Source organism: Miscanthus floridulus, chromosome 14, assembly GCF_019320115.1.
Source record: "Miscanthus floridulus cultivar M001 chromosome 14, ASM1932011v1, whole genome shotgun sequence".
Taxonomy (NCBI): Eukaryota; Viridiplantae; Streptophyta; class Magnoliopsida; order Poales; family Poaceae; genus Miscanthus; species Miscanthus floridulus.
Window position 1 is genome coordinate 97,962,860 of NC_089593.1, and position 144,179 is coordinate 98,107,038.

Sequence of the window (144,179 nt, forward strand, 5' to 3'; positions counted from 1 at the left end):
CTTGTTGTTGTCTGTCGATGAGCGGATGCGGGCTCTGTGTCGGTGAGGTTCGAATGCGTCTAGGGTTTGTTCTGTTAGTCCTTGTTAGGGTTTCTTTAGATTTGCTGATCTATTGTGTTTAGATTTTGAATTTTTACAGCTGTGGTTCATCTTCAGTTTTTGAATTTTTTTTCTGAATGGTGGTTTAGATTTTTGGTGAACTTTTTTTTTGGTGAACTTGTTAATTAGGGTTTGGTTTGATGGATTGTTCTTTTGTGTTGTTGGGTTTTGTTTGATGTTTATGAGTTATTGAACTCATGATTCAATCAGATTCAGTTCTTTTGTGTTGTTTTCTCTGTTGCATACAAGGTTCAGTACACTCTGTTGTAGTTTCAGTATGTCTATTTAGTGCTTTTAGTAGAATGTATTAGTCTCAGTGTGTGGCATCATCACTGTCTGTTCATTTGTTGTTCTTGCTCTTTTAGGTAGTGAAGATTTGGTTGAATCCATGATGTGTGTTTTTATCTCAATCAGTTCCTCCATGCTAATGTGTCCTTTATTTTCAGGTTTTGTGTGCACCACAGATAGAAGCATTGCCAGCTTTTAGGCTGTTCTTCCCTGGTTTGTATACATCATGTGTCATCCTTTTTTGTGACCTTTTATATCTGTGATTGGTTTCATTGTTGTACATCAAGCTTGTTGATGGCTAGTTGACATCCTAATTTTTTGTTGATGGCTAGTAACCCTAGCTTGCAGAGATCCAAGGCTTGGATTAGGGTACCCACTGAAGGCTGTCAGCAAGGTAATAATATTGTAGCGAGTCCTATCATTTCTATGTCTTGTATGTTTGTATGTTTTCAGTTGTCCCTTTTCAATTTCTATCAATTTCACAAGAGACTTGAATTAAGGTGATTCAGGACTGCATGCTTATTACGGCCAAACTGATGATTTGTCCCAATGTTAAAATGATGATTTGTCTTGTTAGATCTGCGTGAGGATAAATTGCATTGCACTGTACCTAGGCCAAACAGGTAGCCTTGTTATGGCTTACAGGAATTTTTGTAGTGCCTCTGATCATGGATGAAATTAGCTGTTTGTGTGTTAAAACTGCAGAATTGTTGTCCTTTTCTTGATGCAATGATATCCAAATGGGCCAGTGCGTGCACTTCATGAAAGCTTTTTGCATGTCTGTTATAGTCATATTGACATGATTTTTTATCAAGTAATTATGATATTGACATGATTTTTGAACTTCTGTCTTTGGTCCAAGAATTGAAGTAGGATAGGCTGTTAATTCAGCAACTGTGAATGTAATTCATGATATCAAAGTCATGAATGAATTCAGCAACTTTACATTTCTGATTCGGTAGGATGCTTATCATCCAGTATCTTTTTTTTGTCATTTCTTTTAAAGTGCCTGTTTGATTATATACTTCTTTTTACTGACATTCCATATGGTCCCTTGGTAAGATTGTATAGATCAATTTTCAGTTGCCTCTATTCTTGTCAACATTGGTTGTCCCTAAAGCAAACTGCATTAGAATTCTACTGAACTGTGATTTTATTCTATTACTTTATTTAGAAGCACTATTTTCTTGATTGCACATTTATTAGTAGTAAATTGCACACTTTAACTACTGCAATTATGGTGTATAACATGTGCAATATCTATTCTTAGAGCATGCAATTTTAATTAACTTGGAGCATGCAATTGTTCTTGCTTTAGGGCATCGATATTCTTCTGGATGAGCTATTTGGGACTGGACAGTACATTTTTAAGGAGTGCATCTCATTTCTATTTTAATACAAGTCTTCTCTTTAAGGAATAGATCTAATTTGGCTTGATACAACAATTGTTTCCTTAACTGTAGTGAAAATACTGGTTTTGCTTGCTTTACCGTGAAAATGCTGGTTTTGCTTGTTTAACTGTAGTGATACACCATTTTCCTTAATTGTTTCCTTAACTGTGAAAATGTTGAATTCTGTTATGCTTACTGAAACTCTACGCAGTTTCAAAGAACTTTGCTAAAGCAATATTGTTAGTACCAAATCTGAAATATTTTGCTTGTTAGTATTAGCTGCTACTTATGGCTTTAGCAATCTATTCATTTCAGTCTTGTTCTTCTTTATTTAGTTTTTTTAGAATTTCTATGTGTATGGATAAGTATCCTTGATACATTTATTGAAGAGTCTCTATTTTTTCAGCGCTTGTTATTTCAGTACTTCATAATTGTATGATATGTCATTTTCAAGCAATGGTGATGTATTGTTAATGTTCAGTTTCAGTTCTTGTGATTTGCTATTTTATTTTGAGCAAATTGTACAACATTGCGGTCTGACAGAGATGATGCAATATTTGTAGTTCCCAGTGAAATACATTGATTTAATATTTTTATCTTTGATCGTTTGAGTTTAGATGGATAGGCGCATGCGGAGCTCTTCATGTCCCCGTATTATTCAATCGTCAGCTCCTCGCGTTGAAAGGGAACCTATTTTAGTGCCTTTGAAAGACGACGATGTCTGTGCTATCTGCTTGGGTGTCTTAGATATCAGAAAAGAGGACGATGACGAAGCTGCTTTAGAGGCTGCCATGGAGACACTGAGGGTGCTGCCTTGTATGCATGTCTTCCACAAGATATGCATTTTTGAGTGGCTTGGTAGCGATAAGTCGTGCCCTCTGTGCCGGTATAGGTATCCTAGTGTAAACGATGGTGATGATGTTGAGTTGTAGTTTGGTTAGTTGATATTATAAGTATTATTTTTTTTATGAATACCAACTATTGCTGGCTTGTAATTATTATATTGAACTATGATATATAATATATTTGGCTCTAGTTATTCCAATGATCTTAGTTCATTTTTGTCCTAAAATTCATGTCATTGAGTTGTTTGGAGTTTCAGGTTATTTTTTCAGGAAGGCTATCAGTTATTTTTTTATTTGTTCTGTAAGCGTCCAATTACTTTTTGAGCTAGTTGTTTTGCTTCTTTTTTTATTGGCTGTAGCTAGCAATGAGGTCATTAACCAATTTTTTTTGTTATGTTATGTAGCCATGGATGATGATAAGTTTCTTTCTGATGCTAATTCTGGAAATGCTGAGAGTGAGGATGACTTTGCTATAAACTGTGAAGAAGAAAACAACTCTGATTCTATGAATGTTGGCGAGGTACTAAGTTCACTTGATTTTGTTTTGTTTGTGCACTTGTGTATTATAATATGATACTTGTTTAGGACTTAAAGGCTTTGTTGTTGTTGTTGTTGTTGTCTTTTTAGGATGTAAATTCCTTGGATGATGATATTGATCCTACTGTAGCAGTCCAGGCTTTGAAGCATCTGAAAGGAGCATTTTTTTGGAGTATGTTCTAAATATTTTATGACTAAACTGTGCATATTTCTGTATCTCTTTGTACTATTACCTTCACTATGTCATAGTTATAGGAGTAGGACATCAGTCTGTCTCTCATTTGCACATATCAACCTTTTCTGTTCTTATCCTCCAGCAGTTAAGTTACTATTATGAGTCCATGCCACTATGTTTTTTATGAACTAACTATTGATGTTATTTTTTTAGTTTGTTAAGTCTATTAAGAAGAAAGGGAAATCACGACGTTCTGAAGTCCAGAAGTGTGCTAGAAAGGTAAATTCAGTAGCATGTGCTTTTTTTGACACCATGTTTAGTGAACTGATGATTAGTTTCATAACTGGAAACTTAGTTTTTCATCGGTTTTTCAGAATCTTAGAGATGTTAAAGGCACCGGTAAAGGAAAATCAACTGCCGGTGAGAGCTCATCTGCTAAAGCAGGAAGTAGGTGCAATAACAAGTATTTTGGAGAGAAAATAAGAGAATTAGATGAGTGTAAGAAAAAGATCATCATGGATCATGGATTTGGGATCTTGCTTGAGTATGATGGATGTTCAGTGCCTAGAAACTTTGTCCAATGGATTGCGGGTCAAGTCGATGTCAACTGTTGTGATATACTTGTTGGAGGCAAAGTAGTCCCTTTTTCTGCAAAATCAGTTCACCTTTTCTTAGGGATTCCAATTGGTGGTGAAGACATCAGGCAACAGAAAGATGAGTCTACAAAGGCCAATTTTCTTAAAGAAATCAATGAGACTTCTTTGCCCCTCATCAAGACCTTTGGCAACAAGTTGGTAGGCAACACTTTGTCTAATGATGACATCTTCCGATACTTTATGGTTGTTGCATTGTCAACTTTCCTGTGCCCAAACTCAAGTACTCTTCCCAGCCCCAAGTATCTAGGTGCTTTGATTGATGTTTCGACTGTGAAAGATTGGGACTGGTCCAAGTTTGTATTTGAATGGTTGTTTGCTTCGATATCATTATACAGAAAAAAGCAAAGAAGGACAATCGGTGGCTGCATATACTTCTTTGCGGTATGTCTTTTTTTCCATTGCTTGTTTTTAGCCGTGGGATGTGAAAATGTATCTGACACTATAGATCCTTCAGACTTTGTTTCTAAGCTTGTTGTTCACGTGTTGCCCTGAAGCGAAGTTGTGAGTCATTTCTTTGAATTTTTCTTTTTTAGCTGATAGTCAGTGCCTTTGTTGTAGAAATTGTTAGTTTGCGAGTTTTTTACTAGAAATTTGACCACGAATAAATTTAAGCACTACAAATGACAGTTAATAAATTTGTCTAACCAATTTCACCTATCTAGCTAGTTTACCCCTGTTGCTCGATGAACTTTTGGTTTTTCTTTAATAAAGGCCTGTAGTGGCTTCAAGCCTCTCCAGTTTCTTAAAAAAAATCACCCTGTCTAGCTAGTTTGTAGAGAGACATACATCTACTACTACTAGTAGGTGAGTTGGCTGTAAACACTTTTGCACAATGAACCTGTGGGTACTTGTACTGCGAACCTGTGGGTCTCATGATTAGCTCTTATTGTTGTATTTTTGGATGTGAGTAATTTTTAGTACTTGTTAGGATGTCACTTTGGAAGGTCCGTCAGTCTGTGAACCTGTGGGTCATCTATATGTAATGTATTTACTTACCACTTTGTAATTTCTTGTAGGCTTACTATCTAGACTTCCTAAACTTCGGATCTCGTCACCAGCTTCCCCCAAATCTGCCAAGAATTCTATGTTGGAAAGGTTCTATGATCAAAAAATATGCTTCATATGATTGTGTCTCTACTGATAAGTTTGGAAAGCGTCCGGTAAGTCTTGGTTTGAGGTTTTATAAGTGTTGTCATGTTTGTTTTGTTCTTGTTTAGATTACTGACTGACTAACTGTAATTTTTTGTGTAGGTCAAATCTATTAAGGAAACTTGTTATGCTGAATCTTTGTTACCGGTTGATGCTTGTGCTTCTTTTAGGGATTCTCTGTATACTGATTGTAGATTATTTGATGAACAAGTAGGTGCCTTGTTCAGTATGTTCATGAGTATTTTATTTAGTTTAATATTTGTGTGGTTTAGTTCATTGCTATTTTAATATGCAGAATCCACAATTTTTGCCATTTTAAATTACTATTAATTTGACATGACAGGACAATGAAGCTTTGTGTGGCATTTTCCAAGAACATCACACAGCACATGGTTTCAGGAGCCCTGATAAACTTGTCATCTCAATGTTCCAGTACATGAAAAACCATCATGGTCATGTAGTTGATGATGATCCACTGCCTGAGAATTCTGCTGTCGGAATCCCTTCTCCAGCCAATGTTAGTCACAAAGATGATGATGCAATGGCTCATGAATTTGAAGCCCCAATGCCTGCTGCTTCAACTCATACCATTGTGGAAGATGTTTTGGATACCACATTGCCTGCTGCTGGTGTATTTAATGTGGAAGTTGTTGATCCCACAATGGCTGCTGCTACTAAAAATAATGATGAAGAAGTTTATGTGACTGAAAAAGTTGATTCAGATAGTGCATACAATGTTTTTGGTAGTGACAATTGTGGTGTTTCTCAGGCAACTGTAATTATTTCTTCCAATAACTCATCAGCTCAAGGTACATAAAGTATTTTTTGTAGCATTTTTTCAGCATTGAGTTAACTTTGTATCTCTTGTTCATACTCTTATGAATATTTTTGAGGTGCAGATTCAGGTAGAAGGAAGAGGAAGAGGAAAAACTATGCATCACAAACTTCCACTCCTGATAGTGTAGCTTCTAGGACTCGATATGGACTATCTCAAGGTCTTGGAAAATCCCCTCTCAGTTGTAGAAAAGATGATTATGTTGAGGTCAATGTTCCTACATCTTATTCATTTTCCTTTTGTTTTGTATTTTCTAAATTGATGGATCATGTGCATTCAAAATTTTCCTTTTGTTTTGACATGCTTTTTACTGTAAATGGACATTTGACAACACCAGTGCCCCATTGGATTATATGTATTTATTTGGTTTAGAAAATAGAACAAGTGCTAATCCAATGTACTACTTACAGCCATAACTAAACAAGTAGCTTAGAGTTATACTTCTCAACATTTCACTACTGCTGTGCATGAAACTATCTGAATCCTGTTGCATTGCTGTAGTATTTCTGTTGTCAGAAACTCTCTGAATATAGTTATACAGCTGCTATGTCCGAAACTCTCAATTTTTCAATCCTTTACAAGTTTGCTATTTGCTGTTGTTGCATTGCTGTAGTATTTCGTGTGTTTAATACCATGAAGGGTTCTTGTTACTGCATACTGTAGCAAAGTTGTAGCTGCACCAGTCTGTTTGATTGTATTTGTAGATCAGCAATCTGGTTTCTTGCTTGATTTCTTCCAGCGGTACACATGCAAGGTGCCTTTTTGGCTGATTTTTTTGCTTCAGCAAGTCATTGTTGCTTCTCATGTAAAGAGTTCAATTTTCACTTATATTCAAGCGATTGGCTAGAAGGAATTTCTGCAGATTGAAAAACATATTATTATTAGCAGTAAATAATATGTATTTGTGAATTTTAGGCAAGTGTACTGGATCATGCTGGAATTGGAGGTACAAAGGATAATGATGTACTTGTTGAAGAAGCCCAAATATTAGCTTCTAAAGCTAGAACCAAACATCAGAAGCTTGAACTAAAAGTGAGTTTCTGTGTTTCGTTGTTTTTTTTCTGTGTGTGCACCTCACAAATTTTTATTTTCAGCTCTATTTTCGAACACCATAAGGCTGTGTTTTGTCTTTTGTGTTCTACTGTGGATTAGTTGTTTCTGTTAGTAAGTTACTAGCTTGGAGTGGATTATCTAGCTTTGCTTCACAGTTCTCATTGCTAACTAGGAAGCATGCAACAGCTTTGTATTGGCTACATCTATGGTGAATTTGTATGAAGCATGATGACATTGCCAATTTTTTATTTGTCCAATCAGTCGTTGTCCCTGAGTATTTACTTATTATGAACATGTAATGAACATGTTTGGGCCCAAAGGACTGTGCTTCTAGGCTGGATTACAGTAGATGTAGAGTCACAGCTGCAGTAGGGCATCAACGAACTGAACAGAGACATGTAATGAACATGTCTGAGTATTTACTGTTCAGTTCAATGAACTAAACAGTAGCAGATTCTTATCTTAGTTTGTGTGTATTTGTATCGCCTCTATCCAGCAGTGTTCGGTTTTATTTCAGTTTAGTATGTAAAGCACTAGGTTTAGTTTAGATCACATTGGTTTACTGGATTATTGCTTGGATCTTTTTTGTGTGTATTTGCGTCTGGTTTGTTCAGATCACATTCAGTTTATTTCAGTTCAATTTTTTTTTAGTTCAAGTATTTTTTGTTTTTTGTTAGAGCTGACTAAATTGTCATTGTTCAGGTAGGTGAAAGAACTAGTGGAGCTGCTAGACCCTCGACCGATACGATTGAGAACACTCCAGGTTTGTCCTGCTCATGAAAAAATGTTTAACAAAATCTATGATACAAACAAGACACATGTTTGAGCATGGTCTCTGTGCAGGAGATGCGTCTAGTAGAAGGAATCCTATTGGTTCTCTGAATCAGAGTGATCAAGGTCTTTGTGCAGTGAAGAATGTCCAAAATGCTTCTAGTCCTAATTTGCATGTTTCAGACCCAAAAACAATTCCTTGCCATTCAAAAGAAACTCAACTAGCTGAAAATACAACTCCTGCTTTGGATCGTACTGGTTAGTACCTATTTCTAGATTGCACATTTATTAGCAGTAAATCGAAGATTTGAAATACTGCAATTATGGTATTTAACATGTGCAATATCTATTCTTTGTCACCTGTAAGTTTGAACCTTCTTTACCAATTTAGTATTTGATAAAGCAGGGAAAGCACCTATTCAGAAACCTTGTATGAAGAATAATGCTCCCTACTTTAATAGTCCTAGCATGCCATCTTTTAGAATGTTTGATGATGAGGATGATTTAGGAAATTATGTTGAAGATCCTAAACTGAGGCGTCATGTCGGTCCAATATCTGGTACAGCTTGTATTTCAGATGATAATCTTCAAAGAGAAGCCCGAGTGCTACCTTCTAAAGCTGCAACTACACATCAAAATGTCCAACTAAATGTGAGTTTTGTATTTTCTGGGTTTTTTTTGTTTGAAGTCATAGAACAAAAAAAAGAGTTTCTTGTAACTTGTCTTAATGTACTAACACTTGAGTTACTTTCACTCTTTGATAGGTTCAATCCGGGAGCAGCTTCTACTTCCAATTTTGCCCTGCATCAGATGGTTGGACGTTTGTTGACCGGATGAGGTCTAATCCATTTGGTGGAGGCGGTAATGTGAGCAATCAGGAAACTGTTCAGACCGAAAGAAATGACAATGTTGAAACTGTAAGCTTGTTTATTAGATTGGATCAATTTTGTATTGTGACATATCTTGTTACCTCTTTTCTATAACTAATATCGTAGTATTTCTTGATTAGGACTTTGTGCGAATGGAGTCTTTACCTTTTACTGAGACTCCTGAAGAATCTATTGCTCGTGTTCCTCTAGCTGCAATCAGCCCTTCTGGAGTACACATTGACATTGTAAAATGGGATTTGTAGTTTTATCAATTTGGAACAATTTGTTAGTAGTTGGGGCTGCTCTCAGTCATGTAATAGCTAGTACAATTGCTCTCAGTCATGTAGTATCGATACTCTAGTGTACCTTAGCGGTACTAGTGGTGTATATATTGACAATGAAGGCAATAGAAGCATTTCTATTGTCCCATTCTTTATACCTCTATTATATCAATTTTAAATCAGACATAATAGAGGTACCTATTATGTCAATTTTTAGTTTATGATTTTCGAACAACTTTATGTTTTTTCTTGATTTTGCAGGCACCTACACCTCTTCCATCCCATCGAAGTGGGACTTCTGTTTCTGCAAAAAGTATGGGAAGCAATGGTTTATCAGACGACTACGAGTCATTTTCAAACCAAGGTCCTTGGTACTCTTCTAGTGCAAAGTTGGCTATTCATCGTCCTAGGAGGACAGTGATCCCAAGCAAATACAAGTTGAGCCCTTATATGATGCCTCATTCGAAGATAACAGTCTCCAGACTTGAAACTGACATATATGAGGTTGTTTTGAAGATGGCAGAAACTGAACATTCCAAGTAAGTTTTCAATGTTTACAACGTCCTTACCGTTTTCACCACTCTTGAGTACACTTGAATCAAGTAATTATGAATTGTTTTCATTTGTCTCAGTCTTGCAGTAATCGATTATGGGTAAGTGGTTGTGAAATTAAGTGCACTTGCAAGTTCTCTTAAGCCTCAAGGAAAGGTCCATTACTTTGTAGTGAATGCTTTGTGCAGATTGTTATTCCATAGGAAACACCCTAAGAATTCTTACAAGCATTATTTCTTCTCTAAAGTTGGTGTAAGTGTCATTTGTTTCTCTTTTTTCTCAATTACATGTGGTAACTATATCAAATAAAATAATATTGACCAATCTATTATTGTAGGACTATTTTATTGGAAATCACGGTCCTAATGATAGCAAGGAGAAGGAGCTATATGATAATGCAGTGAAATGCTTTAAGGGTGCTGGTCGTGCAAGGTCATTAGCAAACAGCCAATATGTGAGTAACACATTCTTTTAATTTTTTTTAAGCTTTAGCACATATGTTGTGTGCATTGCAGTTGTGCTAATAATCCCTTCTTTTTCATTTTGTGTTATTTTGTCAGCTTTATTTTCCAATTCTCTTCCATGATCGGTGGTATGTGGTTATTGTGTATATCACTCGAAGATTGATTGTAATCTTGGATTCCTATACTCTACATTTTGGAGCAGACTCACATTTCCATAAAGCTGTCCGTGATGAATTTGTAAGTGGCAGCAACACATGGATTCACATCATTTTGTTTGAATGCAATGTGAAATTTTGTTCAAATAAGAAAAAATATATATCTACACTCTAATTATTTCCTCTACCTGCTTTTAGATACCAAACTTGACCACAGTCTAGAGTGAAGTTGTTCAAATTGACTTTGGGTTCCATGGATATGAAGTTATCTATGTAGATGTACCTCAGCAGACTGAGAAGTAGGTAGTGTACAGTCTTTTTTATTTTTTTTAGATCATATCAATTTGTGTGGTGCTTATAATATTCTGTCTTGTCTTTCTTATATCTTGTTTCAGCTTTAGCAATGATAGTGGTATCTTTGCGATGAAGAATCTAGAGCTTTGGGAGCTAAATGTCTATTTGATGGACAAGTTTTGTGAAGCTGATATTGGGCATCTTCGTATCAAGTACATCAATGACATGATTTTTAATGAATACAATAGTTCTGAAGATGGTCGATCTAAAGTGATGAAATATGATGCTGAGGTAGTACTAGTTGCAATGTCACTTTGTGTATTGTTCCATCATGTACTCAAATGATTTTTGTTTCTAATATTTTTTTCTTAGGTCTACGAACAGTACTATAAGAGAGCATGACCTGCGTGTTGTGTTTAGATCTTGTGTTTAGGTTCCTGTCATGTAGTATGTAGGTTCATGCTATGAGTGCATGGTACTTTGTAAAGAAGCAGCTACGTTGATGAGAATAGTTGGTGCTGAAATGGTTGTAAATATTAATCTATAGTCAAGAGGCTAAACTAAAGTGGATGATAATATTTGGTTGGATGGTTTGTTTGGATGCTTGATGTTAACTGTTTTTTGAACCATTATTCTAAGTTTATGTTCTTCTTTGTTTGTTTGTTATTTTTGTCCACTATGTGTCAGTGTAGTAACCTTTGATAGCGAAGACAAGGACAAGCTTGAGATTTGTGGAGGTCCCTCTTGTTCTTCTAAAGATGATGTCTGATCCGGTTAGTGTGTGCTTTCTCTGTTATTGTGTGCTCCAAATTGTCTCTTGTGACTTGTTTGTGCTAACACATCTTGAAATTTGTTAATTGTGATTTGTGTCAACACACACCGCCATGCTCGGCGCTGTCCCAGAGCGCTACTCATGGACTGGAGGAGAGATTGGGTTTGACACCTACTTCTCCATGGTCAGGGGCAATGCCACTGTCCCTGCTATAGAGACGACCAAGTGGTTCGACACCAACTAGTAAGTCCTTTGCCTGCTACTAATGGTAATTTCAGTTTCAGATTTTGTATTGAATATTTTTCTAACAAACTTTGTTCTACTTTTACATCCATTTTATTGTCCCTGAATTGGGCCCTAACACCAAGTTCTCCTACACTTCTCACAAGGCTATTAACGAATACAAGGTGGCTAAGGCGGTACGATACACTCATTGTATTTCTATTATCTCAGTTTAATGTGCTAACCTATTCTCCTAATGTTAATTTCCTACTTGTGTACTTGATTGTCTGATGGTTGCTAATACATTTGTATTTCTTTTGACATCATAATTGCCCGATAAAGTCATTTGATAGTTTAGCATGCTAGCTTCAGCTAATTGAACCTCAAACTAGTAGCTGATGGTTTTGGATAGCTAGGCTGTCTTGTGGATGTTGTAGTAGAATATCATGAACTCACATCTTTTAACTCTATTATACTATACAAGAAACCTGTGTTTAGTATCCATTTATTGATTGCACATTTATAAGTAGTAAATTGCAATAAGCTATAATGGAAATTGCAAGTATCGGGCACCGCAATTGTAATTCTGAGCGTATGCAATATGCTGGCGTTGAACTATTTGCCTCCTTGTCCTTTGTTTATTGTGATTTATGCTAGCACACACCGCATTTTTGTCTTTGTCCTTCCATAGAAAAAAATTGTTTTTGTGATTTGTGTAACACATTTCAAATATTTGTCTTTGTTTTTCTGTAGTAAAAATTGTATTCTGTTTATTGTGATTGTGCCAGCACACACCTAGGACCTTCCTTGTTCTAAAATGTAGCTAATAATAGCATAAATGATCCTGTGATTTCAAATAGATGTTCCCCATCTCTTTGTTTTGCAGACTAACTCTTAAATATTAAGTCTTAAGTCACCATAGTCACCATTTGTCTTTATACACAAAACCAACTCTTAAGTCTTACCTTCTATTTTTGCAGACTATGTGAGGGTGCTGAACTATTGGACCTTATTTTTGCAGACTATGTAGGTAGCACTTTATGATTATATCTGCAGATCTGTTGTACTGGTTGCTTTTGTTTGTTGCCTTTTTATTTTTCAAGGACCAAGAGAGTATGGAGTTTGTTTTTTTTTGTGGGCCTTTTTTTGGGTGGTCCTACTTCTATATTTGGAGTGTCATCATTTTCTATCTTTGCCCAAGTGCTTTTGAGAAAATGGTGCCTCTGACAATTGAATGTCATTTGCTCTCAATGTGTAAAGATTAGATTTCTTTGAATTTTGGTATATCTAAGCTTGTTTGTAGGTATGACCATTTCAGGTATACTCATGTGAGTGGAATGGTGGGGTCTCATGTGTTGGTTAGGCCCACTTGCTAACTTTTTTTGGAGCTATTTTTTGTGATGTCTGTAGATCTCGTTTTGCATGCAGTGCTTGTTCATCTGTCAGTGATTTTGTCATTTTTGTGCTAGTTGATCTATATATTCTGCAAGTATGTCTGAATAAGTGAAGGCTAAGTAAATCTGGAAAGTTTTCATCAAATTCTCATTTAAAATTTGTGTAATCTCTTGTGGTGAGACTAATTCACTAGTTACTCTATTGGTTGCATGCAGGAGAATGTACTTGCTCCCATCTGAAAAAGAACCCAGCTGAAGAGATAGAGGTGACAGGCACTTTGGTTGTCGAACACAAGCTCACAACCATCAGCTAGTGCCGCTGCAAAATTACTTGAAGCCATCCAAATATTGATCTTGGTCAGTCCCTATGCTTCTTTCGTTTACCTATATTTGTTACACCATTTGTAGGTGCTTACTACATGCAATCTATATATTTGTCCCTCAAATTTTGTGTGTGTGGTTAATGGAGGAGAATGGATAATACTTTATCTATATTCATGACAAGCAGCCAACTCCCAACAGTGTATGATGTCATCAAGTTCAATTATTTGGCTTGGTTGTTACTATTCTTCTTGTTGGTTTCTAAATAAATATGAGAATTCTGTCAACTATCGACTGTGTTCGATATTCTGTATTTTCTAAGATAACATTCATAAGTGTTTTCTAATGAAGACTCTAATTGGGTGCGAACAGCATAGGGATTTTTCTTGTCTGTTCTGCTTGAAGCTAAAACAACAACATTTTGGTGTGTTCGGTATATTAGTCTTTGTCTGTCCATCCATTTCTTATGTTTGCCCATAATTTTTTTTCATTTTTTAAGATAAAGGAATCAAACTGGCTTCATCTCTTGTGTTTGCTTGTTCAGACCATGACAATGATAGGATACAAATCATCTTTAGTTGTTTTGTTGTGCTACAGCTGAAGGAAATTTGAAAATTTATGAATTGTCAATTATTGGCAACCCTCAAGGGTCAGTGTTTGTTTAATACTATAATTATTTTTGGGGCTTATTGCAGCCTGCTCTACTATGCCTTGTTCCTGGTGTTGTCGGTTTCGTCGTTATTCCCTGTCTGTGGTATGGAGAGGTGAAACAGGTCAGATTCTGAATACTTACTCAGGCACCTTATGGCCCTTTCATCTGTACATTTGGGTAACTGTACTTATCACTCTATCTGTACTACTTGGAGTTTCACAATTGCAATCACCAATAATATAAATTACAGATTTTGGGCACTGCAATTGTAGTTCTTAGCATATGTAATTTTAGATCTAGGCATAATTTAATTTAAGGTTTGTAACATCCTGCTAATTACATAAATTACATAAATATGTTGGCTACTTAAATTTTGCTTCTATCTGCTGATCATCGTGAATTGCTGCATGTCTTTGATCACCGTGTCCTTAGTGTGGTGTGGCTTTGGGATCAGTGCTACCATTTGATGTTTCATTCCTCTTCTTTCTTTTTAGCTTCACCGGGGAGCCTACAAAACATTATTAGTTCACATAAATAAGAATTTTTGTATTTGGATTCAAATTCTATTTGTATGTCCTTAAATTTTATACCTGCACTGTCTGTGTCATTTGTTTTCTTCTTTTTCTTCTTTTCTGCTACCACCAGTTTCTTCTTTATTTCTTCTATATGTGTCTTCATTCTGATAGGTTTAGGTGGCCTTCCCATTTTCTGAATTCTTTCTGGATCATCTATTTCAGTCTGTGGATCTCCAGCTTGTGCTGCTATAGTTTGTCCTTCTTCATTTCCTTGCTGGTCATTTTGTGCTTCACCTGTTTGCTGAGCACATAGCATTCTATCTAAATTGATTTCCATCTTGTCGAATTCTGCCATAAGGTATTCCATGGCTTTTTCATTTTTTGATCCTTTTGAATTCAGTATTGTTGATCTCCTGGATAATATGTTGAATCTCAACAATGAGCTTGTTTCAACTGTTTCTTCTTCTTGTCTTTCAACATATACCTTCATATCCTTTTTTCTCCACCTGTCTAAGAAGTATTTGTCTGGAATTATGCTGATTTCCCTTTTAATGACTATTTTCAGGATATGAGAGCAGAATATGCCATCTTTGTTGAATTTTGCACATATGCAGGTAAATTCTTCTTCTCCTTGTGTTAGTTCAGTGTTTACTGTATATCTCCGGAACCTATGAACCTCCTAAATCTGGTTACTTTTTTGCCACACCTCAAATGTTTTTCCATCTTCAGTTTCTCTATAGTTCAGCCTTGATGTTGCCTTCAGTTGTAGCTAAAACTTTTTGAATATATTTCTGTTGTATAGCTGTTGTGCCTGCTGCTCTATTCTATAGCCAAATATAATTTCCTTTGGCCTTTTCTGCTTGCTATAGGTGTCCTCTAGCCTTTCTGCTCGATTTATGGTATCAACAATCCGATTGTACTCTTTCAGAAAGCTGATGATACTATAGGTTGGCCCTACATTGTCTTTGAACCTCGCATTTGTTGCCTCGCTCCTGGATGTGGTCTGTACGAAAGGGAAAAAGTCATTTTTGTAGTAGACCGGGATAAACCTTTTCCTCATTTCCCACATCTTGGAAAAGTAGTTATTCCCTTGAAGGTTTCTTTCCTCAATCATTCTCTTCCAAAGTCGCTCAAATTCTTCCACCGTTAGACTATTGTTCACTATATCTTCGAAGTCTTCATATAGTCCATCGTTTGCTGCAAAGACCTTGACATTCTTATTGTAGCATTTGGTCTTTATGTGGAACAAGCAATTTCTGTGCTTTGTGTTTATGAAGACTTGCTCTATTGCTGATTTCATCGCCATGTCTTGGACTGTGATGATTGTTTGAGGGTGTTTTCCTCCCATTGCTTCAAGGAAAGTTTGAAATACCCACTTAAAAGTGTCCACTGTCTCATCATGCAGGAAAGCACATCCGAAAAGGCAACTTTGCCCATGTTCGGTGATTCCAACAAATGGTGCAAAAGGTAAGTTGTATCGGTTGGTCATATATGTCGTGTCAAAACTTACACATTCTCCATAATCTGCATAATATTTCATAGAAGAACAGTCTGTCCAGAACAAGTTTCTCACTCTCTTGTCCTCATCTAAATCAAACTTGTAAAAGAAAGATGGATCCTCAGTTTGTTTCTTTCTTAAATAATCCAGTACTTGTGTCATATCTGATCCTTTAACTTCTCTGTTCAGCCTTGTCCTGTAGTTGCTGATATCTTTCTTTTTCATCGGTATAGCTGTAAGCCCCCCTCTAAGATACGATAGAATAGAAACCATCTTCCTAGTCAGGATATTGTTATCGTTCAAAGTCTTGATAAGTCCTTTTTCCATTTCTGTCATATACTTGTGACCAAAAAATAGCTGATCCCTGTCTCCAGGGCATAGCTCATGATTATGCTCCAAATCAAGAGTTTTAACCTTCCATACAGCTCCTTCTTCTTTCACCATCATAACACAAGGACAATCTGACTTCTGCTGAACATTTGTTTTCCTTCTTCTTACCGGTTTCTTTCCAACATCCTTGTCTACTTCAGCTTCTTCTTGCTCTAAACACTTTGGTTCCTTTTCTTTTCCTTGACGAGTGCATCTCATTGTCACTTTGACTACCTCATTATTTCTCTTCTTACTTTGAGTTCTTGTTGTATGTGTTATGGCAACTTGAAATCCAACTAGGAATGCAAAGAAGTTGAAGAAATGGTGAGCATCATCCCTACTTTTAAATTCCATCGATAGCTGTGGGGTGTACTTGCTGTTGATTGGTGCATTGTTGCCTTCAGATGCTGCAACCTGCTCATTTTTTATGAATTCTTCAATCTCTTCCTCCGTCAGTTCCTGGCTGCCATTTACATGTTCATTATCATCTGTTACTGTTGATGTAATATCTAAACTTGTTGGTTCTACTGCTATGATCCTTAAGTCATTTTCTCCCATTGTTGGTTGGTCATCTTGATTTTCATGCTGCACCAATAAATATATTAGCAGCAGTCTCAGTTTCTGAGTAATGCGATTTATAATACAAATATTTTTTTTCAGTGTAGACTGAAATAGTTGAAGAAATCATTTTTTATGTACCTCATCAATGTCTATGTTATTGAATACATCAGTTTGCCAATGGTATTGTTGAATTTGAGATCTATCATCATCAGCTATGCTTGTTGTTGCTCCATCATCATCAGCGACGATTGCCATTTCTCCATCCTGTTTTTGTAAAGATAAGTTTTACTTTGATGCCAGTACATATTTGTATTGCTTATAAATGTAATCAAATTGGCTCAGCTGTCTGTATATACCTTATATGACAGCCTTGACTCTGATATTGACCAGTCAGTTTGTGGTCCAAAGATTCTATCTAGATCTTCATGTCTCATATTCTGTTTTATTTGTTTGATAATGAGAATGGTTACCATTTATAATATAACACAACTAGTCTGACAAGCATATATAATATAGTTTTACCTCATTCCTGTCATTTTCAAAAGTGCTTGTTTAATCAGTATAATTACATTAGCAGCAAATACTAGTTGCAGTATTTGAAATATGCAATTTGTTTTTAGGTATTCTGTATTTTTGTTTCCTAAGTTCCTTAATTTGCGAATCTGTATTTCTGATTCCTGAATTTAGTTGCAGCAAATACTAGCAATCTTAGATTACGTCTTTACGAGGAAGTCAGTGTGCTTACCTTGGCTGTTGAGGTTAGTGGTTCCTCTTGAATGTGTTGCTTGGTTGGCCCTTTCCTCTGGTCTGCTTGCCCCCACGCAGAGAAGATCCTCATCTTTGATCTGCCGGTTGTTTTCTCCTTTCCTCTGCTCTGATCTGATCTCATCTCCACGCAGAGCAGTGCTTTGCTTGCCCCCACAAAGAGATTTGATCTCCACGGAGGGCAGAGGCTTCCCCCTGTTTGCCCCCACGAAGAGATCTGATCTCCATGAAGAGGCTTCCCCACGAAGAGATCTGATCTCATCTCTGTCTTCTTAGTTATTGGGCTCTGGGCTGAACTAGGCCTCTTTGTCTTCTTAGTTAGTGGGCCTCTCTGGCATGTCTTTATTGGGCTGAATAACAGTTGTGGGTCTTGTTTGCCCGATGAAATTTGTGTGTTGCATTCTCTTAAAACACATGTTTTTTTCCAGTGTTTCAATTCGTGTGTTTCTTAGGCCTCTAATAACCATGTGCTAACTAGTCCAAAAACACATGGTTTTTTCTATGTTGAAATCTGTGTGTTTTACATACAGCCAACAACCATGTGTTGGCTTATGTTAAAACACACGTGTGTACAGTAGACAGACTCTTTGTAAAAAGCTGGAACCTGAAAGCCGAAAGCAGGATCCAATGTGCTGTAAAAATTCAAGTTCTATCCATTTGGTTGATTTTATGCTTTTTGGCAGTAGAATCACTTTCAAGATTTCGCAGAAATTTGGCTTATGCTGCTGCTTATGCTGAAATGCTGTGAGAGGAAAATACTGTTCGTTCACTGCATGCTGAAATAGTGCTGCAGAACAGGACGATAGTTTTTTTTCTATACGTCTAGTTATATATGCCAGCCTTAGATATATTATATTTGTATATATTTGACATGGCAACTTTAGAAGCGTGATATGACCTAATGTATCTAGAGTAGCCTAATACTCCCTCCTATATCTCAGACTTTGCATAAGAAATGAGGTAAGAATTAGATATGGGTGCCAAGTATATCATTGATTAGTGTTAAACACGATTATGAACTATAATAAGTGGAATATTTGGATTCCTGTATATATTATATTATGGTAGATTATTCTTAGTTTAAGTGAAAATTACTCCTAATTACAAAAAAAACAGGTCTGAGGTGGATTATAGGATTATTGTAGTTTGATGTTTTGATTATAATAAATTAATAATCCACCTTATAATCTAGTCTGTTTGAATTACAATTAGAGACTTGTTTGGATACCCTATTATAATAATCAAATAATGATCTAAACAAGAATGATTATACTATGGATTATAATAATAAAACCCCATGATTACCATAATCCAATAATCCAAAAAACGCCTGATTTTAGGGGATTATGGTTATTGAAAGTCCAAATTGCCCCCTCCCCCATTTTCTCTTCTCTTGCCCTGTCATCTTCTCTAAAGAGTAAGATAAGAATTTCTCACTTTAACCAACTCCAATAATTCAGAGATCCAAACATTCCGGTTATTATAATCTATAATCCTGATTATTATAATCTATAATCCTTATTATAAATAACGAGGAAATTATTTCCTTGGCCCTAAAAAAAGTGCTGCTTAGTTTGATTTCAAATCAAAAGGTTATCAACTGCAAAGTTGAATATTGTGTCGAGACTCGAGAACTACAATATTCACGTAGATCAGGTTAACACTTGAGGTTGTTTTAAAAAATCAAAAGTTTTAATTTAATAAATATGAGAACTTAAAAAACTAATATTTATGTTTCTAAACCATCTCAAATCAAAAGGTTATCAACTACATAGTTGTATATCTTGTAGAGGTATATAATTTTTACAAAAAAATTGTCTCCATCTAACTTCTTATGAAAAAGTTATGAGTTTACTTGTACAACAGTTATAAGAGCATCTCCAAGAGTACCGCATATCTCTTTGCTATCCATGTTTTTTGCGAAAAAAAAGAAAAACTTATCTCCAGAGTATCCTATATCCTTCCCCATCTTTTAACAATTGACAAATAGGTCGACATCCTGCATAAAAATACGCACAGGCTTTCACGCACGCATCGCTATTCCCTGCGCCGTCTTTTCTTTCCCGCGCGGCACTGCGACCCGCCGTCTTTTCCATCTCTTGGTGCCTGTTTAGTTTCCAAAATTTTGCAAAATTTTTCAAGATTCTCTGTCATATCGAATCTTTGGACGCATGCATGAAGCATTAAATATAAATAAAAAACAAAACTAATTACACAGTTTAGACGAAATTCACGAGACGAATCTTTTAAGCCTAATTAGACTATGATTGGACACTAATTGCTAAATAACAATGAAAGTGCTATAGTACCATTTCCAAAAATATTCGTCAACTAAACAAGGCCTTGGTGGCCGGCAGCAGGCTCTGCTGCTGTTGCCGGCAGCCTGCTGCCGCTGCCGTTTCCTGCTGCTGCTTTGTGATGCTAGGCTTCCTGATGGTGACTGCACGAGGCTGGTTGGGCCAGTGCCTAGTAGGCGGCTGGGAGATCCTGCGGCGGGCTGGAAGCAGGTTGGAGCCAGCAGGAGGCCACCGTGGTTGGCTGCCGCCGGCTGGGGCACGCTGCAGATCGGAACAAGTGTGCAGGAACCGGCGGCGACGTAGATTGAACTTGTGGTTCCGATCTCCGGCGGAAAAAAAAATACCGCGACCTAAAATTGTGCGTGGGCCCAGAAATTTGATATTTTAGAGGTCAAATATGGGGTACTCTTGGAGATGACTTTTTTTTCCTCCCCATACTTAGCTGGTAGTTGGCAAATACCATATTTTGAAGAATAAAATATGGAGTACTCTTGGAGATGCTCTAAGCTATTGTATAGGTGGTTTTTTTAAACTAGCCTCATTTTCAGAGGCAGTTTCTTTAGAGGTCCACGATAGTTATTATTTTTAGAGGTGGTTGCTGCATCCTGGAAATGAAAGGTGGTGTTGAAGCAAGTTTCATCCTACAATTGACTTATGGCGGCTAGACGCTTATGTATAGTTCTCCTTATCTTCTTTGTAACCTTTTTTTGTTTCGTGATTTTGTTTTTTAGACTCTTGTATTTAATCTTTTTGTAATAAAGCACAGTAGGGGCTCACACCCCTCCTGTTTTAATAAGTAACAAAAAGGTGGTGTCTCTGAAGTCCGAAAATTATTTTTGTGTATATAATATCCCATGGGAGTGTAGTAAGGACTAAAAATTAACAACTAAAATCAGTACTAGTGGATTCAAACAGACCGGCTAATTATTAGCTGGAGAGCTGCTAACTATTAGTTCCATTAGTAAGTTTGGAGTTGCTAATAGGTGCTAATAATTTATATACAACTTCAACTCACTATCCAACCACCTATTAATTAACAAGGGGATCCAAACAACCCCTGCTAAAAAATAGTTAGCTAAACATTAGCAGCTATTGGCTATTAGCTAGCTAATTTTTAGTACTAATGGATCCAAATAGGCCCAAGAGCATCTCCTAGAGAGAAGCTATATGCGCTATGTAGTCTATATTTGGGTATTTTCGGAGAAAATAGTCCTCCAACCGCTTTTCTATCCGGTGTTCTAAAATAACAAGTATGCTATTCCGGGATCCTCGCTCGCTGAATGTAGCATGCCATCGCGGCTCCTCGCTCGTTGAATATAGCATGCCATCACGGCTCGCCATCCGCTTCCCCTGGAGCCTTTTCCCGCCGTGCCTCGCATGGCGGCACCGCCGCAGAGCCCCTGGCAGCTAAATATAGCATGGAGTTATCTATTTTAGAAAGTCTCTTGGAGTTATCTATTTTTGGAAGAAGTTTTCTATTTTAGAGAATAGCTAAACCATTGATTTAGCCATCCAATTTTACAAACTCTCTTGGAGTTGCACTGAGATAAGATTAAAAGACATTGTTCGCTTGTCTGAATTCTGGAGGAATCTGGATGGTTTTGAGGAATGCTGGATGAATTTGTGAGAGAAAAACACCGTTCTTGCTGCAGGTAGCTGTAGCTCTGGTCATAAATGGAAGGGCATCAAACTGATTATGGTGGTAACCGGCTTGTCCGTCACCGGCACAGTGAGTTTCTTGGCCTGCCTCGCTCTATGCCGTCAGTACCACTTGCAACGGCGCAAAGGCAGAACGGCGGCCAAGAAGAAATCGGCCGGAGCACTGACTTATTTCCGAGGTGAAGCTGTGGAAGTCATCGAGCTGGAGCAAGGGACGACTGGACCAAGGAGATTCTCCTACGAAGAGCTCGCCGCCGCCACTAACAACTTCGCCGACGAGAGGAAACTAGGAGAAGGTGGCTTCGGATCGGTGTACCGTGGGTTCTTAGAGGACCTGAACCTGGACGTGGCCATCAAGAGGGTCTCCAAGACTTCTCCGCAGGGCTGGAACGAGTTCAAGTCGGAGGTCAGGATCATCAGCCGTCTCCGGCACCGGAATCTCGTGCTGCTCGTCGGCTGGTGCTACGGCGACGGCGATGGCGACGACCTCTTGCTCGTCTACGAGCTGGTGCGCAACGGCAGCGTGGACGGACACCTCTACAACCCAAACAAGAAGCTGACGTGGAGGGTGAGGTATCAGATCGTGCTCGGGCTCGGCTCGACGCTCCTGTACCTGCACCAGGATACGGAGCTGCGCATCGTGCACCGCGACGTCAAGCCAAGCAACGTGATGCTGGACGCGTCGTTCACCGCCAAGCTCGGCGACTTTGGGCTGGCGAGGGTGATCGAGGACGGCCGGAGGTCACGGACGACGGCAGCGGCGGGCACGACGGGGTATGTGGACCCGGAGTGCCTGAACACCGGCAGGACGAGCGTCGAGTCCGACGTGTACAGCTTCGGCGTCGTGCTCCTCGAGATCGCCTGCGGCCGGTGCCCCGTGGTGACGCTGCCGAACGGGAGCACGGTCCACTTGGTGCAGAGGGTCTGGGAACTCCACGAAGCCGGGAGGGTTTTGGAGGCCGCGGACCCACGGTTGGACGGGGAGTACAGTGTCCAGGAGGTGGAGCGCGTGCTCGCCGTCGGGCTCTGGTGCGCGCACCCGTACCGGAGCCAGAGGCCGGACATCAGGCACGCCCTCAATGTGCTGCGGTTCGACGCGCCGCTGCCGATCCTTCCGTCCAAGTTTCCGGCCGTCGCAGCACACGTTCAGCCTGTAGCCAATGCGTTGTTTGATTCTGCAACCAGCAGCTGCGGCGCACCTGTAATCAGTGCGGGCATTGAGCTGGTTTGACGGAACTGAACTCACCTTAGGAGCTGTCGATTGACCAGAAAACGCAAGGACGTGTGGCATCCGAATATGGCTGGATTGTTTCAGCGTTTTGGGAAGGAGGGGATAAGCAAAGGGGGGTTTTACAACAGTTGTGATTGTCGCGGAAATAGGGTAGGGGACTGGTAGCAACAAAAATCACCAAATATTGGACGAATTTTTTATCGGTAATGCTCCTGTCAGGCTGTCTCTCTCTCCGGATGGGACGGACCCGCCTCACGTGCACCCCAGCGCTTCCCGCCTCGCGCCTTGCACCCCTGCACCTCACGACTCGCATTTTCCAAAAAAAAAATCACGCCTCGCACGGTCGCACGGACCCACCATGCGCCACGTGTGTCCCGCGCCTCATGCCCATGCACCTCCCCGCCTCGGGTCATGCGCCCCTACACCTCGCGCCTTGAATGGTCGCACCAAACCCGCCTCGCGCCGCTTGCGCTCCGTGCCTCGCGCCTGCCGCGCACCCCATCCGTACCTCGTGCCTCACGCCCCCGCTCGTGCCTCACACTGCTCTCCCCCGCGCCGCGTCAACCGGCCTCCATTGGACAGCAGCACGTAGATAAGTACATGTTGCAACCGTATGTTTTATGCATTTGCATATGTTTCATCTAGATGTTGTAAGAGTAGATCTGGTATTGCATATGTTGCAATGGCTATACACGTATGTTGCAAGTATATGTTTCAGCTGTTTCAAACGTATGTTGCAAGTGTTTTATCTGGATATTATATATGTTGCGGTGGCTATACATGTATGTTGCAAGTATTTGTTCCAAATGTTTCACCTGTTTCAGATATATGTTGCAATTATTTTATCTGAATGTTACAGTGTTGCAAATGTTTCAGACATATGTTGCAAGCGTGAATCGCCTGTTCAGAAACATGTTGAGCTCCAAACAAGGGAGCGAGATTATAGTACTTCATCAAGCAAAGCAAATAGCAAGTTTAGCTAAAAACTCTTGGATTACACATAATTAATATTAGTATATAGACTATAGTAATCCATAAATATAAGCTGCACGCATGGAGTAAATTAATAATAACACTAGCTAATTAAAAACTGAAACCATTGAAGGCGCGGTCGAGTCCCATAAACCACTTGTTGCGACGCTTACTGTCCTTCTCCACCACGGAGACGTCGCACAGCACGTTGAGGCTGTCGTTCCGGAGCAGGAACCGCGCCGACCTCCGCAGCTCCTCCGCCGCCACCAGCTTGTCGACGCTCGTTTTCTTCATGGCCATCTGATCAATTCTATGTCTTTCTTTTCATTAGTTTGCTAATGCGTAATAGACTATAAGACCTGGAAGTTTGTATACCTAGGCTTGACCCTTCCTTCTCTTGACTGTGGCACCTTGTGCCCTACCTAGGGCCGGCACTGGACGGTGGTGCTCCATCGACGATGGGAGGGAGGATGGCTGGCGTGTGAATTCCTTGGGATCGGAATTCGGAATTGTGTCTTTTTTTTTTTAGGGAACTCGATCTGTCTTTGGTGCACGGAACGATTATATATATGTGTACATATATGACCGTGCTGCGTGCATACTTTATGGCTTGGTGTACAACTTGGTATTCGTATATAGCGCCGAGTCCGTGTGTGCACGGTGCACACGTACGTACCAAGGAAACGTTGCCAGTTGTGAAGGTGGTCTAGCTTGCTTTCGTCTCAGGTTCGGTGCAGTGTCCATACGTCCATCGGATTATATACATACTTGTTTTTTTCTAGATACAATTTTTTTTAACTATGTATGTATATCTACTAGGCATAGAGTCTTTTTAGAACTGTTTATCTCCATGTTTTTTTAGTTTCGTTCCATATTTTTTAGTGGAACACACTACGCTAGATTCTCACACTAAGAACGGGGGCATTTTTACTGTAGGGGCGGCTGGGGTTGGGGGCGCCCCTACAGTGGGCGTCCTCGGGCCCCAGCAGCCCAGCCGTCCCTACAGATGGCACTGTAAGGACGGCTGGTAACCTGAGCCGCCCCTACAGTTGGGGCTGATCTGTAGGGGCGGCTCAATCACCAGCCGCCCCTGCAGTGCCCATTTGTAGGCTGTTGTTCGACTGTAGGGGCGGCTGAATCACCAGCCGCCCCTACTGATGGCGCACGAATAAATAGCAGCCACCCCCTTCTTCCATCTCGGGACACACTCTTCTACAAAAAAAGGTTGGGAGGCCTTAGGCTCCTCCTAAAAATTGCTCTAGGGGAGGTTTTGATCTCAAATTCTTTGGTGGAGAGGCTCTAAAAGGTAAGGAAATGCTTCTCCAACTCTTTATTTGAAGTTTAATTCGTTGGTTAGTGAGTAATTTGATTTTTGGTTTTCTCTCTCTTCCATGGAGCTTGAGCTAGTTATGAGTGAAATTGGACCCTAATTTTCACTATACTAGGGTAAATTAGGTAGGGAAGTAAGATTGCACCCTTTGTTAGTACATCTTTGTTGATTTTAGTGTAGTATTAGTGAAGTTTGGTACATGTGTCATGAAACCCTATATCTAGATCTAGATCTAGGATTTTTTTTCTTTTTCAATTTTTTCTTTATGTGACTAGGGTTTGCATGTAGGTGAATGCGTAAGATTTTAATTGTTGCTAATGTGTAAAATATCCTCTACCATGGCTACTAATTATCATTTAATATTTATTTTGATTCCTTTTTATAATGTGTGCTTTTAATTAGTTATGGATAAATAGGCCATTAATTAATTATCCGCACTGATGATATGGTGGGATGATGAGCGCAAGGTGGATGATGATACGATCGCACACCCGGCCGATTGTAGCCAGTGGCAAGCGTTCGATGCCAAGTACAAAGCAGAATTCAATGATGACCTACGGAATGTATGGTTTGGACTTGGAGGTCCCCCATGCCATTGATGCGATGCACGTGCAGAAGAATGTCTTTGAGAGTCTCATGACTACCCTGATGGACACGGGCAAGTCAAAGGATGGTCTCAGATCATGGAAAGATATGGTGCAGCTGAACGTGATGCGGGAGCTTTGGCCGGTACAGTAGGATAATGGCAAGTACAGTCTTCCCGTGGCTAGCTTCTTGTATGAAATGTGGTCCTACGAGCGGTTCATGTCGGTTCTAAACCGATACGTGCATAACCGAACACACCCAGAGGGCTCCATGATAAAGGGTACAATTCCGAAGAAGTCGTCGAGTGCTGCCAAGAGTGGCTAAAAGTACAGAGAGGGATTGGTAATCCCGATTCTCGTCACAGACTTTTGTAAGAAGATCGAGGCTGTGGAAAAGAACATGTCCAAAGGTGTATTGCCATGGGAACGAAAAGGTGTCAAGGGGAAAGTTGTCACGGTGGGCTAGCTAGTTTATGTAAGTGTGTCAGTGTTCGTAAGACTACATTCATGTATGTGTGTGTATGACTACATTCATGTATGTGTATGTGAGACTACATTCATGTATGTGTGTGTGAGACTACATTTATGTATGTGTGTTTGAAACTATATTTATGTGTGTGTTTGAGACTACATTCACATATGTTTGTGTGAACAATGTGTACTAAGAATTTATCAAATTATGAAATTACCAAAATAAAATTTGTAGATCTCCATGAGTTATTCAACTTTGGTATTCATTACTTTTTCAGTTGAAATGATTTGGGGGGTCCAAATTATGGTTTCAACTTGTCTTTTTTTAAATTTCAAATTTTAAAAGGTTCAAATTTAGTCAAATGACAAGATAACCAAAATAAAAGTTGTAGATCTTGATGAGTTGAACAACTTTTGTATTCATCACTTTTACATCTGAAATCATTTAGGGTTTTAAAATTTGGTTTGAACTTGTCAAATTTCAAATTTTAAAATGTGTAAAACATTGTCACATCCAAGTTTGATCAAACTTAAATGCTGAAGCGTGATTTTAGAAATTTTTAGGAAAAAAAAACCATCACATTTGGAGTTAGTATGAGGGAGAACAACTAGTTACAAAGTTTACCCACAGATTAAAAAGAGAAATCACACTGTTCTAGATGATCCTTACGTGATCATAGTGAACAGTGTGATTTCTTTTTTTAATCTGTGGGTCAACTTTGTAACTAGTTTTTCTTCCTCATACTAACTCCAAATCTGATGATTTTTTCCTAAAATTTTCTAAAATCATTCTCTATCAATTTATTTTGTTGGTTTTGTCAATATATACATATGAAAAGTTTGAGCAATTTAAATTTTGAATTTCAAAAAAATGCAACTTCAGACAAGATTTTGATACCCCAAATGATTTCAGCTGAAAAAGTGATAAATACCAAAGTTGAATAACTCATCAAGATCTACAACTTTTGTATTGATCAGAGGCTTACACCTTTATACAATTACATCACGGGTCAGATAATTAACGAAGCTAGCTACATTCAAGGAGAGCCTTAGGACGTGTGAACGTGCACTGAACATGCACGGAAACTTCTCGCTCACACTGTCGCTAACAAATTACGAGGCTCAAAAAAGGTGTTATCGTGTGGATTACAGTGCGTGTTATCGTGTGGTACCTTTTGTTCTGGTGCAGCAGGAATCCTGTCTAGTGCATTAGGCAACATGGCGACCTGCATCATCTGTTTCTAAACACAGCGTAGTCTTCATAGGCATCTCGAGGGCGCGCTGCATCTTAAGGAGGGGGATTGTCACAAATAGGCTATATGCTGTGCTTTTAATATTGGACTACACTAATTTATTGGGCCTGTAAGCAGGCATGCATGCCGCAAGGGTGTGTTGCTGGGCTTTAGACCGTTTCATTGGTTGTTTTGCACTATTAAACTTAGCTGTGTGGGTGGTTGGGTTGATAGCTAAGCAGAACTAAAACTAAGTTTCCTTCCTCCTCTCGTGCTCTCTTGCTACCGAGGCGGTGCCGCCGTGCTCCATCGCCACGTGTGTTTGCCGGCAGCCACTCCTATCTTATCGGCAGGCAGGGTGGCTTGCAGGGGCAGCCCGCCGGGTTCAACGCCGGCATGGCCGTCGTGCCCTATGGTGGCTATGGGATGCTGCCATGGCGTACAACCGTACCGCCCTATTCGCTTGAACTTATCAATTTGGCTTATCAGTCATGGTACAATATTTTTCTCTCATAATAAATAAGCATCAACTGCCTTATCAGCCGTAGAAATTATTAGCTGAACAGATGGCTGTTGTCTGGTTGCTGCCTGACAGCTCTACACCCAACCAGGCAAAGATCTAATAATCTCCAGACAAATAAAATTCAATGTCTGAAAATCCTTTTTTCAGTCCTCCAAGCAAATAGCTATAGTGGACCTCTTATCAATTCTGAATGTATTTGTAGTCTACGCAATATTTATAATAGCACGTTAATTTGGTGATTTTTTTGAGGAAAATTTTAATATGCTGAGATAAAAATCTCCGTTGGAGGTCCATCTCATTTTTTTTTGCGATTGAGGTCCATCTCGTTTGTGTTGGATTTGTAGCTGTGGAGAAGGAATCATCATATGGAATCTTTAGTCTCTCCCGTCAGCTACTGTTCCACCTACAGTGAGCACGGTCCATGCACCCAAGCCCAGGCCCAGACCCAGCCACCCCCACCAGATCCTTCGCGTTCTTTCTCAAGGAAAAAACCGAAAACCCCAAAAAAAACGAAACCTCCTCCCAGTCCAGCCGCTGCTCCCCTCGTGCCCTCCGCTCGCGTCCGTCCACGCCTCCGCCCGATTCCTGCCTTCGCCGCCGGTGCCCGCGATCCCGCTCCTCGATTCATGGGTTTTCTCCGTCGCCGTCGCCTGCGACCTAGCTCGCCGATTCGACGCTCCATGTCCTTCTCCTCCACGACTCACCTCTGGGCCCCAGCCCAATGCCGCCGCCGCCGCCCCTAATCGGAGATCCTCGTGGATGGCGCCGGTGTCCACGTGGCCGCCGGCGACGCCGCTGCCAAGGTCCCTCCCACCTCCCGCTGCCCGCTGCCGCTTCTTCGTTGCCCAAACCCTAGGCGCGGTACTAACCCCTCGCGTGCGCAGCTGCTAGAGGTCGACGACATGAAGCGCCCGCTCAAGGAAGGTCGCCAAGGAGATGCAAGGTTGGGGCACGACCGGCCCCGGGTGAAAGCGCTTCCCTCATCTTCATCTCTGCCCAAGCCTGGTCCTCACCAGGGTCGAGGTTTGTGTCTCCTTCTTCTCAGTCTGACAGTACATAGGCATAGGCACAAAGAGGCAGTGGCATGTGTCAGCAAATGGAATTTATGTTCATATGCTACATTTTGTTCAAGCAATTTGCGATGCACACTCTACATTCTGATGTGTCTCTTCATCTTCTTTCCAGGCGCAGCTAGTGATTGGAATTTCGAGTGTAACTGAACCAATAACTTCTCTTTTTGTTACCTTTAATTTAGTAATTCCGAGTTTCCAACCATTCTTCACAATGCTGACCGGTTTTATTTCTATTAAATAGTACTTTTATTACCTTTCTCAGGTACGAAAATTATTTTTTACAATTCACAAAGCAATCGTTCCATAATCATTGTAGCATATTATTTTATTACTTTCTTGGTGTTGGCACCATTTGATCAATTTTTTGTGTTCCTGAATGCTCTAATGCAGGATAGGCCGAGAAATCACTTGGACTTGCACAACCGCTTAGATTCTAAAGGTCAGAGGGAGGGGGGATGTCTTTTAAAATAGAATGAGCGAATACATATTTATTGGACAAATATTTATAGGAATAATCCATGATTTAACATTCCACTTGCAGACTATTCGATCTTCAGTTCTTCGCAAGCATCGTTTGTCCTCACATACTTATAGAAATCATGGGCATATCTCATTGCTTACTTTTGTAGTGTTGTGTACTTGGTTCTATATACATGGTGCAGGGTCAGTGAGCTTCGGGTTGTACAGCTTCTGGATGGCCTATGTGATAAGATGCAAGATTGTACCTTAAAAAGGTAATTGTTTTAGAACTGATATACTAGTGATGCTGCATCCCTTTTCTATGTTCCAAGCATTATAAACATGCCATAAAAATAAACCGGTTTTCACTTTTTAGAGTACTTTGAATATGCTCGGCATTTCGCCACCTAAATTTTTTTTTTGTATGCAGTTGGAATAAAAAAGGATGGGCTAAAGTAACGGACTGGAATAGCTTTCCAACTGGTAATTTTTACCAACTTTATTGCTCCTGTTTATTCTTCTGATGGTCTGTTACTGTATTGAAACTGAGAGGCCGAAGTGCAATGTCAATCCATAGTTTCTTAACTATGCTAATCCAATCTGTCTACTTAATCTTCTCTTACATGCATTGTACAAGAAAAATGCAGCCACCAGGTTTAGAACTCTGTCCTACATGCATCATACAAGAAAAATGCAGCCACCAGGTTTAGAACTCTGTCTTATGGTAAATCACAATATTGAATGCTTTCCAAGCAAAGAACAAGCACTGCCTTTGGGTTTGCTTTGCTCCACTGTAATAAAACATTTATCTCTGTATAAGGACCGTTTCTAAATATGTAACGTTTAAAAAATTGACTGATAGAATAAGGCAGCATATATTATTTCAAAGTTGATATGCCTTTGTACATGTGTAATTCTTAAGGGACATGCATTCCCTAATACAATGTAGCTGCAAGTAATACATCTGAAAGAAAACCATTGCCTTCATTTCCTTCACATAATGTCCCTATTGTTTTATAACATATACATGCTATCCTTTTCTTCTGGTGCCAGGACCTATTTTGCTAAACATTATTTCCACAATAGCCGATGATGTGTGCTATTTTAAAATGATAAATGCCTTTTTTGGTTATGAGGCTGATGGATAGCCCTCGCTTACGTTATTCTGAACATTGCAATTGACTCTGATTCATCTATTGCCTTCATTAACAGGTATGGAGGTCTTTGGTCTACCTTTCAAAGGGAATGAAATTGTTTAGTTCTGCATTTCAGATGTTTGAGCATGTGAATTCACTGCAAAAACTGGTTGCCATAAGCTTGGGTGTTCTGATGCAACACTCACTGTGCCTTGGCAGAAGTGAGATGATAGAGAACTCAAGGTTAGTGCCTTGCTCATGCATTGGTCAGCCTAAGAGCGCACTATCAATTTAAATTCATCACTGTTAATTGCAAATCCAAATTTAATGAACCTTGATGCCTTTTGTGCAACAAAAATTGTGAATTACGGCTAGCCTAAAATTATGTGCTTTTAAGTTAACTCTACTTTTAATTACATAGCTAGGATGTCTGTGCTTTTAGATTGCCCTTGAATATTTGATACAATAGGTATTATTCCTATCCTAGGATAGTTATTTGCTTTCCGGCTTTATTGAAAAAGACTTGACTTAGTACATGTCGGTCATAATATAACTACTACTAAATGGACTATGCCGTTGATGACAATGTGGATTTGTGGTATGGTTTGGATCAGACTTTGAAACGGTTTGGACTTTGTTTTGCATGTGGACTTGTGGATTTCTTAATGGACTATGTTATAATGATGGACTTCATAATGGACTATGTTATAATGATGGACTTTTGTGAATTATGACTTGTGATGATGTTCTAAATAATGGTCTTGTGTTTGTGGATATATATATGTATATTTGTGGCGGTCATATTCGAATTTGAATTATATATATATGTGGTCAAATTTGAATTTGAATTTTTTTTGCTGAAAAATCCACTGTAGGGGCGATTCTTGATTGAACCGCCCTTACAAATACACACAGCAGGGACGGCTGATGATACAGTCGCCCTTACAGAAGTCCACTACAGGGGCGGCTGATATTACCAGCCACCCCTACATAGAGCACTGTAGGTGCGGCTGAAAACACCAGCCGCCCCTACAGAGGGCACTGCAGGGGCGGTCAGAAAACCATCCTTATAGAGGCACCCTCTGTAGGAACACCCTGGGAAAGGCAGCTGGCGCAGCCGCCCCTACAGAGGCTCTAGAACCGCCCCTATAGTTAACTTCTGTAGTAGTGACAAAACATATAGCTTGCATTATCTATTCCAACATGTTTTGGAATCGAACTTTACAACTAGATGACACGCGCTATTCTAACTCCTATAAGTACGGTTCATGAGTTCAGATCACAGACAGACAATAAATTAATTGTGACTCTTATCTCTAATTTATCATGAAAACGAATATGGGTCTGATTGGTTTATGACCAAATTTTGCCCTGCCAAAGATTTAGCAAGCTAAAATTTTAGCTAGTGTTTGATTTGCTACCAAAATTTACCAACATCTCACATTTGGCTTGCCAAATCTATGGCAATTTTTTTGCCCACTTTTTGGCTACCAAATCTTTGGCGTGGCAAAATTTGGTCATAAACCAATTAGGCTCATGATCTTTTATGACGAAGGGACATACGGACTTTGAAGAGAGCGGAGAGTGAAAAATTGGAGAGAAATTTTCGCATGACACGACCTGATCCCTCTTGTGCTTCGTGCTCGTTCCAGGTCGGGACCTTGTCGGGGCGATATAGCATGGCATGTCTTTACTTCGTGCACCTTCTGTCATGTCGTACAAAGGACGACCTTTGAAATATCTTTGTTTATTTTCTTTATCTATACTCCTCGTGAAAAAAATATTTTTGTATATAGTACTTTTTTTAAAAAATTGATAATTCTCTTATAATCATTTAATAATAATTAGATTTTTTGAGAGAAAATAATAATTAGATTTTTTGAGAAAAAAATAATAATTAGATGAGAGTATAGTACAGACAGCTTCATTGGCGTGGACTCAATCTGAACGATTAGCGGCAGCTACGGCCCATAGGACGAGGCGATGATTGGAGCGACAACGGCAACAACAGAGCTAGTGGGCCGAAGCCGGCATGACGTACGTCACGCGGACCCAGCAATCTACAGGCCCGGTCTTAATATTTTTTTAGGAAGTCTGCTCCTAATATAGGCCCGTTCTTTGATATATGGGCTGGCCCATCTTTTCCTGCCTTGCTGGAGTCGAAATCGTCCCACCGACCTATAGTACTGTAGGATATCTCCCCGGTCATCGATCTTCTTTCTTCTCAAGAAAAAGAAAAACAAATCGTTTGTTTGCCCTTCCGACTACGTCTCCCCTGACGGCGTCGACGGCGGGGCGAGCGGCGGCGCCCTCTTCATCGTGACCTTCGCCGCGACGAGTCTCCTCCTGGTACACACCCCTCCCTCCCCTACCGCTCCCTTTCTTCCCTGCCCGCTGTGTGAAATCGAGCATCCCGAAACCCTAGTCTGAGATCTGACCCAATTTACATGTATGTGCTAAACCCAATAGATTCGATCTTCTTTGCCAAAAACGAAAGAGCTACGCATGTCCTATACTGGATCCGCCCCTTGTAGGCGTTTGCTCGTGTTGTTACAAACAATATGGCTTGCTTGCAGTTTCAGTGTCATGGTGACCTGCAATGTTTTAACAGGTAACCAAGTAGTGCGCCTTGCGCCTGTGGGGAAAGGCAAAGATTTGATATGCCAGAATCGATTACCCGGTGTCCCTTATGGGTGGCCCCTGTGGTGAAAGGCAAGGGATTTGATATGTCTGTATTCCAGTAGCTAATTCTCCCAAAACATGTTCCTTCGCTTGTTACCTGTCGGTTTCTTTCTTGATGACTGGCAATAACAATGAAAACCAAGATGCTGTGATTCGTGGTTACTTGATATGTGAAAGTTTTACCTGTTTGCTTTGGTGTGGGTAGAATTTTCATCATTCTATTTCTACCTCCAATCTCAAGAGCATGATGATTTGGACAAATCAAATATAAGGAAAGAAACAAGTGATGTAGTATGTATGAAACGACTTCTTCTTTTCGACAGCAGAGAGTACATACATATGGATTCTTTCTTTATGACTTGGCAATAACAATAAAAACCAAGATGCTGTGGTTCGTGGTTACTTGATCTGTTGAAAGTTTTACCTATTTTTTCGACACCAGATAGTACATACATATGGATTCCATAATATCAGCACTTGTACAAATTTTGTCATTCTACCTCCCGTCTCTAGAGCATGATTATTTGGACAAATCAAATATATGGGGCAAAAAAACAAGTGATATAGTATGTCTGAAACGATTTATTTCTTCCGACAGCTGGTAGTACGTACATATGGATTCCATAATTATCAGCACTTTGTATTGTATTATGTAATAATTTTCTACTACTCATATTGACCGGGCTCTGTTCACCATTTCTAATATATTATTGTGTTCATCTCTCTTGCAGTGGGAAGTCACGATGTCTTCATCGATGCAATCTTCATACCTCCCTGCTACCACTGAGTCCATAGCAAAGGCTCAGGAGGCCAAGGACGCTTCGGAGTCCATCTCAATCCTTTACCGTGTGCTTGAGGATCCCTCTTCATCTGCGGATGCACTGAGAGTAAAAGAGCTTGCCATTACGAATCTCACAAACTACCTCACAAAAGAGAACAGAGCTGAGGATCTCAGGAACCTTTTGACCCAGCTCAGGCCCTTTTTTGCATTGATCCCCAAGGCAAAGACTGCGAAGATTGTGCGTGGCATCATTGATGCCGTTGCCAAGATACCTGAGACATCTGAGCTTCAGATCTCACTGTGCAAGGAGATGGTTGAATGGACCCGTGCGGAGAAGCGAACCTTCCTCAGGCAGCGTGTGGAAGCAAGGCTGGCAGCCCTCCTGTTAGAGAATCAGGAGTATACTGAGGCCCTCACACTCCTTTCTGGACTCATCAAGGAAGTCAGGAGGCTGGATGACAAGTTGCTTCTTGTGGACATTGACCTCCTGGAGAGCAAGCTCCATTTCTCTCTGAGAAACCTTCCAAAAGCCAAAGCTTCTCTGACCGCTGCAAGAACTGCAGCCAATGCCATTTATGTGCCACCATCTCAGCAGGGCACTATTGATCTGCAGAGCGGAATCCTTCATGCTGAAGAGAAGGATTACAAGACTGCTTACAGCTACTTCTTCGAAGCATTTGAAGCTTTTAGTTCACTGGAAGATCCCAAGGCCATCTTCAGCTTGAAGTACATGCTTCTGTGCAAGATAATGGTAAACCAAGCTGATGATGTTGCAGGAATCATCTCATCAAAGGCTGGCCTGAAGTATCTGGGTCCTGATGTTGATGCTATGAAATCTGTGGCCGATGCCTACTCCAAAAGGTCTCTGAAGTACTTCGAAACTGCTCTCCGTGATTACAAAGCTCAGCTGGAAGAAGATCCTATTGTCCACAGGCACCTTTCTTCACTGTATGATACTCTCTTGGAGCAGAACCTCTGCAGGTTGATTGAGCCCTACTCAAGGGTGGAGATTGCCCACATTGCAGAGATGATTGAGCTGCCAATCAACCATGTTGAGAAGAAGCTGTCCCATATGATCCTTGACAAGAAATTCGCAGGGACACTAGATCAAGGTGCTGGCTGCCTCATCATCTTCGAGGACAGTAAGACTGAGGAGATCTTCCCTGCCACGCTTGAAACGATCACGAATGTCGGGAAGGTTGTGGACAGCCTGTACATGAGATCGGCCAAGATCATGGCCTGAAAGATGCAGCGGAAGGCCTAGGTGTTGTCAATTTCTTTTCACGGTCTACTGTCAGTTCAGTTGACCATACTTTAGCTCTCCAAGTGTCATCTTATTCTGGAAATGTTTTTTTCTTTTTCTTTTTCGGGTGGCGGACTGTTTGGGTTACAGTTAGCCATGTTGCTCATGGATACTCTTGTTTCGGGATGATGGAAGTATACTGTTTAACGCTATTTTATTTTTCCTACTTTATGTTATTTCCAGTGGCGTGAAAATCCAGGTTAGCTACGTCTGCACCTGTTGTGAACAGGTGACACGTTAGACATTTGTTAGATGTCGTATAATCACTGTTTGTCTAAATGGTTGTTTAGCTTGTTTATACACCGTTTAAATGCTACATGATAGTACACCATTTCTGTTTAACTGGCCATATGAATTTTTGTATCGCTCTTTCTTGCATATATGTCAGCGACGAAACGAATGCCTCTTTCTTGCATAGTTGCATTTGTCAATGGGGCGAAACGTATGCGGAAGAAAGCAGTTGATGTAACAATTCATGCAAGGATATGGGGTAGTATTTGGCATCAAATTGCATACTTTCTGTAAAAATGAACTTTTGATTGGTAAATCAAATGTCCTCGTTGTGTGCTGACAAAAGAGGAGTAATAAGATCTTTTTTTCAGGAGATTCAGGTTTTTCAAACAAAAGTTACATATGATTTAACACAGCTCGCAGGGATGTAGCAGTAACATAAGTAATAAGATCTTTATTTCAGGAGATGCAGGTTTACCAAACAGAACTTACATATGATTGACAGTTCTCAGGGAAGTAGCAGTAACATAAGCACTTATTAAATATAACAACCCTGTTCGTTGATGCTTAAATTTGACTTATGCTGATGCTTATGCTGAAATGTTGTGAAGAAAACACTGTTCTATGGCTGAAAAGTAGTTCTGAATAAGCTCAAGTGAACAGGGCGAACATCTCCGGAGCAACTGCCATACAAGCTCTTTTAACTCTAAATAATGGTAGTTACTAAGCTTCATTAACTCAACCGCAAGTAGTTTTCCTCACTCAGTAGTAGAACTCTATCATTGTTGCTGCTTCCTCACCCTTCACCGGTTGTACCTTCAAGTTGGATAGCTTAGAACCCAGAAATACATGGTTATTTACAAACATAGGTGCAGAACATCTCATTTGCAAGAGAACATGCAACATTATACTGGTTCGCTGGTTAAGGAATCTCAGGGATATAGCTCAAGGTACTGCTAGGAGGAGCTCATCAGGAGTAGAGCACAGCTCTATGCTACAGGTAAGTGCTGCTGGTTGAAGCCTTGGTTTAGAGTTCTTTGTATGGCCCTGATAGTGTTTGGAGTTGTCCTGCAGCAGCCCCCGATAAGCACAGCCCCATCTTTGCACCATTCATTTACATAAGAAACAAAATCACCATCTGATACACCAGTGGATTCCTGCACAGAATATGAAGCTTCCAGAGCTTAGACCATCTCAAGCTTATCATCACATACTATATTTAATTTCGAAATTCTAAAGGACGGCTTGTATTTAACAAGGACAAGGGCTGAAGAGGATAATATAAAAATGCACATTGTTGGCTATGCATATGTATTCATTCAGAGGAAAAACAAAATAAGAGAACACATCTCCCCTTTATCATGCTTCCACACATGCAAGACTGAATAGCCATGTTGTTCGTGGAAAAAGGAAGAGACCACAATAAGCTCTAGCTGTACAATTCCTAGCACCTAGGGAAGTACATTGCATGAATTTATGTTTTTACATTTGGTGGTTTCAGAACCCCAAATCACATGCACAATATGAAAGAGATAAAACTAAATATTACCTTGTTTTTTCATGTTCTGAAGAAGACAGCTGCTATATATGATTATATGAATAAGCTTAAGTTTGCTCAATGAACTTACCACCCACTCCTTTTTTTCACCATCATATCTTTCACCACTGTTGGGATATATCAGAATAGGCTTGTCCGTGACCTGTGGTAACGCAACAAAGTTAGTCAGATAAAACAGAGCTGCAGCCTCCACAACACAGTGATTTGTGCCAAGGGAAAACAAGAATGAAAATCATGATATATGCACTACGCAGGGATAAGAGGAACATCCATTTGTAAATGAGGGGCAAAAAATGTGGTGAGTACTGTGCAAAATGTGGTGGATACTGGGGATACCTTTCTAATGGAGAGTATCAGTCCATGAATAAATCTTGGAGGTGTGCAATTTATCCCGACCGCACCCACCTTTGCACACTTGTCAGCAATAGTAGCGCATTCAATTAACGAGTCACCACTCACAATATGCACTCCATCTTTTGAGTTGAAGGAAAGCCATGCAGGGATATTGACGTTACATTCCTCAAGGAGTTCAACATATGCCTAGAAGACAAAGTAGCCAACGATCAAAGACTATTTCATAAAGAATGGGTAGAAATGCAAGGCAAAAGATTCCGATCATGAAGTAGTTGACCTGAGCTTCCAGTTTGTTGGGGATCGTTTCAAAAGCAATCAAATCAGGGCCTGCTTCAGCAAGAACCTGAAGCCTCCGCCGATGAAAATCTTTCAGGAACTCTTTTGTACCAGCTTCACCATAATCCCCACTATTTACAGCGAAACAAAAGTGAGTGTCTGGCATAAGTATGTGAAAACATAATCTGTGTCATTAAGTAGTTATAAATACCTGTACTCAGAGCCATCAGCAAGATAAGCCCCATAACTCCCTATAGATGCTGCAACCAGAATAGGATGCTGTATAGGAATGGATTTCTCCAAATGTTCCTTCAAGAACATCTCACGAGCTTCCAGTGCAATCTCAACACTCTTTGTTAATAAGTTTTCACTTTGCTCTTGTGAAAAGCCCTTTGATTCAAACCCTTGAATAGTGGCCTGCAGTACCCAAGATGACTGTCAGTATCATTGACAAATGGACATCACATGAAGCTGAAAAGTTGAGTGTTTAAAGCATGGAACCTGATACGATGCCGTGATTAGAATGTTTGCACCGGCTTCAAGATAGTCCATATGGACCTGGTTCACCAAATACATAAAGGGTTATTAATGTGCCATGGCAACCTGAAAACGCTTGTTTTCCAATGAAACAAGAATTATTTATTTAAATCAAAATCAAAATACAAAAAAAATATATAAGTTTGCTTAGGTAACTGCAGGCAGAACAAAGACGGGATTTGAGCAGACGATCACGAGTTCACGACAGAAAATTGCTATTCAGTTCAGTTCACTGTTAACGTAGAAGTTTACACATATTAGCCCAGAACTGTCTTTGGAAATAAATCACATAAACACCTTTCCCCGGATGTCCATGTCCAGCCTCCATAATGAGTTGGGTCAGAAATGAGCTCTGATGCTGAATTCCATAGTGAAGGACTCAGTTGAGGTCCTGACTATGGCATAAGATTCTTGAGGATAAGTCTGGGTGACTGGGTCTGGATAAGACCAATGAGGACACACGCACAGTATGCGCTGTAGACTGCTCTGGTCCAGGGCAAGGTCAAAATCATCAACTAGCATAAAGTTGTTCATGAACGATCACCAAATTCAGTCACTAGCATAGACGTGTAAGCCAATTCGGCAGCAAGCATGGGCTTTTATTCCAATCTCCACAACATACCCATATGCTACTGTCCTGTTCACGATTGGTCCTACCAACTAGCTGTGGGGACGGACGTTCCCAAATATGCTTTTGTTGCAACGATATTTCCTTCCAATACCTTGGACCATGAAAACAGAAAGAAAGCATCCCCACTCCTACCTTGCAACAAACTACTCCAGTATTAACGAGCAGTGACGCGTCGATCCCAACCCACGTCAAAATCTCGGCTCGTCACTTGTTAATTGTTCCGAATATAGAAGAAACAAGAAAAAAAAAAGGGTTAAATTTTTGCAGCACGGCCGCATCACCGCGTGGCGCGGGTTTGGGTTCAACAAAGGGTGGAGATCCAACAGATCGCCGGAAAGCACCCAACTTCCAACTTTCTAGGGAAGCACGGAACGGCGGCCGAATGCGCCTCACACCAAGAGTGGGGTTTTTGGGGGGTGGGAGGGTGGCTTGCCTTGCGGATGAGGTGCGAGGAGGAGAGGAGGCACTTGGCGCTCCAGAGCGGGTCGTTGAGGTCGGCGCCGTTGGCCTCGAGCTCCGTGGCCAGCCCGCCGTCCAGGACTAGGCGCCCGCCGGCGGCTTCCACCCACCGCCGCACCGCCCCCTCCGCGGCGCCGGCCGCCGTCCCCACCATCTCGTCTCGCCCCTACCCCTACCCCTGCTCCTGCTGCCACAGGGCACTGGCGGCGGGTTAGGCTTGGCTAGGCTTCGATTTGGAGGAGTGGAGGGGCTTCTGGATTCTGGATTTTGTTAGCGAAGAGCGGAGTAGGCGGCGTTGGGGGTCCCCGGGACGAGTTATAAGCGGCGCCAGCCGCCAGGAGAGGAGACCAGGGTGGCTGGGGAGCCTACTCTCCCTTTTTTCTTTTTTTTAACCTAACTCTTTTTTTTTTCTTTGGACCCGTTTGTTCGGAGGAATCTGGATGAATTTGTGAGAGAAAAATAATGTTTCGAATAAAAAAAAACAGATCAAGCCAGGTTTAAAGACATGCGAACAAGACCTTTGTTATAAGAATCGTTTTATTATATCTTTATAGTATTTTTTGTTAATATCTCTCGTGTCATCTGAACCCTTACTTTAAATAAACAAAGGCCCTCAGGAATGAGTTGTTAGCTCTCATTAAAAATCATGCAACTAAAACTTTGATCAACTGAAAATTACTCTCTCTCTCCTCTGTTTGAAATTATAAGTATACACTATTCACTATGTTTAGATATATTCTCCCTTTATCCCTTTTTTTTATCTATGTCTATGGTATTCATGATGGTCAACTTTTTGAAGTTTCATTAAGTTTATGAAAAACATCGCAATATTTGTATCTCCAAATAAGTTTATTATGAAAATAGATTCAACGATCTATCTAATGATACTAATTATGTACCATAAGTATTAACATTTTCTTGCATATAATTGGTCAAAGTTAAGTATGTTTGACTTTTTGGAAAAAAAGAACGACATGTAAAAAGTGACAGAGGGACTAGGTATTGTTGTTGTATCTACGAAAACCAACACGAGTTTAGAACGGAGTAAGTAATCATTGACCCTTGTTATTGACCATTTACCCCATCTCTTGCCCTAACAAGGACTAGGAGGATTATACGAGGGAAAGAGAAATTAGTTAGACAAGTTGGCTGCTGCCGAGAAGATTATTGGGCAGAATCACACGTACGTTAGAATATTATCGCTGATAAAGTGGTAGAAGTAGAAAGCGAGATGGATCGAGTGATGCAAATATTTGTATTTTCAATGAACATTGTGTAGATATATGTATATAGACAGGCCCTATGGAAGCAGTTATTACATGTCAGAGAGAGTGTGGAAAAGACACCCATATAGGATTAATCCCTAATTAATCACTAATATATAATAATTCTTAACACCGAGCGTCGTCCTAGCACAAATGATAACTATATTGATTGCTAAATATTAGAAATATACGTATGTACGTACGCAAATTGTAAGATTCTTCTAGTATGTATGAGTCTGTCAAAAGTGACGTGTTTTACTGGTATATATACGGGCATGCACGCCTTGGTCCACCTACGGAAATGACACCACATTTTTCATGCCACCATAGTCATATGCAAGGATCGATCAATTCCCCTCAATATCAATATTATTATGGCTAAAGAAATTCCAACCCCTTGTGTAATACTCGGTCATATATTATTTTTTTTCAAAGTTTTTGTGATACTCTCGGTCCACATGTTATAGATACAATCAGACGCTGCATTTGTAGCGCACGCACGCATGATGTCATGAGTCATGACACACAGATATCGAACACTTGTTCCCGGTAGCATCGGGGAATTTATTTTACCCCAAATTGGGTACAAGGCAGCTTACACGAATTTGGGGGAAACAGATCGACGGCAGCGTCATGGTGACAAGAAACCTCGGTTTATTTACCTGAAAAAAGAAAAAAAAATGAAAGAAACTTGAGTTTTCTGAGTGAGTGACAGGGATGCTCACGTTATAAGAAATAAGAGGGTGGTTGGATTCAGTGACTAAAATTTAGGAGATGTCATATGAGGGTGTCGCATGGGGTGTTCGGATACTAATAAAAAAATAAATTACAGAATCCGTCATTACTCCTTGAGACGAATTTATTAAGCATAATTAATCCATCATTAGCACATATTTACTATAGCACCACATTGTTAAATTATAGACTAATTAGGCTTAAAAGATTCGTCTCGCAAATTAGTCGCAAACTGTACAATTAGTTTCATAATTAATCTATATTTAATACTTTATGTATATATCAAACATACGATGGAACAACTACTAGAGTTTAAAGGACGAACCATACACAATTAAAGATGTCACCCTCTGTCAGCCTGCACCAGCACCACCTTGTGGCTTTTTTTTTTTTTTTGAGCATCCTGTGGCAATGTGGCTTGTGCAGTAACGCTACTGCGTACAAGGACCGCGATCATCCTCGTCAGCAGCTAACAAACGGTAGCGAAGACGCGAGAGCGCATGATACGTGCGCGGCGATGCAGGTTCAGTGCACCTGCCCACAAAACTGGCAGCGGTCACGCACCTACCCACAAACGTAGCTCTCACTCTGTTCCGGCCGGCCGGTTTTCACTTTCACCTCATCATGCTCCACTCCAAAGTCCCAATCATGAACACGATGGTAGTAAAAGTGAAGAAACTGAGTGAGACATCGAGAGCGACCCATGGTTGGGTGAAGCCCGCTGTAAAAGCGCAGTTTTTTTTTTTGAAAAGTTTTTTTTTTCAGTTGCCTTTCGATTTATTAAGCCGCTGCTATTCACGGCCAAACTAATAAATAACCTATAGTGGGTTGCTAGCGGATAGGTGTCAAGATAGCGGACTGTGGATAGCGGGCGATAAGTTCTAATAGCAGCACCTGATAATCCCACATAGTTATAAGTACATATATCATGAATAATGAGTATAAATAGACATTTAATTACATCAAAGAATGCATGAACCTAGACTTAGAGGCTAGAGCCGATGCGTGAGTGTTTGAGTTGGAGGTGTGAGTCGTAGTGAGCTGAGCTAATTAGGGTTATTTGCTTCCATGCTATTACAGCCTGTTACGTGCAATTGCGGCCGCAATATCGTTCTATTATTCAAAATTGCGGCTGCAAAGTTTCAAGCTGCAAAGTTCAAAATGCTACCTCGTTGTGGTACCGGCAATGGACCGCTACCGTTATTGTGGCAGGCCGCAATTGCGGCCGCAACTGCCGCTATTTATTTATTACATTGCTCATGGCTCACCCCGCCAAATAAAGATGGCAACGGGTAATATCCGCGCGGATAGTGGCTTCGCACGCCCGCGCCCGTGAGAAAAATTTCATGGCCGCACACATGGCCGCCACCCACCGCGGGCAGCAACCTGTGCCCATGCCTGCTATCCGCGGGCAAGGCTCGCCCGCGGGCATGCCCACATACTCGCCAAAACTTGTGGCGTGGAAGACGATGGCAGCCTACGAGTCGGAGACGGTGGCCCTGCGCGGTGGGGAAGACGATGGCAGCCTGTGGGGCAGAGACGGCGGCCTGCGCGGAAGGGTCGGAGCAGGGAGGTGGCCGGCGTCGTGGAATGGATGAGCAGGCGGCATCGGTCCGTCGAAGGAGCAGAGAGTGGAGGAGGAGGCGTCGGGCAGGGGACTGCGCGGGAGTGGGGAGGCTGGAGCCCGGAGGCACGACGCGCGCGAGCTCGATGCGGGGTCGATGGGGAGGCGCCAATGCAGGGTCGCAGTCTTGCGGATGCGGACTCACGAGTCGCGTGTGGGCGACAGCAGCACTGGTAGGGAACTGAGTGGGGACTAGGAAATTGAGATGGAAACCCTAAAACTGAAGTATATATATCGCTTCTGCTATGGCCCACATGCCAGTGCAGATTTGGCGGTTTTGCAGGTGCGGGCATGGTATTTTCTTGCCCGTGTAGGTTTGCCCGTTGGGCACAACTCTCTACCCGTGCCCGTGCCCGCAGGCACAGATTCACGCCCGTATCCGCGCCCGCAGGTATGCGGGTTTTTTTCTGCCCGTTGCCATCTTTACTGCCAAAGCCCTTTTTTCCTTGAAATAAAAAAGTTTGGAAATATTTATGGCCAGTTGAACACACAAGTGTTCCCCTTTTTTTCCTGGATAAGGAACAAGTACCAGTAGAACTGTACGGGGTGCAAGTTAGTGCACCGGTGGTGGGAGGAAGCCCCTTTTTTCTGTGAATGCTACGCTTAGGGCGTCACCCATCCCGTACGAATAAAAAAAATCCCGCACCATATTTATCTGCACGCCCCTTCCTTCCTATAGATACAACACAGTCTTATCCTCTCCCCTGCTCTCGTTTCACAGACACAACATTATCCTCTCTCCTTCTGCTTCTCCCATCGATGCCAGCGCCTGAGCCGACGATATTGGCAGCGAACGTTGCTTGCATCGCGGAGGCGAAGGGATTCTCCTCGCGACTCACGCACGTGCTCAAGATGCACAACAGTCGGAGAGCGCGGCAAAGGATCCGATAGACGATAGATGGTTCTATGACGGAGGGGCCTATACAACATCTCGTTTTGTCCTAGTCTGGCCTAAATCTGGGCAACAGCTCGTCGGTGGCCGCACAGTCGCTCGCTCGCTGGCATCCCCTCTGCCGCGGCACTCCACGGCATCGTGTTCCACGTTGACGAGACTCCGTTCGCCCAAGCAACAAGTAGATCATCTATCCTGAAAGTGTATGTTGTAAGCCTATGTTTCAAGTATTTTAGATATTCTATAGGTATGTTGCAAGCGTTTTATATAGATGTTGCAAAAATAGATCGGAATGTTACGTATGTTTGAATGGTTGTACACGAATGTTGCAAGCTTCTGTTCCCAATGTTTTATCTGTTTTCCAGACATATGTTGCAAATGTGTTTATTTGGATGTTGCATATGTTTCACACATATGTTGCATATGTCTCACACATATGTTGCATATATTTTATCTGAATGTTGCGTATATTTTTGCAATGGTTTCAACTGTTTTTCATGTGTTTTTTAAAGTGTTTCAGATACATGTTTCAAGTGTTTCATCTGCCTTCGGTCGTATGTTGCAAGTGTTGCATCTGAATATTTCAAAAGAATATCGGGTGTTGCATCTTCCTTCTCGCCTTCTGCTACTCGCCTCGGTGTCTCCTCCTCTTCCTCCCGGAGCCAGCTGAGCATCCGCCGCCCCCTCCTCCTCTTCTCGATGTTGGTGACATTCAGGGCGGCATGGGCCCCGTGTGAACGCATGAAATGATGCTATGTAGACATGAGCATCTGAACACCCTGTTCATCCAGACGTCCGGACGCTAGCAAGCACGTTTGTGGATTAACATCAGGTTGGCAACTTGGCGTGCATGCCCTCTACACGCATACACAGTTACACACATGTTTATTATAGGCTAGGTTGTCCCAGACTCAACAACCTTTCTCTCTTACGGAACCTAATCATCGTGATTATCACATCTGATGACGAGGACTGGCGAGGCGGCGAGAGATATTAACCCAGACAAGCCGCGCCTGCTCCTCGACCGGAAGCCGCGTCCACGTCGCCGTAAATCTTTCTGATGGTTCGATTGCCAGAGCAAGGGTCTTGATTGTTTCTGTTACTGTCGCGCTTTTACTCCGAATCTGCTCCTTGTCATAGTTTCGCGTTGTGCTTTACCTGCTTCTCCACTTCGTTCTTTGCTCTGGTCTTGTTTTGTCCTGTTGTCGACCTCTGCTTCTCCCCGATCTGGGTCGTCCTCATCTTCTTCCCTTCGTCTGTGCCGCTGCTCTCTCCGCCTTTTCTCCCTGCTGTGGTTGTCGCAGTGCGCCTCCCCGTCTCTAGCCTCGCTCTGTGCTTCTCCGTCCACTCCTGCCTGCTCGTCTTCCCTCTCGTGCATTTTTCCTGGCGGATTTGGTGCTCGACAAAGGGGGAAGGGCGGGGGGGAGGCACCACGGCGGGGCCGAGGACTCTGCTGCTGTTGGATTTGGCGGTGGAGGCAGGGGGGAGGCCGCACGGGAGGCGGCGCGGCGAGGCCGAGGCCTCTGCTGCTGTTGAGCCAGAGGATTTGGCGGCAGGGGGATCTTGCAGTTCTCTTGGGTGACCTGCTGCGGGACACGCCCGCACTTCGTCGGTGCTGCATCTCAGGTGCCTTTCTTCTCCTTGGGCCTTGCATCATCATGTGGTTCTTAGGGTTTCCTGGTAATTGTTGTTCTAATGGTAGGCCGTGCTGTTATCGTTGTTTCTTCAGAAGGTTCGCTGCGGCTGTAGCTGCTCGGTTTCTTGCTCGCTGTATAGTCCACCTCCTGCTACATTTCGCTGTTGGTCCCAGCTTTTGTCCCGACGATGTATGTTCTCATTCTTTGCTTCGTTTCTGTACCTACATGCCTTTCCGTTGCTTCCCTGTTCTTTCCTACCTCTACGATGGCACTATCTGTTCTGAAATTTGTGTTTGCCTCTATAGTTACATGTTCTTACCTCGGTTTCATCGATGCTATGGTGCTTGTGCGGGATTTTGCTGAGCGACTGATATTACATGTTTACTTTGTTTCCCAGAAACATGCCAACAGGAATCTTCGTCATCCGCTTCAGTTCGTGTCCATGGCTCCTCCCCCAGATCCTCTCTCCCTCGCGTTTTTTAGCAGCAGATCCTCACAATAATTTCTGTGGCATAATTTCTATGGCAGTTAAGAAGTGCAGATTCTAAAGCTTTTGCTGCTTTTATTGCCTTCAATATTTATTTTTCTATAACCTCAATTAAAGTCTGTTGGTTTGTTCAAACCAATACCTCTAGGTTACCAACAATGGTTACATGTACAATCTTGATTTATTGCTGTGCATTGAGTTGTCATCTCCTTGGAATGGATTGTGTCCATTCATTGAAAGAGCAGCAAGGTCGGTGCCTTTTATATGCCATTTTTTTCCTTGTGTGATTTACGACAGTGATTGGTTAGTGCATATGTCCATGTGCTCCTTCCAGTACATTCCTGTTTAGCTGAAACCAATGAGTTTCCACAAAGAATGATGCTCTATTTGAGATGTCATGTCGGTTTTATCTCTATCTACACTGATGGACTCCATTCGATTTTTGGGGATTCGAGCTGAATCGTCTTGCGAGGACAGCAGCAGTCAGTGCGGCCATCAGCACTATGATGACCTTTGCGAGGAACAGAGCGCTCGGCAACGGGCAGCATCCCGGCATCCCCAGCAGGCAAATAGGTACAGTCTCAAACTCAAAGAGTCCGAACTGTCTTTAGGAATAAAGAAGAATCGAACTAGCGAGATGTTGTTATTTAATTATTTTAAAGATCCAAATGAGGCTGCAATCAGAGATTAGCCCGTTGCATGCTGCTACCCTTCTTAGTTGGAATAAAGCACTGGCTTGCCTCCGTTTAAAAATCCAATACACCACCCAGGGTGGTTAGAAGAAAAACAGAGACCAAGTAAATGCTTAGTCAGTTCGGTGATTTTTTACTCCATATGTGTTTAGCTAATATTACCTTTTTTTTTTGCTTTTGTTTTGATTTTGCAAGTTGGGGGCTAATAACAAGAGGGATTTCCTTCCTCTTTATTGAACTGGACCGGTTCAAGCTCAGATAAACCTTTTGTTTATGCGTGCCTTGCAGTGCTCAAATTGAAACTATACCTGCGGTGATGGAGGAATGACCGGAGGAAGGGACCAAACTATGCTCAACAGAACATCGGCCAAGACTACTGCTGTGTGAGTTTTCTCATTCTCATTACCTTCTACCTTCAATTAATTTGTAATTTCTAAAAGGATTTCGATCCATGTACTGGGGCGTATTGGCTTCATTTCTCAATTTCTAATTTGTTCGAGATCCTGCGCTAAATGTCGGACCACAGGGTAGCGTGAAGAGAACAAGGGACCTAAAAGCTCTGATGCTGCTCGACTTATCTGAAATCAGCAACCTCAATCTGTCTCTGACCTGAAAGGTAGCCTGTGGTACATTTTCAAATGTTCTTTCGATATGTGTTTCGGCATGTTCAAATCAAATGGCTGCAGGTGTAGAGGTTTTAGATAGGTTTCATCACAACCCGCCAACTGGACTTTTAAAAACCTCACATGTATTTTTGTCAGTTCAGAGATTGAACTTTTTAGCTCGTCGAAACGACTACATAAGGCTACCTCCTGCCACAGTGCGATGTATTCAAGTTCTTTCCTTTCTTTGAACATTTTAATGCAGCTCAATTGATCAGTGTGGATATTAAATTCTAGGGCTGTTGTTGTTTCCTATTGATGATGATTGATTTTTTTATGCCTGTGTTCTTCTTCACTGAGATCTGTGGCTTTTCAGTACCAGAGAAAAAACTTGATTATGGATGTGACCATTAATGTCGATACACTCTATTCTCATTTTTATTGGGTATACATCTTATTAATCTATATATGACAACTAAGCATTGATGCTGTTCAGTGGTCTGCCCTTGTGTTACTTATTTGGTAATGGTGGGAAGTGTAGCCCATTGCTTAATGTCATACTTGGATTATAAAATATAATCTATGCTGCATTTTTTAGATGGTTACTTCATCTGATAAATTAGTATAGTTTGTCCAAATATTATGATCACTATATGAAACTTCTCTTAAACAGTTAATCCTGCAAGATTATTTTCTAAGAATTTTCACATCTGATTGACTCTTTTTTTCCCTATGAGAATTAAATCAGCTGTCATTTAAATTTAGCTACATATTATTTGCTTTAAATTGTAATACATTGCCAGATGAATTATGCATCTAGGAAAAAAACTGGTACTAACAATGTGATGATTTTGTATGGATAAGTATATGACTGTGTTCTTATGCTGAAATGTTGGAAAAAAACTGGTACTACCAATGTTTCAGCATAAGCGCTATTTCTTACCTTGCCTCTACTCATGCATCTTGTTCCCTTGCATAGGGTGATAAAAAGGTTACATTTCGCCTTGCTATCCCTCTCTATTTGAACACTTCTTAAAGTTGTAGTTAGGTAAATAGTTTGAAAACTACAGTTACAGTTCGGTAGTCCAATTGCTGGTCGTCATATTTTAAGGCACATACATTTTTCATGGTTAAATCAAATTTGCCTAAACATTTGATCTCATTGTATTTTTTTAACCGTGCAATAGTTTCAGTTTGGAATGCAGGTACGCTCTAAACTCCATAAGATAAACTGGGAGTTAGTGGAGTCACGAGAAATCAACGTTCATCTGCTAGGTTGGCTTAAACTTCACTGAAAAGGTTGGCTTCCTGCTCCTAGGGCACTGATATGTTTACTGTTATTTTTGCTACTTTTCCATTTGTGCATTTGGACTGCACATAGAGATCCGCTTTTCCTGCCACCAGCTTCTGTTGTTCAGCAGAGATTAATAGTCTGGGTGGCTGCAATGGCCGCCTATGTTTGAGCTTCCTATGGATCCAACTTCTATCTTTGTTTTCTCCTTATGTATGCGTTTTGGTTCCGTCCTCCTGGTCCATCTGCTTCGGTGGGTGAATTTCTTTGCCAACAATATGAATTTTGATGTAATGCAACCCGCATATTTCCTAATTGACTACTTCAAATAGGTGACGAACAATCAGTCATTCTCTAAATGATCTTCTGTTAGGATTGTCTTCTCATCTCTGGCAACAAACATAACAAGAAAAATCATTGCCTCAGGATTTACATTTCATATATTTCCTGATTAACAATTTCAAATATTGCCATATGGATCTAAAATCACATATATGTTTGGTTCTAGCGAATCTGAAACTGAAATTGACATTGCTGTATTTCCCTCAAACTACCCCATTATTGCCTATAAAAAACAAACCAGATAAAACTCAACTCAGCGGAGGAAACGCCTACTGTTGGTTCCTCAATCCAAACATCAAAGAAGCACAGCCTTTTTGTGATAGGTACTGCATACAGCTGTTTGCAAACATACATACTAACGCGCGCACGCGTGTCTGAATGGAAATTAGACCATGCTACTTATGAAAACCTACAGCTGTTTATTACAGTCTATATACTCCATATTCTAGATCTTCTCTACGCCTGCCTACGCGCGCAATGGCGCGCGCCTTCCACTAGTAAGTTACTATATAGCAAGAGCAACTCCAGCGGCTAAAATTATTAGCTAAATTCTATAGTTAAGTGATTTTTAAAAATAGAAAAAACCTAAAAAAAAAAGAGGTCTACAACAGCCATGATATTTCTCATTTTTAGATAGCTAGCACCCGTGGTTGACAGTATATGGCCACCGCAAATCAAGGGATAATAACCAGTTTCCTACGTATTTTACAAAATCAGATAACATATCTGTTAGAGCCTATTTTTTTGCTATACAAATTTTAAAATAGCCTCCAAAACAAAGAATAACAGAGCTGTTGGAGTTGATCTAAGAAAGAGATGTGCACAGCGAGTCAACGAGAAAACTGAAATGAGTATATTTTTTTGAAAAAAATGTACTAAATTCATGGAAAAGAGCATCTATATTTTTTGCCTCCAAATAAATTTATCATAAGAATATATTCCATAATTAAATTAATAGTACGTGTTTGGTATATTATATTTGATTAAACTTTATAGTTTTTTGGGTGGAGAGGGTAGGAAATGTACTTCTGGAGGAAATAAATTAAACAGGACCAGTCTTTGTTAATCTACATGCTTTAGTAGAAAATTAGAGCATAATTAAAAGCGAGCATATGTCGTTATTGGCGGTCCAATCGATCCCGATCTACTTTTGTCTAGGAAATCAAAACAAATCACAAGGTGCAGCGCATCTAGCGCTGCTTGCACAATCATAAAAAAAAACATAATCGTCGCCTCGTCATTATTACTGGCGGTCCAAACGATGATCCCGATCTTCTTTCTCCGGCCCTAGCGACTGAGGCGTGTTGCAACATACTCCGTATTTGTCACGTTAATTAATATATAGAAAACTGGTATTATGTCAAAGTGACAAGCATCATCTATGGATGAATTATTAAGTTACAATACATTGAAGCACTGTCTTGAATGAGTGGCAGCGCAGAGTACCAAAATACAAAATACAAAATACACTAGGCACCAATATTCATCAGAAAGAAAAAACAACAATGCGTCAGACCTCACGAGCACTCATCACTCACGGACAAGGTGTGGGAGGGTGGAAACAATCTTTTTTAAAAGGAAAAAAATCACCAAATCCATATTATTATTATTATTAAAGATTAGATGCTAGAACTTATTCGCTTGCTGTGCCTTGCCGGCGTCAAATACTAAAGCTGCTCTTAGTACAAAATGCTTTAGTGTGTACTTCCTCTGTCTCAAATTATAAAACGTTTATACATTTCGAGGTTTATAGCTTTTATTATGTATCTGGACATAATATATATCTAGGTACGTGGTAAAAACTTTGAATCTAAAAAAGGCCAAAACGTCTTATAATTTGGAACGGATTGAGTAGCAATTTAAAGGGCATGTTTGGATGAGCTAGTTACTAGTTGGACTAAAAATTAGTTTAGGCTAGCTAGCTGGCTGGCTAACAACTACTAGTTCCAGACTTGGCTAAAAATTAGTCCACATATTCGTCTTACCGTTTCGATTTTTAGAGCTAATTTTAGCTATTTTTTTGCCTAGCTAGTAATTAGCTCTTATATTCAAGGGTTAAGTCCAATTTACACCCTCCAACTTGCAGCAAAGTTCGGATTTCAACCTCGAACTTTAAAACCGGACAACTTTGGCCCTCCAACTCAACCTTGTGGGGTTTTACGTGTGAACAGTAACTTTTGATATTTTCGAGAGCGTCGAAATTTTATATTATTTTTTCGAGCATCTTAACGTCCTCAAATGAAAAAATTCAAAACTACAAAGTTGTAGATCTCATCGAGGTATACAATTTACATATAAAAATTATCTTCATCCGACATCGTATTGAAGGGTTTTCTATTTTTTGAAATTTGAGTCTCATCACGCGATAAAATATGGTGCTGAAATTTTATATTATTTTTTCGAGCATCTTACTGTCCTCAAATGAAAAAACTCAAAACTACAAAGTTGTAGATCTTATCGAGGTCTACAATTTACATATAAAAATTATCTTCATCCGACATCGTATTGAAGGGTTTTCTATATTTTAAAATTTGAGTCTCATCACGCGACAAAATTGTTTCACGCGTGATGAGACTCAAATTTTAAAAAATAGAAAACCCTTCAATACGATGTCGGATGAAGATAATTTTTATATGTAAATTGTAGACCTCGATGAGATCTACAACTTTGTAGTTTTAAGTTTTTTCATTTGATGACAGTAAGATGCTCGAAAAAATAATATAAAATTTCAGCACCATATTTTATCGCGTGATGAGACTCAAATTTCAAAAAATAGAAAACCCTTCAATATGATGTCGGATGAAGATAATTTTTATATGTAAATTATATACCTCGATGAGATCTACAACTTTGTAGTTTTGAGTTTTTTTTCATTTGAGGACGTTAAGATGCTCAAAAAAATAATATAAAATTTCGGCGCTCCCGAAAATATCAAAAGTTACTGTTCATCCGCAAAACCGCTGAACTTTTTCGAGAGTTGGAGGGCCAAAGTTGTCCGGTTTTGAAGTTCGAGGTAGAAATCCGAACTTTGCTGCAAGTTGGAGGGTGTAAATTGGACTTAACCCTATATTCAAACATGCCCAAAGTAGGACTCACCGCTTACTTAAAAGAAAGTAAAGAAAGGAAATTACATCACCCTTCTCATACGCATCTTCTATTTACTAATAATGCTTCCTATTTATGATTAGGATGCGTTCAGGGCATGTTTGTTTCGCTAGCTTAGAAGCCCGACCAGGCCAGCGGGCTGCAACTTCCCCTGTTTGTTTGGCTGGATGACTTGTTGGGCCTAGCAAGTACGGTGCTTGAAGCACCCGCGCCCTGGCTCCAAGAAACCAAATGGGGGTTTGTTTCTTTTGGGCCTGGGTGAGAAGAGGAGCGACGTTGCCGTCACCTCCTTCATCCTCACACCCAAGTCCCTGACACCGAGAGTGGCCGCTGCCTAGAGGACCCCGTACGACCGCTCCTCGACCAGCTGTACCACCCGCTTCCGCTCCCCTTCCCGTCGAGGGAGAGGCGGAGGGAAGCGTGGGAGCCGTGGCTACGGCCAAGAAGAAGCCCAAGCCGATGGTGAAGGACGCAGTCGGGGCGTTGTTCATGCTGTCGTCGACGCTAGGGGCCGCCGCCCGTGAGCTTGGCATCCCTCGCGGTAAAGGGCTGCCCAAGGGCCACTCGTCACGGCGGGTCATGGAGCTCATCTTTGCGTCTGGGTGGGAGGCAGGGGCAGAGCCGTCGGTGGAGGCGTTGTTCCACGTCCAGAAGCACGTCGCGCTCGGTGGCGCGGTTCGAGGAGGCGAGGGCGTGGGAGCCCGCGCACACGGCGCCACGACGGTGTGTTCTTTGTTGGCGTTGCCACCTGCCCCTTCGGCGCGTTGGTCTCCGCCGTGCGCACGTTCGCCTACAACTAACGGAGCCGCGCACGCCCGCGCCACCACCGGACGAAGGGCGATGCTGGTGTGTCGCGTCATCATCGACCCAATCTGCCCTGCTAACTACCCGTCCCCGCGCCACGACCACGCCCATAGCTCCATTGCGACGGCCTATGACTCTATATATATGGACATGCGCGACGACAAGTTGGTGGTCCTTGTTTTCCGACACCAATGAAGTGCTCGATGGAATGGTAGTAAAGGAAAGATGTTCGGTAACATCACCACATTCTAGATGCAAGGTAACCATATCTGTTTGTACAGGCTATCAATCACTATCTCAACACAGAGCCTGGCTCTGCTAGAACATGGAACGAAACATGTGCAGTTGCACCATCTCAGCCATGCCAAGTTATGCCTGTCTCTACAAGACGGTAGGAGCCACTCTGGTCTAGGAACACAAACAACCCACCTTAGCTTCTAGCGTAGCTTTGGCTAGCCTCGCCTCGCTTTAGGGGCATGAACAACGAAAAACCTGCCCAAGTACATGAGCTATTTTGGCTCTCTTAGACTGTCGCTATCGAGAAACCCATATGGGCATTGAAACCCAAAATGAGTAGCAAAAGATCCAAAATTAGTCTCCAACAGAGTACCTATACGGGAGACCTATTTTGGTTTGTCTGAGAGGCACAACTCAAATATGGACATCATCTCTTCTGGAAACCCATTTGCAGAAAGAATTCTCTTTTGGGTCTTGTTGTTGGAGAAGATGCCGAATATGTATAGAACCTTTTGCCTATAGCGCTACTCAGAGGACGAATGTGTCTTGTATTTTAGGTGGTGTTGTTGGAGATAACCTCACACAAACGAAAAAGAAACCCTTCCAATAAAAAAATAAAAAAGAATCTTGCCAGCTGCATAGCACAGTTACAGTAAAGAAACCAAACGCGTCCTATTTTACTCCTAAATATATAATAATAATAACTTGTATGGGACCTTGCTTGACACTACGAGCCTGTTTGGCACGGCTCCTCCTGAGCGGCTCCTCCGGAGGAGCCGGAGCCGTTTTGGAGGAGCCACAAATTGTGGCTCCTCCAAAACGGCTCCGGCTCCTCTGTTTTTTACTGAAAAACGGCTCCTCCAAGAAAACGTTTGGCAGGGCTCCTCTGAAGGAGCCGGAGCCGGAGCCGGAGAGGAGCCCTGCCAAACAGGTCCTACGGCAGCTGCCAACTGCCATCGACTTGGCGACGGTGACAAGCAGTGACGACGACACGCTTGGTAATAGGATGAAGGACTTATGCCCAAGTTGCCGCTACTGGCGAAGCAGTGTGACAAGATCGAGCATAAGGTTAACGTCATATATAACGTGTTTAGTTGTGCAGCCAAGGCAGCGACTTGAAGCCGTCAATAAATTTGGATCCCCTGGAACAGCGAAAGCAGATGTTTAGTTCATCCGTGCTGCTTGCTTTTGCTTGATCGAGCGCCAGAGCTAGCTACCCTAGCTGCTCGATCTCTATCTTTCCCTTTCCCCCAGCCAGGATGCTTTACTTTTTTTTTGTTTAAAGGATCGATGTCTTTGTTAATTAAGTGATGTGAATTAGATTAGACAAAACAAAGGAGTGCAGACAGGCATTTGTGCTTGCTCGCTCGCTTTACAGCTAAGGAATTAAGCGGCGTTGAGGCACATCACATCACACACCCTTTTTTTTTCATTAGAGGAAGTTGATGAGGCATATATATATACTCGTCGTATCCGATCCGATCCAATCCTCTCCAGCATCCATCTAACCGCACTCCCATTCTCATCACAATTGTAGTTAATCGCCCCCATAATTTGCGGGCCGTCCGAGATGATCCTTCATCTTTATCTTTAGGGTTGGGTAAAGTCCAATTTACACCCTCCAATTTTCACTAAAGTCCAGATTTCAACCTCGAACTTCAAAACCGGATAACTTTGGCCCTCCAACTCTTGAAACCGTTCAACTTTCAACCTTCTGGGCGGTTTTACGGGTGAACAGTAACTTTTGATATTTTCGGGTGGCACCCAAATTTTATATTATTTTTTCGAGCATCTTAACGTCCTCAAATGAAAAAACTCAAAACTACAAAGTTGTAGATCTCGTTGAGGTCTACAATTTACATATAAAAATTATCTTCATCCGATATCGTATTGAAGGGTTTTCTATTTTTTGAAATTTGAGTCTTATCACGCGACAAAATATGGTGCTGAAATTTTATATTATTTTTTCGAGCATATTAACGTCCTCAAATGAAAAAAACTCAAAACTACAAAGTTGTAGATCTCGTCGAGGTATACAATTTACATATAAAAATTATCTTCATCCGACATCGTATTGAAGGGTTTTCTTTTTTTTTGAAATTTTAGTCTCATCACGCGATTTCAAAACGATGTCGGATGAAGATAATTTTTATATGTAAATTGTATACCTCGACGAGATCTACAACTTTGTAGTTTTGAGTTTTTTCATTTGAGGACGTTAATATGCTCGAAAAAATAATATAAAATTTCAGCACCATATTTTGTCGCGTGATAAGACTCAAATTTTAAAAAATAGAAAACCCTTCAATACGATGTCGGATGAAGATAATTTTATATGTAAATTATAGACTTCGACGAGATCTACAACTTTGTAGTTTTGAGTTTTTTCATTTGAGGACGTTAAGATGCTCGAAAAAATAATATAAAATTTCGACGCCACCCGAAAATATCAAAAGTTACTGTTCAATCACAAAACCGTCCAGAAGGTTGAAAGTTGAACGGTTTCAAGAGTTGGAGGGCCAAAGTTATCCGGTTTTGAAGTTCGAGGTTGAAATCCGGACTTTGTTGAAAGTTGGAGGGTGTAAATTGGACTTTACCCTTATCTTTATCTAGTAAGTAAACGATCACTTCTGATGCGTCTTGTCTCTAGAGCCGCTGTCGTGGAGCATCCATCCGGTCACAAGCCTAACAAAATATCATCTCTGAAATCACGTTGGGGATGAGGATTATCGTCAGAAAAGCAAAAGGGATGACAGTGTGCGCAAGAAGAGCTGCGTGCAATAACCAAAGTTGATTAGAGATCGAGGTTTATTCCTGCTAGGTAACATCACGCAAGACTAATAATAAGAGGTTCATGCGGACTGACATGCATGATGCACGCTGCACTCTCATGATGACATATTTGACATGCATGCTAGGGTAACAAGCAACGATGCTAATAAACCTCCCAGTCATATCACTTTCCATCGGCGCGCGCCCAGCCTAGACACTGCACTGTAACAGCTTCACACAAATCATATCAAGCTGGAGGAAGAAAGATGAATGTTTGGCCACTCCATGGCCCAAGCATATATATCTTGATTTCCTCAAAGGAACAAAAAGAAAAAACGCCATTGCTATAATATATCCGATACAACAACCTTTCAGTACCTTACTTATTTCAGAAGTCCAGGAATATATGCACCACTTGCAGGTGTCCAAACATCTAAACAACACAAGAATGCCATCCTGGATGCTCTGTATTCTGGAAGTGGCCTATGTGACGGCTGTCCAAACTGACAAGCTGAATGGTCCACCAGCAAGATGTCTGTTGTCGGAAAAACGACAGGCGAGCAGGTGGGAGAAACCTGCACCGGGAGAAATCAAGCTCAACTCTGATGGAGCTTTTTTCAACTCTAGTGGTGATGGATGATGGGGTTTTGTGATAAGAGATGAAGAGGGAGCTGTTCTGAAGGTGGGAATTGGTAGGGAGGATCATCTGCAAGATGCGTTTCATGCGGAGCTCCTGGGCTGTGAAGCAGGACTGAAAGCGGCCGCTGCTATTGGGATCACGACGATCGTCATTGAGACTGACGCAGCGATGGTGAAATAGGCGTTAGTGAGTTAAGAATACCGGTTACCGGCCATGGGCGGAGTGATCGCTGAGCTCAAACAATGGCTGCTCACTGAGTTTGCAGTTTTCAGAGTGAGGGCTGTTCCTCGGTCATGTAATCGTTTAGCACATTCTTTAGCTGCTTTGGGTTGCAAATTGTCTAGTGGTGCCCAACCTATTTGGGATGATGTACCTTATGAACTTGAGTCTCTGGTGTCCAGTGATTCGGCTGTGACGAGTGAGTAACATAAGGAGCTTTACATAAAAAAAACATCTAAACAACACAAGAATGCCATTCTGGATGCTCTGTATCTGGTTAAACACTTAACCTGTACACTTTACATGTCTCAAGCCCATGCCCATCAACTTCGATCCTACCGGAAAATCGCTTCCAGGAGCAAGGGGCCCGATCGATCGAGAGCAGGGGAAGCAGGGGAAGCAGGTCAAGCATCACCAATGCAAGCACTGTCTGCTAAAGTTTTCGGTTTATCGAAAGGTTCTGTTAGCAGAGTAGAAAGAGGGATCGAAGAGTTTGGGGACGAACTCAGAGAAGAACAGAGAAAGGGGAGCAGGTAGGAACGAGGGCAGGTTGTATTAGAATCCTGTTTTGTTCTTTCTTGATACCACCCACTCCATCTCTCGGCTCTCCTTAAGTATTGCAGGATACATGCAACTCATAAGCTACTGCCACTGGGGTCCTACGACACGAGTACTGGGGCGAGTCACGCGGGTGGAGCGACGAGGTCCACGCGGTGCGCGTGGGGAGTCTTCAGCGCCTGATGTCGGACCCGCTACAGTGCCTTGGGCCGCATTGTCTTCAGGCTCCGGCTCCTGGGTATGTTCAGTGTTGCTGACAGGTTCATAACAAAATTAACAACAGGTACCTGACCTGGAACTGGAACCAAGATGTCTAGTTCAAATGGTGCTCTTAGTTCTTAGTTCTTACTATTTTCGAGAGAAGTGTTCTATGAATTTCCTGCGTGCATCCCTGCTGGATCCGCCGCTGCTCCAACACCAATTGCCAGGTTCCAACGTTGTTCCACTTGTCCTTCTGTAAACTCTTGTGATCCACACCTTGGTCCCAGTGATCTCACAAACTGCATCCGGAATTGGCATGCTACTACCAGTGACCTCCTCATTCCCCTCCGACACACCGTTGTCACTAACTGCATCCGGAATTGGCGTGCTACCCATGGCCTCATCATTCCTCTTCAATCTTTCTGGCGATGCAGTTACAATCGGTTTGCCTTCTTTCTCAGCTTTTGAGCTGCCAGAATCTATTTTTACTGAACCTTTTTTGTCTTTGATGACGCTATCTGAACATGAGCCTGCGTTTTCCTCGTTGCATTTGTTGCTGCTGCAAGTAGGCCCTTTGTTTACTACTGCAACATCAGCGATGTCTTCCATACTCTTAACAGGGTATCCAGACTCCATATTTGCTTCTTCTGATGCCAAGACCTTGATGCATTTGCTAGTCTTACCAGTGTCTCCAAACTCCCCACTTGCTTCATCTGATTCCGCAACACTGATGCCTTTTATACTCTTAGCAGCGTCACCCACCTCTACGATCATTTTTGAGTTGTCTGCTTCCAATTCCCCGTCCTTTATGCTGTCACAGCCCACATATGCATCTGCTTTTGATATAGCATCATGCAGACTGGCACTTTCGAATTCTTCTAGCAGTAGCTCTCTTATTCTCTGCCTTAGACCAGATGCTTCTTCAGGTTTGAACCAACTGCGACTAAACTGTGGAATACACAAGTGCAGTATCAAACATCTCAGTCAGTCTTAAAAGCTCAAAGAAACAGCATGGTAACAACTGAACAAGTACAGAAAGTAGGTGGCAGCACTAACCATGCCAAGTTTATCGGTTGCGAACCTTGCTGGTGCCACTTTTATAAACTGTTCAATATAATAAAGCATGAAGATGCCACAGTCGTACGCATTATTCTGCTGCGGAACCTAGCAGTTGTTAAAACCATGTTATATTGATTTACCAGTAAACTGTACCAAGTAATCGCAATCTCAACAAATATTTAACGCAAACATCTGGAAACCTATATACCAAGGGGAACTGATGATGGAAGCACTTTATAGTGTTACTTTGCAACATTGGTAAACTGAATGTACCTGGACAGTTTCCTTGCGTATATCAGTTAGAAGACACGGCCAAGCTGGCTCTGCAACGGATAAGAAGCGCCATTCCTTTTCAAGGTACCTGCAACATGTAGTTGATGCTGTCAGTGTTGTCAGTGTTGTGAAGAGTACAGTAGGTCACTTACACTAAAACTCAGCAGCAAGCAAGTCTGCCATATCTTAGAATTTCTTGTTTCTGAATAACAAGAGTGAAAAATAGCTAAACTCTAGCTGGATAACTATAGCTGAGATTGTTACTTGCCTCCCAACTGTGTTCAAGATCTTATTACTGCGATGCATCCCTAGGGAGTCCAGATGAAGTATGATTGGTTCTGAAATTTCCTCTTTTGGAGGAAGGCAAATGATTACCAAGCTCCAGTGCTCCCTGGTTTACAAATGCAAATAGGAAAGTCTCCATAAAATATACTATATAAAAAGGTACATCATGAAAAACATGATTGTAGGTTTCAAACGCATTCAGCATATGCTAAAAGGCAACATTTCAGGTGACAATAAAAAAAGGTTTAACAGCAATACAGGGATAAGGAGAACATTAGGAACCTCTGAGCCACATTCCTAATATGATAGAATTTAAAATGGATCCACATGAACCATGAGGCTTGCTAACAAGCTAATAATGTCTTAAACTTATACAAGTGTGCCTTTGAGAACAAATTATATTAATAATTGTATTTTGGCTTCATAATGTAAATGTCTTATCCAGTATGAACTTACTTGGCATGGATAGGCAAGATGATGTATGCGTTATTGAATATATTGACACCTTTCCACCATCTTCTCAACTTTGGGAAGTCACGCTAGAACAAAATCCAACGGAAGAAATAAATTTTGTCATATAAGATAACATGTTATGGTAATATAAAAAACATGATGAATAAACAAGTAGCACAGAAGATAATGTCAACACATGAACACAAAAGAAATGAGAGAAGAAAACCGGGAGGAATTTTTATTAGAAAAACAAGATGATCAAATTTTGTGAAGGACTGGTGGGAAAATAGTGCAAATGAGCTATATTGAAATGCAGTTGAATAAAACTCAAGGATGTGTTTAGTTGCCTTCTTAAACCTGCATTGTATATCCTGAATGAGTGGAAGCATGATGAGTAGATGCAATGAACCAAAAAGAAGAGTGTCCGATTGCATGGGCAGATGCAGCGACCTTGTATACACGGATGCAATGAACTTGTAAAGATGTTTGGTTGTTTCTATGAGCGGGTGCAGTGGCCACTCCACCTGATACTGACATGTGGGCCTATTGCAAATGCAATGCATCCACCGAGCCTGCATGAGAGAAGCTAAATTTGGGGCTTGCACTCATATGAGATGATGGTGTATTTCTGCATCCATCCGTGCGGGCAACCAAACGCCCTTCTCTATAAGATTATACGCATCTACCCATGCAGAAGGATGACCTTCATGCGAGGCAAACACATCCCAAAATGTGCACCCAACCGATAAGCGGACCAGGTCACAAGGGGCACAAGAAAAATGGCAATTCCTCACTCAAAAAGAAAATAATTAGTTAATTGAAGTTTCACACTCAAGAATGCGGCTTGGCACAGTGGTTGAGTCTCTACTTATGGCTTGGAGGTCCTAGGTTCGAACTAGCCTCCTTGCAGAATAAGAAAGGGTAAGGCTATCTAGAAATTCCCTTTACTTGTGGCTTGGAGGTCCTAGGTTCGAACCAGCCTCCTTGTAGAGTAAGAAAGGGTATGGCTGTCTAGAAATTTATTTTTGCAGACCTCATCTTGTATGGGAGCTTTCAGAACTGGGTATACCATTTTTTAATTGTGGTCCCACACAAGAAAAGAAGAAAAAAATCCCTTCCACAGACCTTGCCTTGTACGAGAGCTTTCAGAACTGGGTATGCAACTTTTGAATTTTAGTCCCACCCAAGAAAAGAAGGATCTACCTCATAGCCACTAGCAAGGAAGAATATAAACTACGTATTCCATAGCAGTTGATCCTATCTCCTTCCAATAATGGTGGTGCGCTGCGGCACAATCAATGAATGAACCCTAGTTGAAAGGCTTTAACTCGCAGGCCATTTTGGTTGTGGCTTCTTTCGAAACACTAAAACAAGTGTGTGTTTGAGTCTAAGTACAGTTGTGGTCTGTGGGATCCATGAAGAAGGTCTAGTCTGGTTCTCGGCAGGAGCTTCCGGTTTGAGCTCTATCATGCCACACATATCTTTTGTTTGGATAGCATTTCTCTCAGACGTGTCGCATATGAAAGTTTAACTATTTGAGTTGGTGTGTGTGTGTGTCCGTTTTTCCTTCTTTGTATTTGGGTACTAATGATTCATTCCTTCTTAACAAGGGGATGAGCAGCTCTCTTGACAAGTTTGGGGAAAAAATAACATAAACTTATTACAAGGCGCTCATGTATTACGTACCCTGAATAGTATAATTATCCCAATTTTGAACAAAGACATAATGCAAGACATTTGGTAAGAGAAGTATGACTTCATCACAAAAAAAGATCATACCCGCTGAAACAATGCTTTTTCAAGCTTTCCAAAAAAATACGTGTTAAATATGTAGAATTTCTCTCTGAAATTTTCATTACACAATCTGGTCCTTTCGATGTACCTGCACAGCAAAATCTCAGAAAGAATACAGAGTGCAGTCTTAATACCTCCCAGGAAATAGCATAGCTCAGAGTTCACATAATACTACTTTACAAATTCTTCAGCTAAATAGCCCACAGTGAATAGTTTGGTGGTGTATAAGACAATAGAATGCGAAACAACAGTAGAAGACCAAGCATTAAATTTCTTAAAAAAATAGCAAGCATTAACACCTAAATACTCCCACAGGTAACCCTTTCATTGATTACTTCTTATTTGTTTGAAATATAAGCGATACACTGAAGCAGTTTGAGGAAAAAAATCATAATATAAAGTTACCACTTACTTGATGTAGAAGTTTATCACGTGTGAAGACAGAAATACTTCAGGATCAAGACATTTAATATCAGATCTGGTGAGCACGACAGCTTCTCGATCATCTCTGTTCACATAATAAAAGTCAACGGAAGGTAAAATGAACATCGACCATGAATTCATGATCTTCGGAGAAAAATGCACAATATTCACCTTGATGGGTAGTAGATCTTTGGTTCATTCCTGAAAACACAACTGGTTGAGTTGAAACATAAACTCAAAGGTAAGCTAACAGTGTACATGATGAATACAACACTAGAGAGGAGCTTACAGTCTGTCAGACATCTCACGGTTTACTTCTTCCTTAGGTTCCATATCTTCATCATCCAATAGAACCACATCTTGAACCTTAAAGGCCACTCGTACAAATAAATGTATAAGTTCAAAATTACATGTAAAAGTGGTGCCAGGATCAAACTACTATGAGAAAGCATGGTAGAGCGCCCAACAAACGGACTGCTCTTGACAATGTGACATATATATGACAGCCAAGCTTGTTATAAACAAATAATACCATGGTAAGTTATCAATAGAAAGTATAGCGGTATCTATTAAAGAGGAGAATAACCACCCAACCTTTCTGAACACAAGATTTAGTGCAAAATACAAAACTTTGTAACCTCATGTTAACAAAGAGAGTTTATTTTTCTCAACCTTACCCATCCTTGCTAGTGAGCAATCATTAATGCAACCAAGCCATCAGTAATGCAAAGAAATGTCCTTGATGGTAAAAACCAATTCACTACAATCTCTACTGTTCTTATGACCACTGAAGTCAAACATGATATGCTCATTACACATTGCATGCAATAGGATTACACTGAAATGCAACATAATATAATTTTCACATTTAGCAGTTAATCCAAAATGAGGATTGTGTGACTTTAACACTCAAGGAACAGGAAAACATGGATGATTAGTTACGGAACAAGAAATTAATGATTATTCACAAAGTACACTTCTTGGTATAGCTTAGTGAAAGAAGATAGGGAGAATAAATTCTCTATTGTTGTAGGCTGTACTTGTACAACAATGAGTGTATATGCAAGGAAAGAATCAAAACCTCTAATCTAGCCTAATTAATATAGGCTATAAAAGTTCATGCAGATATGATCTGCTATTAGAGTCAGTAATGACTGAGATTGGAAGACAGTAATGGCTAGGATAATGTCATTATAATATCCCTCTGCGGTGTCAACTGGGGGTAGAGTGGACGTTGAGACTGGGGCAAACTTCCTTGAAGATCAAGTCGAAAACCCTTTGGTGAAGATGTACACATATTGGGGAGTCGTGGGAATGTGAAGGACACGAACTTCTCCAAGAAAGACGCGTTCACGGACAAAATCAATCTCCACATGTTTAGTCCTCTAATGTTGCGCGGGATCTATGGAGAGGTAATCTGCACTTTTGTTGTCACCGTAGACAACAGTAGTTTTCTATAGAGGACGACGGAGCTCAGCGAGCAGCTGGCAGAACCAACAAACTTCAAGGACAAGGTTTCCTCATTGGAGCGAGGCACGGTATGTTGTCATTTGGAAGACCAAGAAATGAGGTTCTCACCAACAAAAACTCAATAACCAGATGTGGATCGCCGTGTATCTAGGAAGCTCGCCCAATCAACATCGGAGTACACTGTGAGGGTGTTGATAGAGTTGTGAGAGAGCTGAAGACGATGGGTTAAAGTGCCTTTCACGTACCACAGTATGCTCCTGAGGGCAGTGCATATGCAACCACGCTTGCTGCATAGCATGTGTGATACTGTCGGGGTGAGTGAGAGTGAGGTACCGTAGGGTGCTCGCAAGGCTCCTATAGGGGCTTGGATCAGCAACAGGTCCTTCCTCCTTTGGCTGTAAGCTTGGAGGTGGATTTAATGGCGGTGGACCTAGGGTTGCAGTTTGTCATCTTGGTGTGTTCCTGAATTTCAGCAGCATATTTCTCTTGGGAGCAGTGATGGGAAGGAAGGAAGTAATGGAGTGGACCAAGGTCTGTTATTGCAAACTCTTGCTGGAGAGAGTTGATGACACGATAAAGAAGAATTGTAGTGGAAACAGTGAGGTTGATGTCATCAACATAGAGGAGCAAGTATGCCGTCTTGCACCCTTGGTTGAAGATGAACAGTGAGGGGGTCACACTTGGAGTCTTTGAAATAGATGGAGAGAATGAACTCAAGGAACTGACTGATCTAGGCACAGGGAGCCCGTTTGAGACCGTCAAAGGACTTGTTGAGGCAGCAGACATGATGGGGATTGGCAGGGTCAATGAAGCCAAAGGTGGCTGACAATACACCATTTCTTGAAGGACGCCATTGAGAAAGGCGTTCTTTACATTACATCGAGTTGGTGCATAGGTCAATAGCTGTTTTGATTGTCGCTGATTTGATGATGAGGTTGAAAGTCTCAACGTAATCAATGCTAGGTTGCTGTGAGAAACCACGCAAAACTACTGTGTGCCTTGTACCGAGCCAAGGAGCCATCGAAGTTGTACGTGTTTTGGTACACCCATTTGCCAAGATGACATTGGAGTTGGGAGGTGGGACAAGGTCCCATGTTTGGTTGGTTGTGAGAGCATTGAACTCCTCGACCATGGCAGCACGCCAAAACAGATCAGCGAGCGCACCATGGTATTTTTTCAGCATTGAAGAGATGGTGGGTCGATGATGGAGGCACTATAGGTGAGGTAGTCCTTGGGAACGCGAATGCCATCTTGGCATAGGTCAGTGGCGAAGCTACGTTGTAGCTTGTTGGTGTGTATGCACCCACAAAAATTTGAAAAACCAATATTAGGATCAAACTTTCACCATGTTTGCAGTTTAAATTTTCACACCTATAAGAGAAGCGCACCACCCTCTAATTTGCTCTAGCTTCGCCACTAGCATAGGTAGACATTGGGTGTGAGTTTTGGATAGGCTTGACACTGCTATGTGGGCACTGATAGGCCATTGTAACTCCCACGCACTTGATTTGGGGTTTCAAAGTAGGCCTTGGTGCAGGGGAGACAACTATCGTCGGTACGATTGCAGGAGCCACGTGCGGCAAAGAAGGCGTGTGCGCAAGGACTACGTGTGGCATAGGGGGTGTGCCTGGCATGGAAGAAGCGAAGGGTAGGCATGTGCTGAAGAAGACTACACAGATGCAGTTTTGTGGCTGTCGGCTGATTTTAGCAACTCCTCATAAAATAGAGACGTGTTTGGAACACGTATCACAACGATTCCACCATGATGGGCCCTTTGTGTGGGCATTGGAGCCAAGACAAAGGGCAGGATGCAGCAGTCATCCTCCTCCAAGAACCTTTATGAAGAAGAGTCTAGTGCGGATCGATCCGCATGTGGAAAACATGATTCATCAAAAAAATATGTCATGATATAATCACACAATTTGTAAACAAATGAGGCAACAATATCCTTTGTGGTTTGTGGGGTATCCAAGAAGGATGCACTCTGTAGACCGAGGAGCAAGTTTGTGAGGAATTGTGGAGGAAAGGTTAGGATAACATCGACATCCAAAAACCCGAAGGTGACCATATGATGGTGAAATTTAAGGTTTTTATGGGAGGCGATTAAGGATGTGTGTTGATGTAAGAAGTGCTTCAGCCCAAAACTTAGGAGGTAGACATACTTCGAAAAGCAAAGCTTGGATGATGTTATTGTTAGTTCTAATGATGTGCTTGGCTTTACGATTTTGTTGCGATGTGTAGTGACAGGAGAAAAGTAGCTGGGTGCCGAGGGTGAGGAAGAAATCTCGAGTGAATGCGTTGCCAAATTATTTTCCATTGTTGCATTTGATATAGGAGAATCGAGTATTTTGTGGTGTGAGGCACTAAAATGTCAAATTTTTGTACAAGAGGGAAAGCCCACAGTGATGAATGTAATCATCTAAACAAACAAGAAAATACTTGTTGCCGGATATACTTTTAATTGGAGATGTCCATACATCACAATGAACAATCTGGAAAGATTTATTTGTGTGCAACAAAGAAGACTAAAATAGAAGCTTGGTATGCTTTCCTAATTTACATGCATGACAAGTAGGAGTAGCTGATCTATTGCATGAGATGGTGTTTGTGGTGGCGAGGTGTTGAAGAATAGAAGTTCCAACATGACCAAGGCAATGATGCCAGAGTGTGTTGTCGATGGATGGCATAATGAAGGCACATGGCAGTGCTAGAGGGATAGGGTATAGGTTCACCGGAGCTATTGCAACAAAGCATCAATATCTTGGTTTGAAGATCCTTCATAGAGAGGCAAAAGGGTATACTTTTTTCTCAAACATGTAGGAGGACTGCGTATCATTTCATTATAAGTAGAAAAAACGGTCTGAATACATGCTAATTCCATGACTTGGGTTAGTTTTTTTTACATTCGCGCCCTTTTAATTAGATAAAAACAACATAGCTCTACTAATGTCCTAGAAGAGAGCCCAACGCCTTGGCTCCTACCATCACCCATAGGTGACCTTGGTTGTGCACCTCATGCAACACCATCGCCTCTGAGGGTGAGATGTTCTCAAACATGCATTGATTCCAATGTTTCTAGATCATCCAAGCAATGAGGATGACTAATGTGTTTAGTCCCTTCCTCGCTTCCTTGGCCATCCCACGTGTGCTTCATCACCACCAAGATTGGAACTCATCGTCATCTTGTGAAGGCGCAAGGACATCAAGTCCTAGATGATGAAGCACAACAAACCACACTTGGCATGAGAACACGCAAGATATCAAGACATGGTCAATAGTCTCACTCTCTTTGTCGCATAAAGGGCACCATGGAGGGTGAGGCAATCCATGGCGAGCCAGGTGTTCTACCATCTAGCATCGCTTGTGTGCCACCATCCAGAGAAAGAGCTTGCACTTCAATGGTTCCCATGTGTTCCAGATGTGCTTGTGAGGCTCAAAAACAATAGCACCATTGAAGAATCGACAATAGGCGAACTTGGTGGTATACAAACCAGAGAGCTCGACAGACTATGGACCAGAGCTCGACAGACTCCATACATGGACGTCTTCTTGGTCTGCATGTAGCTAAAATCATCCCAAACCCATCTCAAAACCGTAGACAGTTGACAATCACCGCAGCCGAGAGACCTCCAGAAATGTCGTGAACCTAGGTCCAATCTTGAAGTGCCTTGGCCACATTTTGTCATCCCATAGCACGCCTTTTGATGAAGGGGATCAGATCCAGCGCTAGATCTTGGACGGACTTGCCGTGGAGGCATAGGTCTATCTAGAACTTTGTGTTCTGCCCATTTCCCACCATAGAAGTGATCGAGATTGCAAACATGGATTTGGCACAAGGGTGCATCACAACATCAAACTTATCCAATGGCCGCGTATGATCCGTCTTCTTGCTCAACTACAACCAACGCATTCCAAGAGCCCATCCCAAGGTCTCCAAGTTGTGGATGCCTAAGCCTCCCAACTTCATCGGCTTGCAAGCCCTTTCCCAAGCAATCGGTCAGTGCCCGCCACTGACATCCCGATGTCCCTTCTAGAGGAATGCCCGACAGCATTTGCCAATCGCGCGAAATCACTCATTTGGGGACATCCATGGCTATTAGCATGTAGATCGGCATGATGGTGAGCACCGCATGGATGAGGACAGATCGCCCAATGGTGTTCAGCAGAGCTACCTTCCACCCAGGTAGCATATCAGGGATCTTGTCAATGATGGGTTGTGATTCCGCCTTGTCATCTTCCTTATCGACAGCGGCAAACCAAAATATTTGCACGGGAATTCCTTGATCTCACAGGAAGGGGTCATAGTGATCACTGAGAGCTCATCACCCTAGCATCATATTGGGACCGCAGAGCTCTTGGCCACATTTGTTTGTAGCCCTGATGCGTCTAAGATGGGATTGGAGTAGAGCCAGAGGCGGTATTAGGTGAGAACCATCACCCACCATGACTCTGGAAGGAGGCATGTGTTGAGGAGTGGATAGATTACCAGAGTTGGAAGAGTGGTGCTAAGAAGCACCTGAGTCCATGTATATCATGGAGAGGTGGTGTTCACTTGAAGGGCCATGGCGTTCATGGGGAAGAGCAGCAGCAATGGTTGCAGCTAGTGTGGCAATAGGATATGCTTGTGGGTGCTCACCCATGGTAAGAAAGAGAGGAGCAGGAAGAGAGAGGAGAGGTAGCAGGATCATGAATTAGGCTGGTACCATGAAAGAAGATAGGGGGGAATAAATTTTTTGTTGTAGACAGTACTTATAAAACAGTGAGTGTACATGCAAAGGAAAGAATACAAAATATCCTCTAATGTAGCATAATTAATACAGCCTATAAAATTACATGCAGATATGATCTGCTATTAGGTCCCGAAATGAATGAGATATGAAAACTAGTAATGGCTAGGATAATGCCATTCTAACAATTAGTATCAAATACCAACCTTTCGAGAATGAACAGAAGATGAATTATGAAGCTGTTGCTTCCTCCTGCATAGAAGGATGCAGGATTAGAGCTGATGATTGATACTTCTAAATGGAGCGAAGTAATAAGTTATAAATACAATAATTTAGTACATCATACATGCCAATAGATATGACCATACGTGCACAATATGCAAATGCTTGTGAAACATAACTATTAAGTAAGGCAGAGAATATCTTTAAAAAGCATACAAATTTCCATATAAGGTCACATTTTCATTAACCCAGATGGTTGTACAAAATGCACAGATAAAATCATAAAATTACTAGTTAGAAAGGTAATAACATAAATAACTTGTCTATAAACACACAAGGAAAATGGACGCCTACCTCTCAGAGAATCTACTGGGAAGTGAACTTTCATAATCAGACTCCTCTGGATCAGTGGCATGAGCCCTCCGTTTGTTCACATAAGGTTTCATTTTTCCACCATGGCCTCGGTTTCTCCTTTTATTCAAGGGTAGCTGCATTCACAATTCCCTCATAAGTCATAAATGTCCAAGATAGAGATGCCCGTGGATAAACAAAGCAAGAGAGAGAGAGAGAGGGGGGGGTTTGAAAAAAGTGTATTTTACCTGGCCATCATTCTTCTTCTGCCCACTAAACTTGGGAGATGACTTCGAACAGTGTTTGCGGCTCACATGTTCCCCCTGCTCATCCTCATCCACCGGACCTATACACACAAATGAAACATAACAAATCAGTGACTGCTTGTATCAATGAATGTTATGACCGACGTCACGTATCAACACCAGGGCCAACCTAGTGGCTAGGCCACACCGGTGGCTAGAGGGCTAGGCGCTCAGGATAGGCTATCTTTAGATATTTTTCCTATTTCCATAATTATAGGATCGTGATTGATTTGCTTGTAAGGTGAAGGGATAAATACCCCTTGACTCTTTTGGAAATAATGAAGCAAGGTAATATTCTTTCCTGGCCTCAAGGGCCATCTACCGAGCCTCCCTTCTCCCTCTCGTGATCATGCGCGCCCGCTCACCCTAGCGCCGCTGCCCCTCGTCACCACGGCACCAACCCGGTGACGGAAATTATGACCTCAGCCTCCCACCTCGTACCCCTACGCTCTTCGCAGTTGCGGTAGGATCCAGGATCCTGCCAGTGAACAACTATAGAAGATTTAACGACTGATTTATTCTAATTGATACTCCGCATAGATAGCATGCATTCCTGTGATACATGAGCCCAAATTCTCCCAATCCACCTTTAACCACTTGTAGTCTTTTTTTTTCGTGACAGTGCCTAGACACGTATTAACCACTTGTAGATGTGCAAGGTTAAAAAATGATAACGACAGCAAGCGTAGGAAACTTACTGAAATCGTATATGCCCTTAGAAGCAGAAGGAAGATCCTGTCCCAAACCAACATCAGCCTGCAAACCAAACGAGAAATGGTACTCTGAATAACCAACGCGATGTAGCTCATAAAGGGAGCGCACAAAACCTAGGCACACACTTCAAGAACTGAACACGCACAGATAATCAAACAACACAGCTTGATACAAGAATACAGCTCGATACAAGAGCACAGGAGCGAGATAGGGATGCATGTGGATCAACAAAGCAAGAGTTGAAAAAAGTGTATTTTACCTGGCCATCATTCTTCTTCTGCCCACTAAACTTGGGAGATGACTTCGAACAGTGTTCATGGCTCACATGTTCCCCCTGCTCATCCTCATCTACCAGACCTACACACAAATGAAATATAACAAATCAGTGACAGCTTGTATCAGTGAACAGCTACAATAGATTCAACGACTGTTTTGTTCATTGATACTTCACAGGGATAGCATGCATTCCCGCGATAAACTCAATAACCCCATGCCATGAGCCCAAATTCTCCCAATCCAGCCTTAACCATCCGCGGATGTGCAAGGTTAAAACTGGTAACGACGGCAAGTGTAGGAATCTTACTGAAATCATCTACGCCCTTAGAAGCAGAAGGAACATCCACATCCGGTCCCAAACCAACAGCAGCCTGCAAACCAAGCGAGAAATGGTACTATGAATAATAACTGATGGGATGTAGCTGACAAAGGGAGCGAACAAAACCTACGTAGAAAGTGCACAGATAATCAAACACCACAGCTCGTTTTCGTTGCAAGAGCACAGGAGCGAGCTAGCAGGTGTGCGTACCTTGGCCACCGCACGGGGGAGTCGGAAGTGCGGCCCGTCATCAACCTGCGTGCCGGGGCCAAAGCGCCGCTCTAACTCGTTGCGTGGCTCCTCAAACCTTTGGCGGCCGCCTGGAGATGCGGGGGCTTGCGACGCTGGCCCTGGGGAGTCGGAGCTAGCATCGACCGCGCCGTCGTGAGAAAAGGCGGACAGAAACACGCTATACCAGTCGATGTCGCTCCGCCTCCGCACCATTGTTGCCGCCAATCAGCCTGCGATCGGGGTGGAGGGGGAGATTCAAGTGGGAGTAGCCGCGTAGGTGGTATGGGACTGGCCTAGACTAGAGGGTTTTGCGTTCTGGAGTTTTGTGCGAGGGAAACACACGCAAGGAGCGTGAGGAGAAGAAATGGAGGTTTGCCGCTTAATTTTGTCGCTCAGCTTATGCTGAGAGGAAGATTCGGCTGCGGCGTGGGTGTGGGTTCGATAGTGCTAGGCCTTGTGGGCCTGGCGTTAGTTACCAGACACAGGTAGGTAGGTCTAGACCCGCTAAGGTCATGTTTGGATCCAAGCAGCCAATTGGCACTCCCTTTGTCTCGTATATGTGTAGCTTTCTAACCAGGTACAACAAAGATTCTCTAAACCTAGACATACGGTGTGTATGGGTACATGGAACATGCTATGAATCTAGACACTTAAACATACTGCAAGAACGACAGATATAGTGGGACAGAGAGATTTAATAATTAGCTCCTTTAAATTCAAATGGGATCCAGCTAATAGTTTAGCTGATTGTTAGCTAATACCCAATTAACAATTATTTCATTAGTTGGGCAAAACAAACTAATAGTAATTAGCTGCTTTCAATCCAAGCAAGATCTAGCTAATAGTTTACAAGCTAATAGTAATTAACTGCTTTGAATCCAAGGAGGATCCAACTAACAGTTCAACTAGCTAATTGTTAGCTAATACCTAATTAACAATTATTTCACTAGTTTAGCAAAACAAGTCAATAGTAATTAGCTACTTTGAATTCAAATGGGATACAGCTAATAGTTTAGCTGATTGTTAGCTAATACCCAATTAACAATTATTTCACTAGTTGGGCAAAACAAGTTAATAGTAATTAGCTACTTTGAATCCAAGCAGGATCCAGCTAATAGTTTAGCTAACTGTTAGCTAATACCCAATTAACAATTATTTCACTAGTTGAGCAAAACAAGCTAGTAGTAATTAGCTGCTTTGAATCCTAGCAGGATCCAGCTAACAGTTTACCTAATTGTTAGCTAATACCTAATTAATAATTATTTCACTAGTTGGGCAAAACAAGCTATAGTAATTAGCTGCTTTGAATCAAGCATGATCCAGCTAATAGTTTAGCTATTTGTTAGCTAATACCCAATTAACAATTATTTTACTAGTCGGGCAAAACAAGCTAATAGCAGTTAATAGTTAGCTATGAGCTAGCAGCTAGCTAACTATTACTATTAATGGATCCAAACAGGGCCTAAGTATGCTAAAGGGCTGGCCAGGCTAAAGGGACGTGTGAGGTCAGATTGTTAGGTTTTGGTTAAAAAATTGAACAAAATTCAGAAGGGTTCCTGCAAACAAATCCGGAAGAGGTTGCTGCAGTTCCCTCTTGAAGAGTAGTGAAATTTATGGGTGCATTGACCTGATGAAATTGATGAAACAATGACATGTTAGGATCGGCAAACGGTGTGGAATAGCTCAATGCAATCCATTAGTTTCATGTGCTCACATAGTCACACGCAAACAGCAGCACATATTTACAATTTGAAGAAGATTCATACTAGCTTAGGGAAACGTCACAGACATTGCATTACATGGCCCAACAAGAGGCTAGGGCAACTACATCTGGGAACAAATACCACATAACCAGCACTAGATAAACAGATCACTCGACGACATTGTCAGTTGTCACGCATGCTGTCAGTTGCTGTGTACATGCAGCGCAAACAGGACAAGCCTCAGTTCACTGGTTCCGAACTCCATGAGCAGCCAGTCCTTCCTCATGTCACGGACAATGCATTACATGGCCCAACAAGAGGCTAGGAAATTACATCTGGCAAACGAATACTACGATAACCAGCACTAGATAAACAGATCACTCGACCACATTGCCAATTGCCACGCATGCTGTGTGTCAGTTGCCGTGTACGTGCAACGCAAACAGGACAAGCCTCTCAGTTCACTGGTTCCTGATCTCCAAGAGCAGCCAGTCCTTCCTCATGTCCTCAGGCAGCGCCATGAGATGATCATCGCGGATAAGCGTAGCTGTACGCCCTCAGTAAATCAGCACATTCCTTGCTGTCATTCTTCGCAGCAGGACGAGCAACCCTTTTGCAATTGCCATCAACCTACCAAACAGAACACATGTTCGTTAATACTTTGTCAACCATGTCTTCGGCATTTGCAATTATTCACATCGATTGCTACATTCCAAATTTCCTCATCATAGTTTCAAGAGATGCCTACTGATAATAAAACAAGATAAAGGAAAGACACTACACTATAGGATACCTGCACATGATTCTTCTTCTTTCTTCCAACTAAAACAGGAGGAGATGACTTCAAACAGTATTTACAGTTACAGGGCACATGTCCCACCCGCTCATCCTCTTGATCTACAACACATAACACATCACTGACAGTTTGTATTAATGAACTGGAAGCACAATCAACAACCCTTCAATTCATACTAGTACTCCAAGCAAATAGCCAGCATTTTCTGAGACAAATTTAACCCATCCCATGAGCCCAATATTTCCCAATCCATTTGTTGGGAATGGTGGACGTACAAGGTTAAAAATTATAGTGACAACTGGTAGACACAATTGTGGAAATCTTACTGGGTTCCCCCGCGGCTGTTCGTCGTCCGACGACGCCCTCCTGACGGACCTCGCCCCAGCCCACACCAAATTTCACGCCCAGCCTATACATGTACTCAAGTCTCAAGTCAAGAGATATGCCATCATATATTATACTCCCTCCATCCCAAATTATAAGTCATTCCAAGAATCTTGGAGAGTCAAAGTTTTTCAAGTTTGACCAAATTTATATAACAAAATAATAATATTTATCATACCAAGTAAGTATCATTAGATTCTTCATTAGTTATATTTTTATATTATACCTATTTGATGTCATCAATCTCTGTGTTTCTCTCTATAATTTTAGTCAAACTTGAAAAAGTTTGACTCTCCAAGATTCTTGGAATGACTTACAATTTGGGATGGAGGGAGTATTTTTTTAGATAATAGATTTCGTTAATCCGGCCTTCATATCCCCGAAGCCAAAAGAAATCCAAGAGCACTTAAACTCACACCTCAACAAAGAGAACACAAAAAAAAAGAAATTCTTTTTTACCTCGGCACATCCCTGCTTCCCGACATCCTCTCCTGAAACAGCCAGATTGAGTGAGTGGAAGTCGTCAAGTTGCCGCCATCCCCTAGTGCGGCATCGTTGTGAACCTCCGCCGTTGCCATTTTCATCCGCTTCAAGTGAGCTGACACCACGTATCAGATCAGACACGAGCCGATAGGATCCGCTGCCGCTTTGTCAGATTCCAGGCCTCCGCCGCCCATAGGCACCCCACGTCATCTGGATGGCCGTTGCCTCTGCTGGAGTCCTCTGTAGGGCTGCCGCTGGGGACATGATCCGCCTCCTCCTCGCTGATCCTTGCACCAGCGCTTAGGCCACCACTGCCACCAATGGATCGATTGCCGGGAGCAAACAATCACCACGCCCGTATGCAGCTGCCGCCACTCAATGACCAAGCCGTCCACAAGCAGCCTGCACGCCCTAGACGCACCGCCATCGTGTAGCCCACGCTGTCCATGTGCTGCTTGAGCTCCCTAGGTGCACCACCACGCACGGCCGCCACCGCCACTACCAAACACTAGCTGCCCACCATATGCTCGCCGCGTCGCCCGAGCCGCCGCCGCCACACCATCAAGCGTGGCCGCCACAAGCCTTGCCGACGTAGATCCGGGCCAGCGACAGCTTAATGAAAACCGGATCTAGCAGCTCACTGGTGTCCACCGTCTTCGTCATCCGGCCAGCCATGCTGGGACATGGCGCCGATGGCTTCACACCGCGGATACGGGCGGGGGGCAGCCAGATCGAGCCGCAATGGCACTGAACAGACGCTACCAATGCTAGGACCTCGACCGCTGGATCAACTGGAGACAGCACCGGGAGAACACAACCGCGGGCACCGCTGACCGCGTGGACTCGCACACCGCGTCGTGGCCCTCGGCGCTCCCCACCGCGGCCTCCAGCACGCGGAGCGCCTGCCATGGGGACGTGCACACAGCGGCCGGCACGGCGCCGAGTCGGACAGCAAGCCCCGTGCGGCCTCCCGCCGCCTCAGGCATCGCCACCACGCCTGATAGATCCAGGCAGGGGAACGCCGGATCTGCACGCACCAGGACCTGTAACACGCGAGGAGAAAGAGTGAGGAAGACAGAGCAAGAAGGAGAAGGCGTGTTCCCGTTTCAGTAGCGTATTTTTTATGTATTATAAGTCATTTACGTTTTCGTGTTACACTGTCAAGTGGGCCTAAGAAGCCAGCGTCAGTATCAGGCACATAAGTGCCATAACTCTGTAAGAAACCTTCAGACATATTCAGAAATCGAAATCGCCTAAGGCTGAGGGCTGTCCTCGCCGGCGTTCCTCCGTATCTCATACTCAGCTTCCGTGCTCACGTCAACGGCGACTCGCCGGCAGCCAAGGGCGTCACAGGGCCTGGATCTGCGCCGCAGTCCATCGACCGCTGGCTACCGCCCCACGCGACCAAGGCATGTGGCCGAGAGCTCCACCAATAGGGAAGAAGGAGAGCAGGCGACGCGCGGCGCGGGGGCCAGGTGCTGGAGCGGGCGGCGAGCTGGAGGATTAAAGATGCATGTTTGGCCACCCATGGCCCAAGCATATGTTGATTTCCTCAAAGGAACCAAAATAAATAAATACGCCATTGCTATAAATATCCGATACAAGATACTTTCGAGCCCATGCCCATGCCCATGGACTTCCTACCGAAAAATGGCTTCCAGGAGCAAGGGCCCGATCGAGAGCAGGGAAGAAGCAGGTCAAGCATCGCCAAGCACTGCATGCTAAGTTTTCGGTTTATCGAAAGGTTCAAAACAAATTAACAACAGGTACCTGACCTAACTGGACTCAACGTCTGGCCAGCGGCAACAGGCACCTCAGAATAGCATACAACATCTGTCACTATTTCCCATCTTCCTGAGAACGCAAGAGGTACCATAGTTTTCTTTAACACAACGAACAAAGATGTCTAGTTCAAATACTGCTCTTAGTTCTTACTATTTTCGAGAGAAATGTTCTATGAATGCCCTGCGTGCATTCCCGCTGGATACGCCGCTGCTCCGACACCAATTGTCAAGTGGCAAAGTTATTGGTCGTCTGTAAACTCTTGTGATCCACACCTTGGTCCCAGTGATCTCACAAACTGCATCTGGAACTGGCATGCTACCAGTGACCTCCTCATCCCCCTCCGATCTTTTGACACCGCTGTCACTAACTACATCAGGAATTGGCATGCTACCCATGACCTCCTCAGTCCCCTTCAATCTTTCTGGCGATGCAAGTACAATCGATTTGCCTTCTTTCTCAGCTTTTGAGCTGCTGGAATCTGTTTTTACTGTACCTTTTTTGTATCCATACTCCATACTTGCTTCTCCGGATGCCAAAACCTTGATGCATTCGTTAGTCTTACCAATGTCTCCAAACTCCGCACTTGCTTCGTCTGATTCTGCAACACTAATGCCTTTTATACTCTTAGCAGCGTCACCCACCTCTACGACCATTTTTGAGCTGTCGTCTGCTTCCAATCCCCCATCCTTTATGCTGTCATAGCCCTCAGGTGCATCTGCTTTTGATATAGCATGATCCAGCCTGGCACTTTCAAATTCTTCCAGCAGTAGTTCTCTTATTCTCTGCCTTAGACCAGATGCTTCTTCAGGTTTGAACCAACTACGATTAAACTGTGGAATACACAAGTCAAGTATAAACATCTCAGTCAGTCTTAAAAGCTCAAAGAAACAGCATGGCAAGAACTGAACAAGTACAGAAAGCAGGTGGCAGCACTAACCATGCCAAGTTTATCGGTTGTGAACCATGCTGGTGCCTCTTTTATAAACTGTTCAATATAGTAAAGCATGAAGATACCACAGTCGAACGTATTATTCTGCTGCGGAACCTAGCAGTTGTTAAAACCATGTTATATTGATTTACGAGTAAACTGTACCAAGTAATCGCAATCTCAACAAATATTTAACGCAAACACCTGGAAACCTCACTACCGGAAAAGCACTATTTGCCGAGTGTTTTTATGTTTGCCGAGTGCATTTCCTCAGGGCACTCGGCAAACAAGCCCTTTGCTGAGTGCTGCGAAAAAAACACTCAGCAAAATAAATGCACTCGGCAAACGATGCAAAAAACACTCGGCAAAGTTCGACACTCGGCAAACTACAAAAAAAACACTCGGCAAAACTAGGCACTCGGCAAAGAAATATGTTTGCCGAGTGTAACTATTTGGCACTCGGCAAATATTTTTTTTTTCTTCTGACCTTGAAACTTTTTCTACTCTCAACATACAACATGTGGTATTCCATGTTAAAATTTGGTATATTTGTGGATCTGTTTGCTATATTATTTAATTTATTGTATTTTTAGGAAATTTTTCGTATAAGTCAAATTTGAACTATAAGTGATTCAAATAATAGAATAAAATGAGTAGAAAAAATGATATTCATGTTATTGAGTCCAGTGTGAGGCGTCACCCAGGAAATGAAAAGAAATTTTGAACATCTTGTTCAGGAAACACGACCACGAACGTGTGGCCAAATGGCTTTTAAATTCTAAAAAAAGCAAACGAAGTCTAAAAATCATGAGATTTGTCATGATGTGATGATATCATACGTGGAGGCTGTGGTAAAAAATTGAGAAGGTTTTGCACAATTTGTCATGTACCATGTTTACAAACCCAAGCATCACAGAAGAAGAATCGTAGCGTTGAGAAGGAATCGGTAAGATTTGAAGTCAAAGTGACGGTCGAATTGGGGTTTGACTTCAAAACTTTTTATATAGGCAATAGAGAACATAGATTGTTTCATGTGAAATTTTGATAATTTTTTGGATCCGTTTGATAATTTTAATTTATTAAGTGCAATTATAGAATTTTAATTGATATAAATTAAATTTGAGCTGTAACTGCATAAAATAATAGGAATCATATTCGTAGAAAAATCATATATATATATATATATATATATATATATATATTGTTGAGTCAATTTGACAAGGTATTTTCAAAGTACATCGAACAAAAAAGGAAAAACACGTTATGAAAAACAAGGAAATAAAAAATAAATAATATATTTGCTGAGTGCCTCAAACCCTAGACATTCGGCAAAGATTAGTTTGCCGAGTGCTTGTGATCTGACAATCAGCAAAGCCATCTTTGCTGAGTGTCCTCGATCCGACACTCGGCAAAGGCTTCACATTATAAAAACACTAGGCCGCCGCCCCCTCCCTCCCACCCTCCCCTCCCTCTCCCGGCGCCGCCGCCCCCTCCCCTCACTCCCTCTCCCGCTGCCCCCTCCCCTCTCTCTCCAGCGCCGCCCCCTCCCCTCCCTCTCCAGGTGCCACCACGGCTGGCAGTGCGGCTCTCTCCGGCGAGCGGTGCAGCTTCTCTCCTCGCGTTGCGCCGAAGGCCGGATCCTAGCAGGAGAGGGCGGATCCCGGTGGCCGGAGGCCGGATCCGGTGGGGAGAGGCCGGGCGGACGTGGTGGTGGCGGCGGCGAGCATGGTGGTGGCAGCGGGCGTGGTGGTGGCGGACGTGGTGGTGGCGGGCGTGGTGGTGGCAGCGGCGTGCTGGTGGCGGCGTGGTGGCAGCGGGGCGCGTGGTTGCAGGCGGCGAGCCGCGGGTGGGCAGCGGCGCGGCCGAGCCGCGTGCGGGGTGGGCGGTTTTTTTTATATTTTTTCAATTTTTTTTTGCCGAGTGTCGGTTTTAGCACTCGGCAAAGTCTTTACCGAGTGCACAATAGAAAACACTCGGCAAAGAAACCTTTGCCGGCACTGTATACGTCGAGTGACGTTTGCCGAGTGTAACACTCGGTAAAGGCTTTGCCAAATGTTTTTTAGGCTTCGCCGTGTGCCGTGGACACACGGCAAAGCTGGGCATTCCGGTAGTGTCTATAAACCAAGAGGAACTGGAAGCACTTTATTATAGTGTTACTTTACAACAATGTTAAACTGTATGTACCTGGACAGTTTCCTTGCGTATATCACTTGGAAGGCACGGCCATGCTGGCTCTGCAACGGATAAGAAGCGCCATTCCTTTTCAAGGTACCTGCAACATGTAGTTGATGCTGTCAGTGTTGTGCAGAGTACAGTAGGTCACTTACACTAAAACTCAGCAGCAAGCAAGTCGGCCATATTTTGGAATTTCTTGGTTCTGAATAGCAAGAGTGAAAAATAGCTAAAATTAGCTGGATAACTATAGCTGAGATTGTTACTTGCCTCTCAACTGTGTTCAAGATCTTAGCACTGTGATGCATCCCTAGGGAGTCCAGATGAAGTATGATTGGTTCTGAAATTCTCTCTTTTGGAGGAAGGCAAATGATTACCAAGCTCCAGTGCTCCCTAGTTTACAAACGCAAATAGGAAAGTCCCCATAAAATATACTATATCAAAAGGTACAGCATGAAAAACATGATTGTAAGTTTCAAACGCATTCAGCATATGCTGAAAGGCAAGAGATGATGTAAATGTCTTATCCAGTATCAACTTACTTCGCATGGATCGGCAAGATGATATATGCGTTATTGAATATATTGACACCTTTCCACCATCTTCTCAACTTTGGGAAGTCACGCTAGAAGAAAATCCAACGGGAGAAATATTTTTTTTTCATATAAGATAACATGTTAAGGTAATAAAAAACATGATGAATAAACAAGTAGCACAGAAGATAATGTCAACACATGAACACAAAAGAAATGAGAGAAGAAAACCAGGAGAGATTTTCTATTAGAAAAATAAGATGATCAAATTTTGTGAAGGACTGGTAGAAAAATAGTGCAAATGAACTATATTGAAATGCAGTTGAATAAAACTCAAGGGTGTGTTTAGTTGCCTTCTTAAACCTGCATTGTATATCCTGAATGAGTGGAAGCATGATTAGTGGATGCAGTGATCTAAAAAGAAGAGTGGTCGATTGCATATGGGCGGATGCAATGACCTTGTAAAGATGTTTGGTTGCCTGTATCAGCGGGTGCAGTGACCACCTAACATGTGGGGCCTATAGCAAATGCAATGCATCCACCGAGCCTGCATATGAGAGAAGCTCAATTTGGGGGCTGCACTCATATGAGATGATGGTGTATTTCTGCATCCGCTCATGCGGGCAACCAAACACTCTTCTCTATAGGATTATACGCATCCACCGGTGCAGGATGACCTTCACACGAGGAACCAAACACATCCCAAAATGTGCACCCAACCGATAAGCAGTCCAGGTCACGAGGGGCACAAGAAAAAATAACAATTCCTCACTCAAAAAGAAAATAATTAGTTAATTGAATTTTCACACTCAAGAAGGCATGCTTGGCACAGTAGTTGAGTCTCTCAACTTGTGGCTTGGAGGTCCTAGGTTCGAAACCAGCCTCTTTGCAGAATAAGAAAGGGTAAGGCTGTCCAAAAACTCATTTTTCTTGTGGCATGGAGGCCCTGGGTTCGAACCAGCCTTCTTGTAGAATAAGAAAAGGTAAGGTTTGTCTAGAAATTTATTTCTACAGACCTCGCCTTGTATGGGAGCTTTCAGTATAGGGTGTGTTCGTTTTTCCTTCTTTGTATTTGGGTACTAATGATTCATTTATTCTTAACAAGGGTATGAGCAGCTCTCTTGACGGTTTGGGAAAAAATAACATAAACTTATTACAAGGCGCTCATGTATTACGTACCCAGAATAGTATAATTATCCCAATTTTTAACAAAGACAAAATGCATGACATTTGGTAAGAGAAGTATGACTTCATGACAAAAAAGATCGTACCGGCTGATACAATGCTTCTTCAAGCTTTCCAAAAAAATACGTGTTAAATATGTAAAATTTGTCTCTGAAATTTTCGTTACACAGTCTGGTCCTTTTGATGTACCTGCACAGCAACATCACCGAAAAAATACAGAGTACCGTCTTATACCTCCCTGGACATAGCATAGCTCAGAGTTCATATAATACTACTTTACAAATTCTTAAGTTAAATAGCCCACAGTGAATAGTTTGGTGGTGTTTAAGACAATACAATGTGAAACAACAGTAGAAGACCAAGCATTAAATTTCTTAAAAAATAGCAAGCACTAACACCTAAATACTCCCATGCATAGTGACCCTTTCATTCATTAATTCCTATTTGTTTGAAATATAAGCGATACACTGAAGCAGTTTAAGAAAAAAATCATAATATAAAGTTACCACTTACTTGATGTAGAAGTTTATCACTGCTGAAGACAAAAATACTTCAGGATCAAGACATTTAATATCAGATCTGGTGAGCACGACAGCTTCTTGATCATCTCTGTTCATATAATGAAGTCAACGGAAGGTAAAATGAACATCGACCATGAATTCATGATCTTTGGAGAAAAATGCATAATATTCACCTTGATGGGTAGTAGATCTTAGGTTCATTCCTGAAAATACAATTGGTTGAGTTGAACATATACTAAAAAGGTAAGCTAACAGTGTACATGATGAATACAACTAGAGAGGAGCTTACAGTCTGTCAGACATCTCACGGTTTACTTCTTCCTTAGGTTCCACATCTTCATCATCCAACAGAACCACATCTTGAACCTTAAAGGCAGCTCATACAAATAAATGTATCAGGTCAAAATTACATGTAAAAGTGGTGCCAGGATCAAACTACTATGAGAGAGCATAGAGTTCCCAATAAACGGCCTGGCTCTTAACAATGTGACATATGACAACCAAACTTATTATAAACAAATAATACAATGGTAAGTTGTCAATGGAAAGTATAGCGGTATCTATTAAAGAGGATAACAACCACACCGAACCTTTCTGAAGACAAGATTTAGTGCAAAATACCAAAAATTGTAACCTCATGTTAACAAATGAGAGTTATTTTTCTAAACCTTACCCAGCCTTGCTAGTGAGCAATGATTAATGCAATCAAGCCACCAATAATGCAAAGAAATGTCCTTGATGGTAAACAACAACTCACTACGATCTCTACTGTTCTTATATATGACCACTAAAGTCAAACATCATGATATGCTCATTACACATTGCATGCAATAGGAAATGCAACATAATCTAGTTTTCACATTTAGCAGTTAATCCAAAATGAGGATTGTTTGACTTTAAAGCAATAGGAAAACATGGATGATTAGTTACGGAGCAAGAAATTAAATGATTATTCACAAATTACACTTCTTGGTATAGCTTAGTGAAAGAAGATAGGGAAAATAAATTCTCTATTGTTGTAGGCTGTACTTATACAACAGTCACTATGGGAAACTGGTAATTTACTGAGTGTCGAATACTTTGCCGAGTGCCAAATATTGGGCACTCGGCAAAGACTCAGTTTGCCGAGTGCAGCCGTCGGCAAAATAAAACACTCGGCAAAGGCTATTTTGCCGAGTGCCTAGTACTCGGCAAAATATAGGCACTCGGCAAACCTTAATATGCCGAGTGTCAGGCCCTCGGCAAACTAGAGCACTTGGCAAATATTGTCAGAGGCATAACGGACCCAACGCCGGCAACTTTGCCGAGTGCCAGGCGTTATGCACTCGGCAAATAATTAAGTTTGCCGAGTGCCACGGATTGGCACTCGGCAAATTTTTTTTTGATTTTGGCCACCAATTTTTTTGGTAGCCCTACAACAGTACCAGGAACCACGTATTCAAATTTTGCACATTTTGACTGATTTTTTCTATATTTCATTAGTTTATTCCATTTTATTGATTTTTTCGGAAAATACGAGTTTGAACTGCAGGTGCATCGAATATTGGATTTGAATGATTCGAAAAATGACATTTATGTTTGTGAGTGTAAGTTTAGGCCAAATCCAGGAACTGACCTGAAATTTCCATCAACTTGCTCACGGGGCAACGCCACCAAATTGCGTGCGAGTTGTTTTTTAATTCCATAAAATGCAAACAAAATCGAAAAAACATGAAACTTGTGGAGATGCCGTGTTATCGTATGCGTAGGCTGTGGTAAAAATTTGAGAAAGTTTCGAGCACGTTGTCACGTACCATGCTTACAAACCAGGACAATATTTTTCTTTCATTTCAAAAGTGCATAAAAATTATATTGCCAATTCCATTTTAATTATATTCTTTTTTCTTAATGTTAATAAAAAAAGAAGAAAATTCTGGTTTTTTCTTTCCAAAATTCGATATAGGCTGAGAGACAATCAGATCGATTTTCTCTTCAGCGGACAGTTCCATATAGAATTTGTTAGAATAAAACAAGCGGGTTATAAAAAAAACTCTTTTTTTTATCCACAAAGCAAAAAAGGTTCTTATCAAACCCACAATAAAATTGGAAAGAAAGATATGTCCTGGTTTGTAAGCATGGTACGTGACAACATGCTCGAAACTTTCTCAAATTTTTACCACAACCTATGCATACGATAACACGGCATCTCCACAAGTTTCATGTTTTTTTGATTTCGTTTGCATTTTATGGAATTAAAAAACAACTCGCACGCAATTTGGTGGCATTGCCCCATGAGCAAGTTGATAGAAATTTTAGGTCAGTTCCTGGATTTGGCCTAAACTTACACTCACAAACATGAATGTCATTTTTCGAATCATTCAAATCCAATATTCGATGCACCTGCAGTTCAAACTCGTATTTTCCGAAAAATCAACAAAATGGAATAAACTAATGAAATATAGAAAAAATCAGTCAAAATGTGCAAAATTTGAATATGTGATTCTTGGTACTGTTGTAGGGCTACCAAAAAAATTGGTGGCCAAAATAAATAAAAATTTTTTTGCCGAGTGCCAAGCCGTGGCACTCGGCAAACTTAATTATTTGCCGAGTGCCTAACGCCTGGTACTCGGCAAAGTTTTTTAAATAAAAAAGGGAATCTTCTTTGCCGAGTGCCGTAGATCTTGGCACTCGGCAAAGCTGTGGGCGGTTAAAAAAAATATGTCGACCTCCCGGCCGACACACTCACACACACCACACACAGCACCACCGCCTTGCCTCCCCACGCCGCCCCGCCATGCTCCGCCACCCCGCCCCGCCCCGTGCTGCCCCAGCCGTCGCCACCGCCACCCCGCGCGCCCCTGGCCCCCGGCCCCAGCCACCCCGCAACCGCCACCCCGTGCGCCCCCGCCACCACCACCCCACCACCGGCCACCTCACGCGCCCCCACCACCGCCACCCCTCCATCGCCACCCCACGCGCCCCTGGCCCTCGCCCGCCAGAGGAGGAGGTAGGAGGAGCAGGCCACCGAAGGAGCCCCACCCCACCGCTCGCCTCAACCCACCGAAGGTGCCCCACCCCGGCCACGCCGCCCGCCCACGCCCGCCGGCCGGCCCGCCCCGAGGAGGAGGAGAACCTCTGTGCCATTCGCTGGCCACCGGAGAAGGAGGAGGACCCCACGCCACCCGCCAACCCCGTCCACGCTGTCCGCCGTGCCCGCCCCCGTTCTGAGCAGAAGGTGGGAGAAAGGGAGGAAGAGGAGAAGGGGAACAGGAGAAGAGAGGAGGCCGAGAAGAGAGGCGGAGGAGGTGCCCCGCCCTGGCCCCTTGACACCGCCCCATCTGCGACCCTCGCCCCATCCGTGGCCTCCGACGTCCAGGTATGCCCTTTCCTCGCTTCATGGTGTACAATGCTGGTGAAGGAGGAGGTGTAGGTGTAGGTGTAGGTGGTGGTGGCGTGCAATGGTGGTCGTTGTGGTGGACGTGGTGGTGTGGTCATGGTCATTGTGGTGGATGTCGTGGTGTGGTCATGGTGGTGGTGGTGGTGGTAGTGTGGTGGTTGTGGTGGTGGTGGTGTGGTCATGGTGGTGGAGGTTGTGGTGGTGGTGGTGTGGTCGTGGTGGTGGTGGTGGTGGTAGTGTGGTGGTTGTGGTGGTGGTGTGGTCGTGGTGGTGGTGTGTTGGTGGTGGATTAATATATATCTGGCTATCGGCCATCGTGCCGTATTTGTTCCATTGATATATGGTTGTCGGCCATCGTGCTGGTTTTTTCTTGTAGGTTTTGGAAACCTCCCCGTACAGGGGAGGTTCTGCTAAAATTTTCAATTTATAGTATTGTGTTTCTTCTTTTGCAGAGAAGAGCACGTCAGAGGGGACTCGGTGACCCCGATCCTCTTCGTCAGCGTTGCGGGTCTGCCTGCATAGCATCGCCTTGTCACTGCCCCGACTCGCCACTGCCCTGCTAGCCTGACTCCACCGCCACCCTAGGTATAAATAAGCCCTCCTCCCGTATCATTGTCTTAGATTGCGTAACCTAGTTAGGCGTCTCCCGTCCGAAAGAGATACGGTCGTAGGTGGATCTTTGCATATCTATGACCGTATCTATTTCGGATTGTCCACATTTTTTGGATAGCCCGCGGATGCGTAGACTAGTTAGTTTCCATGGTCTGCTCCGATCCGAGACCGAGTTTCGGCAGCTCTTCCCTATTGTTCTCCGGATACACACTCTCCCTGCCAGGACGTGTATCGGGAGAACAGCAGGGAGGTGCCGCCGAAATTCTATCTCGGATAGGAGTAGAGCATGGAGACTAACCTCATCTACACATCCGCGGGTGGGATTAGGACCTATCCTTCACCTATTAGATAGTAGGAATGCCGTGTAGATGCAATTGCTGGTTTTATTACTCGCTTATATATATATATATATGTCAGAGGATGGATAACCGTGACTGGATGTACACGGGCCATGCAGAGATGACCCCAGAATGGATGTGCAATATCTCTGCTTTCTTAGACCATGCATTTGGCACGGCTGCTCAAGGGGCGAGTCGGATGCCATGTCCCTATAGCAAATGTGACAATAGGAAAAGAAAAAATAGGAAGAAGGTGGGGGAAGATCTTTGCAAGTTTGGATTCACGCCAAACTATACCCGCTGGATCTTCCATGGTGAAGCGGATCGTATGAGAGAGGAGGTGGTGAGACAACGCCTCGAGGATTTTGATGGTGATGTCGGGGTACCAGACATGATGGATGACTTTCATGAGGCACAGTTTGGTGAAGGAATGGAGGAGGAACCAGAGGAAACCGCAAAGGCGTTCTACGACATGATGTCTTCGGCATAGCAGCCCCTTCACGAAAAGACCGAGGTTTCATGACTGGATGCCGTTGGACGCCTAATGGGGTTCAAGTCGCAGTATAGCCTGAGTCAAGACGCCTTCGATGCTATGTTGGTAGTTGTTGGGACCCTGCTTCTAGAGGGTCACGTTCTGACGAAGAACATGTACGAGTCACAAAAACTTCTTCGTGCACTGAAGATGCCGTATCAGCAGATCCATGCTTGTCCAAATGGTTGCGTCCTATTTAGGAAACAACACAAGAAAGCAACGCACTGTCCAAAGTGCAAATCCTCTAGGTTTCTGGAGGTAGACTCTAGTGATGGCTAGAAGAAGTAGCTTGATATCCCCGAGAAGGTCCTACGGTACCTTCCTTTCATACCGAGGATCCAATGGCTATTCATGATAGAGGAGTCCGCCAAACAGATGACATGGCACAAAAATGTCAAAAGATACAATTCTAAGAAGATGGTACATCCATCCGATGGTGATGCATGGGTCCACTTTGATGGTAAACATCCCGGTAAAGCTGAGGAGGCTCAGAATGTACGTGTAGCGCTGGCAACAGACGGGTTCAATCCGTATGGAATGATGGCGGCCCCGTACACTTGTTGGCCCGTGTTCATGATCCCCCTAAATGTTCCCCCCGGCGTCATGTTTCAACCCAAGAACGTATTCCTGTCGCTCATAATTCCCGGACACCTGAGGAACAATATGGGAGTGTTCATGGAGCCTCTGATTGACGAATTGATCGATGCTTAGGAAAATGGGGTACTGACATATGACCAAGCTACAAAGAGGAACTTCAAAATGCATGTCTGGTACCAGTACTCCCTGCATGACTTCCTAGCATATGGCATATTCTGCGGGTGGTGTGTTCATGGGAAGTTCCCATGCCTAGTATGCAAGGAAGCTATGAGGTTCAATTGGTTGAAGAAGGGTGGCAAGTTCTCTTCGTTCGACCAACATCGTCGATTCCTCCCTTCTAACCATCCATTCAGACGAGACATCAAGAACTTCACGAAAGGTGTTCGAGTCACTGACCCTGCACCTCAGATGATGAGCGGCGCCGAGGTCTGTTCTCAGATAGAGGCTCTCAAAATTGATGACAACAAAGGTGGTTTTATTGGATATGGTCAGGATCACATGTGGACTCATATATTGGGCTTGACTAGGCTCCCCTATTTCAATGACCTCCTTCTTCCACACAACATTGATGTAATGCACACTGAAAAGAATGTCGTCGAGGCACTTTAGGCAACACTCATGGACATTCCTGATAAGACAAAGGACAACGTTAAGGCTAGACTGGACCTGGCGACATTGTGCGATAGACCAAAGCTAGTGATGAAGCCTCCTGCGCCTGGCAAGAAATGGAAAAGGCCTCATGCCGATTTCGTCTTGAAAAAGGACGAAAGGAAGGAGGTATTGTGGTGGATCCAGACGTTAATGTTCCCTGATGGGTATGCGGCGAATCTGAGGAGGGGAGTGAACTTGTCTACTATGCGAGTCTTAGGGATGAAGAGTCATGACTACCACATATGGATTGAACGGCTTCTTCCTGCCATGACCTGGGGATATGTCCCCGAGAATGTCTGGCGCGTGCTGGCAGAGTTGAGCTATTTCTTTCATCAGCTTTGTGCCAAGGAGTTATCTCGAGCCATGGTTGTTGACTTAGAAAAAGTGGCACCTGTGTTGCTCTGCAAGTTGGAGAAGATCTTTCCACCCGGCTTCTTCGTGCCAATGTAGCATTTGATTTTACACCTACCGTACGAGGCATGAATGGGGGGTCCCGTGCAGGCCTATTGGTGCTATCCAATCGAGAGATGTCTAAAGGTTCTTCGCAAAAAGTGTAGAAATAAAGCCAAAATTGAGATATCCGTGGTAGCGGCATTCATTATGGAGGAGGTGTCAAACTTCACAACAGCATACTATAAGGACAACCTTCCAAGTGTGCACAATCCACCCCCTCGTTACAACGCCGACGAGAGTTCATCGAACCTCAGCCTTTTCAAAGGGCAACTCAGAAGCGCAAGCGCATCGAGCACCAAGACCTTGCAGTATGATGAGTGGCGCACTATCATGTTGTATGTGTTGTTGAACCTTGACAAAGTGAACTCGTATTTGCGGTAAGTTCTCAATGAGCTTGTTACATACGCCGTCACTATCCTCCATCCATCCAACTCCCTTGTCTCTCATTTTTTCAGGGAATTTCTGGATAAGTACTGGCAAGAGGATTGGGCTCCTTCCCCTCAAGAATAAGATAGCCTTCTCTAAGATGGTGTGCCCGATTTCATTTTTTGGTTTAGTAAGAAGGTACCGTCCAATTTACCTCGTTCTATCTTTGACTTAGCACTTTGCTCGTACGAGCGAGTAATGTAACGATCTATCTGGCCTCACCTTGCAGGCCAGCACGGATGCGGAAATGAGTGATGAGTTGAGATAGGTTGCCAATGGCTTCGCTTATAAGGTCAAGTCATTTACTGTTTATGATGTGAATGTATATCGCTTTCACACAACAAGACACGAACAGAGTCGCCTAAACCGAAGAACCATGAATACCAGAGTTTGTACGCCTGGCACCGATGACCGCGACTACTACAGCATAGTCGAAGAAATATACGAGCTCAGATTTGAGGGTCGCAAACCTCTTAATCCAGTCGTATTCAAATGCCATTGGTTCGATCCTAATGTAACGAGAACGACCCCTGAGCTTGGGCAAGTCGAAATTCGGCAGGATTCCGTCTATCGAGGCGACGATGTCTATATTGTGGCTCAATAGGCCATGCAAGTTTATTATCTCCCATGGGTGTGCCAAAAAGACCCTAATCTTACGGGCTGGTACCTTGTGCACAAGGTATCACCGCACGGTAAAGTGCCTGTCCCGAACGATGAGGATTACAACTTTGACCCAAACACATACGATGGAGAGTTCTATCAACCAGAGGGGCTAGAAGGGAGGTTTGACATAGACATGTCTTCGCTGATGGGCATGGAAGTACACAATGACATTGATGAGGACGATGGAGATGAGGACGATGGAGATGAGGTGCAAAATGCCAACGACTTACAAATGCTTGAGCGATTACGTTTAGGCGATGACAATGATGACAACGTTGGAGATGAGGTCGATTTTTTCGACAATATTGATAGTGATGCCGATGACAACGAGGGAGATGATGACAACGAGGGAGATGATGACAACGAGGGAGATGATGATGAGGGAGATTATTTCTAATTCATGTAATACTATATTATTATTACTATTAATTTGCAATTATGTTTTGTTCATTTTCCATCTCTTTATAAGGACTTACAAATTCATTTTGCATCTTTGTAATTGTAGGAACTCGACAAAATGCCTGGGGGAAGGCAGAGGCGTCTCCACTCGCTCTACGCGACACCCCCCGCTCAGGAGGACGAGGAGCCGTCGGCGGAGACATCGACGAGGAGGACTAGGACCGGCCACTCCCACGACTGTCCGAGGACGAGGCCTATGCCTCGCACCCCGTCGCCCGAGGAGGACCAGGTGGCGGCCTCCAGGGATGAGGGTGACCAAGGGGCGGCCGCGGGGGACAAGGACGACTAGGCGGCGACAGCAGGGGGTTCCGCTTCGTCTGGCCACGAGGAGGCAGCGACAGCAGGGGGTTCCTCTTCCTCTGGTGGGTCGACCATCTACTTGCGTGGGCCGTCGACCCTCCCGCGGAGGCCGATCCCAGTTCACCAGCGCCCGATGATTCGACCCGTGGGCGACGGGTACGTAACCATTCATGTTTTCTCTACTTGTTCATATGACATGTTGACAATCAAAATGGAGACTAACAATTCTTCTTAATGACTCATGCAGCAACTGGGAAGTTGTGTCCGGGGCTGGCCAGGTACGCCAGATCAATGGCATCCTGAGCCTTCTAATTTGGGAGCACTACCCTGGCATGGTCACCGTCGCAGGCACCAACGGCAACGTGACTATGCCGCCCTGGACATGGGACCACTTTGCCCTTGCCACGGACAACGTCGCAGGCACCAAGGTAGCGCGGATTAAGCAGGAGCACTGTGTAAGTCTTCATCGCACTACATTGGTCAATTTATTGTATTCATTGGTCGTTCTTAAAATAATGAAATGATACATGATGCATGTATGCAGGACTTCTTTAGGTGCGCCCTAGGGTACGAGGGCCGAGTGGAGCGAGTGCAGGACAAGGTCTGCAGGAACCGACTCTCAGACCTGTACCACGAGACGCGGCTCCAGTGCATCATCAACTACAATGGGAATGTCCTTGGTGACGTGGTGAGGAAGCAGGCGGCTAGGACCATGATGCTCACCAAGGAGCAGTACCTCTAGGTTAGTACGAAACATTAATACTAATTCCTTCCATGAAGAATAGGTAGGCTTCATTTTATCTTTTGACATGTTATATACTTAATGGTCTGCAGATGTGTCCTGATTGGTGCGCCAAGGACCGAGCCTGCTAGGCGGCCATTGTCGACAGGTGGTGCTCGAATGAGTGGATGGAAAAGCACAACATCTGTCAAGACTGCCGCCTATAGATGGGTGGTGTGCCACACCACCAAGGCAACCGCCACCTCGGCGCATATGCCCAGACATGGGTAACACTCTTTATATTTATTTCTTTATTCATTCGAACGCTCAATTCTCATTACTTGTAATCATCTTGGTGTTTTCCTCGCAGTCACAGTCGCATGGTGGCCAGGAGTGCAACAAGTTCATGGCGTACGCCCTAGCACACAAGGGCAAGGCGACAGCCCCGGACCTCACCTACAACCCGGAGGACCTACCCGAGGCATACACCAACACGAACGTCCACAGCAAGCTCAGCGAGTACTCCTCGGTGGCTCGCACGCGCCATGGGGAGAACTTCGATCCGGCCTCCCAGCCCCTGGATGCGGACCTCGTGATGAGGCTTGGAGGAGGGAAGCAGCACGGCCGGTACTAGATGGTGGACAGCCAAGTTGACACGGCCTCTACTCCCACCCTCTCCTAGATTCGAGCAAGGAGCACGAGCTCCTCCCTCCCTATATGACCTCGGCAGCAGAGTGCACAGCAGCAGGTGGCGGAACTCTAGGTTAGTCTTGTTTTATTCGTCGTTCATTGCTTTTACATATATCTTGCCTTTGCATTGTTGAAACATTGCGGGTGAAATATTGTAGGCCTAGGTGCAGAGGCTGGAGGCCAGGCACTCGGCCTCGCAGGCGGAGCAAGAGCGAAGGAGGGAGGCCGAGGAGAAGAGGCTGTAGGACCTTTACGCGTTCATGGCGAACCTTCAGGCCACGACGGGTATAGCCGTGCCACCTTCGCTCCTCGCTCTAGTGGTTCGTACTCCTGATCCTAGTCCAGTGAGTATGGTTGTTTATTGCTTTAGCTTGTGCAACCCTCCTACAAAAACTCATGAATTCGCTTTTCCTTTGCGCAGCCACCGTCCGCGGGTTCAAACCCGACTCCTCAAGGGCACCACTCGACGCATCCAAGTGAACCTGGCCCTTCTCCACAGTTTGGGTGGCCAGCTGGCCCTCCTCCACAGCCCGAGGGGCCAGGTGGCCCTTCTTCACACTCCGGGTGGCAAGGGTGACAGTAGGTACCTTGGATTGGTCTCTTTTCTTATGTTTTATGGACTTAGACTTGTGTTGGATCCTGTGATGGATATTGTGATGGTTGTGTTGGATGTGGATATTGTGATGGATGTGGATGTGATATACATTGTGATCTATATCGTGTATGTGATGGATGTTGCTATGGACGAGGCATTTATGTGATATATATTGTGATTCTGGGCATGTGATGGTTGTGAATATGTGATTTGTTTGTCTGTAAAGATGGGAAGCAAAAAACAAAAAAAAAGAATAATTCCCAGCTTTGCCGAGTGTAACACTCGACAAAGGTGCCTTTGCCGAGTGCCATGACAACAGCACTCGGTAAAACTGGGCAAAACTGTGCAAAACCGGCTCAGGTCCCAGATTTGCCGAGTGCCTGGTCCAAAGCACTCGGCAAAACTGGGCACCGAGTGCCGACGCTGTGGCACTCGGCAAAGAATTTTTTGGAAAAAAATATATTTTGCCGAGTGCCCGACACGTCACCACTCGGCAAAGGGGACGTCAGATGAGCGGTCTCCGTTAGGTCAACTTTTCTTTGCCGAGTGCTGACGTGGCACTCGGCAAAGGCTTTGCCGAGTGCCCGATATATTGCACTCGGCAAAGAACCCTTTGCCGACAAAAGCTATGCCGGCGGGTCTTTGCCGAGTGTAACACTCAGCAAACTCTTTGCCGAGTGCAAACTTGGGTTTGCCGAGCATTTAGGGCACTCGGCAAAGAACCCGTGTCCAGTAGTGAGTGAGTGTATATGCAAGGAAAGAATCAAAGATATCCTCTAATCTAGCCTAATTAATACAGGCTATAAAGGTACATGCAGATATGTCTACTATTAGATCTAGTAATGACTGAGATTGGAAGAGCGTAATGGCTAGGATAATGCCATTCTAACAATTAGTATCAGATACCAACCTTTCGAGAATGAACAGAAGATGAATTCTGAAGCTGTTGCTTCCTCCTGCATAGAAGGATGCAGGTTTAGAGCTGATGATTGAGACTTCTAAATGGAGCGAAGTAAAAATATAATAATTTAGTACATCATGCATGCCAATATATAAACCATATGTGCAGAATATGCAAAAGCTTGTGAAACATAACTATTAAGTAAGGCAGAGAATATGTTTAAAAAGCATACAAATTTCCATATAAGGCCACATTTTCATTAACCCAGATGGTTGCACAAGATGCACACATAAAATCATAAAAATTACTAGTTAGAAAGGTAACGTAAATAACTTGTCATTAAACACAAGGAAAATGGACGCCTACCTCTTAGAGAATGTACTGGGAAGTGAACTTTCATAATCAGACTCCTCCGAATCGGTGGCATGAGCTCTCCATTTGTTCACAGAAGGTTTCCTTTTTCCACCATGGCTTTGGCTTTTCCTTTTATTCAAGGGTAGCTGCATCCACAATTCCCTCATAAGTGTCCAAGTTAGAGATGCCTATGGATCAACAAAGCAAACAGAGAGGGGGGGGTTTGAAAAAAGTGTATTTTACCTGGCCACAATTTTTCTTCTTCTTCCGCCCACTAAACTTGGGAGATGACTTTGAAGAGTGTTCCTGGCTCACATGTTCCCCCTGCACATCCTCATTCACCGGACCTACACACAAATGAAACATAACAAATCAATGACAACTTGTATTAGTGAATAGCTATAACAGGTTCAACGACTGTTTTATTCTGATTGACGCCCTGTTCTTCAGCATTACTTCAGCAGTACTTTTTAGCGAACAGTGTTTTCCTCTCACAACAAATCAGCATAAGCCAAATTTTAGCGAGATAGCATTACCGTCTCCCAACCCTCCTTTAACCATATGCAGACGTGCAAGGTTTAAAATGGTAACGGCAGCAAGTGTAGAAATCTTACTGAAATCACATACGCCGTTAGAAGCAGAAGGAGCTTCCACATCCGGTCCCAAACCAACGGTAGCCTGCAAACCAAGCCAGAAATGGTACTCTGAATAATAACCGATGGGATGTAGCTCATAAAGGGAGCGAACAAAACATATGCAGTACGCACACAATTGAGGAACCGAAAGCGCACAAAAAAAATCAAACACCACTGCTCGTTTTCGTTGCATGAGGAGAAGAGCAAGCTAGCAGGCGTGCATACCTTGGCCGCCGGATGGGTGATTCGGAAGTTCACCCCATCATTCACCTGTACACCGGTGCTGCGCTCACCAAAGCATCGCTCGAACTCGCTGCATAGCTCCTCGGACCTTTGGCGGCCGCCTAGAGACTCAGGGGCATGCGGTGCTAGCGCAAGGGAGTCGGAGCTGGCATTGACCGTGCCCTCATGAGAGAAGTAGGACAGAAACACGCTATACCAGTCGATGTCGCTCCACCTCCGCACCATGGCCGCCGCTGATCGGCCTATGATCAGGGAGGGCGGAGATTCAAACAGGGGTAGGTGGTATGGGACTAGCCGACTGGGGGTTTTGCATTATGGGGTTTTGTGCGAGTGAAACGCACGCAAGGAGTGTGAGTGGAAGAAACGGAGGTTTGGCACTTAATTTTGTCGCTCAGCTAAATCATCAGTTTACGCCGAAGGTTGGGCTGCGGTGTGGGCGCGGGTTTGATAGTGCTGGGCCTTATGGGCCGGCGTCAGTTACCGGACACTGTTAGCTAGGCCCAGACCCGCTAAGGTCATGTTTGTCTTGTTATATGTGTCATTTTAGCTTTCTACCAGGTACAACAAAGATTCTCTAAACCTTGACATATGGTGTGTCCGGATACATGGAACATGTTGTGAATCTAGACACTTAAATGCATTGCCAGAATGACAGATATAGTAGTGGGACCAAGGGATTTAATAATTGGCTCCTTTAAATTCAAATGGGATCCAGCTAATACTTTAGCTGATTGTTAGCTAATAACCAATTAACAATTATTTCACTAATTGGGCAAAACAAACTAATAGTAATTAGTTGCTTTCAATCCAAGCAGGATCTGGCTAATAGTTTAGCTACTTGTTAGCTAATACCCAATTAACAACTATTTAACTAAACTAATAGTAATTAGCTGCTTTGAATCCAAGCAGGATCTGGCTAATAGTTTGGCTAATTGTTATCTAATACCCAATTTGCAATTATTTCACTAGTTGGGCAAAACATGCAAATAGTAATTAGCTGCTTTGAATCCAAACAGGATCTAGCTAATAGTTTAGCTAATTGTTAGCTAATACCCAATCCTACAACTAAAAAGAACAAAGTGTGGATATTTTTTGGTGCGGCATTTGTTTTGGTTCGTCCTTCTGCCCACGTCTGTGATCCCACGACATCTTCTTGATTGAATATTGCCTGTCATGTGATAGAGGAATCACGGCAAAATAGGAAGTAGAAAATTATTGTGCTATCCATATACACATTGCATATTTGCATGCATCAGCATACATAGCAACGAGCAAAAGGAAAGAGAATTAACACAGAAGGAAAGAGAATTCAGACAAAAGGAACCTCTTTGTATTTCTGAGAACCTTGCCAAATCTGCCTACATTTAATTACTTCCCCTCTTTGCATTTGCAAAAGGGACAGCTTTTTCCTCCTTTCATTTGGTTTCACGCTCACGTGTTCCATCGCCCTCGCTTGCTGTTTCTTGCGTGAACCATAGTTAATGTCATCTGTCTTCCATGGCTCAGCCTCCCAATCCCAAGAGAAGGTCCATACCTCTCTCTGATTGGAGATCCGGCCTGCCAGAGGATCTCCTCAAGTCCATCGGGCAGCGTCTTGCATCAGGCCACGATGCGGCATCCTTCTGATCCACTTGCTCCCCATGGCGCGCCGCCATCCCATTCGCGACCTTCGGGCCGCTCCTGCTGCTCCCGTTCGACCCTGACTCGGACCGCGTCGGCTTCTACTGTGTCCCGGAGAAGAAAGTCTTGTCCAAGACGCTGCCCGACATGCGCGGCAAAGTGGCGTGCGGCTCCTCATGTGGGTGGCTGGCGCTCATGGACGAGGCAGGCGTCCGTGACGCTGCTGAATCCATTCGCCGGTGCCCGTGCCCCCCGCGTTGAGCTCCCGCCAATAGACGAACATGTCGCGGCGGCGTCCTCATCGGAACGCGTGTCTAGGGTCCACGGCCGATGGGTCCTCCATCCCACCAACGGCTACGGGGACGTGGATGCCGCAGGTAGAGCCATCAAGCTAGAAGACATGAGGGACGTGTTCTTCCGTGAGATTGTGCTCTCGGCGCCGCCTGATGCCGCCGGCCGTGAGTGCGTGGCCATGGCCATGCTTGGGTGCTCCACGGAGGTCGCGTTTTGTCGGGTTGGAGTCGACAGCGCATGGACGCTGCTCGACACCAAACTGGAGTTCTCCGTGGGGTCCATCGTCCACTGCCAAGACAAGTTCTTGGCAATCGACTGCACTGGAGAAATCTCCGTCTGCAGCAGCAACGCCGCCGATGCTACTCCAACCGCGACGCTACTGCCATCGCTGTCGCCACCTGCGGGGCTCTGCCACCGCAGCTACCTGGAATCAAACGGTGAGCTACACATTGTGGGTGCCATGGTGAGCATGTTCCACGAGACACAGAGCTTCACCTACAACAGTGCGATCTACAAGTGCAACCTCCATGACCGTACGCTAGAGTGGTCCAGGGTGAGGGACATCGGTGATCAGACACTGTTCGTGTCTAAACATTTCAATAAAAGCTTCAGTGGAATAAGTGTATCCAAGTACAAGGAGAACAAAATCTACATGTCTGAGCCATTGTATGGGGATCCATACGACTTGGTCCATCAACTGGAGATCGTTGATATTGCTACCGGCGCATCTGAAGTGAAGCTCGTCCAGGAAAAGATGCAGGGTTCCGAGGCTCTAGGTTGGATTCGACCCAATCTCTAGAAGCTCTAGAATTTGTGAGCCTGCGACGCCGCGCACTCCGTGACTGTGTTAAATTCATAAACTTTACTTTTTGGATTAAATGTCACTTTAACGTTGCTATTTAATTTAACAGTATTGTTATCTTATCGTGCGATCCGTGTGTTTTTAGTATAAATTGTTAGTTGTCCCGTAGCAACGCACGGGCATGCTACCTAGTTAACAATTATTTCACTAGTTGGGCAAAACTAGCTAATAGTAATTAGCTGCTTTGAATCCAAGCAGGATCCATCTAACAGTTTAGCTAATTGTTAGCTAATACCCAATTAACAATTATTTTACTAGTTGGGCAAAACAAGCTAATAGTAATTAGCTGCTTTGAATCCAAACAAGATTCAACTAATAGTTTAGCTAATACCCAATTAATAATTATTTCACTAGTTGGATAAAACCAGCTAATAGTAATTAGCTACTTTGACTCCAAGCAGGATCCAGCTAATAGTTTAGCTAATTGTTAGCTATACCCAATTAACAATTATTTTACTAGTTGGGCAAAACCAGCTATAGTTAGTTATGAGTTATTAGCTAGCTAACTATTACTATTAATGGATCAGGGCCTAAATATGATAAAGGTCTGGCTGGACTGATGGGATGTGTGAGGTCAGATTGTTAGGTTTTGGTTTAAAAATTGAACAAAATTCAGAAGCATACCTGCAAACAAATTCTGAACAGGTTGCTGCATTTCCCTATTGAAGAGTAGTGAAATTTATGGGTGCATTGACCTGATAAAATTGATGAAAAATGACATGTTGTTAGGATCGGCAAACGGTCTACAAGTGGTATGCAATCCACTAGTTTCATGTGCTCACAGTCACACACAAACAGCAGCACATATTGACAATTTGAAGAGGATTCATACTAGCTTAGGGAAACGTCAGACATTGCACTACATGGTCCAACAAGAGGCTATGATAACTACATCTGGGAAACGAATACCACATAACTAGCACTAGAAAAACAGACCACTCGACGACACTGTCAATTGTCATGCATGCTGTCAGTTCTGTGTACATGCAGCGCAAACAGCACAAGCCGCAGTTCACTGGTTCCCGACCTCCATGAGGAGACAGTCCTTCCTCATGTCCTCAGGCAGCGCCATGAGAGATCTGAACAGACGATCATCGCGGATGAACGTGCTGTACGCTCTCAGTAAATCAGCACGCTCCAACCTGGGCATCTCTCTGAGCGCCTCAAAGATTTCTTCTAGGGGAGCAGGTTCCTTGTCGTCATTCTTCGTGGTAGCACGAGCAACCCTTTTGCGATTGCCATCAACCTACCAAACAGAACATAGGTTTGTTAATCCCTTGTCCACCATGCCCTCGGAATTTGCGTTTGTTCACATCGGTTGCTACGTTCACAATTCCCTCATCCTAGTTTCAAGAGATGCCTACAGATGATAAACAAGGTAAAGGATAATAAACAAGGTAAAGGAAAGACACTATATGATACCTGCACATGAATCTTCTTTCTTCCAACTAAAACAGGAGATGACCTCAACCGATATTTACAGTTGCAGGGCACCTGTCCCACCCGCTCATCCTCTCAAACTACAAACAGAGTGACACAACACATCACTGACAGTACGTATTAATGAATTGGAACACAAGCAACAACCGGTCTATGAATAGACAGCATTTCCTGAGACAGTTTAGTAACCCAGCCCTTGTTTAGTTCCACCCCAACTTCCAAAAAGTTGCTACAGTACCTGTCACATCGAATGTTTACGGCCCGTGCATGGAGCATTAAATGTAGACGAAAAGAAAAACTAATTGCACAGTTTGGTGGGAAATTGCGAGACGAACGTTTTGAGCCTAATTAGTCCATGTTTGAATACTATTTGTCAAATAAAAACGAACGTGCTACAGTAGCCCCCAAAATCCAAATTCATGGAACTAAACAAGGGCCCAATCACATTTGTCCAATATTCCCCAATACATCTCTTGGTAATGCCGTAATGGTGGGCGTGCATGGTTAAAAATGATAGTAACAGACGCAATTGTGGAAATCTTACTGAAACTGTGTAAATTCTCCTCGGCAGCGGAATGCGCATCCAGCCCCGGATCAGCAGCAGCCTGCAAACCAAGCGAGCAACGGTTCTATCAATAACCGACGTTGTGGCCCAAAGGGGCAAAGGGCACACACCTGACAGAGGAACACAATGCAGGCTATCTTTCACAAATAGACAGAACACACCTGAGGAACACAATGCGGCGATTCTAACCACCGGCGGCGGCGGGGGCCTGGGTTCCCCAGAGGCTCTTCGTCGTCAGATGACGACCTCCCGATGGCCCCTGCGGCCCCCCGCCCGCGCCAAATTCCGCGCCGCCGACCCCGCCCTTGTTGCAGCAGCTTGCGGCGCCGCGGAGGGGGAGTCGAAGCAGACCTCGTCCTCGACGCCGGGGTAGGAAGGGCATCCGCCAAGCCGCTCAAGGTGACCACGACCCGCCCCATCGCCGCCGTCACCAACCACCGCCGCCGATGAGCCTCGGCAGCCTCGCGGTGTTAGGGCTTCGTACGAAGAGTGGGCGGGGATGTAAGATCACCTAGGGTTGAAGCATCGCACCTCGTTCGTGCCGCTGCGTGTTAATTAAATTATATATATATATAATCTCGTAAATTAACATAGTAATTATCATAACTCAAAGTGGCTACAGAATAAGTTATTCTGTAGCCAGCTACAGGATAGTGGTTCTATATATATATATATATATATATATATATATATATATATATATATATATATATATATATATATATATATATATATATATATATATATATATATATATATATATATATATATATAAAATCAATCCAGGCATAACCCCTGGCGTGGTGTACAAAGAAACCATTTCATGATTGATTGACGATCAGCCGTAATCCTATTTACATGGCAACTAGTACCTATCATAGAATCAATATATAAACTATATTATATACTAGACCGATACGTGATCAATCATGATAGGAATATATTTGGTACAATATTGTTAACACTTAACAGGGGAAAAAGAGATGGGTTGGGCTGCGTGTTGTATAGGTATGGGCTAAACAACATGGGCAGGAGTTTCAGCGGCTGATGGCTAGATAGGGTGAATAGTCTATTAAAAATTTCTATAACAACACTAAGACGAATGATTAGTCAATAAGATGGCGAAGCGAATTTTGCACTAGCACTATACTTGAGGTTACAAGCCACCTACCCAATTCTATTTTGTATAGTCTCTATCCACATAATTGCTATGTTGCTACACTAAGTTAGTGTGCTCTCAAAAGCTAACTAAAGAGCCACACTAACCAAACTAACAAGCTCTCACGACTAGCTACACTAAAGAGCTTGACAACTAGTTTACGGTAATGTAAAGAGATAGAGCAAGATGGATATACCGCCGAGTCGAGGAATGAACCAATCAATCACAAGGATGAATACCAATAAATATCAATCACCTCGGAATCAAATGATAACATAGTATTTTTTTACCGAGGTTCACTTGCTTGCCGACAAGCTAGTCCTCGTTGTGGCGATTCACTCACTTGGAGGTTCACACGCTAATTGGCATCACACGCCAAACTCTCAATAGGGTGCCGTACAACCAACACAAGATAAGGATCACACAAGCCACGCATAATTTACTAGAGTACCTTTTGTCTCTCCGTCGGAGAAAGGTCAAGAACCCCTCACAATCACCGTGATCGGAGTCGGAGACAATCACCAACCTCCGCTCGACGATCCTCGCTGCTCCATGCCGTCTAGGTGACGGCTACCACCAAGAGTAATAAGCGAATCCCACAGCGAAACATAAACACCAAGTGCCTCTAGATGCAAACACTCAATCAATACACTTGGATTCACTCCCAATCTCACAAAGATGATGAATCAATGATGGAGATGAGTGGGAGGGCTTTGGCTAAGCTCATAAGGTTGCTATGTCAATGCAAATGGCCAAGAGAGTGAGCTAGAGCCGGCAATGAGACTTAAATAGAGAGCCCCCATGAATAGAGCTATTGGCTCCTCAGTCCATTGGCACATATGCTTAGATACGAAAATATAGGAGACAATGTCTACCAAATGATGCTAAGGTATAAAAGATGGACCTTTGAAGCGTGATACCAATCGAAGTGCACCAATATATCATCCTTAGCATCATTAGTAACTAGACATACACAAAAACTAGAATACCCGTGAGATCAACTTTTAGAAGTAAGGGTCTAGTTTTCATAATGTGAGCATGAGTCTAGTTACTTAACCTATGCATGCTAGTTTTTCATTTCATCATACAACCCTACAACTAGCATACACCACACAAGCATGGATATTGAAATTTAAAGCTTGTGCCATGCGAGCAAACATATGAAATGCACATTCAAATGCATCCAACAAGTTTATGAGCTTGCTCCCCTACTTGTGTGCTCAAAATTTTAATTGATCATTTTCTCTCCCCCTATTTCAAATTCTCCCCCTATCACTTACATATTTGTTTCTCTCCCCCTTGTTGTCTTTTCACTTCACTATATCTTTGTACACTATTTCTCCTCCTTTGTTATTAATGACCACAAAGGTTTAAAATGTAGATAGGTTGAGATTATCAATGTCAATCAGTGGGGTGAGGATCATTTTCCCAAATTTGGTCCAATCTAGATCATTTGCCAAAAATATTTAACTCGGTTTGATCCAAGGACAAGCTTCTTCACACCTCAAAATAAAGGTTATCTTGTACCATGTTGAGTTAAACATTTAGAGCTCATTTTCTAGATCAAACACTAGGTTTACAAGTCCACAAACATGTCATATGCTACCACTAGACCAAATCAAGCATAGAAGCAATAGTGGTACCATACAAACATCAAAATCATTTTATTTTCATGAATGAGCCTATTAATTGTGAAAGATGTCTAGATACACTAATCATGTCCTTAGCAAGGATGTATGCCATGCCAATCAACTTTTACCTTAGATTGCTCGAAGGAGAGGCATGTCATATGAGTGGGGGTTGCATCAACACATATTTGAGAAATTCAATATGTTCAACTCATTCCTTAGCTTGCAAAACCTTTTCTCATCCAATGGCTTCGTGAGTATATCAGCAAGTTGATCTTCGGTGCCTACACTCTCAATGCAAATGTCCCCTTTTTGTTGGTGATCTCTTATGAAATGATGGCGGACATCAATATGCTTTGTTCTTGCATGTTGGACCGGATTGTTGGTTAACTTGATTGCACTCTCATTGTCATATAGCAATGGCACTTTCTTGAACTTGATTCCAAAGTCACTCAAAGTGGACTTCATCCAAAGTATTTGTGCACAACAACTACCGGTGGATATGTATTCGGCTTCGACAGTTGATAATGCAACATTATTTTGCTTCTTTGATGACCATGAGACAAGTGATCTTCCCAACAATTGACATGTGCCCGATGTGCTCTTCATTTCAACCTTGCATCCTGCTTAATCCGAGTTGGAGTAACCAACTAGCTCAAACTTTGCTCCTTTGGGATACCACAAGCCAACATTTGGTGTATGCTTCAAGTACCTCAATATCCTCTTTGTAGCCTTCAAGTGACTTTCTCTTGGTGAGGCTTGAAATCTTGCACACATGCATACACTAAACATGACATCCGGCCTTAATGCGGTCACATAGAGTAGGCTTCCAATCATAGACCGATACAACTTTTGATCCACCATGTTTCCACTTGCATCACTATCCAAGTTGCCATTTGTTCCCATTGGTGAACTAATGGCTTCGCTATCACTCATGCCAAACTTCTTGATCATGTCCTTGATATACTTGCCTTGACTCACAAATGTACCATTCTTCAATTGCTTGATTTGAAGACCAAGGAAGTAACTTAACTCTTCAATGATGGAGATGAGTGGGAGGGCTTTGGCTAAGCTCACAAGGTTACTATGTCAATGCAAATGGCCAAGAGAGTGAGCTAGAGCCGGCAATGTGGCTTAAATAGAGAGCTCCCATGAATAGAGCCATTGGCTCCTCAGTCCACTGAAAAATGGGGTGACCGAACGTAGGACCCCAGTGTCCAGTCGCGTGATGCACGCCACGTGGCCCCTGCTTCAAATGCTGATCGTCCGATCTCAATGGTCATTAGTGCACTAAAGTTGTGACCGGACGCTCTACAGTGTAGGACCGGACACAGGACTCCAGCGTCCAGTCACTTCCAGTACGGTTCCACTCGCGACCGGACGCATTCGGTCACGCCCGACCGGACATAGGACCCTAGTGTCCGGTCACTTCCAGTAAGCATCCAGAGATCAAAATTCACGACCAGACATGTCCGGTTGGTCACGATCGGACATAGCATCAGCGTCCTATCCTTTCTCCTCTTCTTTGTGCTGCCACGTCAGTGGGACCGGACGCTAAATAGTGTTCAGCCAGAGTCCGATCGCCTTTAAAGCTCTAGTTTGGTTTTAGTGAATTGATGAAATCCTAAGTGCTAACCTAGTTTATCAAGTGATCATGAGATAGGTAGCACACTCCAAGTGGTGAAGCAAATGAAGATCATAGCATGATGATGATGATGCCTTGATGATGATCAAGTGCTTGGACTTGGAAAGAAGAAAGAGAAAAACAAAAAGCCCAAGACAAAGGTATAAACCATAGGAGCTATTTTGTTTTGGTGATCAAGACACTTAGAGAGTGTGATCACATTTAGGATTGATAGCTGTACTATTAAGAGGGGTGAAACTCGTATCGAAATGCGGTTATCAAAGTGCCACTAGATGCTCTAACTCGTTGCATATGCATTTAGGATCTAGTGGAGTGCTAACACCCTTGAAAATGTTTGTAAAAATATGCTAACACATGTGCACAAGGTGATACACTTGGTTGTTGGCACATTTAAGTAAGGGTAAAGAAGTTAAAGGTGAAAAGGAGTTAGTCTTGCTGGTCACTGAGTGACCAGACGCTGGTCTCAGAGGGACCGTCGTGTCTGGTCAAGTGTGGTAGCATAGACGCCAGCGTCGGTCATCGACCGGACGCTGGGTCTTGGACTGACCGGACACTAAGGTCCAGGGTCCGTCCTGTTGTCGGGCAGCGCAGAGAAAAGTCACTGAGTGACCGGACTCTGGTAGGGTCCGGTCAAGCATGACCAGACATGTTGAAAGGTCCTAATGGCTAGAGGGGGGTGAATAGCCTAATAAAATTTCTACAACAACACTTAACAAAATGGTTAGACAATTATGAGGCGAAGCTAGTGTTGCGCTAGCCTACTCAAAATGCAAGCCACCTACCACAATTCTAGTTTAGATAGTATCTATTCACACAATAGCTATGACACTACCCTATGTTAGTGTGCTCTCAAAGGCTAACTAAAGAGCCACACCAACCAACCAAGCAAGCTCTCACAACTAACTACACTAAAGAGCTTGACAACTTATTTGCGGTAATGTAAAGAGAGTGATCAAGAAGGTTATACCGCCATGTAGATGAAGGAACCAATCAATCACAAGGATGAATAACAATGAAGACCAATCACCTCGGAATCAAATGATGAACACAATGATTTTTACCGAGGTTCACTTGCTTGCCGGTAAGCTACTCCTTGTTGTGGCGATTCACTCACTTAGAGGTTCACCTGCTAATTGGCTTCACATGCCAAACCCTCAATAGGGTGCCACACAACCAACACAAGCTGAGAATCACACAAGCCATGAGCAATCCACTAGAGTACATTTTGGCTCTCCGCCGGGGAAAGGTCAAGAATCCCTCACAATCACCATGATCAGAGCCAAAGACAATCACCACTCTTCGCTCGACGACCCTCGCTGCTCCAAGCCGTCTAGGTGGCGGCAATCACCAAGAGTAAGAAGCGAAATCCATAGCGAAACATGAACACCAAGTGCCTCTAGATGCAATCACTCAAGCAATGCACTTGGATTCTCTCCCAATCTCACAAAGATGATGAATCAATGATGAAGATGAGTGGGAAGGCTTTGGCTAAACTCACAAGGTTGCTATGTCAATGAAAATGGCCAAAGTTGTGAGCTTCAACCGGCCATGGAGCTTAAATAGAAGCCCCCACGAAATAGAGCCGTTGTACCCCTTCACTAGGCACAATGCGGGCTGACCGGACGCTGGACCTCAGCGTCTGTTCGCCCGACGACAGCCATGTGTCCCGATCACAACGGTTACTTGAGTTGACCAGACACTGCCCTATAACTGACCGGACGTTGAGCCACCAACATTTGGTCATTTCCAGTAAGGTTCCAGAAACGCCTTTTGCCCACCGGATGTGTCCGGTCATGCACGACCGAACCCTGCCAGTGTTCGGTCAGAGACCCTAGCCTCTGTGTGCTGCCCAACAATAGGACTGAACACACCTCGCCAGCATCCGGTCGTTCAAGACCCAGCATTCGGTCGTTTGACCGATGCCAGCATCTCTGCTGGTACAACTGACCGGACGCGCCGGTTACACTGGAACCAACGTCCGGTCTCCTTGTGATCAGCGAGACTAACTCCTCTTCACCTCTAACTTCTTCACCATTGCTCAAATATGCCAACCACCAAGTGTATCACCTTGTGCACATGTGTTAGCATATTTTCACAAACATTTACAAGGGTGTTAGCATTCCACTAGATCCTAAATGCATATGCAATGAGTTAGAGCATCTAGTGGCACTTTGATAACCGCATTCCGATACGAGTTTCACCCCTCTTTAATAGTACGGCTATTAAACCTAAATGTGATCACACTCTCTAAGTGTCTTGATCACCAAAACAAAATAGCTCTTATGGTTTATACCTTTGCCTTGAGCCTTTTGTTTTCTCTTTCTTCTTTCTAAGTCCAAGCACTTGATCATCACCATGGCATCATCATGGTCATGCTATGATCTTCATTTGCTTCACCACTTGGAGTGTGCTACCTATCTCATGATCACTTGATAAACTAGGTTAGCACTTAGGGTTTCATCAATTCACCAAAACCAAACTAGAGCTTTCAATCTCCCCTTTTTGGTAATTGATGACAACCCTTTCACAAAGATATGAATTGAAATTCAATTGAATCCATGTTGCTTGTCCAAGCATATTTACCATGTGTAAGAGGATATGGACAAGTTTCATGAACCCCATATGGTAGCTATTGCTCCCCCTACATATGTGCTAAGAGTTTGGATTGAAGCTTGCACATATGCTTGGGTAGGAAATATAGGAGACAATGTCTAACAAATGATGCTAAGGTATAAAAGATGGACCTTTGAAGCGTGATACCAATTGGAGTGCACCATTATACCATCCTTAGCACCATGGTTAGCTCTATACCACTTGGAAACATACTTTGAAAAGATACCACTTGTGAAAACTTACTTGAAAAAGAAAGTAATCTAAATGATTTCATTTCATCATTCAATCTTACAACTAGCATACATCACACAAGCATGGATTTTGTAATTTAAAACTTGTGCTATGCAAGCAAACATATGAAATGCACATTCAAATGCACCATACAAGTTCATGAGCTTGCTCCCCCTACTTGTGTGCTCAAAATTTTAATTGATCCCTTTCCTTTGTCATATCTCTCCTCCTATGTCAAACTCTCCCCCTATTACTTATATCTTTGTTTCTCTCCCCCTTTGTCATCAATGAACACAAAGGTTTAAAATTAGAGATAGTACCACTTGTAGGGTCGAGATTATCAATGTCAATCAATGGGGTGAGGATTATTTTCCAAATTTGATATAATCTAGATCATTTATCAAAGATATTAAACTCGGTTTGATCCAAGGACAAGCTTCTTCACACCTTGAAATAAGGGTTATCTTGTACCATATTGAGTTAAACACTTAGAGTTCATTTTCTAGATTAAACACAAGGTTTACAAGCCCATAAACATGTCATATGCTATCACTAGATCAAATTAAGCATAGAAGCAATAGTGATATCATAGAAACATCAAATTCATTTGATTTTCATGAATAAGCCTAATAAAATAGAACCACTTGAAAGGTCCTAATAAAATTAAAAATATGACTAGATGCACTAACCATGTCCTTAGCAAGGATGTATGTCATGCCAATCAACTTTTACCTTAGATAGCTTGAAGGAGAGGCATGTCATATGAGTGGGGGGTGCATCAACACATATTTGGGAAATCCAATATGTCCAACTCATTCCTTAGCTTGCAAAACCTTTTCTCATCCAATGGCTTGGTGAATATGTCGGCAAGTTGATCTTCGGTGCCAACACTCTCAATACAAATGTCCCCTTTTTGTTGGTGATCTCTTATGAAATGGTGGCGGACATCAATGTGCTTTGTTCTTGCATGTTGAACCGGATTGTTGGTTAACTTGATTGCACTCTCATTGTCACATAGCAATGGTACTTTCTTGAACTTGATTCCAAAGTCACTCAAAGTTGCCTTCATCCAAAGTACTTGTGCACAACAACTACCGGCGGATATATATTCGGCTTCGGCGGTTGATAATGCAACACTATTTTGCTTCTTTGATGACCATGAAATAAGTGATCTTCCCAACAATTGACATGTGCCCGATGTGCTTTTTCTTTCAACCTTGCATCCCGCATAATCCGAGTCAGAGTAACCAACTAGCTCAAACTTTGCTCCTTTGGGATACCACAAGCCAACATTTGGTGTATGCTTCAAGTACCTTAATATCATCTTTGTAGCCTTCAAGTGACTTTCTCTTGGTGAGTCTTGAAATCTTGCACACATGCATACACTAAACATGACATCCGACGTTGATGCGGTCACATAGAGTAGGCTTCCAATCATAGACCGATACAACTTTTGATCCACCATGTTTCCACTTGCATCACTATCCAAGTTGCCATTGGTTCCCATTGGTGTGCTAATGACTTTACTATCAATCATTCCAAACTTCTTGATCATGTCCTTAATGTACTTGCCTTGACTCATAAAAGTACCATTCTTCAATTACTTGATTTGAAGACCAAGGAAGTAACTTAACTCTCCAATCATGGGCATTTCAAACTCATTAGCCATCATCTTTCCAAACTCATCACAAAAATCTTGATTGGTTGATCCAAATATAATATCATCAATATATATTTGCAACACAAATAGATCTTTTCCAATCTTCTTGATGAAAAGAGTGGTGTCAACCTTGCCCATTGTGAACCCTTTAGAGAGTAGAAAATCCCTCAATCTCTCATACCATGCTCTAGGTGCTTGTTTCAATCCATATAAAGCCTTCTTATACATGGTTGGGCTTCTTGTCATCTTCAAAACTGGGAGGTTGCTCAACATATACTTCTTCATTGATGTAGCCATTTAGAAATGCACTCTTAACATCCATTTGATAGAGCTTGATGTTGTGGGCACAAGCATAGGCTAGCAAGATTCTAATAGCTTCCAATCTAGCAACCGGGGCATATGTTTCTCCAAAGTCAAGACTATCAACTTGTGTATAGCCTTGTGCTACCAATCTTGCTTTGTTCCTTACTACTATCCCATCTTGATCTTGCTTGTTTCTAAAGACCCATTTGGTTCCAATCACATTATGTCCCTTTGGTCTTTCTACCAACTCCCATACTTGATTTCTTGTGAAGTTATTCAATTCTTAATGCATAGCATTTACCCAATCGACATCCTCCAATGCTTCATCTATCTTCTTTGGTTCAATGGACGACACAAATGAGAAATGCTCACAAAATGAAGCCAATCTTGATCTAGTTTGCACACCTCTTGAAATATCACCAATAATAGTGTCCAATGGATGATCCCTTGCAATATTGGTTGGTTGGAGGATTGGAACTTGATTGCTTGCACTTGCTTGATCATTGGGTTGAGATGATGTACTAGCCACTTGATCTTGTTCATTATTATGAGAGTCACTTGTACTAACTTGATTTGTATCATCTTGCACATTTGAGTTAGAGAGCATTTGCACTTGATCATCTTCATCATCATTCACTTGCCTAGGCCTCAATTCACCAATATCCATGTTCTTCATGGCATTTGAAAGTTGAATGCCTCTAACATCTTCCAAGTTCTCATTCTCTACTTGTGAACCCTTGGTTTCATCAAATTCAACATCATGAACTTCTTCAAGAGTACCACTATCCAAATTCCAAACTCTATATGCTTTGCTTGTAATGGAATAACCAAGTAGGAATCCTTCATCACATTTCTTGTCAAACTTACCCAATCTAGTGCCTTTCTTCAAGATATAGCATTTGCAACCAAAGACCCAAAAATATACAATGTTGGGCTTTCTATCATTCAAGAGCTCATATGGTGTCTTCTCTTTCAATGGGTGACAATAGAGGCGATTGCTATAATAGCAAGCCGTGTTGATAGCTTCGGCCCAAAAAGATTGACTCACATTGTACTCACTAAGCATAGACCTTGCCATATCAATAAGTGTTCTATTCTTCCTCTCAACAAGTCCATTTGATTGTGGAGTGTACTTGGTCGAGAATTGAAGTCTAATTCCAAATTCATCACATAACTCATCAATTCTAGTGTTCTTGAACTCACTACCATTGTCACTTCTAACTCTCTTGATGGTTGTTTCAAACTCATTGCGAATGCCTTTGACAAATGATTTGAATGTTGCAAATACATCACTTTTGTCCACTAGAAAGAATACCCATGTGTATCTAGTGTAGTCATCCACTATCACAAATCCATATTTGTTTCCACCGATACTAGTGTATTGTGTTGGCCCAAATAAATCCATGTGCAATAACTCAAATGCTTTGCTAGTGCTCATCATGCTTTTCTTAGGATGGGTGTTTCCAACTTGTTTGCCGGCTTGACAAGAGCTACAAAGCTTATCCTTTTCAAACACAACATCTTTCAAGCCTCTAACCAAGTCATGCTTAACCAATCTATTCAATTGTTTTATTTCAACATGACCAAGCCTTCTATGCCATAACCAACCCATGCTAGACTTAGTGAACAAGCATCTTGATAATCTAGCTTCACTAGCATTGAAATCAACCAAGTATAGATTCTCATATCTAAAGCCTTTGAAGATCAAGTTAGAGCCATCTACACTTATGATCTCTACATCATCTACCCCAAATGTGCATTTGAATCTAAGATCACACAATTGAGCCACAAATAGCAAATTAAAGTTCAAGCTCTCTACTAGCAACACATTGGATATGCTCATGTCATTGGATATTGCAATCTTATCAAGTCCTTTGACCTTGCCTTTGCCATTGTCACCAAATGTGATACTATCATAACCATCATTGCCATTGGTGTTGATTGAGTTGAACATTCTTGCATCACCGGTCATGTGTTGAGTGCACCCACTATCAAAAACCCAATGCCTTCCTCCGGCTTTGTAATTAACCTGCAAAAGAAGATCAATTCTTTTTAGGTACCCAAACTTGCTTGGGTCCTTGAAGGTTAGTCACTAAGCTCTTTGGTACCCAAATGGCTTTCTTCTTTGAGCCCATCCATGGTTTACCAATGAACTTAGCCTTCATACCATTTGTACCCTTAGTAAGCATATAGCATGAATCAAGCTTTATGAAGGATACATTAGCTTGTGATTTCTTGTTCATGCATTTTTGCTCTACATGACCAACTTGCTTGCAACTAGTGCAAAACCGACCATTGTTCTTTACAAAACTAGTCTTGTGAGGAGCAAAGGCTGCCTTGCCTTTCTTAGGGGTGTAGCCCAATCCCTCTTTGTAGAGAGAAGCTCTTTGGCTACCCAAGCACATAAGCAAGCGGTCCTCACCACCATAAGCTTTAGCTAAGGTGTGAGTGAGCTTGTTGACCTCCTTCTTGAGGTTCTCATTCTCAACCACTAGTGAGGTGTCACAAGTGAGACCATCACTACTAGATGAGGTAGAAGTGGAAGTGCTACAAGAAGGGTTAATAGAAGCAATAATGATAGGCATAGATAATGATTCATCAATTATATCACATGTTAAACCTATATTACAAGTTTTAACATGCTTCTTTTTATTTTGCTCATCAAGCAAAGAGGAATGAGCCTTTTCAAGCTTTTTGTGAGCTTTGCCAAGCCTCTCATTGGATTCCTCTAGCCTCTCATGAGATGCATTGAGCTCATCAAAGGCTTACTTAAGGTCCTTTAGTTCCTTACGCAAACTTTTGCATTCCCTTCTCTTGATGTCAAAGTGTTCTCTAGCATCCTCTAGCATATCAAATAATTCATCTTTAGTAGGTTCATCATTATCACTATCACTATCATTCTCATTTTCATGTTCATTTTCATCATCATGTTCTTCATCACTTTCATCATCACAAGATTGTACCTTAGTGGCCTTAGCCATGAAGCATGATGAAGATTCAAAGAGAGAGGGCTTCTCATTGATGGCAATGCTTGCAAGAACCTTCTTCTTGGTGGTCTTGTTATCATCACTATCATCATCATCATCACTTGAGGAAGCATCACTATCCCAAGTGACTACATATGAACCACCCTTCTTCTTCTTGTATGCCATCTTGTCCTTCTTCTCTTTCTTTTCCTTCTTGTCCTTCTTCTTGTTCTTCTTGTTGTCATCATCATTGTCGCTATTGTATGGGCATTGAGCAACAAGATGATCTTTGCTTCCACATTTGAAGCACCTTCTTGACTCTTCTTTGTTCTTAGATGAAGGCTTCTTTCTTCTAGCATGGTATCCCTTCTTCACCATGAACTTGTCAAATCTCTTGACAAAGAGAGCCATCTTCTCATCATCATCATCATCATCCCAAGATTCATCTTCTTCACTTGATGTCTCTTGCTTAGCTTTGCCCTTGGATGATGTGGCTTTGAATGCCATGCTCTTTTTCTTGTCATCCTTCTTGTCATCTTTCTTCTCCTTCTTTTCTTCCTTCTCATCATCATCTCTATAAGTATTATCGGTCATTATATCTCCCAATACTTGGTTTGGTTTCATGGTGTCCAAACCGCTTCTCACTAGAATGGTGACCAATGTACCAAATCTTGAAGGTAAGCATCTCAAGAACTTGTGAGAAAAGTCCTTGTCCTTCACCTATTCTCCAAGTGCTTTGAGATCATTGACTAGCACTTGAAGCCTATCGAACATCTCTAGCACACTCTCATCCTCCTTCATCTTAAAGCTTACAAACTTCTCTTTGAGGATATAAGCCTTAGCACCCTTTATGGCTTGAGTGCCCTCAAATGATTCTTCCAATTTCTTCCAAGCTTCATGTGCCATCTCAATATTCTTGATTTGCTCAAATGTTCTTTCATCAATTGCATCATGAATGGCACTTAGAGCAATGTCATTGTTTTGGAGAAGCACTTCTTCGGCCACGGTGGGATTCTCCGGATCACCAATCTCAATTTTGGTTTCTACCACCTTCCACACCTTTCTATTGATTGACTTGATGTGTGTGGTCATCTTTGACTTCCAATAAGGATAATTTGTGCCATCAAATTGGGGTGGCTTCTTGGTGTTGTTGATTTGAGCTATTTTTACATCGAAGGTTGTTAAGCCTCAAATCACGGTGACCTCGGCTCTGATACCACTTGAAAGGTCCTAATGGCTAGAGGGGGGTGAATAGCCTAATAAAATTTCTACAACAACACTTAACAAAATGGTTAGACAATTATGAGGTGAAGCTAGTGTTGTGCTAGCCTACTCAAAATGCAAGCCACCTACCACAATTCTAGTTTAGATAGTATCTATTCACACAATAGCTATGACACTACCCTATGTTAGTGTGCTCTCAAAGGCTAACTAAAGAGCCACACCAACCAACCAACCAAGCTCTCACAACTAACTACACTAAAGAGCTTGACAACTAGTTTGAGGTAATGTAAAGAGAGTGATCAAGAAGGTTATACCACCATGTAGATGAAGGAACCAATCAATCATAGGGATGAATAACAATGAAGACCAATCACCTTGGAATCAAATGATGAACATAATGATTTTTACCGAGGTTCACTTGCTTGCCGGCAAACTACTCCTCGTTGTGGCGATTCACTCACTTGGAGGTTCACACGCTAATTGGCTTCACACGCCAAACCCTCAATAGGGTGCCGCACAACCAACACAAGATGAGGATCATAGAAGCCACGAGCAATCCACTAGAGTACCTTTTGGCTCTCCACCGGGGAAAGGTCAAGAACCCCTCACAATCACCACGATCGGAGCCAGAGACAATCACCACTCTCCGCTCGATGATCCTCGCTGCTCCAAGCCATCTAGGTGGTGGCAACCACCAAGAGTAACAAGCGAAATCCATAGCGAAACACGAACACCAAGTGCCTCTAGATGCAATCACTCAAGCAATGCACTTGGATTCTCTCCCAATCTCACAAAGATGATGAATCAATGATGAAGATGAGTGGGAGGGCTTTGCCTAAACTCACAAGGTTGCTATGTCAATGAAAATGGCCAAAGTTGTGAGCTTCAACTAGCCATGGGGCTTAAATAGAAGCCCCCATGAAATATAGTCATTGTAGCCCTTCACTGGCACAACGCGGGCTGATCGGACGCTACGGTCATGATGACCGGATGCTGGACCTCAGCGTTTGGTCGCCCAACGACAGCCACATGTCCCGATCACAATGGTCACTTGAGTTGACCGGACGCTGCGCTATAACTGACCGAACGCTGAGCCACCAGCGTTCGGACGTTTCTAGTAAGGTTCTAGAAACACCTTTTGCCCACCGGACGCGTCTGGCCATACACGACCGGACCCTGCCAGCGTCTGGTCAGAGACCCTAGCCTCTGTGTGTTGCCTAACAATAGGATCGGACACATCTCGCCAGCGTTCGGTCGTTTGACCGACGCCGGCATCTCTGCTGGTACAACTGACCGGACGCGTCGGTTACACTAGAACCAGCGTCCGGTCACCTTGTGATCAGCGAGACTAACTCCTCTTCACCTCTAACTTCTTCACCCTTGCTCAAATATGCCAACCACCAAGTGTATCACCTTGTGCACATGTGTTAGCATATTTTCACAAACATTTACAAGGGTGTTAGCATTCCACTAGATCCTAAATGTATATGCAATGAGTTAGAGCATCTAGTGGCACTTTGATAACCACATTCCGATATGAGTTTCACCCCTCTTTAATAGTACGGCTATCAAACATAAATGTGATCACACTCTCTAAGTGTCTTGATCACCAAAACAAAATAGCTCATATGGTTTATACCTTAGCCTTGAGCTTTTTATTTTTCTCTTTCTTCTTTCCAAGTCCAAGCACTTGATCATCACCATGGCATCATCATTGTCATGCTATGATCTTCATTTGCTTCACCACTTGGAGTGTGCTACCTATCTCATGATCACTTGATAAACTAGGTTAGCACTTAGGGTTTCATCAATTCATCAAAACCAAACTAGAGCTTTCACACATCCGGTCGAAGAAAATCATTTCTGGAACCTTACTGGAAACGACCGGACGCTGAAGGCTGAGCATCAGGTCAGTTTGTACGCTACGTCTGGTCAAAAGATGACCGTTGAAATCTAATGAATAGTATTTGAAGCAGGGGACACGTGGCATGTATCATGTGACCGAACACTGAGGGCCAGCATCTGGTCGATCGGACCATAGCGTCCAGTCACCCTGCGTTGTGCCCAGTGAAGGGGTACGATGACTCTATTCTGTGGGGGCTTCTATTTAAGCCCCATGGCCGGTTGAAGCTCATATCTTTGGCCATTTTCATTGACATAGCAACCTTGTGAGCTTAGCCAAAGCCCTCCCACTCATCTCTATCATTGATTCATCATCTTTGTGAGATTGGGAGAGAATCCAAGTGCATTGCTTGAGTATTTGCATCTAGAGGCACTTGGTGTTTGTGTTTCGCTATGGGATTCGCTTGTTACTCTTGGTGGTTGCCGCCACCTAGATGGCTTGGAGTAGCGAAGATTGTCGAGCGGAGAGTGGTGATTGTCTCTGGCTCTGATCGTGGTGATTGTGAGGGGTTTTTGACCTTTCCCCGGTGGAGAGCCAAAAGGTATTTATCGATGTTTCACCACCGATAGCCTACCATGGGGGTACCCAGGGCAGTTTATTCGGGCTTCGGTGTATGCAAAACTCGACGGTAAACGCAAGAGACAGTCGATTTATCCTGGTTTGGGCCCTCGACCGTGATTGAGTAATAGCCCTACGTCTAGTTTGGCGTTAGCCTTTGCGTTGGATTGATTGTCAAGTGTTCTCTCTCTAGGAACCCCACCCTCCTTTATATAGTCAGGAGACCAGAGTCCTAGTCGGTTTACAATAAGAGTTCCTAGTAGGATTATAGAATAATACTATTACTAATATTACATGGAAAGAATCATAGTTAGACTAGATCTTCTCCCTTCCTTGAGGGGTATCCCGTGGGTCCCGCATCGACAAGCCCCTGAGCACTTCATGGTTGAGCTCTGGAAGCCTCGTCTTGTTCCTTCAGGTATTGCCGAGTAGGAACAAGCGCCGTCCGAGTGCTTTCTTGAGTGAAACCATGTAGCGCTTCTTGGGATCTTCGAGTGGTGTGTGCTTTTTTGAAGAAAAAAATACTCCCATCTTGGTGTAGCCCCCAAGCCTCTTGCTATTTGGAACAAGGAGCTGGAGGGTCTTGTCTTGAAATTGCTCTGATTCTTCGTCGAAGGGCTCCCGAGCATATACCCGGGTTCTTTATCAAAAAGAACTCGGATATAGCTCGGTCTGGGTTCTTTTTGTCTTGAAGCCTTGAAGTGGTCTGTCTTGAAGAAGTCTTCTTGGTGACGTGCGCTTTTTCGAAGAAAAAAGTGCACTCACTGAGTGTAGCCCCCGAGCCTCTTGCTATTTGGAACAAAAAATTGGAGGGTCTTGAATCTTATGTTTTTTGAAAACTCCTGTCTTGAAGAATTCTTTTGAGTGATGTGCACTTTTTTGAAGAAAAAAGTGCACTCACTGAGTGTAGCCCCCGAGCCTCTTGCTATTTGGAACAAAGAGTTGGAGGGTCTTGAATCTGAGTTGTTCAAAAAACTGAAAAACCTCTCCTGTTGTAGCCCCCGAGCATATATCTGGGTTCTTTTATTCAAAAAGAACTGGATCTTGGCATATTCTCTGGTAGTCTACTATTGTCAGATATAGTTGTATGGTGGTGGTTAAGTGTAAGTGATGTTTGTTCATGAGTTGTACAATGTTGGTATATTCTTCCGAATATGCTTGTTCTTGAGTACTATTCCTTCACGCCTGAGTCCTCTTTCATTGAATTCTATTTTTTCACTGTGTCCTTTGTTAGGTTTGTTCCATTGGTGCTCCCAGTCCATGTGCACTACTTCTTTGGTCTATAAATACCCTCCTAGTGTGCTATTTTGATTCATCGAGCATCTTGTTGTGTAGTCTGAAATCTCCGTAGTCATGAATATGATAGTTTCTGAAGTAGAGCAGCCCCCGGGCGTATTCTGTAGTTCTTGTATATCTTGTCGTAGCTAGAGGGAGTCTTGTGATAGGGATTAGAGGTAGACTAATCTCGCAGCAGCATTGTACCAGGAAGTACGTGGTGGTAGTTGGAGGAAGTCTTGTGATGTGGGATACGTTCCTTCATCCAGCAGTTCTGGGTAGATCCCCTTGCCTGCCCTGCGACTGTCCGGTGTAGATCAACGCCTGATCTGGCATCACATTGGACTTGGGTAGACAGATGCCTGCAGGCCTTCCCTAGTCCATGTTGTCCTGCCATGCTGCTGACTTCTACCTTGGATGTACTGCGTTCGTTCTTTGAAGAAAAAAAACAGTGTAGCCGAGTGCGGTTTGTTCTACTGACTAGCAATTTGGAACACGTAGTCGTTCCAGAGCCTAGTTGTGTCCGGGTTCCTTTTTGCTACCTTGTTCGTCATAGTACCGAGTTCGTTGGGTCTTCTAAGATGTGTAATCTTGTAATTTTTGAAGCCATTTATAATGGAAAGAATCTTGTCTTCTAAGTTGTCATTCTTTTTTCTGCTGATGTCCTGGTTGTTTATGAGATTCCCGAGTTCTTTCTATAAGAACCGAGTTCTTGTGTTCCTTGTGAGGTGACCCATCGTTGCTTCATGGTTGATGAGTTCTTTTTGTAGCAATATGATAACTCTGTCGTGGTGCTGGATGGATAAGTCTAAAATTTACCCGTTGAACTGTACCTTTGTGTTGAAGTGTGCCATCCATCATTTCAGTTGTGTCAGTTGTGTTGGGAAATGGATCATTGCATTCTCATGCCGTGTTTAAACGGGTCTGGTGGGCCACATTTTTATTGCTGTAAAGATCTATTTAAAGGCATTTCTTCTTCTTTTTCTTTGCTACCCTGCTTTTGCCTTGAAACCCTAGTCTTCAAAACTCTGCCATCGCCATTGTCACCGTCATTTGAGCACCACTGTCTGAGCATCATCGTTTCTTAGTGCTTTATTGCTTTCGCTAGTACATGGGTAGGAAGAAATCAGCGAGCAAGTCCCAGGCAACCTTTGCAGACGAGGAGGCATCGCTTTCTGTGATTGAAAATCAAGAATTCATGGCCATGAGGGCTGCTTAGAAGATCTAGCTGGCTCTGACTACGACTGAGGATCAGTTGCGTGAGCTTGTCAATGATGGTCTGATCCAGGGCAAGGAGTTTGTTGATTGGAAAGCTCCAGGCGAGCATCGGGTCCCAACTCCAGGCCCTAGTGAGATTGTTCTTTTTGTCTCCTTTATCCATGCTGGACTCTGCCTTCCTGCTTCTACTTTTCTTCATCGATTTCTCAGTTATTTTGGGATTAGCTTGAACCATCTCACTCCCAATGCTATCCTTCATCTTTCTATTTTTGTTCATCTTTGTGAAACTTTTCTTGGAATTCCTCCTTCTCTTTCTCTCTTTTGTTACTTCTTCCGTCTGAAGCCCCAACCCTGCAGTGATGACACCCATGTTCTTGGTGGCTGTGGGATTCAGTTTTGTTAGGGTCATAAGAGTAAATTCTTTGATTATGACTTAGTTGATTCTATGAGAGATTGGCGTGCTGACTGGTTTTATGCCGCCAATATGATTCCTCCTCTTGCTGTTCATTCTGGTTCTAGTCCCGTGGTTAATGACCGATGGGATAAAATCTCCTGACGATGGATGAGCTCCAGGCGATCAAGCCATTTCTTGAGAGGATATGTACTCTGAAACAACAAGGCTTGACTGGCTTCGGGATCGTTTCCAGTTTTCTTCGCCGCCGTGTTCAACCTCTGAAGGAGCGAGAGAATTATGGTTTTGAGTACTCTAGGCGGAGGACCCTTCTCGTATGGTCCCTACCCTTGAGTTGACTGATGAGGAGGTGCTCGAGCGCCTTCAGAAGATGTTGAAAGGAGTAAGCGTCGTCCCGTATGTTGTCCCTGAGTATTGTGCTGACAACCCACCTCCTGCTGTGAGTTGTTTTTTATTATGCGGGTACTTTTTGTATTTCCTTTGGTGTCTCCACTTTTTGCTTAATCTTTCTCGTCTGGTTGTTTTACTCTTTTATAGGAATTGGGGCGTAACTTTGTTAATCCGATCCCCCTTGATGACCGCCCTACCATGGTGGAGACTATGGAGAGTCTTGCTGGGGCATCTTTAACCAGTAAGTTTCAAACCACCACGATGTTTCCTGGTGTTTCTTCTGTAGTTCTTGATGCATATGTTGAGTATGTTCCTCGTCTAGTTCCTCGAGCTCCTCATAGTGTCAGAAAAAGGGGCCGAGCGGATTGTTCTTCTGGTTTGTCTGGTACCAAGAAGTATCACCAGTCGAGTACTCGTCCAGGTACTCAAGTTATAGGTAGCGTGCTCCTAGGTGAGCATATTAATACATTTTGTCTTTTTGTTGTTTGTTTGTGCTTTTAACCGAGTACTTTTCTCCTTTTTCAGATGGCGCTGTGGTTGGCTTGTTTGAGAGTGAGGTAGATGAGGATGATGATGTGGCCCTTGTCATGCACTGGTGAGTTGTTTTCTTGTTTTTCTGTTGTTGAACACTTCTTTTTGTTCTAACTCTGGCCTTGTTCTCTTGTAGTAAGCGGTCGTCGAGCTCGAGTTCTTCTGGGGCTCCAGTACCGACCAAGCCACTCCTGTTGCAGAGTGGTGGTGATATTTTTGCTGCTATAGTTCCCCCTCTAAGGTCTTCTATTGGTCTTGGGGGTTTTATGAAGAAGAAGATAGCTAAGTGAGTGAATCCTGGTTATGTTTCTTTGCTTCTGTTTTCCTCTTTTCTGATTCATATTCTTATCGTCGAGTTTCCTTATCATCTTGCAGACCCTCGCCTTCCCTTAACCCTCAGTCGACCTCTTATCAGTCCTCTGGTGTGCCCCTGTTTGCTGAGTCTCGGGACTTGGAATGTACGGTCGGCGAGGTGGCTGTGAGGGAGACAGGGTTCCCTGGTGATCACGCTGCTGTGGATTTGCTGACTCTAGGGGTGACCCTGGCCGTGGCGATGGCTCCATCTGAGGGGGTAGCCGGGGCTTCCCAGGATACAGTCCTGGTCATGCCTTCTTTGCATCGGCCGGCTTCTCCCTCTACTCCTCTTGCTACTGGTGGTCATCGTTTGGATGATGATGTGGTGCAACAATTCGATGCCACTCATCGGTTGTCAGAGCTGACCGCTGCCTGGGGAACCTTTGCGACTTCTTTTGGGGAAAACTCCAGGTAAGTTTTTCTAAAGTTCTTTCTTTGGATGTTCATCTTTCTTCTATTCTTATGTCTTGTTTTTTTCTCTCTCTCTTTTTGTTCAGTCTTTTTCTCGGGATCATACCAGCTTCTTTTTCTCGTCTAAAACCGAGAAAAAGTTGTCTTCTGAGGTTAGTGCCCTAAAAATAGAGCTTGACCTCTATCGGGTTGAGATGGAGACCGAGCGTCAAATGCACCAAAGGGAGGAATAGGCTCTCCGTGCTCGGGTGGTTGAGATAGAAAAGCGGAGGGATGCTGCTGTCCAGGAGGCCTTGAAGAATGTGGAGGCCATGAAGAATGAGTGCAATGGTATTGTGGGTTCTTTTTGTTTCCTTTTGTATTCAAATTTCCCTTTCTGCTGACTTGTTTTTTGGTGCCTGGTCTAGCTCTCCGAGTTGACAAGCAGAAGCTCTCGGAGGGTATTGAGGAAATGAAGATATTTGTTCGCAACAGTCACAACAGGGCTGAGGAGGTAATTACTTGTGCTGAAGAAGAACTCGCGCTTGCCAAGTTGATTAGGCATGGAGCTAACAGGGATCTTGTGCAGGTCCAAAAAACTATTGAAGTCTTGACTGGCAAGTTGGTGACGGCTACTGAGAACTAGAATGCTTTGTGGAAATCATTTCGGTCAGTAGCCGATCTCCTCCGGACTCCAACAGATGATGGTCAATCTTGGGCTTAGATTATTCCTCAAGTTCCGACCCATTTCTAGGAGTTCGTGAAGAGGTGCGCCCAACTATGTACCAAAAATGTTCTTGCCTAGGTCCTGGTTCTTGCTCCGGCTGTGCCTTTGTCCAAGATTGCAGAGGAAGCCGAGAGTCAAGAATATCTGGATGCCATTGAAAAGGTGGAGCCTGAGGTCAAAGATTTAGCCAGGGGGATTATGGATAATCTTAATATTGATATTTCTTCTCCTGATGACGATGCTTGATGTAATTGACCTATGTACTCTGGCCTCTGTAATAGGATATTATACTTCTTTTTGAATGAAGATTCTTTATTTTTGTTGATGTCTTCTTTGCCTGGATGTCTTCTCCTTGTTTATTCTTCAAATGAGTTGTCCAAGTGATCATAATTTTTTCTGAGTAGTCATTTCCTAGGCATGGTGCGCATCCATAGTTTAGAGTGGTCGTGTTCTTTCATCCATTGTAGGGTAATTCCTTGATAGGTCGAGCGTTTGTATGGCTTTTATCTGAGCCTTGACTTGTCGAGTGCTTATTTGGCTTTTATCTGCGCCGTGTAAACAACTCGGGGTATGTAGATTGTTGTCTTGTTAGAGTCCCTTAATTTCTCAAGTGTTTGTCTTGCTTTCATCTGCGCCATGTAAACAACTTGGGGTATGTAGATCTTTGCCTTTTTGTTCTTGTCAGTATTGAAAAGACTTAGGACCGGCGATCTCAAGCATCTTCAGTTTCTTTGCTTTCATCCAGTGAGCTCAAGCATGTTTTCAGCTTTTTGCTTAACTCGGGGTGTGGCCAGTATCTGGCTCTTTCCCTGGTTGTGAAAACAACTCATGATCGATTTGGGTGTTAGCTTATCAGCTACCCTCATCGGCGGGCTCAAGCATCTTTTTAGCTCTTTTGCTCTCAGCCGGTATGCTTAGGCATAATTTCAGCCATTTTGCTTTTTGGTTCGGGTGTTAGCTTATTAGCTACCCTCATCGATGGGCTCAAGCATCTTTTCAGCTCTTTTGCTCTCGACCGGTATGCTCAGGCATAATTTCAGTCATTTCGCTTTTTGGTTCGGGTGTTAGCTTATTAGCTACCCTCATCGGCGGGCTCAAGCATCTTTTTAGCTCTTTTGCTCTCGGCCGGTATGCTCAGGCATAATTTCAGCCATTTTGCTTTTTGGTTCAGGTGTTAGCTTATTAGCTACCCTCATCGGTGGGCTCAAGCATCTTTTCAGCTTTTTTGCTCTCGAACGGTATGCTCAAGCATAATTTCAGCCATTTTGCTTTTTGGTTCGGGTGTTAGCTTATTAGCTACCCTCATCGGCGGGCTCAAGCATCTTTTTAGCTTTTTTTGCTCTCAGCCGGTATGCTCAGGCATAATTTTAGCCATTTTGCTTTTTGGTTCAGGTGTTAGCTTATTAGCTACCCTCATCGGTGGGCTCAAGCATCTTTTCAGCTCTTTTGCTCTCGGACGGTATGCTCAGGCATAATTTCAGTCATTTTGCTTTTTGGTTCAGGTGTTAGCTTATTAGCTACCCTCATCGGCGGGCTCAAGCATCTTTTTAGCTCTTTTGCTCTCGGTCGGTATGCTCAGTGAAAACAACTGGGGGAAAGCCATAATAAGACATATGTTGTCGAGGAACACCATCTTTATTGATCATGAACATTGATATGCTTAGTGAAAACAACTTTAGGAAAGCCATAATAAGACATATGTTGTCAAGGAACACCATCTTTATTGATCATGAACGTTGATCTCTTGTGGCTTGTATATATATTCTTCCTTGAGTTGTTTTCATGCGTAGAATCTTCTTAGTTGGCTGATGTGCCATGTATTGTTGACTTCTTTTCCATCTTCAGTTATCAACTTGTACGTGTCTGGTCCGGTGACTTTTGTGACAATAAAAGGACCTTCCCATGGACTGAGTAGTTTATGGCATCTGTCAGTTTTTTGTATTCTTCTTAGTACTAGGTCTCCGATTTGGAGTGATCGAGGCTGGGTATTCTTGTTGTAGTGGCGTCTTAAACCTTGGAGGTATCTTGCTGATTCAAGGGTAGCGTTTACTCTGACTTCTTCTGTACTGTCGAGTTCTAATCTTCAGGTGTGTTCTACTTCTCCTTCGGCATATTGTTCTATCCTTGGTGACGTCCAGATCAAGTCGGCACGTAGTACGGCTTCTAATCCATAAACTAGGAAGAAAGGTGAGTATCTGGTGGCTCTGCTTATTTGAGTTCGTAGCCCCCATACTACTTTGGGTAATTCTTCAATCCATTTGGATCTATGGTCCACTAGTTCTTCATACAATCTTGGTTTTTATCCGGCTAGTATGAGTCCGTTAGCCCTTTCTACCTGTCCATTGGCTTCTGGATGTGCGACTGATGCGTAATCTATGCCGAAGCCGCAATCATGTGCCCAACTTTGGAATTCTGTAGCTGTGAAGGGGGAACCCAAATCTGTGATGATTCAATTGGGTATGCCAAAGCGGTGCATATTGTCTTGGATGAACTCGACTACTTTGGCTGTGCTGTATTTTGCGAGTGGTTTGTATTCAATCCACTTGGTGAACTTGTCAATTACTACAAAGATGTACTCGAAACCGCCCTTTGCTTTTTTGAGAGGTCCTACTTGATCCAGCCCCCAGCAGGAGAAAGGCCAAGTGGGAGGGATGCAGATGAGATTGTGAGCTAGTACATGAGCTTGTCTTGCGAACATTTGACAACCTTTGCATTTTTTTATGAGTTCTTCTGCGTCTTTCAAAGCGGTTGGCTAGTAGAATCCGGTGCGGAATGCTTTGCCGACTAGTGTTCTTGAAGCGGCATGATTTCCACAGCAACCTGAGTGTATTTCGTCTAAGATCTCTTTGCCTTTTTTTCAAACGAGACACATTTTAGGAGTACTCCTGATGATGCGGCTCTTCTGTATAGCTTGTCCCCTACTAGGACGTAGTTCTTGCTTCTACGAACAACTCGGGTAGCCTCCGCTTTATCTGCTGGCAACTTGTTCTCTTTGATATAATTGATAAAAATATGGGTCCATGAGGTGGTGATTACAAAAATCTGGGTGCCTTTAGCTGGGAGTTTAGGGGTTATCTCACTGGGTTGTTTAATAGAGGGAGCTGATAACTCCTCTATGAATACGCCGGGTGGGACCTTCACCCTGTCTGATCTGAGCTTGGCGAGGACGTCTGCCGCAATATTAGAATCACGCAGGACATGTAGAATTTCCAATCCTTGAAAATGTTTTTCGAGTTTTCGTAGTTCAGCACAGTAAGCGCCCATGTTTTCTTTGGTGCAGTCCCAATCTTTGTTGACTTGGTCGATGACTACTGCCGAATCGCCATATATGAGTAATCGCTTGATTCCAAGGGTAATTGCCACTCAGAGCCCGTGGATGAGGGCTTCATATTCTGCTTCATTGTTTGTAGCTTGCCATAATATCTGAAGGACATACTTGAGTTGTTTTCCATCTGGAGAGATGAAGAGAACGCCTGCACCAGCTCCGCCTAGCTTGAGTGATCCATCAAAGTACATCTTTCAATGGTCAAGGATGGTATTTGACATAGGTTGTTGAATTTCTGTCCACTCGGCAACAAAATTGGCAAGGGCTTGAGATTTAATTGCCTTCCGTGGGGTGAAATCGATATTGAGAGCACCAAGTTCAATTGCCCACTTAGATATGCGCCCTATTGCGTCTCTATTGTGTAGGATGTCTCCAAGTGAGAAATCTGTCACCACGGTAATCTTGTGGCTTTGAAAATAGTGGCGAAGCTTGCGTGAAGTGATCAGGAAGGCGTAGAGTAGTTTTTGCACATGCGGGTACCGGATTTTTGATTCTGACAGTACTTCGCTGATGTAGTATACTAGGCATTATACTTTATATACGCGCCCTTCTTCTTCTCTTTCTACGACTATCGCTGTGCTGATCATAGTAGAAGTTGCCGCAATATACAGCATCATGTCTTCGTATTTCTTTGGAGGTGTGAGAACAGGCGAGGAGGTGAGATATGCCTTAAGTCTTTTGAAAGCTTCGTTGGCTTCTTCTGTCCACTCAAACTTGTCTGTCTTCTTTAGTAGTTTAAAGAAAGATAACCCTTTTCGCCGAGTCTTGATATGAAATGATTGAGGGCCGCCATGTAGCCTGTTAGTTTCTCCACATCTTTGACACTTCGAGGAGGGCCCATCTCTGTAATGGCTTGAATTTGCTTGGTGCTGGCTTCGATTCCATGATGACTGACTAAGAATCCAAGTAGTTGTCCTGAACAAACTCCGAATACACACTTGTTTGGGTTCAATTTCCACCTCCACCTTTTTAGGTTTTCAAAGATTTACTTTAAGTCTTCAATTAGTGTGTCCGGGTTCTTTGTTTTTACTACTACGTCATCCACGTATGCCTCTACGTTTTTGCCGATCTGATCACCAAGGCATGTTTGGATAGCCCTTTGGTATGTGGCACCAGCATTCTTGAGTCCAAACAACATGGTCTTGTAGCAGTAGGCACCGAACGGAGTAATGAAAGATGTCTTGCTCTGGTCTTGTTCCTTTAATGTGATCTGGTGATATCCTGAATAGCAATCAAGAAAGGATAATAGGGCAGATCCTGCTGTTGAATCAACTATCTGATCAATGTGTGGTAGCCCGAATGGATCTTTCGGGCTGTGTTTGTTGAGATCTGTGTAGTCGACGCACAACCACCACTCGTCCGTATTCTTTTTTTGTACTAGAACTAGGTTTGCTAGCCAATCTGGATGAAGGATTTCTCTGATGAATCCAGCTGCCATTAGCTTTGTGATTTCTTTTTTTTTATTGCTGCCTTCTTGTCGGGTGAGAATCATCATAGCCGTTGCTTCATAGGCTTGGAGCCTTCATTGATATCGATTCTGTGCTCAGCCAACTCTCTTGGGACACCTGGCATGTCGGCCGGCTTCCAAGCGAAGATATCTTTGTTGTCCCAAAGAAAGTTGGTGAGCGCGAGTTCCTATTTTGCTGAGAGGTGGGCGCTGATGGTTGCCGTTTTGGAGGGACCACCGGTGCCTAGGTCAATTTGCTTGATGTCATCTTCTTTTGGTGGTGCGAGGATGCTAGGCTTTTTAGCCGGTATCTCTAGTTCTTCTAGGCTCATTTCTGCGGCAATAGTGGCTATTTCTTTTCAACCATTGGCGACTTGTGCTTTGGCTGCAATTTGAATTGCCTAAACGTCGCAGTCAAAAGCGTGCTTCAAATCACTTCGAAGGGAAAGGACACCATTAGGCCCTGGCATCTTAAGCAATAGGTACAGGTAATGTGGTATCGCCATGAATTTTGCTAGTGCTGGGCGCCCGAGGATTGCGTGATATGATGAATCGAAGTCTGCAACTTCAAACTTGATGAACTTTGTTCGGTAGTTTGAGAGAGTTCCAAAAGTAACCGGTAGAGTGATTTGTCCAAGTGGCATGGTTGCCTTGCCGAGAACTATCCCATAAAAGGGGTGCTTGTTGGTGTAATCATCCCGGCGAGTTGTAGTCCCATCTTCCTTAGCGTTTCTGAAAAAAATGATGTTGAGTCCGGCTCCCCCATTGATTAGTACTTTTGTGACAGTCATACCGTCGATAGTTGGATCTAGAACCAGTGGGTAATGGCTTGCGTTTCCTACGCTAGTCCATTGGTCTTCTCTTGAAAACTGGATTGGATACTATGACCAATTGAGATATCTTGGAGTAGCCGGTTCTGCTGCCATGATGGTTCGTAGAGCTAGCTTTTCTTGATGTTTGCTTCTAGAATCTGGGGCCCCAGTGAAGATCATCCCTCTAGATTTTTGGAATCCCTTGTCTTCGTGGTTGTCTTCATCTTTTTTCTGATTGTCTTCTTTAGTGTTTACCTTATTATCTTTTCTTGTGTATCGATCGTTGAAGGTGTAGCAATTTCTGATGGTGTGATTTCCTTTAGGGTGCCAGATGCAATGCATGTTTTCAATGGCGTCATACCTTCTAGGTTTGGAAAACTTCCTTGATTTGTTAGCCACCGCTACGGTGTTGTCTGATCCATATTTTCTTTCCTAATGTCTGATGTTTCGATGATTTTGCTTGTCCAGGTTGTCTTGGTTGTTTCTATCTAGGAACCTTTCTCGTGTCTTCTCCTCTGTAGTAATCATCTTTTCTACTGTGCATCTGAATTCTTCATTGTTTCTTGGGTTTTCTTTGCAGAAGTCCTGAAATTGCCACCTAGCCATGATTCCGTGAGAGAAAGCTTCGATTACTTCTCATTCGGTGATGTCATTTACTTGAGCACGTAGTTCGCCAAATCGTCGATAGTAATTTCTAAGACTTTTGCCTCCTTTCTGCTTGAGTCCTTTTAATTCTACGTGGGTGATGGGGTGCATAATGATACCCGCAAAATTTTTACAGAAAACTCTTTGCAAGTCCTCCCAATTTCTGATTGACCCTGGATTTAATTTGTCGAACCATTGGAGGGGCATGGTTTCTAGGGCCATGGGAAAGAACAAGGTCTTGATATCATCGTCTCCTCCGGCTAGTTCAATCAACTGCGAGTAAATCCTGAGCCACTGCCTTGGTTCAGTCTTGCCATCATATTTAGAGTGGTTGGACGGCTTGAACTTGTGAGGTAGTCATATTGAAGCAAGTCTGTTTGCAAAATAGGAGAATCTATCATGCGTTCCGGCTTCTGTGTATTCTGATTCAGCACTTCCTTCTAGCCAACTGTTGTCTTAGTGAGAGTAGTTCTGCGGGGCTATCTGAATAGGTACTTTGCTTCTGATCTTTCTTGGTTGTTCGACTCGGTAGTCTTGACTATGGTCCCTTCTACTTTCTCTGTTGTGACTTCCACTTGGTCCGAGTCTCTTGAAAGCGGGCTTCCTTTGATTTTGATCTTCCTGCCCATGAGATGTTGACCTAGCAGGTAGTCTTGAGCAGGTCCTTCCGTCGTGTGTCCTTAGGGCTATTGACCGGAGAAGGTCTCGGAGCTATTCCTGTCTTTCACTGGGATGTGAGGTCGTTTCGAGTTCTTCTATTGCTTCTCGGATCCTATTGTAGGGTGTATTCGCCACATGTCTTTCTTTGACTTCTTGCTCTGATTTTCTTCTATTATACTTGGCTAGATCCGATTCATATCTAATCCAAGCTTCCTTGCACTGCCTAGCACGGCATTGGCATCCTTGTTTTAATTTGTTTCTTCTTTCTCTAGCTTGCTTCTGATTCTCGGTCTCACCATCGTGTCCCTGGATAAAGGGTGATATGTTGGACTCAGATTCATCTGATGACCTAATGTCAGGTGCTTCTGGGGGGACCAATGGTGATCGAGGACGTCGAACCATGAATAATTCTCATGTGTGAATTGTTCTGTTATCGGTGTCGGTTTCCACACTATTGTAGTCATTGATAACTTTAGTAGAGGCTTTAAGGTCGCAGATTGAGTCTCCTTCTTGGTAGGGTAGAATTGCTCTTGTTGTCGTGCTGACTAGTCGGGTACCGCTATCCTCAGGAATAGAACCTGGCTAGTGGACGATGCAGTCTTGAGATGTTATAGTTAGTACGAGATCTTCCTGAGCTCCTTTCAGTGGCATTCTAAGCACCGAATCGAGGGATCCTTCGGGCCATGCCTGATAAGATTTTGCCATGTTGTGGAGTCCGAACGGAAAAGGACCCAACTTCTTGAAAGGATTTTGAGTGTACTCCGAGTTGTATTCTTGATAGGCCGAAGCCACGTTTTGGAACCCTGCTGGAAAAGAACTTGGTTTCTCAAAAGAACTCAGGTAAGACTCCATCTCAGATGCAGAGCCTGAGTTTAAGTTGGATGCACAAAGCCACGAAATCTGAGTTGGATTGAACATCATGAGCTGCGTGAATCTTTCGGCGAGTTGATCTATCGTAGTCGCCGAAATAGAAAGGTCTTCATGGTGATCTGAATTTTTGAGGAGATGGCTTTGGAGCTTGCCATCATCGCCTACCTCGCAGATCCATGAACTGAAGATAAAGGTTGATCCCGTCGAGAAGATAATGTTGTCGAGGTTCGTCGAGCTCTCGGATGCAAATTCGACGAAAGCCCCTACCTGGCGCACTAGCTATCGATGTTTCACCACCGATAGCCTGTCATAGGGGTACCCGGGGTAGTTTGTTTGGGCTTCAGCGTATGCAGAACTCAATGGTAAACGCTAGAGACAGTCAATTTATCCTGGTTCGGGCCCTCGACCGTGATCGAGTAATAGCCCTACGTCCAGTTCGACGTTAGCCTTTGCGTTGGATTGATTGTCAAGTGTTCTCTCTCTAGGAACCCCGCCCTCCTTTATATAGTCAGGAGACCAGAGTCCTAGTAGGATTACATAATAATACTACTACTAAGATTACATGGAAAGAATCCTAGTTAGACTAGATCTTCTCTCTTCCTTGAGGGGTATCCCGTGGGTCCCGCATTGATAGTACTCTAGTGGATTGCTCGTGGCTTGTGTGATCCTCATCTTGTGTTGGTTGTGCGGCACCCTATTGAGGGTTTGGCATATGAAGCCAATTAGCGCGTGAACCTCCAAGTGAGTGAATCGCCACAATGAGGACTAGCATGCCGGCAAGTAAGTGAACCTCGGTAAAAAATCATTGTGTTCATCATTGATTCTGAGGTGATTGGTCTTCATCGTTATTCATCCTTGTGATTGATTGGTTCCTTCATCTACACGGTGGTATAACCTTCTTGATCACTCTCTTTACATTACCGCAAACTAGTTGTCAAGCTCTTTAGTGTAGCTAGTTGTGAGAGCTTGCTTGTTTGGTTGGTGTGGCTCTTTAATTAGCCTTTGAGAGCATACTAACATAGGATAGTGTCACAGCTTTTGTGTGATAGACATTATCTAAACTAGAATTATGGTAGGTGGCTTGCATTTTGAGTAGGCTAGCGCAACACTTGCTTTGCCTCATAATTGTCTAACCATTTTGTTAAGTGTTGTTGTACAAATTTTATTAGGCTATTCACCCCCCCTCTAGCCATTAGGACCTTTCAAGTGGTATCAGAGCCGAGGTCACCGTGATTTGAGGCTTAACAACCTTCGGTGTAAAAATGGCTCAAATAAACAACACCAAGAAGCCACCCCAATTTGATGGCACAAATTATCCTTATTGGAAGTCAAAGATGATCACACACATCAAGTCAATCAATAGAAAGGTGTGGAAGGTGGTAGAAACCAAAATTGAGATTGGTGATCCGGAGAATTCCACCGCGGCCAAAGAAGTGCTTCTCCAAAATAATGGCATTGCTCTAAGTGCTATTCATGATGCAATTGATGAGAGAACATTTGAGAAAATCAAGAATATTGAGATGGCTCATGAGGCTTGGAAGAAGTTGGAAGAATCATTTGAGGGCACTCAAGCCGTGAAGGGTGCAAAGGCTTACATTCTCAAGGAGAAGTTTGCAAGCTTCAAGATGAAGGAGGATGAGAGTGTGTCAGAGATGTTTCATAGGCTTCAAGTGCTTATCAATGATCTCAAAGCACTTGGAGAAGAGGTGAAGGACAAGGACTTCTCCCACAAGTTCTTGAGATGCTTATCTTCAAGATTTGGCACATTGGTCACTATTCTAGTAAGGAGTGGTTTGGACACCATGACACCAAACCAAGTGTTGGGAGACATCATGACCGATGATACATATAGAGATGAAGATGAGAAGGAAGAAAAGAAGGAGAAGAAAGATGAGAAGAAGAAGAGTGTGGCATTCAAGGCCACATCATCCAAGGGCAAAGCTAAGCAAGAAACATCAAGTGAAGAAGATGAATCTTGGGATGATGATGATGATGATGAGAAGATGGCCCTCTTTGTGAAGAGATTTGGCAAGTTCATGGTGAAGAAGGGCTACCATGCTAGAAGAAAGAAGTCTTCATCCAAGAACAAAGAAGAGTCAAGAAGGTGCTTCAAGTGTGGAAGCAAAGATCATCTTGTTGCTCAATGCCCATACAATAGTGACAATGATGATGACAACAAGAAGAAGGACAAGAAGGAAAAGAAAGAGAAGAAGGATAAGATGTCATTTAAGAAGAAGAAGGGTGGTTCATATGTAGTCACTTGGGATAGTGATGCTTCCTCAAGTGATGATGATGATGATAGTGATGATAACAAGACCACCAAGAAGAAGGTTCTTGCAAGCATTGCAATCAATGAGAAGCCTTCTCTCTTCGAATCTTCATCATGCTTCATGGCTAAAGCCACTAAGGTACAAACTAGTGATGATGAAAGCGATGAAGAACATGATGATGAAAATGAAAATGAAAATAACCATGATAGTGATAGTGATGATGATGAACCCACCAAAGATGAATTATTTGACATGCTAGAGGATGCTAGAGAACACTTTGACATCAAGAGAAGGGAATGTAAAAGCTTGCATAAGGAACTAAAAGCCCTTAAGCAAGCCTTTGATGAGCTCAATGCATCTCATGAAAGGCTAGAGGAAGACAATGAGAAGCTTGGCAAAGCTCACAAAAAGCTTGAAAAGGCTCATTCCTCTTTGCTTGATGAGCAAAATAAAAAGAAGCATGTTGAAACTTGCAATGTAGGTTTAACTTGTGACATAATTGATGAATCACTATCTATGCCTATCATTATTGCTCCTACTAACCCTTCTTGTAGCACTTCCATTTCTACCTCATCTAGTAGTGATGGTCTCACTTGTGATGCCTCACTAATGGTTGAGAATGAGAACCTAAAGAAGGAGGTCAATAAGCTCACTCACACCTTGGCTAAGGCATATGGTGGTGAGGACCGCTTGCTTATGTGCTTGGGTAGCCAAAGAGCTTCTCTCTATAAAGAGGGATTGGGCTATACCCCTAAGAAAGGCAAGGCGGCCTTTGCTCCTCACAAGACTAGTTTTGTGAAGAATAATGGTCGGTTTTGTACTAGTTGCAAGCAAGTGGGTCATAAAGAGCAAGAATGCAACAACAAGCAAAAATGCTAATGTATCCTTCATAAAGCTTGATTCATGCTATATGCTTACTAAGGGTACAAATGGTGTAAAGGCTAAGTTCGTTGGTAAACCATGGATGGGCTCAAAGAAGAAAGCCATTTGGGTACCAAAGAACTTAGTGACTAACCTTCAAGGACCCAAGCAAGTTTGGGTACCTAAAAAGAATTGATCTTCTTTTGTAGGTTAATTACAAAGCCGGAGGAAGGCATTGTGTTCTTGATAGTGGGTGCACTCAACACATGACCGGTGATGCAAGAATGTTCAACTCAATCAACACCAATGGCAATGATGGTTATGATAGTATCATATTTGGTGATAATGGTAAAGGCAAGGTCAAAGGGCTTGGTAAGATTACAATATCCAATGACATGAGCATATCCAATGTGTTGCTAGTAGAGAGCTTGAACTTTAATTTGCTATCCGTGGCTCAATTGTGTGATCTAGGATTCAAATGCATATTTGGGGTAGATGATGTAGAAATCAAAAGTGCAGATGGCTCTAACTTGATCTTCAAAGGCTTTAGATATGAGAATCTATACTTGGTTGATTTCAATGCTAGTGAAGCTAGATTATCTACATGCTTATTCACTAAGTCTAGCATGAGTTGGTTATGGCATAGAAGGCTTGGTCATGTTGGAATGAAACAATTGAATAGATTGGTTAAGCATGACTTAGTTAAAGGCTTGAAAGATATTGTGTTTGAAAAGGATAAGCTTTGTAGCTCTTGTCAAGCCAGCAAACAAGTTGGAAACACCTATCCTAAGAAAAGCATGATGAGCACTAGTAAAGCATTTGAGTTATTGCACATAAATTTGTTTGGGTCAACACAATACACTAGTATCGGTGGAAACAAATATGGCTTTGTGATAGTGGATGACTACAGTAGATACACATGGGTATTCTTTCTAGTGGACAAAAGTGATGTACTTACAACATTAAAATCATTTGTTAAAGGCATTCACAATGAGTTTGAAACAACCAAGTTAGAAGTGACAATGGTAGTGAGTTTAAGAACACTAGAATTGATGAGTTATGTGATGAATTTGGAATTAGACATCAATTCTCAGCCAAGTACACACCTCAATCAAATGGCCTTGTTGAGAGGAAGAATAGAACACTCATTGATATGACAAGGTCTATGCTTAGTGAGTACAATGTGAGTCAATCTTTTTGGGCCGAAGCTATCAACATGGCTTACTATTGTAGCAACTGCCTCTATTGTCACCCATTGAAAGAGAAGACACCATATGAGCTCTTAAATGGTAGAAAGCCCAACATTGCATATTTTTGGGTTTTTGGTTGCAAATGCTCTATCTTGAAGAAAGGCACTAGATTGGGTAAGTTTGACAAGAAATGTGATGAATGATTCCTACTTGGATATTCCACAACAAGCAAAGCATATAGAGTTTGAAATTTGGATAGTGGTACTCTTGAGAAAGTTCATGATGTTGAATTTGATGAAACCAAAGGTTCACAAGTAGAGAATGAAAACCTAGAAGATGTTAGAGGCATTCAACTTTCAAATACCATGAAAAACATGGATATTGGTGAATTGAGGCCTAGGCAAGTGAATGATGATGAAGATGATCAAGTGCAAGTGCTCTCTAACTCAAATGTGCAAGATGATACAAATCAAGTTAGTGCAAGTGGATCTCATGATAATGAACAAGATCAAGTGGCTAGTACATCATCTCAACCCAATGATCAAGCAAGTGCAAGCAATCAAGTTCCAATCCTCGAACCAACTAATATTGCAAGAGATCATCCATTGGACACTATCATAGGTGATATTTCAAGAGGTGTACAAACAAGATCAAGATTGGCTTTATTTTGTGAGCATTTCTCATTTGTGTCATCCATTGAACCAAAGAAGATAGAAGAAGCATTGAAGGATGTTGATTGGGTGAATGCTATGCATGAAGAATTGAATAATTTCACAAGAAATCAAGTATGGGAATTAGTGGAAAGACCAAAGGGACACAATGTGATTGGAACCAAATGGGTCTTTAGAAACAAGCAAGATCAAGATGGGATAGTAGTAAGGAACAAAGCAAGATTAGTAGCACAAGACTATACACAAGTTGAAGGTCTTGACTTTGGAAAAACATATGCCCTGGTTGCTAGATTGGAAGCAATTAGAATCTTGCTAGCCTATGCTTGTGCCCACAACATCAAGCTCTATCAAATGGATGTTAAGAGTGCATTTCTCAATGGCTACATCAATGAAGAAGTATATGTTGAGCAACCTCTCGGTTTTGAAGATGACAAGAAGCCCAACCATGTAAACAAGTTGAAGAAAGCTTTGTATGGCTTGAAGCAAGCACCTAGAGCATGGTATGAGAGATTAAGGGATTTCCTAGTCTCCAAAGGGTTCACAATGGGCAAGGTTGACACCACTCTTTTCATCAAGAAGATTGGAAAAGACTTGTTTGTGTTGTAAATCTATGTTGATGACATCATATTTGGATCAACCAATCAAGATTTTTGTGATGAGTTTGGAAAGATGATGGCTAATGAGTTTGAGATGTCCATGATTGGAGAGTTAAGTTACTTCCTTGGTCTTCAAATTAAGCAATTGAAGAATGGTACATTTGTGAGTCAAGGCAAGTATATCAAAGACATGATCAAGAAGTTTGGCATGAGTGATAGTAAAGCCATTAGCACACCAATGGGAATAAATGGCAACTTGGATAGTGATGCAAATGGAAATATGGTGGATCAAAAATTGTATCGGTCTATGATTGGAAGCCTACTCTATGTGACCGCATCAAGGCCGGATGTCATGTTTAGTGTATGCATGTATGCAAGATTTCAAGCCTCACCAAGAGAAAGTCATTTGAAGGCTACAAAGAGAATATTGAGGTACTTGAAGCATACATAAAATGTTGGTTTATGGTATCCCAAAGGAGCAAAGTTTGAGCTAGTTAGTTACTTCGACTCGGATTATGTGGGATGTAAGGTTGAAAGAAAGAGCACCTCGGGCACATGTCAATTGTTGGGAAGATCACTTGTTTCATGGTCATCAAAGAAGCAAAATAATGTTGCATTATCAACTGCTGAAGCCGAATACATATCCGTCGATAGTTGTTGTGCACAAGTACTTTGGATGAAGGCCACTTTAAGTGATTTTGGAATCAAGTTCAAGAAAGTGGCATTGCTATGTGACAATGAGAGTGCAATCAAGTTGACTAACAATCTGGTTCAACATGCAAGAACAAAGCACATTGATGTCCACCACCATTTCATAAGAGATCACCAACAAAAAAGGGACATTTGCATTGAGAGTGTAGGCATTGAAGATCAACTTACCGATATATTCACCAAGCCATTGGATGAGAAAAGGTTTTGCAAGCTAAAGAATGAGTTGAACATATTAGATTTCTCAAATATGTGTTGATGCAACCCCCCCCCCCACTTATATGACTTGCCTCTCCTTCGAGCAATCCAAGGTAAAAGTTGATTGGCCTAACATACATCCTTGTTAAGGACATGTTTAGTGCATCTAGTCATCTCTCTATTTTATTAGGCTCATTCATGAAAATCAAATGAATTTGATGTTTATATGGTATCACTATTGCTTCTATGCTTGACTTAATCTAGTGGTAGTATATGACATATTTATGGGCTTGTAAACCTAGTGTTTAATCTAGAAAATGAGCTCTAAGTGTTTAACTCAACATGGTACAAGATAACCCTTACTTGGAGGTGTGAAGAAGCTTGTCCTCGGATCAAACTAAGTTAAATATCTTTGGCAAATGATCTAGATTGGACCAAATTTGGGAAAATGATCCTCACCCCATTGATTGACATTGATAATCTCTACCTATCTATGTTTTAAACCTTTGTGGTCATTGATGACAAAGGGGGAGAAATAGTGCACAAAGATAGTGAAAAGACAACACAAAGGGGAGAGAAATAAAGATACAAGTGATAGGGGAAGAACTTGACATAAAGGGAAAAATATGACAAAGGAAAGGGAAATTTTGAGCACACAAGTAGGGGGAGCAAACTCATGAACTTGTATGGTGCATTTGAATGTGTATTTCATATGTTTGCTTGCATGGCATAAGTTTTAAATTTCAACATACATGCTTATGTGATGTATGCTAGTTGTAAGATTGAATGATGAAATAAAATCACTAGATAACTTTCATTTCCAAGTATTGTTTCCAAGTGGTATAGAACTAACCATGGTGCTAAGGATGGTATAATGGTGCACTCTGATTGGTATCACGCTTCAAACGTCCATCTTTTTTACCTTAGCATCATTTGGTAGACATTGACTCCTATATTTCCTATCTAAGTATATGTGCAAGATACAATCCAAACTCTTAACACATATATAGGGGGAGCAATTGCTACCATATGGAGTTCATGAAACTTGTCCATATCCTTTTACACATGGTAAATATGCTTGGGCAGGCAACATGGATTCAATTGAATTTCAATTCATATCTTTGTGAAAGGGTTGTCATCAATTACCAAAAAGGGGGAGATTGAAAGCTCTAGTTTGGTTTTGGTGAATTGATGAAATCCTAAGTGCTAACCTAGTTTATCAAGTGATCATGAGATAGGTAGCACACTCCAAGTGATAAAGCAAATGAAGATCATAGCATGATGATGATGATGCCATGATGATGATCAAGTGCTTGGACTTAGAAAGAAGAAAGAGAAAAACAAAAAGCTCAAGGCAAAGGTATAAACCATAGGAGCTATTTTGTTTTGGTGATCAAGACACTTAGAGAGTGTGATCACATTTAGGATTGATAGCCGTACTATTAAGAGGGGTGAAACTCGTATCGAAATGCGGTTATCAAAGTGTCACTAGATGCTCTAACTCGTTGCATATGCATTTAGGATCTAGTGGAGTGCTAACACACTTGAAAATGTTTGTAAAAATATGCTAACACATGTGCACAAGGTGATACACTAGGTGGTTGGAACATTTAAGCAAGGGTGAAGAAGTTAGAGGTGAAAAAGAGTTAGTCTTGCTGGTCACTGAGTGACCGGACACTAGTCTCAGAGGGACCGGCGCATCCGGTCAAGTGTGGCAGCATAGACGCCAGCGTCGGTCATCGACCGGACGCTGGGTCTTGGACTGACCGGACGCTGAGGTCCAGGGTCTAGTCCTATTGTCGGGCAACGCAGAGAAAAGTCACTGAGTGACCGGACTCTGGCAGGGTCTGGTCAAGCATGACCGGACGCGTCCGGTCGAAGAAAATCATTTCTAGAACCTTACTGGAAACGACCGGATGTTGAAGGCTGAGTGTCCGGTTAGTTTGTGCACTGTGTTCGGTCAACAGATGACCGTTGAAATCTAACGAATAGTATTTGAAGTAGGGGACATGTGGCCTGTATCACGTGACCGGACGCTAAGGGCCAGAGTCCAGTCGATCGGACCGAAGCGTCCGGTCACCCCGCGTTGTGCCAAGTGAAGGGGTACAATGGCTCTATTCTGTGGGGGCTTCTATTTAAGCCCCATGGCCGGTTGAAGCTCACACCTTTGGCCATTTTCATTGACATAGCAACCTTGTGAGCTTAGCCAAAGCCCTCCCACTCATCTCCATCATTGATTCATCATCTTTGTGAGATTGGGAGAGAATCCAAGTGCATTGCTTGAGTGATTGCATCTAGAGGCACTTGGTGTTCATGTTTCACTGCGGATTTCGCTTGTTACTCTTGGTGGTTGCCGCCACCTAGATGGCTTGGAGCAGCGAAGATCGTTGAGCGGAGAGTGGTGATTGTCTCCGGCTCTGATCATGGTGATTGTGAGGGGTTCTTGACCTTTCCCCGGCGGAGAGCCAAAAGGTACTCTAGTGGATTGCTCGTGGCTTCTGTGATCCTCATCTTGTGTTAGTTGTGCGGCACCCTATTAAGGGTTTGGCGTGTGAAGCCAATTAGCGCGTGAACCTCCAAGTGAGTGAATCGCCACAAGGACTAGCTTGCCGATAAGCAAGTGAACCTCGGTAAAAAATCATTGTGTTCATCATTGATTCCGAGGTGATTGGTCTTCATTGTTATTCATCCTTGTGATTGATTGGTTCCTTCATCTACACGGCGGTATAACCTTCTTGATCACTCTCTTTATATTACCGCAAACTCGTTGTCAAGCTCTTTAGTGTAGCTAGTTATGAGAGCTTGCTTGCTTGGTTGGTGTGGCTCTTTAATTAGCCTTTGAGAGCATACTAACATAGGATAGTGTCATAGCTTTTGTGTGATAGACATTATCTAAACTAGAATTATGGTAGGTGGCTTGCATTTTGAGTAGGCTAGTGCAACACTTGTTTCACCTCATAATTGTCTAACCATTTTGTTAAGTACTGTTGTAAAAATTTTATTAGGCTATTCACCCCCCCTCTAGCCATTAGGACCTTTCAAGCCTATGTCCGGTCAAGAGACCAAGGGCGGCCTTCACTGTGCGCCATTGACCGGACGTAGGACCCAGCGTCCGGTCACTACATGACCAACATCCGGTGCACTCTGTGAAACCCTATCTTTTCTGTACAGGGTGCCAGTGGCACCATCGGACTGTCCACACTCTACGGGCGGACACTTCACCGGTGAAGTTTTGAACCCTTGCTCCTAAGTGCTAAACACAATGTGTATCACCTTTGTGCATGTGTGTTAGCATATTTTCACAAATGTTTTCAAGGGTGTTAGCACTCCACTAGATCCTAAATGCATATGCAATGAGTTAGAGCATCTAGTGGCACTTTGATAACCGCATTTCAATACGAGTTTCACTCCTCTTAATAGTATGGCTATTGATCCTAAATGTGATCACACTCGCTAAGTGTCTCGATCACTAAATAGAAAAACTCCTATCAATTTCACCTTTGCCTTGAGCTTTTTGTTTTTTTTCTTTCTTCTTCTCCAAGTCCAAGCACTTGATCATCACCATGGCATCACCATCATCATGTCATGATCTTCATTTGCTTCACCACTTGGAGTCATTCTACCTATCTTATAATCACTTTGATAAACTAGGTTAGCACTTAGGGTTTTATCAATTCACCAAAACCAAACTAGAGCTTTCAGCACCTCCCTAGGCCTACGGACCAACTCGGCCCGCTCCTCCTCATGATCCATCCAAAACTCTTAAGGCTCGATGGTACACACTCATTAGTTACTTACACGCTTACTCTGATCATAGTCATCTGAGAACAGAGGGATCCTAGAGCTAAGGCCTGAAGGCATGTTCGACGGTGGCGCCAGCAGCGTCACCCGACTACTGAGCAGTAGCCCCATGAAGAAGCTCATGGCGCACAGCATGATGACACGCTTCCACTACATCATCCATGCCTGTGGCATCTTCTTCTCCAGCTACGACTATCTCTAGGTCAGCACCACCTGTAGTGTCAACACGAATAGCATCTTCTGCCACCATGCCTCCTTCCACCCGAGCCCACGTGGCATGCCCTGAGCGCTCTCTGTCGCCATCTCTGTCTTGGGCCCCACTGCCTTCATGATGTCATAGCTCCATCCTCCTCCACCGTGACCTAGCGCCAGATCCTGCTATGTAGTGCTCCGCACGCCCACCCGCCTGCCAGGGTTTGCTAAAAATGCATGTTGCAAGTATATATTTCAAGTGTTTCAGATGTTTCTGAGGTGTTTTGTAAGTGTTTCATATGGATATTGCATATGTTACAATGGCTATACACGTATGTTCCAAGCGTCTGTTCCAAATGTTTTTTCTGTTTTTTCATACATATGTTAGCAAGTGTGTTTATCTGGATGTTGCATATGTTTTTCTAATGTCTTTTCAAGTATTTTCATTTTTCTTGCAAGTGTTTCAGACACATATTTCAAGTGTTTCATGTGTCTTTATACGTATATTGCAAATGTTTCATCTAAATGTTTAAAAAGTAGATCGGGTGTTGCACATGTTGCAATGACACTGGTGGCTGGCGGACAGCGGCATGTCGCAAGGCTTCGGCTCCTTCCTCATGCAGCACGCCTTGCCCTCCTCTCCCTCCCCTCCTTCCCTTCCCTCCCTTTCCTTCCCTTCCCTCCATCTCGACACGGCAGTTCAAGCTCGACGAGTGTGATGACGTGGACTCCCAATGAGCGCAATGCCTATAGATGTGGTGGCCAGATGAGCGAGCGGTGGTGGTGGCCCCGAGTGGGTAGACGGTAGGCGCGATGCTTGCATGGTGGCCCCACAGCAAGCTGAGGTCCATGCCATCCGCTCGCTATGCACGGGAAATAGAGCAGCCATGGGCATCCGGACATGGGTGTCCATCCGGACGTCCGGACGCTAGTCCTGCCCTCAAAGAAAAAACAACATGGGCTGGGCTGGCCCGGTTTGTGAAGGAAATGGTTGTGACTTCACCCTTTAGATAGTGTTCGGTTGGGCTAAGGAAACACAGTGTTCCAGCTACACCTCCTATGACCCTCGACAACACAAGCCAGGCGCCAAAGCAAGATGGTGGCCTCTAGCGGAGTGAACAGACCCAACGGCCCAACAAACGTTTCTTCGGATCCGAGTGGAACGGGCCCGTGTAACTGAGTACAGATAGTTGTGATGTCGTGTGAAACCTACCGGCTGAGTCCAAATGCTTAAGAATCTCTATTCTACAGTTAAAAAGATCCAAATGTCATCGTCATCGCTCAATTAATCGCCCCCTCGCTAATCACCCCTCCCCGCACTGTAATCGCCCCGCCCCACGTCCTCTATCATGTGTTCACGTAACCGCCGCCCGTGCAGACGCCCACCTCCTTCCCTCCCGCCCGCACAACCGCTGCTGCTTCGGATTGACCACGTTGCTCGTGCGGGCTCCCGTACGGCGAGGCAGCCTTCCTATGATCTCAAATAGAAGATACCATTTCGCTAGCAATCTTTTTAATTTCTAAAGAGACCCTAATTTTTCTTGTATTTGTAGCCACAGTCCCTGACTAGATTTCAATTTCAGATTTTTTTTAATTTTAATTTGAATGTAGTTCGCGTTATTTATGAAAGTGCCATCAGTAGCTTATAATTAGCATATCTTCTCCGTTTTAGCTCTGTTTTCGGTGATTCTCGTGTGTGTTCGTAGCGATGCATAGAATAAGTTTATAATCTTTTCAACTTGTTTTTCCATTGTTGGTGTACTGTTCTAATTATAGTTCTTGTTTGCTATGCATGATTGGTTCTTGTGTGTTGATGTTTGATGATCGAGTATAGACGGTGAGCAGTTTTTCGGTGAGCAAGACTAGTACTTTGATGACCAGCAGGATCAACATGAGTTTGCTGAGCAAGGCAAGTATAGCATGAGATCATCCTTGTTGTCCTATTCACGTTAATCATATTTTAATCATATGCATGTGTCTACCTTGACTACCATTAAGGATATCCTAGCTTTGTACTTGTACCTTGTAACCTAAGGGTTTATGCATTGGGTAGTATGATGCTAGCGCTCAATTAAAGACCATGATCTTATAACTTGACTAATATAATATGCAATAACCACTAAAAGATGTTTTTTAGCAACAAGGAACAAGAGGACTTAGAGCATAGTTTTTGTGATGCTCTAGATTTCTCTTCTTAAGGACTTCTCTATAAGTGATCATCTAGGACTTACAGTACAACCATGAGTGCTATATGGCTCTGGCTTTAGTTAAGTATAAGGACCTTTTCTAGCTTGTTAGTGGTTACCTTTATGACGCAAAAGGGGCTTGACGAGCTGAGTATAGTGTTGCCTTTGTCCCTATGTGTATAGCTTGCGCGGAATGTGCCATTCGGAAGGGGGGCTCTATATTCCCTTGCCACGGAAACCTAGCAGCCCTAACTTGTTAGACAAACCTTTAAAAGACTTCATAGTAAACCCTGTCGATCTTCCTTGGTAGTGGGTCAAGAGGCTCGCGACCTCAAGCGAAAGGGTAAATCACGGCTCATGGTGAAAGTGTACAACCTCTGCAAAGTGTAAAACTGGTATATCAGCCGTGCTCACGGTCACGAGCGGCCTTGGACCCTTATGAAATAGATGATCACTAATGATTATTTGTTTATGCTATTCATTATTCATGTTTACCTAATTATGCTATTCATTATTCATGTTTACCTAATTATGTGTTTATATGGGCTTGTGGTAAACTTTTGTTTATGCTATTCATTATTCATATTTACCTAATCACGTATTTATATGGGCTTGTGGTAAACTTGTTGCTACTCAATTGCTTAAAATTGTGACTTACTAAAAGCTAATCCAGTAAACCAGTGTCTACCTTTTGAGCCTTATGAACCCCATGTTATTCTTGTTGAGTACGAGATGTACTTACGCTTGTCTTTACATTTTACTTGGATAAAAATCCCGGATGGGTACCAGATTGCTAGAGTTTGAAGAAGTTAGGCTTGTGATCATGCAGTCAATGTCCCTATGGAGTGGAGTCTTCACCCAAAGATCGGAGTTGTCTATCTGCTGTCTGTGCCTAAGGTTATCTTGTTTGTACTAATATATTATGTATTAAGGATTGTCTTTTGATATTACCTCCATATGTAGTCATACGTGTGATTTGACTTCCTGGGCTCACATATGGTGTGTATCTGGTTTTGTGCTTAAAACCAGATGCTATACTCGTGCGCTAGGTGCACCTATAGTAGTTTGCATTAGCTACCACACAAGGACCTCCAATGGCCCTTTTAAGGCATATGTAGGCAAAGATTCACGTATTAAAATATGATTTGAATTCTATAATCTATTGTAGTTGTCTCAACCTCGAGGCATGAGAAACTACAAGGCAAAAGCGTTGCATGTCTTAAGTGGAGAAGTCATTTAACGTCAAGTTACAAGTCGAAAGTTTTTGGTAAAAGGTTCGATGTTGTGAATAGAGAAGGCTATAATTTTAAGGTGGAAATCCTAATACATTGAGTTATAAATTACACAATCTAGGTGAAACTTGATTATGCATTGAGTTTTAAGATGGATTTTTAACATAAAGTGAGTCTGGAATCATAATACCAAAGTTGTGCCCATTCACTGAGTCACAAGTCACATGTCTTGGGTTTAAAGATTTATTCTATTGTGTTATAAATTAGAATTTAAATAAATATATGTTCTAGTCAAAGGTTCAAAATTAAATTTGTCACATGTAAACAATAATAATAGTTAAGAACAAGTCATAATAGATAAGTCAAACTTATCTTAAGTTTGATCAAATTTATAGAGAAAGTTGTCAAACATTATGATACCAAATAGTTATACTATGAAAATATGTTTCATGATGAATCTATAATAATACTTAGAAACCTTTTAGAGAGGACATCTATGGTGTTTTCACTTTAAAAAAGACTCTGGTTGTTCCACTTTATAAAAATGGTTTGGTAGTTCTACTTTTGTAAAGTGAATATGATGAGAACTGTCAAGACAACCAGCCCAGATCGAGTGGAAGGAGGCAACAATGAGGTCATCATCACAGTCTGGTCTATTGGGTGCTCAGTCCTCAGTCGCCATCGTTGCCAGGAATGAAAATACTCAGGCGTTTGAAAGCTGTAATAAGCATCTTGGATAGACTTAAGTATGCACTTTGTTCTGGCGTCAGTGCCAAAAAACTGAATGAACTCGAATGTTTGTTTGCTTTTTGAAATATAAAAGCAGGGGTGACCTTTTGTCTAAAAAAAAGTGACTGATGATACTACTTTATAAACATGGTTGTGGTGGTTCCACTATCTACATAGGTGCTCAAGGCATCCTTCCTTACACCATGTGCTGCCCTACATGCGTATCACAGATGGCCATTCCTTGGAACTTGGAAGTGCAAGGAGCATATCTCGAGTGTAAATAGATACTCCATCCATCCCAAATTATAAGTCTCCAAGAATCTTGGAGAGTCAAAATATCTCAAGTTTGACCAAATTTATATAATAAGATAATAACATTTATGATACCAACTAAGTATAATTAGATTCTTTATTAATTCTCTCTATAATTTTGATCAAACTTGAGATGTTTGGATTCTCCAAAATTCTTGAAATGACTTATAATTTGAAATGGAGGGAGTACCACTTTATACAAAATGGTCATGGCTGTTCCACTTTATAAAAATGGTTGTGATAGTTTCAATTTTATAATGTGGTTGTGGTGGTTTTACTTTGTGCAGAGATGGTTACAGATTAATTTTATTTTATCAAAAAATAATCAATCAATCACATATAAACCAATTTCCAAGTAATGGCAAACGTGTATCGTGTATCGCAGTACAAGTATTAGAAACAACGGTGGATCGGAATATCACATATCGCTTCACAGGCATGCACCCTGTTCTCCCCAGTTCATCCTCGATGGCCCATCATGTGATTTCCACAAATAAACCATTAAGAGAATGCAACCATGAATTGGCTGAAACCCTCTGTATTATGGACTCCTTACTGGTACTCACATCACTATAAAACTTATAACGAGTGTCAACCAATCACAAAGATTGTCATCAACTTATCTGCAATCAGCACAGTGAAGGGGCTATTTGGTATCCACTATCCGATGAGCAATAAAGGCCTAGATCTGGCTCCAATATTGTAGTATGGTATAGGCAAGGAGAGAAGGAGGGCTGGACAGGGTTGGTTCTAAGGACCACGGGCTCTGAAGAAACACAAGCACCCGCCGGCCTGGCCTTCTGGTATCATGCCACCGCCCTTGCTTGTGTCGAGGGCCTCCAAGAACCGCACCACCTCGTCCATGTCAGGACGCTTATCCGGGTTCGCGTCCCAGCACTTCCGCATGATGTTCGTCATTGGGCTTGGGCAGCAGCGAGGAATGTCAGGCCGCAGGTTCTGCACACACAAACAGGTGGAAACCATCAGGTGTAGTGAAGGTTTGGCACATGCATGCGCACACAAAGCATTATTGATCTGTTCTGCCCAATATGTTCAGTATGTGGACGATTATCAACAGTGAATCCAGAAAGTGAAAACAAACCTGATGAACAACGGCAGATGAGACGTCTGCAAAACTGAGGTCTGGATATGGCATGTCACAGCAGTATATTTCCCATAAGCATATGCCAAAACTGTATACATCACACTTTCTATTGTATGGCTTGCCTTCAAGAACCTGCAGACACCAATAGAAAAAGAACAAATAATTACTCAAAGCACTTGCCACGATAACGAGAGTAATCGTTTTCGTACAAATCTTAAACAGTAGCGTAGTATACCTCTGGGGCCATGTAGCCAAGTGTCCCTGTCGCACCTGTCATATCCTTTGGATTCTGAGCCTCAACACGAGCAACACCAAAATCAGCAATTTTAAGGTTTCGCTGTGTGTCGAGCAGCATATTTTCAGTTTTTACGTCCCGATGTACAATCTTTCTTGAGTGTAGATAGCTCAATCTGCAAAAGGGACCAACAAGATAGTTACCACAAGATACAAGAAAAATACGCTATAGTGACCCAAGTTTTCTTTTAAAAAAAGTTTTTTATATATCTTGCTTACCCTCTAGCAAGATCCAGTGCTATCTGAACAACAACTTTGTATGCAAGCTTCCTTCGCCTGTTCTTTATTAAATATTGTTTTAGTGTTCCTCCAGCGAGATATTCAACCACAACACAACATGCTCTTGGCGGCAGCTCAGTGCGCCCACCACTGTTGGAACTATTGGCTGGAATCTTAAGGTCTGCGGTACCCATTGATGCACCAACGAACTGCAATAATAAAGAAAATAACAAGTAAACAAACTATGTAAGTGGACTACAAGAAAAAGGCTACTACTACAGAGTAAAGACAGCACCAAGACATGACAGTCCTGACTCCTGAATAAACATTGCACAGAAGATAAATGAGTGTGCAGCTTTGTGCTAAAACATAGTAAGCTGAAATGTTCACCTTTGTAACATTTGGATGGTTGAGCTCATGCCAGACAGCAACCTCCTGCTTAAAAGATGCTCGCAGTGTGGCAGTTTCAGCTTCTGATGCAAAGCCATCTTCACCCCAATCCAACAGTTTTACTATATATGTCATTAAAGAAAAAAGAATTAGCTAAACATATGAAGATCAAGGTGGTGCTGTTGATTATTTGGT

The 144,179-nt window shown here is 42.7% G+C and overlaps 6 protein-coding genes, 1 long non-coding RNA gene and 2 pseudogenes across 11 annotated transcripts in view; 4 read left to right on the forward strand and 5 right to left on the reverse strand.

Moving 5' to 3' along the window:
- Positions 1 to 21,476: 21,476 nt before the first annotated feature.
- LOC136504100 (L-type lectin-domain containing receptor kinase IX.1-like) lies at positions 21,477 to 22,670 on the forward strand. The gene has a single exon (XM_066498965.1). The coding sequence runs from the start codon at positions 21,477 to 21,479 to the stop codon at positions 22,668 to 22,670; it is 1,194 nt and encodes a 397-aa protein (XP_066355062.1).
- A 9,999-nt stretch (positions 22,671 to 32,669) lies between these two features.
- On the forward strand, positions 32,670 to 35,460 carry LOC136505351 (26S proteasome non-ATPase regulatory subunit 11 homolog). Its single transcript, XM_066500497.1, has 2 exons — positions 32,670 to 32,799; positions 33,864 to 35,460. Exon 2 carries the CDS (start codon positions 33,876 to 33,878, stop codon positions 35,154 to 35,156), a length of 1,281 nt encoding a protein of 426 aa, XP_066356594.1. The 5' UTR covers positions 32,670 to 32,799; positions 33,864 to 33,875; the 3' UTR covers positions 35,157 to 35,460.
- A 421-nt stretch (positions 35,461 to 35,881) lies between these two features.
- On the reverse strand, positions 35,882 to 39,562 carry LOC136505352 (homocysteine S-methyltransferase 3). Its single transcript, XM_066500498.1, has 7 exons — positions 39,237 to 39,562; positions 38,137 to 38,193; positions 37,847 to 38,052; positions 37,637 to 37,766; positions 37,342 to 37,545; positions 37,076 to 37,147; positions 35,882 to 36,604 (listed from the first exon to the last, which is right to left on the reverse strand). The coding sequence occupies exons 1-7, from the start codon at positions 39,414 to 39,416 to the stop codon at positions 36,437 to 36,439; spliced, it is 1,017 nt and encodes a 338-aa protein (XP_066356595.1). The 5' UTR covers positions 39,417 to 39,562; the 3' UTR covers positions 35,882 to 36,436.
- A 6,270-nt stretch (positions 39,563 to 45,832) lies between these two features.
- LOC136505800 (uncharacterized) lies at positions 45,833 to 48,931 on the forward strand. 3 transcript variants are annotated; one of them, XR_010771320.1, is made up of 5 exons: positions 45,833 to 45,942; positions 46,051 to 46,475; positions 46,883 to 46,977; positions 47,121 to 47,210; positions 48,384 to 48,928. It is a non-coding gene; the product is annotated as an uncharacterized lncRNA (long non-coding RNA). The 3 variants fall into 3 exon arrangements; XR_010771319.1 differs by having other exon boundaries at positions 45,867 to 46,475; positions 48,384 to 48,931; XR_010771321.1 differs by having other exon boundaries at positions 45,869 to 46,475; positions 48,390 to 48,931.
- Positions 48,932 to 51,905: 2,974 nt separating this feature from the next.
- On the forward strand, positions 51,906 to 56,567 carry LOC136504101 (uncharacterized; annotated as a pseudogene).
- A 945-nt stretch (positions 56,568 to 57,512) lies between these two features.
- LOC136504102 (uncharacterized) lies at positions 57,513 to 70,480 on the reverse strand (annotated as a pseudogene).
- A 1,479-nt stretch (positions 70,481 to 71,959) lies between these two features.
- On the reverse strand, positions 71,960 to 73,757 carry LOC136504612 (uncharacterized). Of its 2 annotated transcripts, none has more exons than XR_010770932.1 (4): positions 73,569 to 73,585; positions 73,093 to 73,175; positions 72,764 to 72,867; positions 71,960 to 72,600 (listed from the first exon to the last, which is right to left on the reverse strand). XR_010770932.1 is itself a non-coding variant. In XM_066499571.1 (4 exons), the coding sequence occupies exons 1-4, from the start codon at positions 73,732 to 73,734 to the stop codon at positions 72,499 to 72,501; spliced, it is 414 nt and encodes a 137-aa protein (XP_066355668.1). In that variant the 5' UTR covers positions 73,735 to 73,757; the 3' UTR covers positions 71,960 to 72,498. The 2 variants fall into 2 exon arrangements, 1 of the variants encoding a protein (XP_066355668.1); XM_066499571.1 differs by lacking the exon at positions 73,569 to 73,585 and adding an exon at positions 73,610 to 73,757.
- Positions 73,758 to 75,532: 1,775 nt separating this feature from the next.
- On the reverse strand, positions 75,533 to 93,528 carry LOC136504103 (ubiquitin-like-specific protease 1D). Its single transcript, XM_066498967.1, has 16 exons — positions 93,286 to 93,528; positions 93,040 to 93,103; positions 92,669 to 92,772; positions 92,438 to 92,571; positions 92,081 to 92,126; positions 81,047 to 81,123; positions 80,931 to 80,960; positions 80,750 to 80,845; positions 80,323 to 80,425; positions 79,061 to 79,143; positions 78,789 to 78,911; positions 78,531 to 78,618; positions 76,356 to 76,463; positions 76,132 to 76,248; positions 76,006 to 76,059; positions 75,533 to 75,828 (listed from the first exon to the last, which is right to left on the reverse strand). Exons 1-16 carry the CDS (start codon positions 93,526 to 93,528, stop codon positions 75,568 to 75,570), a joined length of 1,731 nt encoding a protein of 576 aa, XP_066355064.1. The 3' UTR covers positions 75,533 to 75,567.
- Positions 93,529 to 142,477: 48,949 nt separating this feature from the next.
- The window catches only part of LOC136504192 (serine/threonine-protein kinase 52-like), a 3,450-nt gene continuing 1,748 nt past the window's right edge, over positions 142,478 to 144,179 (reverse strand). For both annotated transcript variants that reach the window (XM_066499044.1, XM_066499043.1), the window contains exons 3-7: positions 143,985 to 144,106; positions 143,595 to 143,803; positions 143,317 to 143,491; positions 143,079 to 143,213; positions 142,478 to 142,933 (exon numbers count right to left, since the gene is read on the reverse strand). In XM_066499044.1, coding sequence (XP_066355141.1) covers positions 142,727 to 142,933; positions 143,079 to 143,213; positions 143,317 to 143,491; positions 143,595 to 143,803; positions 143,985 to 144,106 — 848 coding nt within the window. In that variant the 3' untranslated portion in view covers positions 142,478 to 142,726. The remainder of the gene's footprint in view (positions 142,934 to 143,078; positions 143,214 to 143,316; positions 143,492 to 143,594; positions 143,804 to 143,984; positions 144,107 to 144,179) is intronic.

Coding starts and splice junctions, on each gene's coding strand:
- LOC136504100 (XM_066498965.1), top strand. CDS start 21,477: ATGGTGGTAACCGGCTTGTCCGTCACCGGCACAGTGAGTTTCTTGGCC.
- LOC136505351 (XM_066500497.1), top strand. CDS start 33,876: ATGTCTTCATCGATGCAATCTTCATACCTCCCTGCTACCACTGAGTCC.
- LOC136505352 (XM_066500498.1), bottom strand. CDS start 39,416: ATGGTGGGGACGGCGGCCGGCGCCGCGGAGGGGGCGGTGCGGCGGTGG. Junction 37,767..37,846: donor GCTGATGGCTCTGAGTACAG/GTATTTATAACT, acceptor CGCTGTAAATAG/TGGGGATTATGGTGAAGCTG. Junction 37,546..37,636: donor CCAACAAACTGGAAGCTCAG/GTCAACTACTTC, acceptor TTTGTCTTCTAG/GCATATGTTGAACTCCTTGA.
- LOC136504612 (XM_066499571.1), bottom strand. CDS start 73,734: ATGAAAATGGCAACGGCGGAGGTTCACAACGATGCCGCACTAGGGGAT. Junction 72,868..73,092: donor AACAGCCGCGGGGGAACCCA/GTAAGATTTCCA, acceptor TATGTGTTGTAG/ATCAAGAGGATGAGCGGGTG. Junction 72,601..72,763: donor AGAAGAAGAATCATGTGCAG/GTATCCTATAGT, acceptor TCTGTTTGGTAG/GTTGATGGCAATTGCAAAAG.
- LOC136504103 (XM_066498967.1), bottom strand. CDS start 93,528: ATGGTGCGGAGGTGGAGCGACATCGACTGGTATAGCGTGTTTCTGTCC. Junction 78,912..79,060: donor ATCTTGCCGATCCATGCGAA/GTAAGTTGATAC, acceptor TTTGTAAACTAG/GGAGCACTGGAGCTTGGTAA. Junction 76,249..76,355: donor CAACCGATAAACTTGGCATG/GTTAGTGCTGCC, acceptor TGTATTCCACAG/TTTAATCGTAGTTGGTTCAA.